Source organism: Ambystoma mexicanum, chromosome 6q, assembly GCF_040938575.1.
Source record: "Ambystoma mexicanum isolate Mex_15411 chromosome 6q, UKY_AmexF1_1, whole genome shotgun sequence".
Taxonomy (NCBI): domain Eukaryota; kingdom Metazoa; phylum Chordata; class Amphibia; order Caudata; family Ambystomatidae; genus Ambystoma; species Ambystoma mexicanum.
Genome location: NC_090937.1, coordinates 1,648,016,876 through 1,648,160,004, shown reverse-complemented (window position 1 = coordinate 1,648,160,004; position 143,129 = coordinate 1,648,016,876). Strand labels below are relative to the sequence as shown.

At 47.8% G+C, this 143,129-nt stretch overlaps 1 protein-coding gene across 2 annotated transcripts; it reads right to left on the bottom strand.

The window, feature by feature from the left end:
* Positions 1-48,779: 48,779 nt before the first annotated feature.
* LOC138516976 (zinc finger protein 271-like) lies at positions 48,780-121,723 on the bottom strand. 2 transcript variants are annotated; one of them, XM_069632463.1, is made up of 3 exons: positions 121,616-121,723; positions 52,422-52,468; positions 48,780-51,662 (listed from the first exon to the last, which is right to left on the bottom strand). In XM_069632463.1, exon 3 carries the CDS (start codon positions 51,491-51,493, stop codon positions 49,919-49,921), a length of 1,575 nt encoding a protein of 524 aa, XP_069488564.1. In that variant the 5' UTR covers positions 51,494-51,662; positions 52,422-52,468; positions 121,616-121,723; the 3' UTR covers positions 48,780-49,918. The 2 variants fall into 2 exon arrangements, with proteins under 2 accessions (XP_069488564.1, XP_069488563.1); XM_069632462.1 differs by having other exon boundaries at positions 48,780-52,468.
* Positions 121,724-143,129: the final 21,406 nt, after the last annotated feature.

Here is a 143,129-nt window from a genome sequence, read left to right as displayed (position 1 = left end):
CCTTGCTTCAAACCCCCAATCTAGAAATGCGCATGCCCAGTACCTTAACAGCATACGCTGTGCATGCTCCCCAGGGAAGGATTCCTTTTAGTCACGTGTTCAGCGGCCGCGGCTTGAAACCCAGAGATGGGGGAGGCTAACCAGGGCACTTTCTATCCAACTTGGTGCCCAGGGCGAAATATCAGAAGGCGCCACTCCCCCACCCCAACTGGCACACGTCACTCCCACCTCTGGGGGGGAGCGGGGGGTGGAGTTTGTGGGGGTGGGGCGGTGTCTGAGGAGGCGGGGTTTAGAGGGGGACGAAGCTGGCAGTTGACCTCCGATCAAAGGAAATGTACAAAATAATAGTTTAAAACGGCAATATCAAACATTCTGGCATAACAATAGTGAATGGCCATGTGCAACTTTTGGCCACTTTTGTATTGGTGCCCGATTTATGCCACAGTCCACCGTGGCAGACAGTATGTAGACGCATACAATTTGGCCACAGCATCACTCACAAACCACACTTTTGCTCCGTACACGAACCAAGACAAGACAAAATACACAGGGTCACCGGAGCCAGCACATGTCAAAATCCATCCTCCAGAAAATGCAGCACATCACACAATATATAATGTATCTGATGTGCTGCATTTTACAGAGGCCAGACCCAAACGTGTGCCGGCTCTGCAAGATCCACTCCACAATCCACTCCAAGCAGATATCCAACCTTTGCACTACCCTTGGAGATTGCACCACCTGGTCACTTGGGTCAAGGCCTTTAGCAAACAACTTGCCCATTGCAATGGAAAACAGCAGTCAGGCGTCGAAATGTTAAGCACATACTGAAGAAAACAATGGCCCGTTAAATGAGTAATCTCTTATAAATTGCCCCACTTGAAAGGCTGTCAGCACAAAGAATGAGGGGCTCGGGGTGTGTGACTCCAGAGCCTCTCACACGCTGCGTTTGGAATGTGCATTCCTTTGTTTGCATATTCCAATGCTTCACAGCACATCACACAGGAGCACACACCGGCACAACAGGCTGGTTAATCTGTTGTCTGCAGCTTTCTGTGTGGGCTCCTTCTGTGCTGCAGGTTTTTTTTTTTTTTTTTTTAACTAACCCAGTGCAGAGCATGGGCCTGAGGGCTGACTCTGGCCGGATCCCAAGATAGGGCAGGATACCGCACAAGAGAGAAACAATAAACAATGCACAGAAAGGCTGCACAGAAAGGATTGTACCTCTTTCAAACTTTAGCCTGACCAGTAATAAGCTGATGAAGCATTTTAAACAAAACCTGCTTCTGATGCATTGTAAAGGGTCCACAGTTGCTCAGTCACTACCTCCTCACTATTACGCAAGGGTTTTTTCGGCAAAAAAAGAACAGGCCCAGGATATATCTAACAGAGCTGGTATTAGCATCTCTTGGTGCTGGCCTGCAGCTAGTGAAAATCATGGTGTGTCTGTGTAGAAAGGGCATTTGGCCTAGTAGATTTACAGTTTGAGGTAACTCCTTTGATTGCTTTATGTGTTGCACAGTATGGCATGCTTGTCAGAGCCACATACACAACACATCCCAGTGTTCTCTTGTGTGGACATTGGGCACATCAGACAAAAACTGGTATATATGTGTTCTGTTGCGTAAGGGAGCAACACATAGACGCCATTAACCAACAGGGTGGTAAATTGTGCAGCGCACAAATCATTGCTGCACACATTTCACTGCATTGATTTGTCATGGACTACTGAATGCACGGTGACACACAATGAACTCTACTTTCCTAATCAAGGTGCCAACATTGAGTTGCCATCTGGTGTGCACAGTAGGCAGCACTGGCTTGTTTAGACAATTAAAAGACCTTTGATGCTGAGCAGATGCATTTAGCCCATGTCCCAAACAGCCACTAGAATAGTTAAGCAAGAAAATTAGAGTTAACCTTCCCAGGGATGCACCATATGTAATAAAAAGTAATATATATATTTAAAAAAAAGTTTTGGTGTTTCAAATAAAGAAACATAAACATAAAGAAAATAGTTTAAAACTTTTCATGTGTGGGACATGTATTCTCTTTGAAGAATGCATGGGTTTGGTCAGCTAACTGATACTTGTGCTGGCCTGGTGAATACAAATGCCCCATGTTCAGTTCTTAACACTGAAATAGCACATACTCTGTAAAAACAATGGCTTGTTAATGAGCCATCACTTATAAATTGTCCCACGTGAAAGGCTGTCAGCACAAAGGGTGCACAGGGTGTGTGACTCCAGAACGTCTCACACGCTGTGTTTGGAATATGCATTCCTTTGCATATTCAGAACGCATGCAGTCATCCACAAGTGAAGCAGCTAGCCGCACATTCAGCCGCACATCGCAGAGGAGCACTCACCGGCACAGAAGGCTGCTTAAATCTGCTGTCCCGCAAGCTCAGAAGTAGCTTTCTGGGTGGGGCCCCTTACTGCGCCCACCTCCTGAGCTATTTAGCTCTGCGCCCAGGGCCGTCGTCCGACCCGCCCAGGCCAAGAAACGGGGCTGAGATTAACACTGCACAATGCAGCATGCTCCCAAGTGAAGGATTTCATTTAAGAACGTGTTCAGTGTTGCAGCCTCAAAGACGGAGCACGAGAGGCGGTGTCTCTACTGTGCACATGCTAAGTACCTGAACACTGCATCCTGTGCATGCTCTTCAATGAGTGATTTCTTGTAGGCACATTTTGAGTATCTGCAGCCTCAAACCCCAAGCTGGAGCGGCAGTGGGATTCATTATGGGTTTAGTGGTAGCTGGTCAGTAAATCTACCCAGCCACCAAATGGTATTACCATTACCTCCACGCACTCCGGCGATATTACAGGTGGATTACAAGTGGCAGTGGCGGTGTAAATACCCATTTCTTTTCAGCCCATAGGACTCAATGGGGTCTTTTCAGTGGAACTATCACGGCAGTAATTCCGCTGAAATGTATGTTGGCAGATTTACCTTCTGCTCACAGCACGAGGTGAATCTTCCGACGTGCTGCCCAACAGTGCTGTAATGCGGTGGTATACAGTAATACAGCCACATTTAACACACACCACCCAGTGTCTCTACTGTGCACTACACAGCTGCAGAGATTGTCCAATAACAAAGCCCAAATAGGACCTGGGGTACAAAGTAGGCGTGTGTGTGACTTTGCATATATAATGACATGACATTTTGTTTGACCCACACAGCATCACAGACAGTGGATACAAATACGTAGGTCACCCTTCAATTGGCAAACCAAAATCAGAATCACCAAAAATAAAGACAATTTACCTGCAAACTCGTATTTATCCATTGTAAGTGCCAAGAAATATATCATCCGCCCTGAAAAAGAATCAATTCATTTTATTTATTTCGTTTATTGACAGCGCCCACACCCGTAAGTATCACAGCGCTGCTAAACTTAAGAAACAGAACACAGGACAAATATGGTACATAATCATGACAGTAACTGCTGCAGAGAGACAGGTAGGGACCAAAGACTTCCCCAAAATCAGGTTAGTCCTATTTGTCAAATAACCAGTTTTTTAGCAGTTTTCTGAAGATGAGGTAGGATACCTGCTCTTGGATGTGGAGAGGTAGGGCATTTCATAGGGTGGGGCAATGACCGTGAAGCTGGTCACACCAACTCTTTTTCTCTAGGCTCTCGGGATGGCTAGTGACTTGGTGGATGAGGAAAGTAGGCAGGGGAGTTTGGTTCTTTTTCGTGATGCGTTGGGTGAGGAAGGTGCAGTATTGTGGATGCATCTGTGTGTTAGGGAGAGAATCTTAAAATCAATGCATACTTGGATTGGAAACCAGTGGGCGTCGCATCTGGCATGAGCGATGTGGTCCGAGCGTTTGAGGTCCCATGTTTTGGATCAGCAGAAGTTTGACCAGTTTTTTTAGGAATTGCCTGCAAGGGTCCAATTGGCTGCCTATACATACTAGCCAACCCTACTGATTCAGCAAGTAGGCTACTGATTTGTAAGCAGTCCTACTGCCTACATATTTGGGTGACAGATCCTACTGCTTTTTACAGGGGCAGATAATTTATGTGACTCTAAGGCAGACCGCTTGAAACCGGCCATAGACAAAGCATGAAACACATTAGTTATTCTGTCTGTACAGGGAGGGTGGGGTAAGTGATTACTTTGAGTGATGGGCTCAGCCCAATCCAGTGACCTGACAGCTACATAACTCTGCTCTGAACTCTCGCCGGGACAGGCCTTAGATGTACCACCAGTGAAGGCAAGTGGAAGTGCGTACCACAGTCCCACAGCATCTGCCTATCAGACTGAGGAGGGTATCAGTCTCCATGTTGTTCAGTTATTCATCTTGCACTGCAGGAATAAATATGTATTGTTATGCAAAGTATTATTTTTGAAACTTGAAAAACACTACGGGCCTCATTAGGACCCTGGCGGAGAGGGTATTACGCCAGCGTAGTGCATGGCGTACCTCTCCGCCATACTACGAGTTCCCGTAGCGCCATGGAGGTTTTCTCCGCCTGGTTTTACCAGCCGGAGAAAACCATGGCGCTACGGGACCTCGTTGTTAATTACGCCACCGTATTTTACGGTGGCGTAATTAACTCCTTCCCCACTCCCATTATACCCTATGGGGCAAAAATGGGAATGGGGAAGGGCAGAATGGGGATTGGGGATTTACCGCTCCGCCGAGGTCGGAATGGGGCGGTAAATCCGCCAACCCCCATGGCGCTATCGGCGGCTTTCCGCCATGCTTCGCGGTGCATTTAGCACCGCGAAGTCCGCCTGGGTCGTAATGAGGCCCTACATCTTTTAGGCCACAGAATGTTGGCAAGTATGCCTATAATCCCACAGGCAAGGCTGAGGCAGTTGTCAGTGGATAGGAATTTTCTGCTGAGGTTGATGAGTCTAGTAGTGCAGGCCGCTGAGGTGGCGAGGGCATTGACATGTTTGTGCATAGATAATTCTGCATCTAGCTGAACACCCAGGGCCCAATTCATAGAATCTGGCGCAGGAGCAGTGCCAGCACCTGGCGCAGAGAGGGAGCCTGTGCCACGCATGCACCAGTTGCGGCACAAAACAGCATTTCATTAATGGATTTCCTGAGCCATTACCAGCCATGGCGCAGAGAATTTCCAGCAGAGCCAGTTACGCCCCCAACACCGCCCCTTGCACAGGAAAAAGCCATCGAAATCCCCAATACGGCGTTAAGGCCCGCGCTATCCATGGCCCAGCATACAGACCCCCTAGATTGTAATCGCATGAAAACGGGCTTGCGTATCCTATGAACTTGCGAACCCTGCTTGTGCCTGCCAAATCGCGTGAAAAGGGCCTAGCATAACCCCCGAAATGGCACACCCCGCTCGCGCCAGCCAAATAGTGTGAAAAAGGCCTTGCCTACCTCTGTGAACTCGCATACCACACACGCACCTGCCAAATCGCGTGAAAATGGCCTGGCGCACCCACCGAAATCGTGCTTGCGCCACCCAAATTGTCCAAAAAGTACCTCGCGTACCCCCGTGAAATCGTGTAACCTGCACGCGCCTGCCAAAATGCATGAAAAGGGCCAAGCACAACCCCCAAAATCGTGTACCCAGCTTGTGCCAGCCAAATCGTGCGAAAAGCGCACCCCATGAACTCACCACAAGGGCCACCCCCATCACCTGTGACCATGCCGGCAGGCAGCCCACACCACAAGGGCCACCCCCATCACTCGTGACCATATCCGCAGGCAGCCCACATGGCACCATATACCGCAGGCAGGCCCCAACTCATGTCCCTCCACCCCCACCAGTGACGGCAACCTGCATGCAGGCCCTGACTCATGCCCCCCCACCAGTGACAGCAACCTGCAGGCAGGCCCCGACACATGCCCCCCCCCACCAGTGACGGCAACCTGCATGCAGGGCCCGACACACATCCCCCCCGAACACATTGTCCCAACATGCAATCATGAATGAAATGTCCACAAAAATTCCACCACAGGCTGCCCGCCCCCACAGTGCGACTCAACACCCATCTATTGGTCATACTCCCCAGTACATGCCCAATGCCAAGTGAATCACAATACATCACATGCATGTCTGCACACACATCACCAACATTGATGAACAGCTGGGACACGTAACGTAGCAAGTGAAGAGTGACACATGCACCAAACCATTTAGAGCAGACACCATTTTTATTAGAAGCAATGCAAATGTATTAAAAATCAAAATCCACACGAACTGAAAGACAACCATGAAAGCGAAAATATGAATGTAATGCAAACTAAACTGAAATCCAAAAATAAATATGTGAGGCTGAAAAATGCCAAAATGATAAAAGTGGTGCATGTCCATTGAATGTCCTCAGAAACAAAAAAAAATACATTACTCCATGGTGAAATAAATACCAAACAAGATAGCAAATGAGTCAAACTATGTACAACATCCAAGGGTCAATGATTCCAAAAACCACAAAGAAACCCTATAAAACCCTAAAACTAACTAACTATGTACAAAATGTGGAGCAAAGTCCATGGACCCCAAATAATAAAAAAAAGAAAGGAAACCTAACACTACATAACTATATACAAGACCAGCGGTCTAGTCCTACGACTCACTGATGTTACCAAGAGTCTGGCCCAGAGCATCATCAAACTCTGCGTCAATATCCTGGAGGGAGGACTCTGCTCTAACCTTGAGGGCTTGCAGGGACTCCATCATGCTCCTCTCAAACTCCCCACTAGTCTCCTCAAGGAACTCTGCCCGCCTCTCTGCCCCTCCGCTGCCACACGGAAGACATCCTTGTTCCAGGGTCCTCCTGCCCAATGGCCGATTCCTGCCCCTGTGATGTTGTTGGCCCGAGTCCTGATGCCTCCTACATTGAAAAAAAGGCCCTGTTCCACCCTTTGAGCCTCATTCTTCCGTTCCCTTTAAGGGTGAGAGGGCTGGAGCCCTCCCCTGACCTCCAAGACTACGACCGACGTGATCCATCCCATCCGATTAGCACGTGATGCCTGACTATCACAGATCGAGCAGCCAGCAAATTCCATGCACCTGGTGAGGCTAATCCGTTTCCCTCTAGCCCACTGGAGGCCAGCAGCATCTGCAATCTGTTCTTTTTCTGGCCCAAAGTGCTTTATCCGTGCATTTGCACACCTCAGCACCGGAGGTATACCATCTTGTCCCCATTTCCGGCCTGACCCCAAAATGGAAGTCGCAAAGCGGCACAGAAAAAAGGCTGCCACTAGTTGTTGAGCAACTAGCTTTATCATTGACCAATCCTCGACTCTGGCAGACGGAAGCCGGCTCCTGGAAGAAGGCCTGTGGAAAAAGGCCCTGTTCCACCCCTGTTCCCCCTGGGAAGCTACGGCTAGGCAACGCCACTATACCCGACAGCTGCATCCAGATGTACAAACGCTGCTACAACTGGTTTTGTCACGCACAAGACAGGTTTGCTCTCCACCGACAATGTACCATGCATATCTAACCTTTAATACCTATCCACCTTTGCTCAACCCTTGCGCAAGAACACCAACATCCCATTAGACCAGTCAGCCCTTTGCACTCTCAATGTGTCTTCCACAAAATAAATACCACAGTGACTACCTCGCGCCCTGATATTGTTGATAAGCTGTGCAAAGCATACTGACACCTTAGATCGCCCGCATTGCCTGTACATTGTGCTACTTACTGCCTGTAAGCCCTTAGCCTGCAGCAGCACATTCCTCTGATCCCATGTATGATTGTCCAATTCTGATATGCCATCCTCTTGTCGTTCATGTATGTATTTGCCCTGACTGAAAGCGCCCTGCCGCTGCCTTAACTATTGTATGCATTTTCCCTGACTGAAAGCGCCCTGCCGCTGCCTTAACTATTGTACGCATTTTCCCTGACTGAAAGTGCCCTGCCGCTGCCTTAACTATTGTATGCATTTGCCCTGACTGAAAGCGCCCTGCCGCTGCCTTAACTATTGAATGCAGTTGCCCTGATTAAGAGCACCCTGCAGCTGCCTTAACTATTGTTTGTATTTGCACTGATTGAAAGCACCCTGCCTCCCACATCTTGCAATATATTGCATTGTTCCCAAGGATCAGCATCGTGCCTTCCGCGCACACCATGCAGCCCACTAGTAAGATCCTCTACACATTTTTTAAACACCACCATCCCTGCACCACCATACTCTGTGCCATCGCAATCTCTCTCACTATACTGGATCTTACCAAAACCTACTCCATCCCCACCTGCCCAGCTTCTGTTAGGCAGAATCCTGTGCAGTCCCTTAGGGACCACTACACACAATTAAGACTACAGGTGGCAATACAAGTTTTACTTTTGGTACAAGCCTGTACTACCATGATAAAGTGGTAGCAGTAGCAGAGCAGCCAGGCTTAACTCAAGAGTATATGAGCAGTAGCAGAGATTACACAAAGGGACAACAATTACAGTGACTCAAGCAAACACTGACTCAGGGTTGCAGGTAAAAAATATAAGTACATTTATTTTTAAACCATTTTTTATAAACACGACACTTCTATTAATTCAAAAACCACACGTAAAATATACTACAACCAACCAATTCACTTTGTACAGTATAGCTTACGGTAAGTACCCTGTGTTTGAACAGACCGGTGTTTCGAAACAAAAGACGTTACCGGGGCAAAACACACTTAGTTGGGGGCAAAAATCGTAGGCAATACTTTGTCAAGGCAGACAATATCAGAGAACACTCATGGACAGAAATTCAAAAGTCAATAGGCCGGAGCCAGTGTCAAGTGGAACCGGGTTCCTGTTGTCGAGGATCACACAGTCGGACAGTTAACAATTCAACGTAGCCAGGAGTACGTAGATATTGTCAAACGAGGAAGCAAAAGTTATAATAAGGAGGGAAGACAAGGGCAAGCCTTGGAGATGAAGAAAAGGGATTCACCCCGATTCCTCAAGCAGGACACAGTACCTTACTCAATGACGAGGCTGATGCCATGGCAGTTGTTCCTGGTAGTTTCCTGCAGCCCCTCGGTTCCTGGAGCTTCGAGGCAAAGGAGGACATCTGGAGGGGTCTGCACCACTCAGGGATCAGGCAGGCAGCAGCGACGGTGAATAAAAGGTGCGCTCCTTAAAAACAGGAGAGGCTCCTCAGATGGCTATCCGGACCACTACAGCTGTGTGCAGCAATTTTGACCAAGAAGAGGATCCTCTGGCTGTAGAAGATGAGCTGGTTATCCCCACCAAGCTCAAGGGAAGAAGACTCCTGACTGGATCTTCTCTGGTCGTTGAAGGGTAGATAGCTCAGGACTGCAGCAGGGCTTCACCAGGACGGGATAGTTGCAGCAGCTGACTTCTTCTCCGCTTCTCTTCGGTTCCTTGTAGACCCAGTGGCGACTTCTGACTTCTAGCCCAAGAGACCTGCCTTTTATGCGAACATCCCCCATTCACACAGCCTGGCTGTAAATCACACAGCAGGGGGGTTGTCCAGCCCGGACAACCACCTCAGCCAATCATGGCAAAGTGCGACTTGGGTTTCCTAGGATACCCTGTGCAGGGGGTGACTACACCACTCCCTCACATTCAGCCCACCTAGACACCCAGGCGCCTAGAGGAGGGCTTCTTGGCAGAAGCCCGCCAAAAGACAGTGAACAAAGAAGGCAAACCTGGTTTGCCGCGCAAAGTAAAACACAAGAAGGACATTAACAAAAAGAAATGGCGAATAAACCCGACCGGAGCCAAAAGAAAAAGGATTTGGTGAAGTAGGTTTAAGTTCGAGGCTAATACAATAGCCTAAAAGAGTACCATGTTTATATAGTATAATCGCGGTAGAAAAGTTAGGGTAGATACCACTGCCACCAGCCAAGTCTAAATGTTAAAAGAGCGAAACAATGCTCTAGGAGGTACAGATAAAAAGGATTAACCCCTTCCATTACTCCATGTAAGATGGGGTGTACTGGATCTGTGGTTAAATGACAAGTAAAGTTAATGGCAACTTTACCCTTTACTGGGGGACAGGAGGCAGACCCAGAAATGGGGTCGGTGGGAAGTCTAAAAGACAACCCTGTGTTAATGCACTGAAGGTGCTGTGTAACACACAACAGAAGGGGGCTACTGAAGTGGTGTACTCCAGAGTCCACAATCTCAAAAACAGATAAAACACACATGGTAAACATGGGTTCTCATACCTATAGTCGGTTACAAACATCCTAGAGAGACCATCAGCATTTTGGTGGTGACTTCCTGCTCTGTGCTCAATGGAAAAATCAAATCCTTGCAGGCAGACTGACCATCTGAGTAACTTTGGGTTTTCCCCTTTTATTTGCATCAGCCATCTCCAGGGTTGGTGGTCAGTCTGGATGATGAAGGTAGATCCATACAAGTATGGTCTAAACCTCTTCAGTGACCACACAATAGCAAAACATTCACGTTCCATTGTTGCCCACCTTGTCTCAGGATCCTTTAACTTCCTGCTGATGAAACAAATGGGGTGTTCCCTACCTTTCTCATCCAGTTGACTAAGGACTGCACCTATACCTACATTAGAAGCATCAGTTTGTACAATGAAGGGTTGGTGATAGTCAGGAGCTCTTAGGACTGGAGCTTGACAAAGGGCTTTCTTTAGACCTTCAAAGGCTTGATTGCACTCCTCATTCCACCTAACCTTTTTACGGAATTTGGAAGAGGAGATGACATTCAAAGGAGAAGCTATGGCCCCATAGTTCTCTATGAAGTTCCTTTAATACCCAGTGAGACCTACGGAGGCTCTCTCTTGGGTTTGAGTAGTAGGGGTGGCCCAGTTTTGTACAGCTTGTACTTTGCTAGGCAATGGCCTTATTTCACCTCCTCCTACCTCATGTCCAAGGAAGACCACTGTACTCTGACCAATTTGACATTTGCTTGCCTTTATGGTCAGATGGGCCTGTTCCAGAGCCTGCAATACATAGTCTAGGTGTTCAATATGTTCTTTCCATGTAGGGATGAACACTGCAATGTCATCCAAGTATGCCATGCAGAAGTCCTCCATCCCATTCAGAACTTGAAAAACCATACTCTGAAATGTATCAGGTGCATTCTTAAATCCAAAAGGCATTACCTTAAATTGGTAGAGGCCATCTGGGGTGGAGAATGCAGTTTTCTCCTTGGCATGGTCTGTCAGGGCTATTTGCCAATAGCCTGACGTTAGGTCAAATGTGCTGAGGTACTTGGCTGCACCAAGTTTGTCCACCAGCGCATCTGTCCTAGGTAAAGGATGGGCATTAGTCATGGTGACTGCATTTAGAGCTCTATAGTACATGCAGAATCTCAACTCCTTGGATCCTGCCTTTGGTACAAGCACAACTGGGCTAGACCATGGGCTAGTGGAGGGCTCTATAACCCCGAGATCAAGCATCTTGTTGACCTCATTCCTTATATGGGTTCTTACATTATCTGACATTCTGTACCCCCTGATTTTGACAGGTAAACTTGTCACCAGTGAGGATAGCATGCTGGCTCCAAGGGGTCAAGCCTGGTGAAAGTGAGAACTTGGAGGCAAACTGATTTAACAGTAACTTGCACTCATCCTGCTGGTCAGATGTGAGACTGGAAGAGAGATTAACTCCTTCCACTTGCTCATCTAAAGGTAAGCCTCTGAGGAGTGTGGGATGTTTTTACCCATGCATCCGAGCCCTGCCTCAAAAACTGTGCAGTACTGGCATTGAAAACATCATGATGGCCAGAGATTCCCAGAAAATGCCCAGGGAAGTGCATGAAGAATAGGCTGCCACCCATTTTGCCGATGTTATGGGCAGAGAAGGGCACTGCCTAAAACCACCATTGGACTACCCACACAGTAGCCTGAAACCATTGGGAATGGCAATGCTGATTGCCAAAAGCAACCTAGAATTGTGGGGAATTCATTTTCTTAAAGGATAGTTCCGGGACTTTTTTTTTATTGTCCCTACGGTTCGGCCATGTGTTTTTAAGCATAAATCGGTAGATCGTAGAAAACTTTCCTATGGACCTTACCCGACTTTTCGTCCATTAACGCACTCGAAATCAGCCGCCATTTTCTGATAATCCTATCATTTCCCCCCATCGCCCTGGCTCACCTGCTTTTGCGGCACTAAATCAAATCCCCCGCCCCTGAGCCTGACATCAGCAGACGCGTACCGCCCATTTCCCAACGCCAAAGCACGTTTCGTGTCAACAATCGCTGCGCCTCAGCTAATGAAGTGTCGCCATGGAAATGGCAGGACGCCTCTTTCCTCTATAAGTATAAACACACCGTTTCACAACACACAGCAGCAGATTTTCGATTCCATTACTCTCTCTGTGTTACTTTGAGTATTCTGTGACTCGTTTCTGTGCTCTGGTCAGCTACCTTCGCCGCTTCTAGGCCTTGTGAACACCTGTACCATCTCTGTAAATTATTTTACTTTCTTTACCACACAATGGCTACAATAATGCCGTATATGTACGAGCCCGAGTACACCGAGCAAGAACTACTGGAAAGGCAAGCATGCGAAAACGATGGGGATTCGGACGGCAGTTGGGAGGACCAGTCAACGGATGAAGAGCCTGGACCATGTCGCATGGACGGCATCTCCACCTGGTGCACGTGCAATCGGTGCGAGCTAATGCCAACTGAGGAGGAGAACTGCTGCTGCCGTGAAAATTCCGGGTGCTTGGCCTACATTTCGGAAGGCGAGCCAAGTCCGCAATGCATCACCGAGCTGCCAGAGTTCAGGGAAGCCTGCCTCTCACGGACCGTGTTGAGGATGATGATGGTGCTTATGCACGAACTTCGCGGCACTGTTCGTCCGCGTAATCCGAGTAACGAGTAAGTATACTCTGGTTGTGATGTCAGTGATGCCACTACTATGTCATGGTCGTCTCCCACATATAAAATTACATCTACATATCATTCGAATGCATGTAAATTGGTTCCATATTGTGCATTTTCTAGATAGAATTTTTTTCAAAGCAGAATGACATTTTTTACCTGAATCGACAGTGATAAGAAAGTTTTGTCATTTTAATACAGTTTGCATCTTTCATTTTCACAGGTGGTACAGGCTGGTGGCCTATCGTTGCTTCACTTGGTGGCTTCACGGGAGGCTCGGACACCGCGTTCGGAGAGTAATACCTGCCTGTGCGGTACTTGCCATTAGACAACATTTCCCCAGCGACAGTGGACAATACCGCGGATTTTCCCTGGATGTGCTGCAACCGGAACTTTACAATGTGTAATGTTTATTATTTATGTTCAATTGAAATTAAGATCTAAAATAAAACCCAACATATATTTTAACAATGGTTGTTTTGATTTTTTAAATGAATCTAGTGTGTCTCCATTGAATAGTCTTCCTGTGCCTTGTCTTGTCACACCACATGTCTCCGGCCAGCATCCTCCCTCACGCTGGCCGCCCACCTTCAATCCACATAACCGTTGAACCCATATGCAGCAGACATACATATGTTATTTTGCGGGTTGGCATCAAGCCTCCCGGTCTTGCCTCCTCCCCCAAAAATACTTACCACACCACTTTGTTCAAGCGTTGGTGGCAATAAAAGGAAGGCCGTTGGATTTTATTGATACAAAACATGGTTATAGGTAAATAATCCATATGGTTGATCATAATAAATCATCCTTTTGGGCACCGGGTACAGAGATGACCCCCTCTGGCCCGTGCTGCCTTGCCACCACAGGCCAGCCTGCTGCTGACTAACTGCCTAGGCATCCAGGGTCTCCAGGGTAAACTGCACCCATATATTCTCCTGGGAGGGTGAGGTATTTATAAACTCACACCCCTGCCTTCCATGTACTAGATCCTGCAGCCTGCCTCTTACATGCAGTTAGATGACCTCTCCTTGGTGAGGCCCTGCAGCAAACGAGTCTTGTCTGCATGACCACCGCCCCAATCCACCCCCCCCGCCCTATCAAAGGCAGTTCGCACCGGGGTACTTGTGCTGGCAAGTGGAGCTGTCAGGGAGCGATAAAGGCCAAGAGGTGCCAAAGACCATGTACACTTCAAAGTGGTCTATAGAGCATGGGTTGTTGTTCCCATGTCTACCTCCAGACCCCGTGTCTCCTGCCAAGCATCCCCCCTCACGCTGGACGGCCCCCTGCAAACCGCATAATGCCACGAAATATACACGTCATTCATTCACAAACACACCCCTGTTTCGAATTCTTTATAACCCACTTCATATTCTAATGAAAACTTCTTTGCGCTTTGCTAGTCAACCCGTGAAGGTGCTGGTTATCTGCTCTTCGTCTCTGTGAACTTCCGTGACCACTTTGAGGAAACTCGTCAGTTTGCAACCTGTGAACTGCTCCCTGTTCTACGACAAGAAACTACTCTGATCCCTGCATCTAACTGTTTGTTCGTCAAGGTAAGGCCATGTACCATAATCATTTAGCGTCCAATTTCTTTTCGTTCAAGACAGTACATGCAAGGAACTAGTCACATGTTCTGAGTTTAGTCAAATTATCTTTCTATTTTTTTAAGTTATTCAAATACTTATCCGCATGTGAATAATGTGTATAGTTCCAAGAACCAAAACGAACCTTGCATTGAACCTTTTATGTGTCATTTAATTTTTTAACACATTAGTATTCGTAGAGAATTGTTGATCTTTACTTTTCAGAACTTTCCACAATGCCTGCCTGTTCCATTGGCGGTTGCCCTTCGAAGACCCATAATAAATCTGAAGGTACTATAATGCATGTTTTCCCTAAGACAATAGATCAGATAAGAGAATGGGTCCGATATTGCAGATATCCACCGTCTGAGCTTGAAAGTAAAGTCCTAGAAGTCTTTGCGGACAAGAGGGGTGATCGATACCGCATCTGCAGCAGGCACTTTAGCTCAGACATGTACTCCACATCATTGCTAATAAAGAAGAACACACCGCGAGCGAGGCGAAAATTGCTCTCAACCGCTATTCCCACTCTATTCGTCCACATCCCTCCACTGGTGAGTCAAGTTTACGTATTTATCTCTCGGCCTTGCGGTAGTGTGTAGCATTAGCTAACAATAATTTCCCCATTTATGTATCCACTCAATATGAAGGCGGAAGATTCTCCATCCGTGTCGTTATTGCAGTCATCAGCCACTTCAAGCGCCTATCGGGTAATCTTACTTAGCTATTCTGCCACTGACTTGTTTTAGGCATGTAAATCAATAGTTTTAATTTATCTTGTGATTATTTTACCCAATGGTACACCCGTGTACTCGTCCTCTAGTCTTTGTTTTCAGTTATAATTATTGTTATCCAAAATAATGCAAGTACTGTCTTTCAGGGAGATGCTGAGGAGTCCAACGTATTGACGACAACCGTTGATGTCACTCAGATGCTCGAGGTACGTTTCCGGACAGTTCCATCGATGGAGATCATCAGATCTTGCATTCTTGTAGCGTGATTGTTACACACAATGTTTCTTTCGTTTTTAGCCATGGATATGTCCTTCTGTCGTCGCCCTCCTATGTGTCTTCTTTTTTCAATATTGTGTTCATTACTAATGAAAGTCCTATGTTTCAGGGAGTCGATGGAGCATTAGTCCAAGAAGAAGGGGGAGCATGCAGTTACGGGTCGGCGCAACAGCTTGCAGAAGTGTGCACCGCAGTTACATCGTCCCTTGATGTTCTTATGCATTTCGAGGTATGGATACTGACAGTTCGATCAAGCGAAATCATATGACGTGATTACATCCGCTATACTTCCTTCTTTATTAACGCAAGTACTATGTTTCAGGGAGATGACGGAGCTTCTTCTACAAGAACATCACCCCTAGTAGTTGATGCAGATATCTGGGTGGTGACACTTCCAACGATCGAGCAAATCGAATCATATTTAGATATCCATTATTTATTTTAGACAACTGATCATTTGTGCAGGTCTATTTAGATGAGCCGTTGACACCTGCACAAAGTGTATGTTCTTTTTAACAAAATAGAAAACCATACTAATGCAATTACTGTGTTTCAGGGAGTTACTGAAGCATCATCTTCAATAATATCATCAATGGAAGTCTATGAGGAGCCCGAGGTATGGATCTTGACAGTTCCATCTAACTAGATCAACAATGCGTGAATAATTGTCGTTTGAATGTTCTACACAAAGCGTTCATTCGTGTTTTGCTATTGAGATGTACGTGGGTATTGGTCCCCAAGTACATTTTGTGTTTTCAATATTATTATACATAATAATGAAAGTTCTATGTTTCAGGGAGTCGATGGAGCGTCAATGCGTGATGGATGTGCTTATCATGAAAATATAGTCGTTGCAGCGCAAGAGGAAGTGGAGACATGCACACACGAGTCGAAGCAACAGCGTCCCGATGTTGAAGTTCGAGGCAAGAAAGTTTCAAAGAAAAGAAAGCAAAAGAAGGTTAGTGTCCTGGTCACTATATTATGTTGTTTTTCACTGTTAATAGTGTTGTGTTTAAACTGAACATCCCTTTTCCAATCTGTCCTCTAGTTGCGAGTGGGTGTACGAACTAGATCTACACAGACAGTGAAGCGAACGAGAGATGTTGCTTGTCAAACCTTTTGGCAGGGACTTGAGACTGGAGATGCATCGTGCCAATGGGAAGAATATGAAGTGATTGACAACGGAGCTATACCACATCCAGCCATTGATAGTGAATGTCCTCCTGGTAGTTCTAATGCAGTCGGAGGTCAATTCACAGAATCCACACCCGCAAAAACTAAGACCGCGAGAAAGTTGAAGAAATTGTTTTATTCACCCATCGCCAGAGAAGGAACAGATGTTGCAATGGAAGAGAATGAAGTGGACGACAATGAAACACCATCAATATCACTGAACATAGCGGAAGACGATATCAGAGATTCTACCTTTCATGTGAGTGACATGTCCTCAACGTTACAGGCCGAAACAGCTGGGATGCAGAGTGACAGTATAAGGAAAGAGGCCAAATTCATTGTATTCGATAGTTGTTTGATTGATATTATTATTCGGATGAAATGTGGGCATTCGGTTGGTGGGGAAGTATGTGGGGAGCCATTGATTAATGTGACTCGTGCAATTCGAGGCACTAACCTTAAAATACATGCCACCTGTACAAAATATCATCCTTTCTCATGGTCTGCACAACCCATGCTGGGGCAACTGCCAGCAGGCAATCTACTTTGTGCAGCGGCTGCACTTTTCAGTGGTTCAAGTTTTAAAAAGTTAGAGTCTTTCTTTCAGTTTGTGAGAATCCATTTCATTGCGAAAACTCAGTTCTACAAATACCAAACCGATTATCTATTTCCAGCCATTAGCGAAGCTTGGAGAATGGAAAAAATGTCTATTGATAGTACATTCGCGGGCAAACGGTTCAGGCTAGCCGGTGATGGACAGTGCGACAGCCCAGGATTTTCAGCCAAGTACTGCACCTACCACTTTCAGGACATGGAAAGTAAGAAAATTGTGAGTTCGGTGGTCGTGCAGGTGTCACAAAGTACATCCTCAGTGGCCATGGAGAAAGTTGGCTTTGTAGCATCATTGCAAGAACTACAATCGCGGGGAATGGTGATCGACCTGATAGCCACGGACAGACACGTTTCAATTGCCAAGACAATGAGAGAAGAGTACAAAAATATAAATCACCAATTTGACGTTTGGCATCTTGCAAAAACAATCAATAAAAAAATGTCGGCTGCGGGTAAAAAAAAAGATATGCAAGGTATTTCACAGTGGTCCAAGTCAATCAGCAACCATCTTTGGTGGAGCTCAAAAACATGTGGAGGGTCGTTGGAAATTCTACTGGAAAAATGGCGGTCAGTAATGTTACACTGTAGCAACGTTCACCGCTGGACCACAAACCAACATTTCCACAATTGTGAACATGGCCATTTGTCCACAGAGGAGGCACGGAAGAAGAAGTGGTTGATTCCTTCATCACCCACTCACAAAGCCATTGAAAAGATTGTATTTGATAAAACTATAACAAGAGATTTGAGGGGACTCACGGAATTCTGCCACACAGGAGATTTGGAGGTGTTCCACAATATGTGCCTAAAGTACAGGCCAAAACGATTGCATTTTGGCATGGAGGGCATGATAAATCGGACTCTTCTAGCGGTCTTGGCACATAACCAAAATGTTGGCCGTCAACAAAGTAGGACGACCGGAACTTTAGGGACGCTTCGCTACAATAAGGCCTTCACAAAAAGAAGTAAACAATGGGTTATCAAACCAGTGTTTGAGGATATGCAATATGACTTTATTGAGAGACTTATTGTTGATGTCCTAGATAGGCACATACATGGAGTTGTGAACGAACCTGTGCAGGGTTTAACTGCATTGCCACCCAACATTGCCTCTGTTCCATGTCCACCTAAAGAAGAGCTCATTGAGAAATACACATCACGGTTTAAATGATTGTAATTTGATTGTCTGTTCTCTCGAGTCTCCTCATGTCGCAGGCCCATTGAATATGTGTAGCTATGTATTGTGTAAATAAAAGTGATTGCTCTGTGAGTCCTGTGAGATGGCCTTGCACTGAATGTAGCTAACTAGGAATGTGTGCTCGTTCAAAGTGAAGGTCAGCTGCTTTGATTATTTTCTCGGGTGCCGCAATGGCCCACGACTCAGTATAAGGTTCTATTGTTATTTGACCTTGACAGGCCGGGACCATCCCGAAAGACTTCTTTTTGGGGGTGTGGGGCAATAACGTAAGAAACGATAATGAATATAATTTCAGAAACGAAAGCCATTTAATGTTCGTTCATTAGAAGAAATAACGTCGGCATAGAAGGAGTGGTATTTCGGGGCTGCCCTACGCACAGACACAATGGAAAATGCAAATATAATGTAAGTAACTCTTTAGATGAGTTTATACCGCAATTTAATTACTATACAGTAGCTTTAAAGACGGGTTAAGTTGTACTTGTTCGTTCTATGTGGCATATTGTTTTGTACCGCGCACTATCTTGAGGAGAACCATCTCCTTTTACGGAAGCACCTCAAAACCTTCCTCTTTGCTTCTGCTTTCTCTCTCCCTCTCCCCTGCTACAACTGGTCCACTGTCTGCGACCTCGGTCCTGGGCCCTTCCACTCTCCACCTGCACTGCCTCCCTGTCAACCCCTGCACTGGGGGACTGTCTCAGTATCCTACAGCCCCCCCTTGACGTATAATACCCAGTTGCACTGTCCTAGCTATGAAATAATTTCCCGACCTAATATATAAAATGAATAATTTTAATAGAGATCTGATGGTGAGACTAATTTCATTTTTTATGTTTTTAAAACAGGTACATCCTTCATTATTGTATGTGTCACGAGTACCAGACACCGGCGGATGGCTTTTATAACCGCCAGTTGCTTCTCTGCGTGAACAACGTTAGCACCCTGACCATTTTATGGGACGATCGCCAAGTACAAGTATGCCCTTACGCGGTACTAACGGCTAGATACAACATACAGACCGTTGTGGTGGCCTAGTGCCTCGTTGTTGGAACAGCCATGCGATTATCAGTGCGACCGAAGAGCTTATTTTATCGTAAACCAACACCCTGTGTACTGCACACGAACATCGCTTGCCTCAAGACGAACTATTTTGGATCGAGAGCAAAGAAAAATGCAAATCGCAGAATATTCTCTAAACATTTGATGTCCAATAAATGTACTTTGCCAAATGGACAATCTTGCCGTTTGCTTTTAAACCACAGTTTCATATTCCGAATTGTGTCGCTGTATTGTGAGATGATCTAAGACCCTGTGTGGACAGCAAAGGAACATCGCGTGCCTCAAAACGAACTTTTTGGAACGTGAGCAAATAAAAATGCAAATCGCTGAATATTCTCTAAACATTTGAAGTCAAATAAATGTACTTTACCAAATTTACAATCTTGCGGTTTGATTTAAAAGTACAGTTTCATATTCCCAATTGTGGCGCGCTGTGTTGTGAGCTGATCTGTGTTGGTTTCCGGGTTCTGTGTGTAGTCGCGTAGAAGACGCCTGGGCGCGTTTGCCTAAGCAGCACAGTCACGTCACGGATAGAGGCGGGGAATATGAATGTTTTGATAAAGTCTGTTTGAGGGGCGGGGGATTTGATTTAGTGCCGCAAAAGCAGGTGAGCCAGGTCGATGGGGGGAAATGATAGGATTATCAGAAAATGGCGGCTGATTTCGAGTGCGTTAATGGACGAAAAGTCGGGTAAGGTCCATAGGAAAGTTTTCTACGATCTACCGATTTTTGCTTAAAAACACATGGCCTAACCGTAGGGACAATAAAAAAAAAGTCCCGGAACTATCCTTTAAATCCCAAAATTGGGTGCATTACCAGTACTCACCACTATCAGAAAGCCGGCGGTTTAAAACAACACCAGACTTTTTTCTTTTTGTGTAAAACTGAATAAATGAACCCAAGGCAGGCCAAAGAAAGACTTACTGAGAGGTGGATACAATCTAAAGGTATATTCTGAAGTGACTTGAAGGTTTATAACAAGACTGGCTGAGTTGTGGATTTCAGCAGTTTAAGTAAATTTGGACTGAAAGACACTAAAAATCTAAATGTTTAAAAGAAATGAGTGACCTACTTTTGAGTGTCACATAGGTTGCAATTGTTTAAATGTCATAGTTTTAAACTTAGAATCAGCATTCTAGCTGCATATGTAAAATGGTTAGTTTTATTTGAATGCAGAAAACTGGGTAACTAAAAGTGACATTAGCTGGGGCCTTGCTTAAGGAACTGAATTCTGCCCACCAGCTACCCCCGACAGGAGTTGAGACTTGCACAACAGCTGTGTTCCCAGGACGACCTGCATTTTGCTGCTCCCACCAAAAGGGATATGACACTTCTCTGATTGAATTACCTGGGCTCTGCAGGAAATTGAACAAAGCCCTGTCCTGACTCAGGCAAATGTTTTATTATGGGGGCCCTAAATGGCTTCCTCTTGAACAATGGGTCTTCCAGGGCTCAGGCAGATGGTTTATTGCAGGGGTAATACAAATGGCTTCCTCTTGGCAGAAACTGGGAGGGGGAGAAACTGGAGACAGAGGCTGAGTTTGAAGAAAGTGGAAAGACTGGTTTCTGTACCATGTGACCTGAAAAGACACACCCCTGTAGCCAGAATATGGTTTTAGAAAAAGATGAATAACTCATAGTACAGACTTTTCATAATTATTTAAATGATACCATAATTCTTGTGATTTTTCTGCCCACATTTTAAGAGGTTTTTAGAACCGGTGGCATGATCTGGGGGCAAGCTAGCAGTTAAGAGGGTATTACTCAAAATGTATGCATGTTAAAAATCTGATACTTCATCAATTAATGCCTGCATGCCTTGCACACTTTTGGGTAAATTTGAGTAAGAATCTGATATTGGTAACCTGACCAAAAAGTGAAATATGTTGCCATTTCTGAATGCAAGCTCCCAGGAAGAGCAGATTTGGACAGGGTATACCTCCTGTGATATGTGATGGGTGCATGTAATTTTAAACAAATGTGTACCTGTGCAAATATGTCTTTTGGGTCAAAATATAGATTGTGTGTAATTTGACAGGGGTGGGTTCTCTGTACCATAAACAGACCTCATCATGATGACACTTCATTTCATTCCCCCAATCAAGGGGAAGAGGATGAAGTGGCCAATGACAAGTGGAGAGGGGTAGAGCCTAGTGATGCTGCACACACACCCATTTTCAAAACACATAAAAGCAGACAGTCAGGACAGATAGGGACAGTCAATTCCATTTGCTGCGGGACGCTCTGCCGGGAAAATCCATACTTTACCTCCATCAACCTTCAGAGAGCCAACATAGAGACTTCAATCTATCCACCTTCAGAGACCAAGACTTTACTTCAGAATTTGTAGCAGAGAGGTCAACTACAAGCTAAATCCCTCCTTAGCAGGCCTCAAATCATTGCCACTATCACAGCCAGGCGAGCTGTTTGAATTCTTTGCAAGAACCCTTGCCATTTGCCAGAGAGCAGTGTTGTATCCAGAGAGAGACCAGCTGAACCGGAGACCGCTGTATCCGGACCCACAGACCTGATCAGAACCAGAGACCCAGACCAGACCAGCAGAGTAGAGCTGACTCAGACGCTGTGCGCAGAAACCGTCCGTGGCGAGTGAAGAAAACCTGACCAGATCCGTGGCGAGGCCCATTTATTTCAAAAATATATTGTGAGTACCTAGCAGACTGTGCAGAACCAATCTCTTAGTTAAAATAATATAATTCAATCTATTTTAATCTAAGTAGAACTGCCTCCTAACTGTCACCTGTCATTTGCAAAGCTGTCACCTGTCATTTCTAGTTGCTAGCTGTCACTTGTCACTTTGAACTTTAAAATTTCAAATCTGAAAAACGACCTTTACCATATCGCTCATATCTCCGTGACCGTTTGTCTTAGAGACTTGCAGTAACTTTCCTCTGAAAGCTTAGAATCTTGGCTTTTCAACGAACCTAGAACCGCATTCTTATTCCATACACTTTTGCCGCAATCGCGAAAAACGCACTCACAAATTTGCAGCGATTTGCAAATTTCTCCACGTGTGAAAACAGCAGTTTTCTTGCTTTCATTTGCCAAAAATTCGTTTAACCTGCTAGTTACTCCTAGATCCTTGCTAAAGTGAGCCTGAACTCATCCCAAGTATATTTCACTCACCCTGAACCTCCTAAAGGGAATTAAAACCATTTTCAGCATATTCCTCACTTCATTGCCAGCACATATAAAAGCATTTTGGGCCTGTGTTTCAAACTTCTGTAGTGTAAGCTTGCTGGGGTGAACTGAATTACATTTGATTCCATTTCTGAGAACTGTGTGCTTTCCTTCCATTTCCTTGCATTGCATAAAGGGGGGAGGGGATTGCCAGAGAAAAGTGATTACTTTGTTTTGTTGAAATCATATTGAGTAATTTCTGTATTGCATTTTTCATTCAACATTACATCCATCTGAACTTATATAAAGTATTCTCTACCACCTTATTCTTCTGTTCCTATTCACAAGTGTGCTAGTGCCAGACTATCCATTATTGATTACTGCTCAGATTAAGTGTGATATCCAATTATTAATTATTATAAAGTGTGATATATATATTTATTGTTTAAATTATCAAATAAACCTTTTAACTTGCAAAACAGAACTACTTCTTGGCTCAGTGGGGTCAGGGGGATTCCAAGAGAGGGGTGTTATATAGGGGTAGTCATCCAGAACGCATGAACTGGACATAAAGATATATCAATAAGGGTTTCCATTCAGTATCCCAGACTAGGCATTGAATTAGCTGTAGTGTTGAATTGAATCCTCTTACAAATTGGGGGCTCGGGCCGGACGTTTGGGTTAGATCTATCACTTGTGCAGATTAATACAGTGTGCCAGCTGACCAGATACACATATCCGGTCGGATCACCACGCTGTGTTGCGCTGTAAAGCACTCCTCAAAGGAACGCTCTAAGAAAAAGGTCTGTTTTGCAAAAATAAAATACTAATTTCTGTAAGTCAGGACAGAGACCAATCTCTAGAATGACGACCTTGGTAGATATGAAAATAGCCAGAGAGCACTTCTTACATAAGTTATTTGTGAGAGGTGAGTGGACTCACCAGGACCGCATGGTCTGGTTGCAGGCCATCACGCAACAGGTCACGGAAACAGGGTCAGATATATGGAGAGATCAGGGTCCCTTACATGTGGCCCTGAGTGAACTATACATGGCTCCTAAAGCTAAGGATGAACAAGACAAGATGGTTAGGATAGCGGCATACCTGTACCTATATATGGGAGACATGCAGGATAAATGTACTGAAAGCCAAGATCTGGCGAATAAGCGACAGATGGCGTTAGAGAAGGTCCAATCTGACCTGGTCTCTTCTGAGCAGAGGCTGCAGGGGAGCCAGGAGTCAGAAAATGAGAGTAGACAGCACATCATTAAAATAAAGAGGGATATGGACATCCTGCAACAGGAAAAGGCTGACCAGGATACCAGATTTCTGTCTTTGCAGAAGGAACGCCAAGACAGTTTGGACTCCCTACTGCAGAGCCAGAAAAAGCTGGAGCAACAGATCAATTTCAACAGGGCATGCACAGAGCAGGTAGCCACCCTGCAAATCCAACTAGACAGAGAGAAAGAGGAGAGCAATAAACTGATCCTGAAAGACCTGGATACCCAGGCAGAGTTTGATCAGGAGCGCCAGAAAGCTGGTGCCTTCCAAAGGCAAAGGGACGACCTGGCGTCACAAATTCAAGCTCTTGGTCAGGAAAGGGACACCTTAGGCCAGGAAGTCTGCCACTTAAGGAGAAAAATGGAAGAAAACCACCTGGCCCACCAGGGACTGGGTGACCTCCAAAAAGAACACCAGGACTTGCTAGATCACACCAGGAGGGTGGAGGAGGCTCTGGCAAGACAGGAGCAGGCCAATAGGGACACAGCTCATGAGGTAACCCTCCTGCAGCAAAGACTGGCCCAGTGCTCCAGGACCAATCAGGAAACGCAGAGAGAGAATGAGGCTCTCTGCCAGCACAATGATATACTCCAACAACAGGTAGCGATGCAGGAGAGACTGATAGAGTCTAGTAAGGCCTTAACTGAGGAATTGAAGGCGCAGGCTCTTGCATTGCAACAGGGAGCAGGGGCGGATAGAGATGAGGTTCGCTGGGAAAGAGAAACTCCTGAGCATAACCCCAGGAGCCCTAGTACCAGAGGCCTTTATTTCTCTCAGTCCCTGGACTCTGCCACCCCCATGTCCCCTGGCGCACATGAGCACAGGGCCACAGGGATGGCAGATTACTATCCAGCCAGAAGCATGGGGCTCATAGGCCAGTACCACCCAGGAATGGAGGGGCGGGCATCCGGGTATGGGCACCCAAGCACAGTGCAATTTAGTGGGGAACTCCAGGAGAGTAGGCCCATTAAGGGCAACCTGAAAACCTCTGCCCAGTTAGGTCAGTGGGGGGGGGGGTACCAATCAAATCCTGGCAGCAAGGAGGGATCTGAAGACTCCTCTGAGCGGTACAGGACACAAGAGACCAGGTCCCCACATTCTGCCAGCCATTCCCAGGCTCGCAGAATCCGGGAAAACCTGGAAGAACAGACGGGAACCTCTGGGAGCAGTGCCTCTGAGTCAGAAGATGAATGGACCAGGGTTACCCGGACCAAAAGGGCCAATAAGACAAAAAGGGCCTTGCTTAAGGACCCCTTAAAGCAGATTAAGGCAATCAGGAGCGTCATCACGCCTTATCATAAGAACGCCAAGTATTCTGTTTGGGAGCACTTAGAGTTGTTTGAGCAAATTGTGGAGACTTTCCATTTGAAGGACAGCCAAAGCTGTATTCAATATGTAAAGTGGACCTTCTCCCCGGAATACTCCAGTTTCTTTGCGGGGCTGGAGGACCAAAATCATTTAAGATGGTCCACCTATAAGGCGGCCATCTTGAAACATTTTTCTACTCATAGAAATCCTCAAGAGGTTCGCAAGGCAGCCTACAATTTACAATGTGGGGAGGATCAGGCCCCACAAGAGTTTGTGCAGGAGTTAAAGCGTGCTTTTGCACAGACCACAAGAAGGGTGCGCACGGATAGCAGAGAATTTATTAATACGTTTTTCCATGCCTTGCCCAAATACATAATGACCCAGCTCGTGAGGGATTTTCACAAGAAAAGATCTTTAGACTGGGTCATTGAACATGCGACCCGGATCTATGAGGTGCAGAAGCCAATAGAAAATAAAAATAATGCGCCCAAAAACCCCAAAACCAACAGCACCCCTGCTGCTGCCAAGGTGGCAGAGGTAAAGGTTGCCCCCGTTTTGGATTTGGAGATGGGGGGCCTAAAAACCTACCTGCACCTAATAATGCTAGGCCCAGGAGGTCCTCGGGCCAGTCACAGACAGGGAGCCAAGGAGGCAGCCCCACAAATGGGGTCCCTCGCTCTCCTGATTATGTAAGTCCCCGTTACAAGGGAAACAGACCCATCCTGGGTTATGTGTGGACTCCTCCAGCCCAAGGAGGGGGACCCAGCCAAGCACCTAACCCAGAGAACTTCCCTCCCAACTTCTCACAGGAGGGCAGAAACTCACCAAACCCTGGGCAGAACTTCTTCCCCAGGTATCCACCCAACTTCCAGCCCCAAAATCCTCCACCCTTCTTTCCCCAATTCCCTGAGCCCAGACAACCTAATCCGGGAGAGGGGAGGCCAAGGGTGGAGGGGTATCCAAATCTTCCCAACCAGGGGTACTACCAAAGAAGAGATAGCTACCCTTCCCGGGATCAGCCCAGGGGAGAAAACAGGGCCCGTATCAGCCTGAGCGGGTTTCCCAGTTAGAGCGCCGGGTTCAGAACATGGCACAAGAGCTGGGTCGCGTGCTAAGGGCTCAGCAGAACCCTCAGATGGGCATGCCGGCACAGAATGCCCCAAACTCTGGACCTGGTGCTCCAGAACAATGACGGGGGCAGCACCCCGATAACTCACCGGTTCCCAGGGAGGAGGCACAAGGGGAAGGGGGGTGTAAAACCTTGGAGGAAGTTTCCTTCCTCACTTGTAAACAGCCCCTGGAAACCCAGGAACCGGAAACAAAATCTCTTGCCCCTGAAAGTCTGCCTCCTAAGGAGCAGAGGGGGGGTAGGAGAAACAAAAGACCCAAACAGACTCAGTTTGAGGAGGAGGTACATATCTTCCAATTTGAGGGAGAGGGATCCTCAGAGGATCCTGGGAAAAGGTTCTTCTCCTTCAGAGAGGGGGGAACTCCTCCCAAAGAAAAATGGGTCCCTAGGGATGCAAATCCAGACTGGGGAGATATGGAGACTGAGCTACCGCTGCCCATCATCTCATCCCAGAACCCACAATACCAAAATCCCCTGGTTCAAACCCATCCTGATGACTGCCTCCAAAAAGGGGGGGGCGGCCCAGAACCGGAGCCAGGGGAACCCACAATGGCTCTGATCTCCAGTTGCCAACTTTTTCTTTCAGATTCCCAAGGCTCTCCACAGAATTCTGCCCAAATCTCTTCGCTAGCGATGTCCAAAACCAGAAAGTTAGCCCACCAGTCGTCCAAAAATGTGCATTATCTGTGCCCCCTTGAGGAGAAGGAGGGAAGATACTATGCCCCGGTACAAGTACAGGGGCAGGGTACAAGTTTGGCACTGGTGGACACTGGATCTCAAGCTACCCTTCTGTCCAGAAGGGCCTTTGACGAACTGAATGCAGGAAGGGGAGAGAATTACCAAATTCCTCTCACCTCACTTCCTGGACAACTCCAGAACTTTGACGGGAAGGAATTCCCGTCGAGGGGACGGCAGATTTGGACATTAAGATCGGGCGACACAAGTTGAAACACCCGGTCATAGTTGTGACTCCAGAGGGCACCCCTTGTTTACTAGGGAATGACCTCCTGAGAAGGTTGTCACCCCTAACAGATTGCATAAACAAGGTCCTCTGGACCCAGACTAGCCGACCAATAAAATTAAAACAGAGTGTCAACCATGTTAGTTTAAACGGCACCTGCCACATGGTTGAACAAAAATCTGACCAAGTAGAATTTCACTTCCAGAATAGCCAAATTCCAGACGTGACAGTAATAGCAGTAGGACAACAGACTGGTGATGGGGGGTCCTCTCTATTTCTGAAAATCAACCTTCCTTCCAGTTTAAGGTGGTATTCCACACTGGAAGGAAACACCCTGAAATTCTTTACTAATCCACAATCAGAAACTCCCACTCCTATAGTCCAGAAAGATGTGAAATCAGCTCATAGCCTGGCTGATATTCAGCAAATTGGAGAGCAGTTGTTCATCCCTGTCCAATTAAATGATGGGAAGGACTCTGTTCTCGCTCGAGTGTGTGTGAACAATGGTAAGAGCTTCATCAGCGAAGCCAGGTTTCGCCAACTCCCAAAAGATCCAGCCATTCCCACCTTCAAACTGGTAGACAAATGGGAAATGGACCTGGAAGCACCTAATTCCAAGCATCTCCTGCCAAGCAGGTGTATGCTCAAAATCTCCATTGGCAACAAGAGCATAGTCCACAATTGTTGGGTCGTGCGAGACGTCCCTGCCGCCTTTTACTTAGGCAGTGACATTCTCAATCGCTTTGCCATTAGTTTGGACCTAATAAACTTCAAAGCTTGGTCCCGATTAGCGGATAATCCCATGGGCTTTGATGATCCAGAAAAAGCATTTAGGTCAGCTCAATTGCTACCTTATGCAGTTGAAATTCAGATCAAAGAGGAAGTCACCATCCCAGAAAGGACCCGACAATTCTCCCTGGAAGTGAAAGCTAAAAGAGGACAATATTTGCAAAACCCTGATGCTTACATACATCTAAATGCTTCTCTCCAACAGCAAGGGTTAGGGGTAAACCCAACACCATTAGTCAACATAGAACATGACACCATTCCAATAGAGGTGGATAACAGCGACTTAAAGAGTATTACTCTAGCCGCAGGCACCATTATTGGAATGGCGGTTGATGACCGACATTTTTCCATAGATTTAGGTAATGAACTGTTAGGGCCAATCCCCAAGGACTGCTTTGACAGTGACAGTGATGACAATACAACACCAGACAGGATTCTTACCCGGCATGGGGGGAACTTCCTGGTGTACACTTCTTGCCCTTATGGTAAGGAAGATGTGACTTGTGACCTCAGGAGGGATGAGGTGATTTTCCAGGTCCATAAGGGCTGCCTTTCCCACCTGAAGCCTCCAGTCCAAATCATCACTCTGACCAGGGACTTCTCCACCCAGCTGGAGGAGGCCGCTGAAATAGCCAAACCAGAAGTCTTTCCAGGCTTCAGGCAGATGGTGGAAGAGAGAGTCAACCTAGCTGATGCCTGTATGACTCCGGAACAAAAGCAAAAGTTGAAACAAGTTTTCTTGGATTTCCAAGATCTCTTTGCGGTAGACTCATATGACTGTGGTCGCACTGACATCCACACAACAACAATCCCCACGGACCCTGGCATGACTCCTGGGTTTGTGAAGCAATATCGCTTGCCTCTCGCATCAATGGAGTCCCTTACTGAAATAATTAAGAACCTTGAGTCCCGGGGAATAGTCCGTCCAGTCCACAGCACCTTCAATAATCCGGTGCTGGGAATATTGAAGCCAAACGGCCAGTGGAGACTCTGCGCCGACCTTTGGGAGCTCAACAAACGGGTCCATACTTCCCGATGGCCTCTTCCCTACATTGACCAAGGGCTGGCCCAGATTCAGGGGTCACAGGTACACACTGCAATAGACCTGACCAATGGATACTGGACCGTGCCGGTCAGTAGGGAGGACCAATACAAGCTGGCTTTTACCTTTGGGGGCCAGCAGTATACATGGACCCGGACTCCTTTCGGATACCTCAACTCCGGCAATGAATTCAACATTTTCCTACATAAGGCCATGCCCGACCTGGGTGCGAGGGGTAACCTGGCTTATGTAGATGATGTCCTCATCAAAAGTTCATCTGTGGAGGAACACATAGCGGAGATCCGTTATGTTCTGACCCAGTTGAGGGCCGCCGGAGCAAAACTTTCCTTTCAGAAAGCACAGTGGTGTAGAACCCGTGTTAATTTCTTGGGGCATGAGATTACTCCTCAGGGTCTCTGTCCCCAGGAAAAGAAAGTGGAAGCACTTCAGAAACTGAAAGACCCCACAACTCTGCGGGAACTAAGGAGCCTCCTTGGACTGACTAATTACAGCAGAAAGTTCATTGAGGGCTACGCAGAGATCACCAGACCCCTGATTCATCTCCTGAAGGGGGGGTCAAGTGGGAATGGGGTCCAGAACAATCCGAGGCAGTAAGACAACTCAAAAGAAGCCTCTCACAAGCGCCTTACCTAGCTTACCCTGTCAGAAACAAGGAGTTCTTCCTGGAGACGGGGTTCTCAAATACGTGCTTGATGGCAGTATTATACCAAAGCATGACAAGGTCAATTAAGTAATCTCCTATGTGAGCAAAACTTTATCCTCTGTGGAGGAAAAATTCAACGATTGTGAGAAGGCACTCCTGGCAACGGTGTGGGCATTGAAGAATTACCGCCCGTTTATCCAGGGGGAACACATCATAGTGGAGACTCCACACCAGCCTCTGCAATATCTCCAAAGTGATAGAATCCGGGCCGGAAATGTGAGTAATTCCCGAATTACTTCCTGGATTCTGTCAATGCAAGGCTTTCCTGTGGAGGTCAGATATGGCCAAAACAAGAAGAGTCCCCTCGCGCAAGGTCTGGCTGACTTGCATGATTGTGCCAGAGAAAACTGTCTCGAGGACGAAAGCCTAAAAATCAAGGACAACACGGAGGCATACCTTAATTCCCCACACAAAGTCTTTGAAGAGGACAAGTTTGAGGGAATGCCCACTGTCTATGTGGATGGATGCTCGTACCATGTTGACAACGACGGGGTGAAAGAACTCGTGGCCGGCGTAGGGAATGCATGGGTGAAGGAGTTCCCAGAACCCTCCGCTGGATACAAAATTGGTCCCCGAAGTAGTCAGGTGGCAGAATTGATGGCTGTGCATCAGGCCATCTTCACTGCTGTCCAGCATCAACTCCACGAACTGGTCATAATCACAGATTCGGATTATGTACGGAACGGGTTCGTGAAGCACCTGGTTAATTGGAAAACCAGAGGCATGTTATGTGCTAATAACAAACCCTTGAAACATGGGAAGTTGATCCAAAACATTGATGATCTGGTCACCTCGAATGAGATGACCATCTATTGGAAAAAGATCAAGGGTCATTCCAAAGTAGAGGGACCAGACAAAACTGGAAATGACTTAGCTGATCAGCTGGCTAAAACCGGGGCCATCCAAGGGGATCTAATTGAGATTGAGTCCCAGTTTGGTCACTGCTATCACTAGGTCCCAGACAAATGCTCACAATGATCTTTCAATTGCACAATGGAGCAAGGAGACCCCTGATGCTGATTTGATTACCGCTCAGAAGGGGGATCCAATAATTGGTAAATTTTACCAGAACATTGAGGACCCTGAGAACTTTCCCCTGACGGATACCGATTACATTGGGAAGGAGGACCTAAGAGTGTTGATGAAATGTCCAAAAATGTTCCGAATCCAAGACGGTTTGCTGGTAAGGAAATCCAAAGCTGGCCACGATCAGTGGGTGGTTCCTACCTCATTCTGAAGCCTGATGTTAAGTCACGCCCATGATGCGGCCAACGCCGGTCATAGGGGGTTTCTTAAGAAATCTTAAGAGAGGTTGCATACTGGCCACACATGGGGCAGGACCTCAACCAATACTTGAAGGGGTGTCTTGTGTGTGCACAATTTCAGCCATCATCCCTCACGCACCGTGCGCCTCTCCAAAAGAGGGGGATGACACTGCCATGGTCAGATTTACAAATCGACTTTGTAGGCCCCGTGATTCGCTCTGCTAGGGGGAATAAGTACATGTTGACTGTGACATGCTTGTTTACCAAGAGGGTGGAATGTCTCCCAGCCCCAAATTGCACGGCAGAAACTGCAGCTGCCCTGATGATTAACCACATCTTTTCCCGTTTCGGTCTACCTCAAAGGATTGAGTCAGACAGAGGTAGCCACTTCACCAGTGAAGTGATGACAAAGATGTGGGAGGTACTGGGGGTCAAAAGGAAGTTACATATTGCTTACAGGCCAACTTCTTCTGGGGCAGTAGAGAGATATAACCGAACCATTGTGAGCATATTAAAGAAGTTTGCGGCAGATTCTGGGCCAAGTTGGGATATCCGATTACCTCTGGTCCTAATGGCCATCAGATCTACCCCTTCATCTGCAACCAAAATGTCACCATTTGAGTTGATGGCTGGGCGCAAGATGGTGCTTCCTCAGCATTTGCTCTACAGGACCCAAGAGCAGACACTGATAAATGCCTCCACAACTCATGAGTATGTGGAGAATTTAAGGAAACACCTTCAACATGCTTTTGCTTATGCTCAGCGGAATCTAGAAAGATCAGCTGAAAGCATGAAGACCCACTATGACCTGAAGACTTCCAGGAAGGAATATCAGGTGGGGGACCGGGTCTATCTATACAATTTCCAAAGGAACCAGGCCAAACAGCGAAAATTTTTGCCTACATGGAAGGGACCCTTTGAGATTATAGACAAAATCTCCCCTGTGGCCTACAAGATCCGCATCCCCAAAGGCGGTTTGGCAGAGGGGGAAGACAAGTGGGTCCACATTAACCAGTTGAAGTGTTGCCATCCCAGGCACACTCTGCAACAACTGGAGGAATCCTCTGGAATCCTAGAGGGTACTGTCTCAGATTAATTCAGTTCTAACTTAAAATATCCTACATATTGCCTATCAAATTCTGAGTTTCTCAATGTGGGTGTTTTTGTTGTTGAAGGGAAAAAGAAATGTGCATGTTCATATGTTTTGACTATAAATTTATATGCCACCCCACTATATCAATGGTGGGGGAAGAATGTCTATGAATAGGTATTGCCGCTCTTCCTTTGTCGTCCTAGGAGAAAGAAAACCGGGAGACGGGCCAATGGAGACCGGGAGCAGAGACGCGGGGGGCCCAGGGTACCGCCCAATATTCCCATCAGGACCGGCGAGGAGAACCGATCGATCCGACCGGATGGAGGAAAAGATGCTGAACTGTGCCATCTATTGGAAGAAGATGAGGAAACATCCCCGGTCTTGCGAGTTCCATCGGTGAAACCGAATGGCCATCGCAAGAGGGGGGCTTGTGGGATGTTTTTACCCATGCATCCGAGCCCTGCCTCAAAAACTGTGCAGTACTGGCATTGAAAACATCATGATGGCCAGAGATTCCCAGAAAATGCCCAGGGATGTGCATGAAGAATAGGCTGCCACCCATTTTGCCGATGTTATGGGCACAGAAGGGCACTGCCTAAAACCACCATTGGACTACCCACACAGTAGCCTGAAACCATTGGGAATGGCAATGCTGATTGCCAAAAGCAACCTAGAATTGTGGGGAATTCATTTTCTTAAATCCCAAAATTGGGTGCATTACCAGTACTCACCACTATCAGAAAGCCGGCGGTTTAAAACAACACCAGACTTTTTGCTTTTTGTGTAAAACTGAATAAATGAACCAAAGGCAGGCCAAAGAAAGACTTACTGAGAGGTGGATACAATCTAAAGTTATATTCTGAAGTGACTTGAAGGTTTATAACAAGACTGGCTGAGTTGTGGATTTCAGCAGTTTAAGTAATTTTGGACTGAAAGACACTAAAAATCGAAATGTTTAAAAGAAATGAGTGACCTACTTTTGAGTGTCACATAGGTTGCAATTGTTTAAATGTCATAGTTTTAAACTTAGAATCAGCATTCTAGCTGCATATGTAAAATGGTTAGTTTTATTTGAATGCAGAAAACTGGGTAACTAAAAGTGACATTAGCTGGGGCCTGGCTTAAGGAACTGAATTCTGCCCACCAGCTACCCCCAACAGGAGTTGAGACTTGCACAACAGCTGTGTTCCCAGGCCGACCTGCATTTTGCTGCTCCCACCAAAAGGGATATGACACTTCTCTGATTGAATTACCTGGGCTCTGCAGGAAATTGAACAAAGCCCTGTCCTAACTCAGGCAAATGTTTTATTATGGGGGCCATAAATGGCTTCCTCTTGAACAATGGGCCTTCCAGGGCTCAGGCAGATGGTTTATTGCTGGGGTAATAAAAATGGCTTCCTCTTGGCAGAAACTGGGAGGGGGAGAAACTGGAGACAGAGGCTGAGCTTGATGAAAGTGGAAAGACTGGTTTCTGTACCATGTGACCTGAAAAGACACACCCCTGTAGCCAGAATATGGTTTTAGAAAAAGATGAATAACTCATAGTACGGACTTGTCATAATTATTTAAATGATACCATAATTCTTGTGATTTTTCTGCCCACATTTTAAGAGGTTTTTAGAACCGGTGGCATGATCTGGGGGCAAGCTAGCAGTTAAGAGGGTATTACTTAAAATGTATGCATGTTAAAAATCTGATACTTCATCAATTAATGCCTGCATGCCTTGCACACATTTGGGTAAATTTGAGTAAGAATCTGATATTGGTAACCTGACCAAAAAGTGAAATATGTTGCCATTTCTGAATGCAAGCTCCCAGGAAGAGCAGATTTGGACAGGGTATACCTCCTGTGATATGTGATGGGTGCATGTAATTTTAAACAAATGTGTACCTGTGCAAATATGTCTTTTGGGTCAAAATATAGATTGTGTGTAATTTGACAGGGGTGGGTTCTCTGTACCATAAACAGACCTCATCATGATGACACTTCATTTCATTCCCCCAATCAAGGGGAAGAGGATGAAGTGGCCAATGACAAGTGGAGAGGGGTAGAGCCTAGTGATGCTGCACACACACCCATTTTCAAAACACATAAAAGCAGACAGTCAGGACAGATAGGGACAGTCAATTCCATTTGCTGCGGGACGCTCTGCCGAGAAAATCCATACTTTACCTCCATCAACCTTCAGAGAGCCAACATAGAGACTTCAATCTATCCACCTTCAGAGACCAAGACTTTACTTCAGAATTTGTAGCAGAGAGGTCAACTACAAGCTAAATCCCTCCTTAGCAGGCCTCAAATCATTGCCACTATCACAGCCAGGCGAGCTGTTTGAATTCTTTGCAAGAACCCTTGCCATTTGCCAGAGAGCAGTGTTGTATCCAGAGAGAGACCAGCTGAACCGGAGACCGCTGTATCCGGACCCACAGACCTCATCAGAACCAGAGACCCAGACCAGACCAGCAGAGTAGAGCTGACTCAGACGCTGTGCGCAGAAACCGTCCGTGGCGAGTGAAGAAAACCTGACCAGATCCGTGGCGAGGCCCATTTATTTCAAAAATATATTGTGAGTACCTAGCAGACTGTGCAGAACCAATCTCTTAGTTAAAATAATATAATTCAATCTATTTTAATCTAAGTAGAACTGCCTCCTAACTGTCACCTGTCATTTGCAAAGCTGTCACCTGTCATTTCTAGTTGCTAGCTGTCACTTGTCACTTTGAACTTTAAAATTTCAAATCTGAAAATTGACCTTTACCATATCGCTCATATCTCTGTGGCCGTTTGTCTTAGAGACTTGCAGTAACTTTCCCCTGAAAGCTTAGAATCTTGGCTTTTCAGAGAACCTAGGACCGCATTCCTATTCCATACACTTTTGCCGCAATCGCGAAAAACGCACTCGCGAATTTGCCGCGATTTGCAAATTTCTCCACGTGTGAAAACAGCAGTTTTCTTGCTTTCATTTGCCAAAAATTCGTTTAACATGCTAGTTACTCCTAGATCCTTGCTAAAGTGAGCCTGAACTCATCCCAAGTATATTTCACTCACCCTGAACCTCCTAAAGGGAATGAAAACCATTTTCAGCATATTCCTCACTTCATTGCCAGCACATATAAAAGCATTTTGAGCCTGTGTTTCAAACTTCTGTAGTCTAAGCTTGCTGGGGTGAACTGAATTACATTTGATTTCATTTCTGAGAACTGTGTGCTTTCCTTCCATTTCCTTGCATTGCATAAAGGGGGGAGGGGATTGCCAGAGAAAAGTGATTACATTGTTTTGTTGAAATCATATTGAGTAATTTCTATATTGCATTTTTCATTCAACATTACATCCATCTGAACTTATATAAAGTATTCTCTACCACCTTATTCTTCTGTTCCTATTCACAAGTGTGCTAGTGCCAGACTATCCATTATTGATTACTGCTCAGATTAAGTGTGATATCCAATTATTAATTATTATAAAGTGTGATATATATATTTATTGTTTAAATTATCAAATAAACCTTTTAACTTGCAAAACAGAACTACTTCTTGGCTCAGTGGGGTCAGGGGGATTCCAAGAGAGGGGTGTTATATAGGGGTAGTCATCCAGAACGCATGAACTGGACATAAAGATATATCAATAAGGGTTTCCATTCAGTATCCCAGACTAGGCATTGAATTAGCTGTAGTGTTGAATTGAATCCTCTTACAGGAGGCCAGGCAGAGGTTCACTCTCCTCCTCCTTCTGAGCTGAAGCTAGAAGCAGAGCTCCTATGTCAGGTCTGGAGACATCAGCCTTTAAACGGTTGTTGTGAAAGACTCTGGGATTCTCCTTAGGGTTGCCTAAGTCCACCAGATAGTTCACCTCTCCAAGTGTACCCACAACTTTGAAGGGTTCTATCCATTTATCCTGCAAGGCCCTCTGCCTTGTGGGGACCATAACAAGAACAAGCTGATCTTGAGAGAACTCAACCATGTTAGCCTTCTGGTCATGCCAATGTTGACCAGAGCTTGATTAGGTGCCCTAATTAGCACCTTCCCCAGTCCCATTGAGCCCTATGGGGCAAAAAAGGGAATGGGGAAGGGCCATGGCGGCATGGGAAATTACCGCCCCGCCACCCTTGGAATGGGGCAGTATTTCCCCATTCCACCATGGCGGACTCGTTACAACACCGGCACCAACCATGGTGCTAATAGCGCCATGGTTTAGCGCCGGGGTTGTAATGAGGGCCAGTCACTCTGACTAGCTTGGGGGAAGGAGCACTCTCCAACCCCTCATTAATCAGGGCCAATGGAACTCTGACTGGATGGCCATAGAGAAGTTCAAAGGGACTGAATCCTACTCCCTCCTGAGGGACTTCTCTATATGAAAAGAGAAGGCATGGCAGTAGAAGGTCCCACTTTCCTCTAAGGGGTTCTTCTAAAGCACCCATCATGCTCTTCATAGTTCTGTGCTCCACCAACTCATTGGTTTGGGGATGGTAGGCAGTTGGAACGTGTAGGTGACTCCACAGGTTATCCACATGGCTTGCATGTAGTGGGACATCAAATTGGATCCCCTGTTAGATATCACTTCCTTAGGACAACCTACTCTGGTAAAAATACCAAGTAGTCCTTAGCCACAGCCGGAGCCATAACAGTGCTCAAAGGTATGGCTTCAGGAAATCTAGTGGCATGATCCACTACAACCAGGATAAACCTGTTGCCTGAAGTTGTGGGAGGGTCAAGAGGACCAACAATGTCAATCCCAACCCTCTCAAAAGGAACTCCCACCACTGGAAGAGGCACCAAGGGTGCCACATTGTTGGCTCCACTCTTGCCAGAGGTTTGGCAAGTGGGCAACTTCTGCATAATTTGTCTACCTCTGAACCCATTTTAGGCCTAACTGCAGAAACTGGAGTCGGTTCACTAGAGGTACTACAAGTCTTTTGCAGTCTACAGGGGTTGACTCAGTTGGTTCATGGTGGAAGAGGCCATTTTCCCAGTGCAACCTGTACTTCTCAGGCTCAGTCCCATTGAGCTGAGAAGCTGCCTGTAGGCGAAGACCTTCCAAGGTAAGACACTCTCTCTATCCCTTGCTGAAAACCTCCCTGTTGGGCCCACCTTCTGCCAGTAAAGACTGCAGCTCAGGATGGTCAACAGGGTCAAGATTTCCTACCTTAGTAAGATCCTCTTCTAGATCTGATTCCTCAGTATCTAGCTGAACCATACAGGGTCGAACCTCACACTCAGCCTCAGCTGGGGGAGGGGTCACAGATGTGATCTTGGACAGTCTCGGAGATGTCCTTCTGGGCACAGGAGTGCTTGCTGGTTTCTTGCTGGCAGACTTGGGTTTCCCCTTTGTCTTTTTCTGCAATAGCAGTAAGTAAGTCCTATGGACTTGGGGTGATAGTTTCTTCTATCATGTCCTCAGGTGAGCCTCTCAAGGTTCTCTCCCTTGCAGACCTTGTGAGCTCCTGCATCGTTCTGCTGGAGGGGGCTGGTGGTACCGGACACAACTCCAAGAGTATTAAGGTCATTACCCAGCAGGACCCTCCCAGGTACTTTATTCTGCACACTTACAGGTATTCTGACAGTCATGTCATTACACTGGATGAGAGCTGGTAACTGTGGAACCCTTTGCACAGGGCCCCCAGCTAACTTGGTTAGGTGTTTGGGTGCCTTAGCAACATCCTCCACTTTGAAAAAACATTCATCAACCACAGTTATGCTGGTTCCAGTGTCTCTGATGGCAGGGGTTTCCTGACCATTCACAAGAACACTATCTTTGTAATACTCTTTAATACTATCTGGGATTGAGTTATAGACATCTAAGTGCTGTTGTTCCCAAAGACCCAAGGACACTAAAGAAACACTAGCTGAGACTCTCATGGCTCATCAGCTAGTAACTGAAAGTTTCCACTGTTCATAGGTACTTCATCCACCTGGGAGAAGGCTAAGGAGACAGTGTTGACCCCTGAAGGTTTACCCTTACATCTGGGATCTCCTTTCACATGGTCAGGTAGCCCACAAACAAAGCATTTTCCAAATGCTCTCTGGAATGGGGGTTTGTTCTGACCTCCATCTGGTTTGGGAGCAGATGGTACACTAGCCAGATTCGGTTTCCCTTGTGGCTTACCCTGGTTATGTTTGGGGCCCTCTTTCGGATTGGAATTATTGGAATTCTCTTTGTTGTCCTTCTTTGGTTGCTTTCCCTCATCCTTTTTCTGAGTGACCCCAGAATCCTTGTGAGTGGCCCTGTTGGCAACCCACAAGTCAGCAGCCTTAGCTAGCTTCTTAGGATCTATCTCCTTTGAATCAGCCAGGTGCTGTCTAAGCTCAGGGGAGCCGACATCAAAAATAGATTCCAACATTACAAGATTCCACAAACCTTCACAAGTGTTCAGTTTGTAACCCTTAACCCAACCATCTATGTTTTTCAAACATTCACACACCCGGGTAGCCCAAAGGGTACCATCATGATTTTTGAGGGTTCTAAACCTCTTAAGATACTGGGAAGGGGTCTTCCCAAATCTTGCTTTTAATGCTAATTTCACACACTCATAATCCTGTCTATCCTCCTCCCCCAACTCCATTACAGCATCACTTGCAACAGGGGGAAGCCTAGAGAAAAGCCAGCGAATCACTGATTCCCTGAATCCCATGATTGTACTCAAACATTGCTAACCAATCCAAAACATCAAGTTTAGTCTCATACATACCAATCATTTCCTTTAGCATACAGGTCTCCCAGGGCTGGAAGACCTAGAAGACTCCGGGAGAGAAGCATTTTCTACAGACAATTTCTTCATCTCTAGTTCATGATTCAGCTCCATTTCTCTGAGCCTTAACTCTTGATGTTTCATGGCAGTTTGTGCATCAATACGTTTCACTTCCAATTCAAGTCTTGTTTTCTCAAGTGCAATAAACTCAGGAGTAAGAGTAGGACCTGTGGGGGTCCCTGTGGACAGAGGTTGTGGTTTCTGAGCAGGCAAAGGAGTTGTAGGGTTTCCTAACAAGGACTCATCTACTTCTTCCAAATCAACACTCTCAGAATCAGAAACATCACTATCCACATTTGCTGGAGGGGTAGGCCCTTCCGACCCACTCCCCAGACTTCATTTTCCCATTAACTTTGCAATCAATTCAGATTTCTTTCCTTTGCCAGAGAGACTCCTCTCCCTACACATGGTTCTCAAAACCTCAGCAGTGTAGTTCAAGAGACCCCCTTCAGTGTAGCTTTTCATATTTGACAGGATTTCTTAGTTAAATAGAATTAGTGGTGTTAGCCTTGTGGTTAGTTGAACCCAAGCAATAGCAGCACTCTAAGTGTAATCACTCTACTTCCAAATCCTCACCGCTGTACACCAGTGTTAGGCAGAATCCTGTGCAGTGCCCTTAGGAACCACTACACACAATTAAGACTATATGTGGCAATACAAGTTTTACCTTTGGTACAAGCCTGTACTACTATGTTAAAGTGGTTGCAGTAGCGGAGCAGCCAGGCTTATCGCAAGAGTATATGAGCAGTAGTAGAGATTACATAAAGGGACCACAATTACTGTGACTCAAGCAAATACTGACTCAAGGTATTTTTAAACCATTTGTTATAAACACAACACTTCTATTAATTCAAAAACCACACGTAAAATATACTACAACCAACCAATTCACTTTGTACAGTATGGCTCAAGGTAAGTACCCTGTGTTTGAATGGACCGGTGTTGCAAAACAAAAAACGTTACCGGGAATACGCTTGCAATCACTTTTTGACAGTTCGGTCTTATAAAATAAACGCTTATCCGCGGCAAGAAATAATACCGGGGCAAAACACACTTAGCACCTGAGATACCCAGAGAGAGTTGGGGGCAAAAATCATAGGCAATACTTTTGTCAAGACAGAGAGAATCAGCGAACACTCATGGACAGAAATTCAAGTGTCAATAGGCCGGAGCCATTGTCAAGTGGAACCGGGTTCCTGCTGTCGAGGATCACACAGTCAGACAGTTCATGATTCAACGTAGCCATGAGTACTTAGATATTGTCAAACGAGGAAGCAGAAGTTATAAGAAGGAGGGAAGACAAGGGCAAGCCTTGCAGATGAAGAAAAGGGATTCACCCTGATTCCTCAAGCAGGACACAGTACCTTATTCAATGAAGAGGCTGGTGCCACGGCAGTTGTTCCTGGTAGTTTCCTGCAGACCCTCGGTTCCCGGAGCTTCGAGGCGAAGGAGGACGTCTGGAGGGGTCTGCACCACTCAGGGATGAGGCCGGCAGCAGTGACGGTGAATAAAAGGTGCGCTCCTTAAAAACAGGAGAGGCTCTTCAGATGGCTATCCGGACCACTACAGCTGTGTGCAGCGATTTCGACCAAGAAGAGGATCCTCTGGAGCCAAGCTCAAGGGAAGAAGACTCCGGAATGGATCTTCTCTGGTCGTCGAAGGGTATATAGCTCAGGACTGCAGCAGGGCTTCACCGGGACGGGATAGTTGCATCAGCTGACTTCTTCTCCGCTTCTCTTTGGTTCCTTGTAGTTCCAATGGCGACTCTGACTTCTAGCCCAAGAGACCTGCCTTTTATGCGAAAATCCCCCATTCACACAGCCTGGCTGTCAATCACGCAGCAGGGGGGTTGTCCAGCCCGGACATCCACCTCAGCCAATCATGGTAAAGTGCGCTTGGGTTTCCTAGGATACCCTGTGCAGCGGGTGACTAAACCCCTCCCTCACATTCAGCCCACCTAGACACCCAGGAGCCTAGAGGAGGGCTTCTTGGCAGAAGTCTGCCAAAAGACAGCGAACAAAGAAGGCAAACCCGGTTTGCCGCGCAAAGTAAAACACAAGAAGGACTTTAACAAAAAGAAATGGCGGATAAACCCGACAGGAGCCAAAAGAAAAAGGATTTGGTCAAGCGGGTTTAAGTTCGAGGCTAATACAATAGCCTAAAACAGTACCACGTTTATATAGTATAATCGCGGTAGAAAAGTTGGGATAGATACCACTGCCACCTGCCAAGTCTAAGGGCCTCATTACACGGAAGGCGGTGAGCCATGGCGCTATTGGCGCCATGGCTCATGCCGGTAAAATACCGGCACCGCCTTGGCGGAAAGGGGATTTACCGCCCCATTCCAAGGTTGGAGGGGCGGTAAATCCCCCTTCCGCCATTACCCTTCCCCATACCCATTTCTGCCCCATAGGGCTCATAGGGCTCTATGGGAATGGGGAAGGCGCTAATTACGGCACCACAATATTGCGGTGCCGTAATTAGCTCCGAGGTCCCTTAGCGGGTTGGTTTTTAATGCCTGCAAAAAGCAGGCGTTAAAGCACCAACCCGCTAAGGGACCTCGTAGTAAGGCGGTAATGGTTAACGGTCACCGTTACCATTAACGGTGGCCGTTAACCATTACCGCCTTCCGTGTAATGAGGCCCCAAATGTTAAAAGAGCGAAACAATGCTCTACGAGGTACAGATAAAAAGGGCTAAGGATTAACCCCTTCCAGTACTCCATGTAAGATGGGGTGTACTGGATCTGTGGTTAAATGACTAGTAAAGTTAATGGCAACTTTACCCTTTTCTGGGTGACAGGAGTCAACACCAGAAATGGAGTCGGTGGGAAGTCTAAAAGACAACCCTGTGTTAATGCACTGAAGGTGCTGTGTAACACACAACAGAAGGGGGCTACTGAAGTGGTGTACTCCAGAGTCTACAATCTCAAAAACAGATGAAACACACATGGCAAACATGGGTAAGAGTGGGGGAAAAGCTCACACGCTTACCAAGTGAAGGAAATAACTAGGTAAGGGAAATTAGCTATTGAATGAGAATTCTCCCTAACAGCTTTACAGCACCTTACCGCCCATACTCCCTCCCAACACACCACTTCACCCTCCTACACCACTATGCAAGAGCCCCAAGGTCCACACACAAATAGCTCACTCCCCATGCAGAACCCCTCCTCCACTTCCAGCAGAAGCACCAGACTCAGAGCACAAACTCATACACTAGAACACACATGCACCTTATGCAATCTTCGCCTAGGCTCTCGATTCACTCACAAATACCCTCTGCACATCAAACACCCTCTCACTTTCCAATCACACATCCAGGCCCAGCCAAACACACCCCCCCACCGTCCACACACCCAGCCTCCTCAATACCACCAAAACCACAACCTACAGCCGCCTCATATAAATTGTGCCCTCCTCAATGTTAGATCACTCACTGCTCACACCCTAGAAATAAATGACCTTCTAACCAATAACAACATTGACCTACTAGCCACTACCAAAACCTGGGTGCATGAGGCATCCGGCCCTGCCATCACCCTGGCACTCCCAGAAGGATAACCATCCTTAGAATAGACGGACCAGCCCACCTCGGAGGAGGAGTAGCCCTCATATTCAGAGAAACTCTCTCCTCAGATCCATTAGCCACCCCTGGCAAAGCGACTCTGATATGCTCTCTGTTAAGCTCTCACTGTCCCCCAATTGCACCATCAATATACACACGCTATACCGCCCCCCTGGACTCCCATCAGACTTTCAGACACACCTCACTCACTTACTCAGCAATAACATCAAAGGATCCACCAGGACTCTCCTTCTCAGAGACCTGAACCTAGGACTTAACGACCCCAAAGACAAGGCTGCTGCCACCCTTGCCAAAGAACAGAATGACCTAGGATTCACACAAAAAATCTCCACCCACCATAACAAAGGCTGCACCCTCAACTGGGTCGCTGAGCATAACTGTCTCACCACTATCAACTCTAACACAGTTCTACCTTGCACCGACCACAACCTAATTGAATTCACCCTACTCACCACATCCAGTTCTAAAAAGTCAACACCTGCACCTCCCACGCTAGCTAGAAGCTCTAAAAAGCTCTCCTCAGACAATCTACGCCCGAATCTGAACATCCCAGCACTTACCCACCCCTTCTCAGATGATCCCAACACCTTAGCAAACATCTACAAAGACACTCTATCCAATGCTATCAACGCCATAGCGCCATTGGAATACAAAAACGGAAAAAAAGACTCTTCACTCAAACTCTTGGTTCACAGAGGAATTCCAATCCATGCGTTCTCATAAGAGGCTTTAAAAAACTGGCAAATCAACCCTTGCAACAACACCAAGAACTGTTGCAACCTTATTTCCAAACAATAATAAGAGGCCATCACTAAAGCGAAAGCCAACACCTTTAACACACAAATCAATAATGCAAACTCGCAATCCAAAGAAATCTACTAAAAATGTAGACATTTGTACCAAAATGCTCTTGTTATGCGAGCCCTGCCCTTGCCATTGGCAGGGCATCACCCCTCCTACTGTCTCCGAGACCCACTGCTTATAATACTTTTCCACCCTGTCATGATACAGTCGCATGGACTTATACACGTGCTCTATTGGTGATCCTTCACCCATGCTAGTGATGTCTATTTATTACTAGCCGTGCAAAAATCCTCTAACGCGTCATGTAAGCTGCCGCTTGCTTGTAACAATAAAAACAAGAGAATCAACCCACACCCTTCACTCTCACCCTTCCGTACACACATACGTCGCTCCAAGAGATCGGGCAGCACTACACCACACTGCAACTCACGTAAGTGCTGCCCTTTCTAGGGACTGCTTTTTCACCCAAGAAATTAAACTGCCATATATGAAACTAATACACTACACTAACAACCACTACTTATTCCAGGCCTACTTATAAGATACCACTACTTCGTAACAGCTAGCAACAAAAGATTCACCATATTCTAAGCTTTCATAAACAAGTTGAGTTGAAAGAAAACAAATGTTTTTTTTCATAAGTGTACCTTCAGTTTTGTGTGTGGTACGCGATTTCCCCCATTTTTTAACAGGACAAGCTTGCACGGAATGGAAGAGGAGGGAAGGAAAGCTCAATGGGAACACAGAAAGGCATCCATTTCTGAAAAGAGGGTCAAATTTCAAGTTCTGGAAGGTGTCATTTGTGCAGGTCAAGTAACAACTTTGTACCCATAATTCCAATAGTTTGGCAGAAAATTGGAAAAGGACAGAAAAAACTGTATGTGCTGGACATGTTGCACTAGTAAGGTAATGGATTCCATCCCATGAATATTGAGAAAAGTGATGCACCGCTACATTCCCCGACTCTTCTATTTAGGAAATCACATGTTTTTCATTAGGTTTCATCTTGACGTACTCAGCATTTAAAAATAAGGAAAACCAATGTGGTGAAGAATTTTATGTATGTTTGTTTGTTTATTAATTTGTATGGCGCACCAAACCCAAAGGTAACTGGGCGCGACAGAGAACAGAATACATGGATACTTTAAGCTTAGTTACAGAGTAAGGCACAAGGGTACATGAGAAAAAAGAAAAACATTTGCAAATAAATAATTGAGCAAATCAGGTGAAGGAATATTCATAAGTCCAATTATAGAGGTCAGAGTCGGGACAGAGTTCAAAGGCTGAGGTGGGTCACAGTTAGTCTTGGGAGTCGTTGGAATGTAGCCATTTCAGAATATTGCACCTAAAGCTGTAATAGGATTGATCTATTCTGATGTCAAGTGGGAGAGAGTTCCAGTACTGGGCTGCCTTGTCCGGGAAAATACTGCCACCTGTTTTTTGTAACCTGAATCTCGGTGTCTGTAGGCAGTAGGAATTGGAGGCTCTGGTAGGATGGGTGGAAATTCTTCTCACTATTCCCTCTGCAAGGTAGACGGGAGCTGCGTTATTAAGGCATGTATAGGTTAGCGAGGCTATTTTGAGTGAAATCCTGTCGCAAATGTTGAGCTAGTGTTGTTCTCTTCTTACATTAGAGGTGTGTTCTCTAGTAGGTAAGTTGAGGGCAGTGATATGATATGATAATTTATTTATAACGCACTTAATACCCAGAGGTTTCTAAGCGCGGACCCGGAGATCGAACCTGTGCTCCTCTGTGTTGTCTTGCTTCCATGGTGAGTACGTTGCCCCTAAGCTATCCTCCCAAGACAGAATGGCAAGCACACACTTTTTGTAAGTGCACAGGCAGACCTTTTGAATTATAGGTGAGTTGCGCAGGTTACAAAAGTGTTCAGTTCCTAAAGCAGAGACTAAATGTAGGGCACAATTGGGAAACGATAGGGCTGTGTAACAAAGTACAGTCGTAAAATGTAGGAAAACATTATCACAACAAAGTTTAATGAACACATGTGCAAACTTCCCACATTCCCACAGATGTCCCAATGAAAACAATACCTCACATGTGTGGGTGCACTGACCTGGGTGCTAAGGGAAAATGCTAAACCACTGGTACATCGAACACCCTGGGGAAATGAAATGTATAGTGTTTTTGGCCTTTGCGACTCCCACAGATTTGAGCCTGGTTGTTGCAGCCACCAAGGAAAACATGGAACTCCACATGTATTCCTGTAAAGAAGACGTCTCTGGGAATCCAAAGAGCTCTCACTTAAGTATGTTGCGTTACAATTTATTACCCAGAATGCCATGCAAATTCCAAAATGTATGGGAAAAAAAGCACAACTTTGCAAACAGGAAACCACTGAATCATGCATGCAACTCCACATGTCCTACCTTCTCATGTTCCCACAGGTGATCCAGTGAATGCGGTTTCTCACATGTGTGGGTGCACTGACCTGGGCACAAAAGGGAAAAGCCTAAACCACTGGTACATTGAACGTTCTGGGGAAGACTGGATTTGGCTTCCTGGACAACCACAGATTTGCGTGTCACAGCAACCAAGGGAAACAGGGAAATTCATGCATGTCTGAAAAGAAGACACCCGTGGGAATCCAAAGAGGTCTCACTTGCATGTGTCACTTTACAATTTATTACCCAGAATGGCCAGCAAAGTCTAAAATGTAGGGTAAAAAAGACATTTTTAAGAGATTTGCCACCAGAAAATACCAAAACACGAGTGCAAAAAAACATGTCCTACCTTCCTACATGTGTCCCGATGAAAACGTGCCTCAGATGTGTGGACCGACTTGGGCGCAAAGGGAAAAGGCTAAACCACTAGTACACCAAACGCCCTGGGTAATACTGGATTTGGCCTACTGGATATCCCACAGATTTTGGCCTGGCGTGTTGCAGCCACCAAGGAAAACAAGGAATCACAGGCATGTCTGAAAAGAAGACACCCAGGGGAATCCAAAGAGGTCTCACTTGCATGTGTCACGCTACAATTTATTACCCAGAATCAGCAGCAGAATCTAAAGTGTAGGGGAAAAAAACAATTTGGAGACATTTTCCACCAGGAAATAACCAAAACACGCGTGCTACAACACATGTCCTACCTCCACACGTTCCTACAGGATGAAAACAGTACCTCGCATGTGTTGGTGCGCTGATCTGGTTGCAAAGGGAGAAGGCTACATCACTGGTACACCAAATGGCCTGGGGAAATGAAATGCATAGTGTTTTTGGCCTTCTGGAAAACCCACAGATATGGGCTTGGTTGTCGCATCCACCAAGGAAAACATGGAACTCCATGGGCCTCATTACACGGATGGCGGCGGACCAAGGTGCTATTAGCACCTTGGTTCATGCCGGTAAAATACCGGCACCGCCTTGGTGGAAAGGGGAATTACCGCCCTATTCCAAGGTTGGTGGGGCGGTAATTCCCCCTTCCCCCATTGCCCTTCCCCATTCCCATTTTTGCCCATAGGGCATAATGGGGAAGGTGCTAATTACGGCACCGTAAAGCAGGCGTTAAATTCTCCAACCCGCAAAGGGACCTCGTAGTAAGGCGGTAAGGGTTTACCGGTACCGGTAAAATACCGGTACCGGGAAACCCTTACCACCTATCGTGTAATGAGGCCCCATGTATTTCTGAAAAGAAGAGATTCGTGGGAAACCAAAGAGGTCTTGCTTGAGTGTGTCGCGCTACAATTTATTACCCAGAATGCCCTGCAAAATCCAAAATGTTGGGGGGGAAAACTCTATTTGGAGACATTTGCAACCAGAAAACCACTTTCGTGCAACAGAGATCCAGAACAGACGCGGGTACAGCAATGGGCAAAACAGCCGCCAACACAAAAATCCTTTCCCTGGTGGCTCAGTGCTCCTTACTGCTGCAGGATTGGCAAAATGGGACCAGACCCTCAATGTTAACCACCACGGGAAGCAGAAAGGATCTGCTCCTCCATGGGAAGAAACCTGAGGGGGCTGGCCCACAGGCATAAAGCCAGCCCCCTGTTGCCCTCAAGTGTACCTCTGTCCAAATTGCCCTATGTTGTTTTGCCTTCATTGGGGGCAAATCAGTGCAAAACTGCACCAATTTGCCCCCATAAAAGGTAAAACAACATTATGCCATCTGGTTGGAATTTTTCGAGGAGTGGGGTGCTGATTAGCCTGGAGGCGACCACCCCCCAATATCATATCCCTGGTGGCCTAGTGGGGAATTCTGGGGGGGCTGGTCCACAGGCTCAGGGCCAGCCTCTAATTCCACCATGTGTGCCTTTTTAGCAAATGGCTTCTTTGCTCCCTTCCTTGGGGTGAAAGGGTGCAAAACAGCACCCATCAGCCCACAAAGAAGGCAAAACATTGTGCCATGCTTTTTGATTTTCTTTGGTGGGGGGCTGTTTGGCTTGGTAGGGGGGGCTCACCCTCAAAATCAATTCTCTGGTGGTCCAGTGGTGATTGCTGTTCGAGTCTCCCCTTTCCAACGAGCCCTCACTCGAGGAAATCGGGCTAGAAATGCTTGAGCAGCACGCAAAAGCGTGCTGCTATGTTTACAAGCTGAAGACTTTTAAATATCACTTCCTGATGACGTTGGGCACATAGCATGTTCAAACGTCATTAGGGTGACCCCCTGGCCCCTAAGCACAGAGGGGGAAGTCCTCCCCTTCACTGCCTGGGGGTCACGGAGATCGGCGCTGCAACAGGTAGGGTGATCCACCCTCCCAGACGTGAGTAGTGCGGACGACGAGCTATCTCGTCCTCCACACTGTGAATATAGCGCAGAGGATGAGATAGCTCATACTCCGCACTTAAGGGGTTACAATGCCTATTGTTGCTAATAATTGATCTCAATTATAACTTCACAGTTTCTAGAAGACTACCAGGCTTCACATGATTGTAAGTGTGCAATTTAAGTTTGGCTGACTTTCATCAAACGATGGCCGTTCTCAGCCTCCGCGCTCTGGGGAGGTAGTTAGACAAAGGAGGTACCGCAAAGCTATCCCTACACTGGCAACACAGTAACATGACTTGGGCTGTTGTTCTCATAGATCTAATAAGAAACAGGGGTTTCAAATAATTTTCCTCTAGCCAAAGCACTCCGGGCAGATCAACATGACATGAGCGATACTCTCGGCTTGATTGCCATAGACTGGACATGCATCTGTTACCTTGATGTTCCACTTACTACTCAAGCATCCCACAGGTAAAATACCTAATCACAACTTAGTAAAAAAGTGTTCTGATTGACTTGGGGCAAACACTGTCCAAATAATCCTCATATCCAAAAGCTTGCTTGTATTCACAGTACATCCTTAGCCTGGGCGTTTGAACAACCAAGTTCATGACATCAAAGAACGTCAAAAATATGTAATCGATAAAAATTAGAAAAGCAGCGCAGATGGCTCAGAGGCAAGGCGCTTACTTGGAAACAAGACAATGCATAGTAGCAAAGGTTTTCTACACGGTACCATTCTTACAGGCTGCATTCCGTCATGAAGCACAATATAAAATGCAAATTTAATTTATTTGTTTTTAATTCATCGGATAGTATTTTGCACAATACATTTTTCACAGAGGAAACACCTGAAAAGTGAAACACATACACGTGTAAGTTTTGTTCTGTATTACTTTTTCACCAATCATGAATTGTTTTTAATAACTGCTATTATTTTCTCACAGTGAGATATGTTCAGTTTAATAAATATTTTGAGTTAATAATGAATTATTGAACGTGTACCATCTGTACCACAGAAAGACAGGAAAAATCAAATAACGACATGCACTTTGCTTTTTCCCATTCATAAATCCCACTTCGTGTTTAGTAACATTACTCTCCAAAAAAAACACGGCCCAGTGCTGGAGACCTTGTAAGTTGTTGATGTTTTGGGTGTCAGAGTCATCCATGTAAACACCTATGAATTCCCCAATGGGCCATGGATTTGCCTTAAAGTCTTCTGACATTTAGAACATGTATGTGGCCTCTCACTGCGTTTTTTATTTTGTGGTGTTTCAATAGACTAAGATTGTAAATTAAATCCTGATCAAATTGACATGTATATATGATTTTGCGCAAGGGTGATTTTGCTAATGTAGTTCTAGGTTATGCTGTTGCTTGAAAGTCTTCTCACATTCAGAACATGTATGTGGCTATTCCCTCAGTGTGATTTCTCTGTTGTATCACAAGTTGATCATGTTGCTAGAAAGCCTTTTTCACATTGCGGACATGTATGCTGCTTGTCCCCGCTGTGATCTGTTGTAGCACCAGTTAACACTTTTGCTTATAGCCATATCACATTCAAAACATGCATGTTTCTACCCAGTGTGAGTTCTCTGATGCATCACCAGTTGATAATTTAGCTTGAATGCCTTATCCCACTGAGGACATGTATATGGTTTACCCAAGGTATGATTTTTCTGGTGTATCAAGAGAATACTCTTCACCTTGAATGACTTGGTATATTCAGAACATATATTATTTTCCCAGTGTGGTTTCTTTGATGTTACAAAAGTTTACTCCTTTGATTGAAAGGCCTATCACATGCTTGCAACCCATAGCAATTTCTCTGATGTACTAATAAATTAACCTTCTGTTTGAAAGACTTATTACATTCAGAACTTGTATGTGGTTTCTCCCAAGTGCAAATTCTCTGACGTATCACAAGTTTACCTGTTTCGTAGAAAGACTTATCACATTCAGAACATGTGTACGGTTTCGCCCAGTGTGATTTTGCTGATGTAGCAAAAGTGCACCCTTCTGCTTGAAAGACTTATCACATTCGGAACATGTATATGGTTTCACCCCAGTGTGATGTCTCTGATGTATTACAAGTTCAGCTTTCTGCTTGAAAGACTTATCACATTCAGAACATGTAAATGGCTTCACCCCAGTGTGAATTCTCTGATGTATTACAAGTTTACCCTTCTGCTTGAAAGACTTATCACATTCAGAACATGTATATGGTTTCTCACCAGTGTGATTTCTTTGATGTAGCACAAGTGCACCCAGTTGCTTGAAAGACTTATCACATTCAGAACATGTATATGGTTTCTCACCAGTGTGATTTCTCTGGTGTATCACAAGTTCACACTTCTGCTTGAAGGACTTATCGCATTCAGAACATGTATATGGTTTCTCCCCAGTGTGATTTAGTTGATGTACCACAAGGCTTCTACTGTGCTTGAAAGAACTATTACATTCAGAACATAAATATGGTTTCACCCCAGTGTGATTTCTCTGATGTACCACAAGGTATCTACTTTGCTTGAAAGACTTATTACATTCAAAACATGAATATGGTTTCACCCCAGTGTGATTTCTCTGATGCATTACAAGATCACCCTTCCGCTTAAAAGACTTATCACATTCAGAACATGAATATGGTTTCACACCAGTGTGATTTCTCTGATGCATTACAAGTTCACTCTTCTGCTTAAATGACTTATCACATTCAGAACATGAATATGGTCTCACCCCAGTGTGATTTCTCTGATGTAGTATAAGGTTACCCATTTCCTTGAAAGACTTATCACATTCAGAACATGTATATGGTTTCTCCCCAGTATGATTCCTCCGATGTACCAATAGATTATCCTTCTTCTTGAAAGACTTATCACATTCAGAACATGTATATGGCTTTTCCCCAGTGTGATTCCTCTGATGTACCAATAGATGACCCTTCTGCTTGAACGACTTATCACATTCTGAACATGTATATGGTTTCTCCCCAGTGTGATATCTCTGATGTACCACAAGGTTTCTACTATGCTTGAAAGACTTATCACATTCAGAACATGTATATGGCTTTTCCCCAGTGTGATTCCTTTGATGTACCAATAGAGTATCCTTCCGCTTAAAAGACTTATCACATTCCGAACATGTATATGGTTTCTCGCCCGTGTGAGTCCTCTGATGTACCAATAGATTATCCTTCTTCTTGAAAGATCTATCACATTCAGAACACATATATGGTTTCTCTCCAGTGTGAGTCCTCTGATGTACTAATAGATTATTCTTCTTCTTGAACGACTTATCACATTCAGAACATGTATATGGGTTCACCCTAGTGTGATTTCTCTGATCTACCAATTGATGACTTGTTTCTTTCAAAGCCTTGTCACATTCAGAACCTTTATGTTCTGTCTCTTCAGTGTGACATTTCTGATGTTGACATATATGACCGGTTTCCTTGAAAGTTGTTACACATTCAGGACATTCAAAAGGTACCTCCATTGTTAAGATGCTATTATTAAATAGTAACTTCTATATAAAATGCTCCTGGTCAAATTCAGTATATTCATATAACAATCTGAATGTCGCTGACGGTCTCACAAGGTCAGGTGAAATTTTACACACATAAATGTCAAGAACGAACCACAATCCTCGGGCACAGTAGGCAAGTCTGAAAAAAGAAGGAAAGTTCAGCTGGGGTCTCCAAAGAAAATGTTAGGCACCTTTTCACATGTAGCGCACAAGTGTGTTGCCTTAGATAATATTTCATAAAGAGGGTATACAAGTACCAATTAATGAAGAAAAAAAGCATCTACTTTAAAGTGGCAGCCCTAAGCATCTCCTCTGAACATTCACTTTCTCTCCTCCCTCCAAAATAAAATCAGCGGCCCACCATTAGATGGATGTATGTTCTGGACGACTCGTCACCAGTGCACTTGTATAGTCATATTCCTTCTGGCTCATAAGAAGCCTCATTAGATGGACATTTGTATTGAATGTTTTGATTGTCAGTGCATTTACAAGGGGCCTCTGCTTAGTGTATTCTTCAAAGTATTGTTCAGAGGAGGCTGAAGCCTCTTTAGTCCATTTAAATAGACACTCTGGGGTTAGAATCTCTTGTCTAGCCATTCCCATATCCATCAAACAATGCCACATGAGCATATGTGTGTGGCCTTATCTGTGTACATAGCGTGATGACTCAAAACCCCTGTTAGCGCAACAGGGTTATAGTATGGGTAGCAGACAGATTACCTTCTTAGTGATTGCTATTGACTGGGCACAGGAATCGAATTCATACTCCAATTGTAGTCTTTTTTTACTGAAATGTCTGCAGAGTCTGTGAAATAGTTGTCCCATGGTAGGAAGCTAAAATTTGGGAGTGACTCTGTCATGGGCAAGAGCATGTTCGCAAACCTTTCTCATAGAATACCTTTTACAAACATTTTTCTGTTGTCCATGATTCCTGCTTTATTGGCCCTGTTTGAAGGAAAAGGAAAACCAGGATTAGTGTTCCATAAGTGACACATATATAATTCTTGTTTGAAATAGCATATGTGAAAAGCAAAAAGGAATGTGTTGACTACAGAAAACTGGTTTGATAACTTCCTGTAATACTACTGAATACTACGCGAAAAGCATTAACACAGAAATCAAGAAACTTGTGACCCATTGACCAATCCTACATCATGCCCACAACCAGGATTAACAAAGCCTGAAGAAGTGGGGTCTTTGTAGTCTGTGAAATGGCTAACCTGTCTGTCGGTCATTGCTGGTTGTGGTCAGCTGACTGGCTCTAGGCTGCAGAGAAAGGATGGCAGACCAGTAACAAAGAGGAAAGGAAAGCTTGACGGCAGTGATCTGATCACAAAATGGAACTAAAATGACAAACATAACAAAGCAAAGCCATCAATAATAACAAGCAATTTATGGAATCACAAAACAATTCAAAGGGAGAAAAAAATGAAGAAGGTGATCCAAATACAGAAGCAAAAAATAAAAACTATGAGGAAACAAACAGTGCCTTGGGATCCATCAAGGTCTGTGTCCTTTTTAAGAAAACAAAAAACAAAGAAACTCTAAGACAAAAAGATAAGTTTGAAGAAAAAACAACTAAATCCATGGAACAACGGACTAAGAGTATAAAAAGGAGTTTTACAACAAACACAAAGAAAACAAAGAATCTACCCTTACTCCGGACTCATAACTCCAACAAGAGTAAAGTCTTTTATTTTAAATTGACTATGCCGAGTGAGCGGACCATAGTAAACAAAGAAGCATTGGAGGCCACGAGAGATGAGAAGGTGACAGAAAGGAAACCAACAAACAAGATGCAAGAAATGGTTGAGTCACCTGAAATCGAGGCGATCGGCCAGGATCTGATGGACCTCTCGACATATCTGATCACAGACGAAGAAGAAAGGGGGAAGATGTTGGACACCCAAACATATGTGATATCAGATGATGAGGAAAGGGGAGAGGTGATGGAAAGTACCAGTATGGAAACTGAATCAGAACAAGCTGAACAAGAAAAGACCGACGTAAGCAATACAAGTAGCTTGGTGGACTTCATAGACATAGAAAAAGAACAAGAGAAACCAGAAAGGAAAAATAAGAAAAAAACAAGCCGAATAACCAAACGAGTTCAGCAAAGGAATGTCATATACCAGCAGGTAGAACAAGTAAGACACACTCCCGAGAGAAAGATGAAGGAAAGCTGGTACAATTGGAAACTTTGATACTGGAAAGGATGTTGTACTATAACGATGGCCTTATTCTCAATTGAGCAAACATCAGATTGAAGCATCATATTCCAGCCTTGCGGCTGATTACGCCTAAGGACATCGCAATAGTAGAGTTCCTCAAAGAAGATCGACTAGATAAGGTACTATTGCATATAGTCTCAAGACTGGTGAAAAATCTGCTGGTGGAAGAAGCGCCCCACTTACGACAAATTGGGTTTGATTTAAGAGAAAACACTAATTTGCCCCCAAAAAGAATAGGGAAATACACAAGTGAGGAAAAGAACAAAATCAAAAACGAAGAAACAGGACAAACTAAAAACAAATGAGTTTAGAGAGAACAGGAAAAAAACATCTGTAAAAACACCAGTTGGATAACACAAAAGACGGTGAAGACAAATGGTTATGGTTGGCCAACTTGGTAGCATCAAGAAACAACAAACACTAATGTTAGACATCACGGACAGAGGAACCATGAACCTAGTGAGCTGGAACACAAGAGGTTTCACAGACCTTTTTAGAAAGGGAGACCTGCAAAAACATGGAAATAAAGGTGTTATGGTTACAAGAAACATGGTTAAAGTGAAGCCCCGATCATAGAAGGCTACCAAGTACTAATAAATCTTGCCACAAAAGGAGTAAAAGGAAGACCAAAATCAGGCGTGTTGGTAGTCCTAAAAAATCACCTAAATTGGGAGGTCCTTCAGGAGCATAACTTAACTCCCTAAATCAGCTCCTGGTGATTAAGACGGATGAACTGCCAACAGTGTCTAAACGAGTCCTGATACGCTTGAACGTATACTGGAACCCGTTAGACCAGGCAATCACTAATTTTCCAGAAGATGTTGCAACACTGCTGGCTGAACAGAGAGAAAAATGGTCTGACCCTCTGTTCATAATAGTGGGAGACCTAATCTGTTCTTGTCTTGACGTTAAGAACACTTTAGATGATTGTGAGCCAATGACAAGTACAAAAAAACAAAAATGAGGGATTCGCTGGAGAAATTCCCTTATTTCAAGAGACTGTTTAATCTTAAATGGAGTAACAACACGGGATATCCCGGCTAAACCTACCTGGAAAGGCCCATTCTCAACAGAAACCTTGGACTACATAACCATTTTGTCAAACTTGTCAAATAAAATAATCAAATTGGTAGTAATTATAACATCAGCAAGTGACCATAAAATCTTCCAATTAACATGCAAAAAGATGAGTAACAACAAAACAAATATATATGGCAACAACATGCCAATGTCAGTAAATCTGGGTGGAAATAGACTAAAAATAAAAGCTGGAAGACTGCCGAATCTAAACTTAAATTTGAATTCCTTGATAAGTAAAAAGAGAGATGACGATAATACCAACATAGATTATATACCACTTTTACAGGAATTCAACCCCCACCAGATGATAGGTGACAATAAACCAACAAATAAGAAAAGGCACGTCTACGACAAAAAAATAGTGGAGCAGAAGAAAATGCTTTAGAAAAACATCCAAATCTTACTCAGAAATAAAAATGTAGAAACAGCGGCGACAGTGTACAACCTAAAGCAAAAATACAGAAACTGTACAAAAAAAATTATGCTAAATCAAGACTCAACTTGATGTTAGAGAAAATCAAGAAAAAGAACATAAATAAAATTTGGATCATGATAAATGAAATAAATGTCCCACAAGATTCCTTAATGGCAAATCCAGTATCGGCAAAAAATGGTGTACCTTTTATGCCCAATTTCCAGAGAAAACAACAAAGACGATAATATCAATCATAAGGCCAACCGACGATAAAACAATTACTGGATTATACAACTTCCACAATTGACTCAGTTAACAAATTTGGCACAAATTAACTAAATAGGAATGTCCACCGCAAATACTGTATAACATCAAACAGTTTTACACAAAAGCATCGGTGAGAGTGAGGTTAGACAAGACAGGTCTAACAACAAATAAAATACCCACCTCAACGGGTCTGAAGCAAGGTTGTCCATTAGCATCCGAACTATACAATCTATACATCACAGATATAGACGACTACTTCCAGACTATACGCATATTTCCACGGAAAATTGCTGGAATACCGATAGGGAGGTTACTCTATGCCGATGACATAGTGCTCATGGACCAGACGCCGATTGTCCTTCAGCGACAGTTAACGACCTTACAAACATATTTAGATGTTAACTACCTATCGATAAATCCAGACAAATCATGTATATTGAACCTCTCAAAACCAGCAAAGAATGATCGGATGAGGTTCGAATGGTCTTTCAAAGAAAAATAAAATACCAGAAGTAACTTCCTTAATTTACTTGGGTGTTTATATAAACAATAGCCAAAGTGAAGCACAAAGAAAAGACCTAATGTGCAAGAAAGCAAAAAACCTGGCGGCCAAGGGTAAAATCCTTCTAAGAAAATACTGTAGATTCACACTGATATCGTTAATAACTTTTTACAGAATGAAAGTGGTACCCATATCAACTTACGGAGCTGAAACAGCTTTTTGTTTGCAGACAACATCTGGCCTCTCTTAGAGGGTATGTTCTGGCGGTCTGTATTGCAACTACCAAACGCTTTACCAATTCAATCTATAAGGTGGGAGCTCGCCTTAACTTAATTGAAAGCAGTAGCGGATTGGAAGCTGCTTTTGTCATTTTACAGAAAATTCCATGACAAACCACTGACGGGTGGGTTTGAGGTACTTAACAAGGCATTGAATTAAAATAATGAACCACTGCTGCAAGAATGGGCAAAGAAATGTGAATCTATCCTGAAAGTAATAAATGAGACAAAAGAGGACTTGATGGCAAATCCATCGAAAACCAAAAGAAAACTATATTGGAGAGACTGGATCACGACGCAAGAAGATCTATGGACATACAAGAGTTATGAGGAATACTGGTCAACCCTAAGGAAACTGAACTCCCCACCAGGTTACTTGAAACTATTCCCAAATTGGTACTTGCGGTCACAACTAATGAGATTCCGTTTAAATATCCTCCCTACTGCAGAGGTATTGCAAAAAAGAACAAAACAAGGTGGCGTAAGTATCTGTAGAATTTGTGCAGACCCAAAGCTAGCAGAATCGCTAAGACATTTAACATTGGAATGCACGGGGCTGAAGGAGGAAAGACACATGTGTCTGAGAGAGATCGCTAAAACCACAACTAACAGAGAAATCCCAACATGGTGGAAGGTCTTTATAGACAGAGAAAAAACTATAGACGGAGAAAAAACAACTATTAACCTGGCCTTGGTCAGACTGTTAATTGCAATCTTCAGAAAAATTGAAGAAACAACAAAATAAGTTATGCGAACATGGGACGACTTCACTGTTGGTGTCTTGTTTTTTTTTAATATGATAAATGATAATGGATCTGTGATTGTAGTTCAAGTATTTTGTAAATAGGCTTAAGGTTTTCAGTTTGTTAAAGCAAAATTGGCCTAATAAAAAAAAAGGGGGGTATGGCTCATTTGCAGTCTCCATACCTGCAAAGCAACCCTGACTTCCTGGATTCCCCCGGATGCCGACTTTGTATGAAGAGAAAGAAGCTCATCCTAGGACGAGAAATGCACAAATGATACCTACCTGATGGAAGCCACACCATGGTTTGAGCCAAATGAGTGGAGAGAAACACACGTCTCAGACACAGAGCCTGCAGTGGAGGAGGAGACAGTGGGACAGCAAAGAAATGGGGAGCAAGGGAAGAAGCGCATAATCAGAGTGTAGTACAGACACCTCAAGCCCCCCACAATAGGGCAAAAGATGCGCAGGGAGCGAAATGAATCGGAAGTACTGAAACACAGGAAGGAAGCCAAAAATATGTGCATGCTGGGGCTAGAAGTCAAGACTTTCCCCAAAGGAGTGCAAGTAGAGCACAGCAAGGGAGCAACCAAGCAATGAAGCATTCATTGAGAGTTACATTTCTAACACAACACAGGGAAAAGGGCATGGCACTGAGAAGCAGCAATAGAACCTTAGTGAACTGTTTTATTTTAGCTGCAATCCTGTCATTCCCACATGTTTTGCAAGAGTTACTAACAGAGAAAGAGTCAGTGTCCGATGGAGAGACTAGGTTAGCCATTCCAAGATGGCAAATCTGGGAATGCAAAGCAATGATGAACTGGTAAAGATAGTAATAGCCAGTGAAGAGGAAAATTAGATAGGGAACAAAAGACAACCATAGACTTTGTAGTTAAGCATAACAAGGAGAGAACATACCTAAACAAGAGATTTTATGAAAAATAAATATTACAAAAAAGTGAAAGTCTTCAATACATCTGAACCAATGACACTGCTTTGGCAACCTTCCACACCAGCATTTTTGGGCCTTTCTGCGCCATTAGAAAAAGGGTCCAGTCATATGCAAATGAGTTAGTACTCTACATGGAAAAACAAGCAACCGTATAAAGGTTTCAGCCTTGTTGGGCATCATCAGTGAGGGGCAGATTGGTTTGCTATTGCGCAGCGAGATGGTGATGGCAGCGCTCCGGTAACTACTGGCACAGCACAGACTCTGCCTGTACTGTATGAGCTGGTGATGCAGTATATGCCTGCCATTGTGTGGCCTGATAGTGATGCCAGTGCTCTGGATGCCTACTGGAACAGCACAGACTCTGCCTGTATTGTATGAGCTGGTGATGCAGTACAAGCCTGACATTGTGTGGTCTGATGGTGATGCCAGTGCTCTGGATACCTACTGGAACAGCACAGACTCTGCCTGTACTGTATGAGCTAGGCATGCAGTATAAGCCTGACATGGTATCGTCTGATTGTGATTCCAGTCATCCAGATGCCTACTGGAACAGCACAGACTCTGCCTGTTCTGTAGGAGCTGGTGATGCAGTATAAGCCAGAGATAGTGAGGCCTGATGGTGATGCCAGTGCTCTGGATACCTACTGGGACAGCACAACTCTGCCTGTACTGTATGAGCTGGTGATGCAGTATATGCCTGCCATTGTGTGGCCTGATAGTGATGCCAGTGCTCTGGATGCCTACTGGAACAGCACAGACTCTGCCTGTATTGTATGAGCTGGTGATGCAGTACAAGCCTGACATTATGTGGTCTGATGGTGATGCCAGTGCTCTGGATACCTACTGGAACAGCACAGACTCTGCCTGTACTGTATGAGCTAGGCATGCAGTATAAGCCTGACATGGTATCGTCTGATTGTGATTCCAGTCATCCAGATGCCTACTGGAACAGCACAGACTCTGCCTGTTCTGTAGGAGCTGGTGATGCAGTATAAGCCAGAGATAGTGAGGCCTGATGGCGATTCCAGTGCTCCAGATACCTAATGGAACAGCACAACTCTGCCTGTACTGTATGAGCGGGTGATGCAGTATATGCCTGACATTGTGTGGTCTGATGGTAATGCCAGTGCTCCAGATATCTAATGGAACAGCAGGGACTCTGCCTGTACTGTATGAGCGGGTGATGCAGTATAAGCCTGGCATTGTGTGGTCTGATGGTAATGCCAGTGCTCCAGATACCTACTGGAACAGCACAGATTCTGCCTGTGCTGTATGAGCTGGTGGTGCAGCAAAAGCCTGACAATGCCTGTTTTGATGGGGATGCCAGTGCTCCGGGTATATACTGGCACAGCACAGATTCTGCCTGTACTGTATGAGCTGGTGATGCAGTATAAGCCTGACATTCTGAGGTCTGATGGTGATTCCAGTGCTCTGTATATTGATAAATGTATATATATGTATGTATTATAAGTATGCACAAAGTATGCAACACAAAGATACTTCTCAACGCTGTAACCGTATTCTTAAGCGCCCTTCTACCCCTGGGTTTGGAGCGCTATACAAATAAAATAAACAAACAAACAAACAATAAGCCTGAATTTGTGTGGCCTGACGGAGATGCCAGTGCTGCGGATGCCCACTGGAACAGCACAGACTCTGCCTGCACTGTATGAGCTTGTGATGTAGTATAAGCCTGACATTGTGTGGTCAGATGGTGATGCCAGTGTTCCGGATGCCTACTGGAACAGCACAGGCTATGTCTGCACTGAATGAACGGGTGATGCAGTATAGGCCTGCCATTGTGTGGCCTGATGTTGATGCCAGTGCTCCGGATACCTATTGGAACAGCACAGACTACACCTGTACTCTATGAGCTGGTGATGCAGTATAAGCCTGACATTGTGTGGTCTGATGGTGATGCCAGTTCTCCGGATACCTACTGGTACAGAAAAGACCTTGCCTGTACTGTATTAGCTGGTGATGCAGTATATGCCTGCCATTGTGTGGCCTGATGGTGATGCCAGCGCTCCGGATGTCTACTAGCACAGCACAGAATCTGCCTGTACAGTATGAGCTAGTGATGCAGTATAAGCCTGCCATTGTGTGGCCTGACGGTGCCAGTGCTCCAGATGCCTACTGGAACAGCACAGACTCTGCCTGTACTGTATGAGCAAGTGATGCAGAATAAACCTGATGTTGTGTGGTCTGATGGTGACGGAAGTGCTCTGGAAACCTACTGGAACAGCACCGACTGTGCCTGTTGTGATGCAGTATAATCCTGCCATTATGTGGCCTGACGGTGATGCCAGCGCCCTGGATGCCTACTAGAACAGTACAGTCGATGCCTGTACTGTATGAGCTGGTGATACAGTATAAGCCTGAGATAGTGTGGCCTGATGGTGTTGCCAGTGCTCTGGATACCTACTGGGACAGCACAACTCTGCCTGTACTGTATGAGCTGGTGATGCAGTATAAGCCTGACATTGGGCCTCATTACGACCCAGGCGGTAAGTTACCGCCTGGGCCGTGACTTTACCACCAGGGCGTAAACTACGTTTACGCCATGATGGTTGGCGGACTTACCGCCCCATTCCGACCTTGGCGGGGCGGTAAGTCCCCAATCCCCATTTACCCTTCCCCATTCCCATTTTTGCCCCATAGGGCATAATGGGAGTGGGGAAGGCGTTAATTACGCCACCGTAAATTACGCTGGCGTAATTAACTCCATGGTCCCTTAGCGCCATGGATTTTAACACCTGCTAAAAGCAGGTGTTAAATCCACCATGGCGCTAAGGGACCTCGTACTCAGGCGGTAAGGGTCGGTGCTGTTTACGCCGTCGTAAAACCCTTACCGCCTGAGTCGTAATGAGGCCCATTGTGTGGTCTGATGGTGATGCCAGTGCTCTGGATACGTACTGGAACAACACAGACTCTGCCTGTATTGTATGAACTTGAGATGCAGTATAAGCCTGACATTGTATCGTCTATTGGTGATGCCAGTGCTCTGGATGCCTAATGGAACAGCACAGACTCTGCCTGTATTGTATGAGCTGGTGATATAGTGTAAGCCTAACATTCTGTGGTCTGATGGTGATGCCAGTGCTCCGGATGCCTACTGGAAGAGCACAGACTCTGCCAGTACTGAATGAGCTGGTGATGCAGTACAAGCCTGACATTGCGAGGCCTTTGGTGATGCCAGTGCTCTGGATGCCTACTGGAACAGCACAGATAATGCCTACACTGTATGAGCTGGTGATGCTGTATAAGACTGACATTGTGTGTTCTGATGTTGATGCCCGTGCTCTGGATACCTACTGGAACAGCACAGACTCTGCCTGTACTGTATGAGCTGGTGATGCAGTATAATCCTGCCATTGTGTGGCCCGATGGTGATGCCAGCGCTCCGGGTATGTACTGGCACAGAACAGACTCTGCCTGTACTGTATGAGCTAGTGATGCAGTATAAGCATGCCATTGTGTGACCTGCAGGTGATGCCAGTGCTCTGGATGTCTACTGGAACAGCACAGACTATGCCTGTACTGTATTAGCTTGTGATGCAGTAAACACCCGCCATTATGTGCTCTGACTGTGATGCCAGTGCTCCAGATGCCTACTGGAACAGCACAGACTGTGCCTGTATTGTATGAGCGAGTGATGCAGTATAATCCTGCCACTGTGTGGCCTGATGGTGATGTCAGCGCCCTGGATGCCTACTGGAACAGTACAGTCGATGCCTGTACATTACGAGCTGGTGATGCAGTAGAAGCCCATGATAGTGTGGCCTGATTGTGTTGCCAGTGCTCTGGATACCTACTGGGACAGCACATCGCTGCCTGTGTGGTCTGATCGTGATGCCAGTGCTCTGGATACCTACTGGGACAGCACAACTCTGTGTGTACTGTATGAGCTGGTGATGCAGTATATGCCTGACATTCTGTGGTCTGATGGTGATGCCAGTGCTCTGGATGCCTACTGGAACAGCACAGACTCTGCCTGTACTGTATGAGCTGGTGATGCAGTATAAGCCTGGGATTGTGTGTTCTGATGTTGATGTCCGTGCTCTGGATACCTACTGGAACAGCACAGACTCTGCCTGTACTGTATGAGCTGGTGATGCAGTATAAGCCTGAAGTTGGGTGGTCTGATGGTGATGCCAGCACACCGGATACCTACTGGAACAGCACAAACTGTGCATGTACTGTATTAGCTTGTGATGCAGTATAATCCTGCCATTGTGTGGCCTGATGGTGATGCCAGCACTCTGGGTATCTACTGGCACAGCACAGACTCTGCTTGAACTGTATGAGCTGGTGATGCAGTATAAGCCTGACGATGTGTCGTCTGATGGTGATGCCAGCCCTCCGGATACCTACTGGTACAGCAAAGACCTTGCCTGTACTGTATGAGCGGGTGATGCAGTATAAGCATGCCATTGTGTGTTCCGAGCGTGATGCCAGTGCTCCGGATACCTACTGGAACAGCACAGACTGTGCCTGTACTGTATTAGCTTGTGATGCAGTGTAATCCTGCCATTGTGTGGCCTGATGGTGATGCCAACGCTCCGGGTATCTACTGGCACAGCACAGACTCTGCCTGTACTGTATGAGCTAGTGATGCAGTATAAGCCTGACAGTACGTGGCCTGATGGTGATACCAGTGCTCCGGATGCCTACTGGAACAGCACAGACCATGCCTGTACTGTATGTGCTGGTGATGCAGTATAATCCTGACATTGTATCGTCTATTGGTGATGCCAGTGCTCTGGATGCCTAATGGAACAGCACAGACTCTGCTTGTACTGTATGAGCTGGTGATGCAGTATAAGGCTGACATTGTGTGGTCTGATGGTGATGCCAGTGCTCCGGATACCTACTGGAACAGCACATATAATGCCTACAGTGTATGAGATGGTGATGCAGCATAAGCCTGACAATGCGTGGTCTGATGGGGATGCCAGTGCTCTGGGTATTTACTGGCACAGCACAGACTCTGCCTGTACTGTAGGAGCTGGTGATGCAGTATAAGCCTGAGATAGTGTGGCCTGACTGTGATGCCAGTGCTCCGGATACCTACTGGCACAGCACAGACTCTGCCTGTACTGTAGGAGCTGGTGATGCAGTATAAGCCTGAGATGGTGTCGTCTAATGGTGATGCCAGTGCTCTGGAAACCTACAGGAACATCACAGACTGTGCCTGTACTGTATTAGCTTGTGATGCAGTGCAATCCTGCCATTGTGTGGCCTGATGGTGATGCCAGCGCTCCGGATATCTACTGGCACAGCACAGACTCTGCCTGTACTGTATGAGCTGGTGATGCAGTATATGCCTGCCATTGTGTGGCCTGATAGTGATGCCAGTGCTCCGGATGCCTACTGGAACAGCACAGACTCTGCCTGTATTGTATGAGCTGGTGATGCAGTATAAACCTGACATTGCGAGGCCTGATAGTGTTGCCAGTGCTCCGGATGCCTACTGGAACAGCACATATAATGCCTGTACTGTATTAGTGGGTGATGCAGTACAAGCCTGACATTGTGTGGTCTGATGGTGATGCCAGTGCTCTGGATACCTACTGGAACAGCACAGACTCTGCCTGTTCTGTAGGAGCTGGTGATGCAGTATAAGCCAGAGATAGTGAGGCCTGATGGTGATGCCAGTGCTCTGGATACCTACTGGGACAGCACAACTCTGCCTGTACTGTATAAGCTGGTGATGCAGCATGAGCCTGAGACTGTGTGGTATGATGGCGATTCCAGTCCTCCAGATACCTAATGGAACAGCACAGATTCTGCCTGTACTGTATGAGCAGGTGATGCAGTATAAGCCTGACATTGTGTGGTCTGATGGTAATGCCAGTGCTCCAGATACCTACTGGAACAGCACAGATTCTGCCTGTGCTGTATGAGCTGGTGATGCAGCATAAGCCTGACAATGCCTGTTTTGATGGGGATGCCAGTGCTCCGGTTGCCTACTGGAAGAGCACAGACTCTTCCTGTACTGTATGAGCTGGTGTTGCAGTATAAGCCTGAGATTGTGTGGTCTGATGGTGTTGCCAGTGCTCCGGATGCATACTGGAACAGCACATATAATGCCTACAGTGTATGAGCTGGTGATGCAGTATAAACATGACATTGCGTCGTCTGAGCGTGATGCCAGTCCTCCGGATACCTACTGGAACAGCACAGACTCTGCTAGAACTGTATGAGCTGGAGATGGAGTATAAGCCTGACGTTGTGTGGTCAGATGGTGATTCCAGTGAAGCGGATACCTACTGGAACAGCACAGACTCTGCCTGTACTGTATGAGCTGGTGATCCAGTATAAGCATGGCATTGTGTGGTCTGATGGTGATGCCAGTGCTCCGGATACCTATTGGAACAGCACAGACTACACCTGTACTCTTTGAGCTGGTGATGCAGTATAAACATGATATTGTGTGGTCCGAGCGTGATGCCAGTCCTCCGATTACCTACTGGAACAGCACAGACTCTGCCTGTACTGTATGAGCTGGTGATCCAATATAAGCATGACATTGGGCCTCATTACGACCCTGGCGGAAATGGAAAAATGATGGCGGAAATGCAATACCGCCATCGAACACCGCTCGTTGCGATTATGACCCGTCACCGTAAAGTACGATGCCATTAGCGACACCGCAGTGAACGGCAACGCTAACTGCACCAAGTACGCGCACGCGCGCCTTGCAAAACCGGAATCACCGCCATGGCGCAACGGTACGCGAATTCTGACCCTAGCGGACATGTACTGAACGCCATCAAGCACGTCGTAAAGTACCATTCCGCCATGGCGAGAAATACGGCATCGTGAACCAACCGTAAATGGCCCACTGAGTGCCTGTACTCCACTCCCTGGCCACATTGCACAACTCCTGGCAGGCGCAATGTACTCACACTATGCAACCAGTGAAATTTACAATTCACCCATGCATGCCAACGTAGAAATGCATGCAGGGGCTCAAAGCGCCCCGTGAGTGGGCATCCATGTACGGCATGTCACCATAGCCGTACTGATGCAGCACAGGCATGTGAAGGTACAATACATCAAAATGAAAATCAAGAACACATGACACAAAACAACAGTAGTCCCCCATCGCTTGCCACCAGCGCAAGGCAACATCCAAAACAGCATCCTGAGGGGGATTGCACCAGCCCTGTACTCTTGCCAGTAAACAAACCAACCATCAGCAGAAGCATGTACCACACAAGTTGGCAGAGTGACTGAGCAGCCAGGCTCATCCCAAGAGGGGCCGATGGGAGCTGCAGGGCACAGATGGCATGAATACAGAAGCTATTCCAATGGACATGACCCCAGTCCCCCTCCAACAAACGCACGCAAACACAGGCACCTGTGACCAGCCACATTCTGAACATCCCATCATTCCACCAATCGACCTGGCTGACAGGCACCAGTCGGCCAAAAGCCAATCCCCCGCCCCTGAACAGCACATCATGTAAACAGTCACAATGGCAGCCCCTATCCGTGACCATACTGTGCTACGTAGGCAAACGCGGCCAGTACTGTACCACACAACTCAACTCAGAAGGCGGAACACAATGCAGATCATCTCGCAATACATACCGCCACAAATCGAAAATCGCCACATCACCTGCAAAGAATAACGCAACACGACAAATATCGGAATACAATTTAAATGCACATCCAAATGACAAAGGCCCCACAGCAATTTGCAAAATAACACCAAAACATCCATCATCACCGAGGGCTGCATCTGCAATAATTGACCAGCTTCCACTTGTGTGACGCCCTGTACCATCATGGCACACAGGGCCTACATCAACGTTCCAAAAGGCAACATGGAAGCGGCAAGAACCGCAGGTCCGTCCCATGAGGCAGGCACTAGTCGAGCTGAAAGGCCGAAATGTTGCACCTAGCCACCAGTACAGCGTAAGGGCATGTGGCCCATTGGCGATCGTCCCATAAGATCGAAATGGTGCTCCACTGATTCACCCGAAGCTGCAGGTGTCGAGAGTAAAACCCATCTGGAGGAGTGGCGTAGAGATGGCATCTGCAATAGGGCAGGAGATACCTGTCACCCAAATGAAACACAAATTAACCGATTGCATTACGGGACTCATGATGCATTACAATCTTCATTCAACACACCAAATCCACACCCATATGCATGCTAGCCCACTCCAAAGGAATATACACACCCCTAAATCAGTATCGATTCATAACGAAATCAATCGAGGTAAATACACCATTGGCAACGTCGGTTACTGTGCATGCGTCCGTCAAGATAGAACCCATGACATGGGATTAGTAACGTGCCTAGACACAAGTGTATGAAGGCGCGTCGAGACAGGGAGGATCCGACAAGGGCAGATAGACGTAAGTCCCACTATGGCAGCCTTGCATCACATAGCGCAGGGGAAGGGGAGTGATTCAAAAAACCCATGTACATGGCAGACCCTAAATGGAATCATCTGTCCATGCATCCATTCATCATTCCCTCATCCCGCAATGAAAACGCATGAATATTCACTCACATAATATGTGAAACTTCCATCGCGTCTGTGCGTAATGCAGTCTGCAAAAACCACTGTGCTCCTGGCCGGATCTGTAGTGTTGTGAAGCAAGATGGATTTGGGAACGTCCTGCCTTATCGTCCACTACGCTATTGCGCATCCCATTCAATTCATATCATTCATTGCTTGCTCGTTATGGGCCATGTCCCAAGGACATTCTACAATAGAACGTTACATTTCCAGCCAGACCTGTGGGCGTATCCTCGCCGCTACTTCAAAACCAAAAATGCTGGCCTTCGAATTCCTCACTTGCAACATTACGTCGAAAAGGCTTCTGTGAACGCTTGCATTCACAATTACATCAATGTAGTGCGGCTGTGTGTCATAATGCTAACTGGCTGCAATCACAAATGGGACGCCACGCCCGTCGGTGAAGTACGTTACTGTGCTGCATGAGGGTCGGCCATCGATCGAGCCCTACATACCACTGACTCTTCACAGGTATGTAAGCGGCTGCAATTATAGCATGTGTAACAATGGGAGCATAGCATGAAAATCAGTCAAAGTACATCACACTGCCATCGGGATTTGATACATGATTCCAATCCCAAGATGCCATGCGGCCAAATGCAGCCTTACGTGCGGGACGTGCTCGGCCAGAAGGGATTGCATCTGCCACAGATTCATTCAATCAGCACAGGTGGAGGCCATACAGGCCGACAGCACATATATAGCAGACCCAAACCCCTCCCACAACCACTACCACTCCAAAATGCTACCGGCAGGACTAGCGATGTTGGGCCTGGGGGACCAGATAGCACTGCAAGTGCTACAACAACAAGAAGACGACGAACAACAACAGGTACAACAACCGGGCGCACAGGGGAGACGGAGGAGAAGGAGGAGGAGGAGGGCAAGGCAGGGTCAGCAAGGCCCACAAGCACTGCCACTACCACCACGCAGGCGGCCCGCAATCCCACGCCTCCGAGCTGATCCGTTCAACCTCACTGCTGAGCAGATCCACACCCTCTACCGTTTGGACCGGGACACCATAATCGCCATTGTGGACATGACACATGCTGACCTCGTGAGCATGATAGATAGCCCAACCGCCATCCCACCCCTACTGAAGGTGGTGTCTGTACTCCACTTCCTGGCCACAGGCACCTACCAGCACACAGTGGGACAGTTGCATGGCATTTCACAGCCACTGTTCTCACGGACACTCTTCCAAGTGCACGATGCCCTCCTGAAGCACGCCGACGACCACATCACACTACCACGCACGTACCAGGAGATTACCAACGCAAAAGTGGGATTCCATGCACTTGGCGGCATCCCGGGTTGCATTGGTGCCATCGACTGCACCCATGTTGAATTGGTTGTCCCACATGCCATGGAGGTCCAGTACCGCAACCGGAAATAATTTCATTCAATCAATGTGCAAATGGTGTGTGACTCCAACAAGATCTTTACGCATTGTTGTGCCAGATTTCCAGGATCTACCCATGATTCTATGGTCCTGAGGAACACAAGAATACCACGCTACATGGAGCGACACGCAGGGCACAGATCCTGGCTACTCGGTGAGTCTCATTCCATGCATGACATCGTGGCCCATTTGATGCGTCAATGACCTTGCAGGAGGGGGGGGGGGCTACTTAGCACTATCATTCCACTGACACCCTTTATTCGTCTCATAGAGTGATGCCGGGTATCCACTGAAGAGATGGCTCCTTACACCAATCCGGAACCCACAGAACGAGCATGAGGAGGACTACAACCATGCCCACTCACGTACCCGTGTGGTCATTGAACAGGCATTCGGCCTACTGAAGGCTCGTTTCCGCAGCCTCAGCAGGTCTGGCGGGGCACTCATGTACAGCCATGAGAAGGTTTCTAAGATGGTCATGGCATGTGTCATGCTGCACAACATGTGCATACGTAGGAATGTGCCCATGCCCCCTGACGCTGTACTGCATGCACCTGAAGATGATGATGATGATGAGGGTGGGGATGTGGAGGCACCTCAAGGAGTCCATGAGGCACAGGATGCACGTGCAATCCGACAGAGCATCATAGATGCATGCTTCTAGCAACCACGCATGGTGCCTATTACACGGAAAGGGGACCTGTGGCACTGTGTGTGTGTAGTACAGGCACATTGTGGACTGTACGCCTATGAAGGCCTCGTACGCAAATATCAATGTCCACACATGTCATTGGATGATAATGAGGTGCTGTATTGTTAATGTGATTTGATTTATACACCCTATGGACCCGCCACCCAGTGAAGCCCAACACACCCCCTCCACCCTACTACCTCCCCCCCCAACACCAGTGTCCAAATATGCATGCTGTCCGTGGGTAGACGCTATTGCAAGCCCCCTCTACGGGTATCAGGGGCACCCCTGCCCGTGGAGCGCAGGTTCCTGCCAGATCTGCGTTGGGGGCTGCCCTGGACGGAACTTGCCACGGATGATGTCTCTGCCTGCTCGCGTCCATGCATGTCTCTGAGGGTTTGTGAGAGCTCCGAGAGCACACGGCGCACAGCAGCAAGTTCAGCACAAACGTCTTTGGACGTCGCATGCAGTTCCCCCCTCAGGCTCTCGGTGCTTTTCTCCATTTGTGCTCTCAGGCTCTCGGTGCTTCTCTCCATTTCTCCCCTGAGGCTCTCACTACTTTTCTCTATTTGTGCCCTGAGTGTCTCGGTGGATGTTTCCATGGCTGCCCTGGAACCCCCGCATTCATTTGCATGGTCCTTGAGTAGCGTGGACACTTCCTGCTGTTGCTCGATCAGCAGGTCGAGGGACTGTTGCCTCTGCTGGGCCATGGACATTTGCGGTGGTGTGACAGGGGGGTTGCTCAACACATGTTGCCTTGGCACAGGACTTGTGGGGGTTGGCCAGTCGTCGTCTTCAGGGTGCCCCTGCGTGGTTTCGTCATGGTGTAGGGGATGGAACATGCAGGGGGATTGGGAAAGGTCATGGATGGTACCTACGTCGCCAGCACTGTTTTCCGTGTCGGAGCATGCTGGCATGACAGCTGTGTCACCTATGGTGCTGCTACCACCAGAGGCAGTGCCATCAGATACGTTCTTTGGGGGGACCTGTGGTGCTGGGGTTGTGGACTTGCTGGCTGCTGGGGTGCCTGTTGCAGTCCCCTCCAGTGTGCTGCCACTTGATTCCTGCTGCTGCCGTGTCTTGATCCTTGCACCTGAGGTGGAGGCTCTTGGGACGTTGGTCCTGGCCCTCTTTGCAGGCGTGCTGGTAGGGGTGTCCTGCAGCTCGTCGTTGGTATCGGACCCTGTGGTGGAGTAAAGAGGGGCGAGCGTTAGTTATGGGTCTGTCGGATTTGGAATGGCAACGTATCAAATGCATTGGGGTGGTACATGAGGCTGATTTGGGACTGGGCCTTGGAGGTGGTCTCATTTTCGTGTGGATTGAGGATGCATTCATTTGGCTGCCTGCAGTTAGGGGGTGCATGCTGCACATGTAGGGGTTGTTTATGGCATCTTGATTGATTTGTTTATTCATTCTGACTTTTAGAGGGCGCTGTCAGGGCAAAGTATGTATTGCACTATGGGGTCACATGGTACTGCACATGTTCGTGTTTTGTGGATTTCGCATTGTTTCTCTTGGCCAACCTACCTGATTCTCCGGATGTCGGCACTCCTTTCTCCATCCCTCCGACTCCCTCTATGCTCTCCATTCCTATGGTGGAGGCGCAGATATCCTCCCAGGGGGTCAACTTGATGGGCGACTCTGAACCCCCCCCGGTAGCTGTGGCGATGTTCCTGTTCGCAGAAAGTATGCTGCGTACGCGGATCCGCAGGTCGTCCCACCGCTTGCGACATTGCTGTGGCGTGCGGGGTGTTGTCCCCACCGCACTTACGCGCTGTGCCACCAGGGCCCATATGGCCTTCTTGTTGGCAAGGGCCGTCCTGGTCATTTGACTGGAGAAGACGACGGCGGCATTTTCCTGGAGGGTCTCGGTGAGCACGGTCAGTTCCTCTCGGGAGAAGTGTACCTGCCGCTTGCGATCACACGCTTTCTTGGCTACCTTTCCCATATTTATTTTTTTAACTGGGGTTGCTAACGGGTTGGGATGTGTGTCAGGGTCGGATTTTTAATGGTTGTGTTGGGATTCGGATTTTATAGTTGTGCGGCGTGCTGTTTCCCGTTCCGGCCACATGCTTTTACTTCCGTTTCCGTATATTTACGGTGCCCGTAATTTGCGGTGCCCGCTCGTTACGGTGACCGCTCATTACGGTGACCGCTAAGATGGGTGGCGGTATTGCACCTGGTGCAGCGTACGGCGGCGGTAAGGGCCGTTTTGGGGTCATTTCCGCCATCGCAGCCTTTCGGATTCCGCCATGGCGTAATGCTCGTGCCCGATGGGTCGTAATTAGCCGCACTTTGCTCCTTCGTGCAATGGCGGAAACGCTATTTACGCTGTTGCGGTCCGGTCAGTCACTTTCCGCCAGGGTCGTAATGAGGCCCATTGTGTGGTCTGATGGTGATACCAGTGCTCTGGATACCTACTGGAACAGCACAGACTGTGCCTGTACTGTATGAGCTGGTGATGCAGTATAAGCCTGACAATGTGTCGTCTGAGGGTGATGCCATGTTCCGGATGCCTACTGGAACAGCACAGACTCTGCCTGTACTGTATGAGCTGGTGATGCAGTATAAACCTGACATTGTGTGGTCCGAGCGTGATGCCAGTCCTCCGGTTACCTACTGGAACAGCACAGATAATGCCTGTACTGTATTAGTGGGTGATGCAGTACAAGCCTGACATGGTATCGCCTGATTGTGATTCCAGTCCTCGGATGCCTACTGGAACAGCACAGACTCTGCCTGTTCTGTAGGAGCTGGTGATGCAGTATAAGCCCGAGACAGTGAGGCCTGATGGTGATGCCAGTGCTCTGGAAACCTACTGGAACAGCACTGACTGTGCCTGTTGTGAAGCAGTATAATCCTGCCATTGTGTGGATTGATGGTGATGCCAGGGTCCGGGATGCCTACTGGAACAGTACAGTCGATGCATGTACATTACGAGCTGGTGAAGCAGTAGAAGCCCGAGATAGTGTGGCCTGATGGTGTTGCCAGTGCTCTGGATACCTACTGGGACAGCACAGATTCTGCCTGTACTGTATGAGCTGGTGATGCAGCATGAGCCTGAGACTGTGTGGTATGATGGTGATTCCAGTGCTCCAGATACCTAATGGAACAGCACAGATTCTGCCTGTACTGTATGAGCGGGTGATGCAGTATATGCCTGACAATGTGTGGTCTGATGGTAATGCCAGTTCTCCAGATACCTACTGGAACAGCACATATAATGCCTACAGTGTATGAGATGGTGATGCAGCATAAGCCTGACAATGCGTGGTCTGATGGGGATGCCAGTGCTCCGGGTATCTACTGGAACAGCACAGATAATGCCTGTACTGTATGAGCTGGTGATGCAGCATAAGCCTGGCAATGCGTGGTCTGATGGGGATGCCAATGCTCCGGATGCCTACTGGAACAGCAGAGACTCTGCCTGTACTGTATGAGCTGGTGATGCAGTATAAGCCTGACATTGTGTGGTCTGTTGGAGATGGAGGCGGGAGCTTCTGGCGAGGCAAGGAGGGAGCGGTTGGGGCAAGGGGGCAGCAGGGGAGCTAGTGGTGAGGATGCTAAAGGTGATGATGTGGTGGTCAGACCACGGGGTGGGTTTGTTACCTGTAATGATGAGTGGGCAGTTATGCTGTGCTATCCAGTCGAGCGTTCTGCCTTGAGTGTGAGTAGGGCTAAGGATGGTGTTCTTGTAGCCTAGAGCATTGAGGGCAGAGTCAAGGGATTTGGCTGCTACGTCCTTACTATCCCGGAGTCCTAGATTGACGTCCCCGAGGAAAATGGCTTTAGACTGTTTTTTGAGGTTGTCAGAGAGGAGGTGGATGAGAGAGGCTTGGAAGTCTCCTGTTGGGCCTGGAGGGCGGTAAATGGTGTGCACAGTAATGGTGCAATGGGGAGAGAGGGTTATTTTAACTTGGAGGTAGTCGCTGTTGTTGTTGGTCAGGGATTTCTCTATCTTTCTGATAGAGAGCGAGTCTCTGGCAAGAATTGCTACACCTCCACCTTTGGAGAGGCGGTCTTGTCTAGTTATGGAATAGCCAGGGGGTAGGGCCAGGGGCTACTGGCACAGCACAGACTCTGCTTGAACTGTATGAGCCGGTAATGCAGTATAAGCCGGACAATGTGTCGTCTGATGGTGATGCCAGCCCTCCGAATACCTATTGGTACATCAAAGAACTTGCCTGTACTGTATGAGCGGGTGATGCAGTATAAGCATGCCATTGTGTGGCCTGATGGTGATGCCAGCGCTCCAGGTATCTACTGGCACAGCACAGACTCTGCCTGTACTGTATGAGCTAGTGATGCAGTATAAGCATGCCATTGTGTGGCCTGAGGGTGATGCCGTGCTCCGGCTGCCTACCAGAACAGCACAGACGATGCCTGTACTGTATGAGCTTGTGATGCAGTAGAATCCTGACATTGTATCGTCTATTGGTGATGCCAGTGCTCTGGATGCCTACTAGAGCAGTACAGACTCTGCCTGTATTGTATGAGGTGGTGATGCAGTATAAGGCTGACATTGTGTGGCCTGATGGTGATGCCAGTGCTCCGGATAACTATTAGAGTAGTACAGACTCTGCCTGTACTGTATGAGCTGGTGATGCAGTATAAGCCTGACATTCTGTGGACTGATGGTGATGCCAGTGCTCTGGATGCCTACTGGAACAGCACAGATTCTGCCTGTACTGTATGAGCTAGTGATGCGTATAAGCCTGACGTTGTGTGGACTGATGGTGATTCCAGTGCTCCGGATACCTACTGGAACAGCACAGACTCTGCCTGTACTGTATGAGCTGGTGACGCAGCATAAGCCTAACAATGCGTGTTCTGATGGGGATGCCAGTGCTCCGGGTATCTACTGGCACAGCACAGACTCTGCCAGTATTGCATGAGCTGGTGATGCAGTATAAGCCTGACATTGTGCGGTCTGATGGTGATGCCAGTGCTCAGGATGCCTACTGGAACAGCACAGACTCTGACTGTACTGTATGAGCTGGTGATGCAGCATAAGCCTAACAATGCGTGTTCTGATGGGGATGCCAGTGCTCCGGGTATCTACTGGCACAGCACAGACTCTGCCAGTATTGCATGAGCTGGTGATGCAGTATAAGCCTGACATTGTGCAGTCTGATGGTGATGCCGTGCTCAGGATGCCTACTGGAAGAGCACAAACTCTGCCTGTACTGAATGAGCTGGTGATGCAGTATAAGCCTGACGTTGTGTGGTGTGATGGTTATGCCAGTGCTCCGGATACGTAATGGAACAGCAGACTCTGCCTGTACTGTATGAGCTGGTGATGGAGCATAAGCCTGACAATGCGTGTTCTGATGGGGATGCCAGTGATCCGGGTATCTACTAGCACAGCACAAAGTCAGCCTGTACTGAATGAGCTGGTGATGCAGTATAAACCTGAGATAGTGTGTCCTGATGGTGATGCCAGTGCTCTGGAAACCTACAGGAACAGCACAGACTACTGTACTGTATGAGCTGGTGATGCAGTATGGTATTCTGTGGTCTGATGGTGATGCCTTTGATCTGGGTGCCTACTGGAACAGCACAGACTCTGCCTGTACTGTATGAGCTGGTGATGCAGTATAAGCCTGACTTTATGTGGTCTGCTGGTGATGCCAGTGCTCTGGAGGCCTACTGAAACAGCACAGGCTCTGCCTGTACTGTATGAGCTGGTGATGGAGCATAAGCCTGACAATGCGTGTTCTGATGGGGATGCCAGTGATCCGGGTATCTACTAGCACAGCACAAAGTCAGCCTGTACTGAATGAGCTGGTGATGCAGTATAAACCTGAGATAGTGTGTCCTGATGGTGATGCCAGTGCTCTGGAAACCTACAGGAACAGCACAGACTACTGTACTGTATGAGCTGGTGATGCAGTATGGTATTCTGTGGTCTGATGGTGATGCCTTTGATCTGGGTGCCTACTGGAACAGCACAGACTCTGCCTGTACTGTATGAGCTGGTGATGCAGTATAAGCCTGACTTTATGTGGTCTGATGGTGACGTCAGTGCTCTGGATACCTACTGGAACAGCACAGACTACAGTACTGTATGAGCTGGTGATGCAGCATAAGCCTGACAATGCGTGGTCTGATGGGGATGCCAGTGCTCTGGGTATTTACTGGCACAGCACTGACTCTGCCTGTACTGTAGGAGCTGGTGATGCAGTATACGCCTGAGATAGTGTGTCCTGACTGTGATGCCAGTGCTCTGGACACCTACTGGAACAACACAGACTGACTGTACGGTATGAGCTGCTGATGCAGTATAAGCCTGACATTCTGTGGGCTGATGGTGATGCCTGTGATCTGGGTGCCTACTGGAACAGCACAGACTCTGCCTGTACTGAAAGAGCTAGTGATGCCAGTGCTCTGGATGCCTACTGGAACAGCACAGACTCCTCCTGTACTGAATGAGCTGGTGATGCAGTACACACCTGACATTATGTGGTCTGATGGTGATGGTGATGCCAGTGCTCCAGGTACCTACTGGAACAGCACAGACTCTGCCTGTACTGTAAGAGCCGGTGATGCAGTACAAGCCTGCCTTTGTGTGGACTGATGGTGATGCCAGTGAACTGGATGCCTACTGGAAGAGCACATATTCTGCCTGTACTGTAGGAGATGGTGATGCAGTACAAGCCTGACATTGTGTGGTCTGATGGTGATGCCAGTGATGCCTACTGGAAGAGCACAGATAATGCCTATACTGTATGAGCTGGTGATGGAGTATAAGCCTGACATTCTGTGGTCTGATGGTGATGCCAGCCCTCTGGATGCCTAATGGAACAGTACAGTCAATGCCTGTATATTATGAGCTGGTGATGTAGTATAATCTGACATTGTGTAGTCTGATAGTGATGCCAGTGCTCCGGATGTCTACTGGAACAGCACAGCCTCCTCCTGTACTGAATGAGCTGGTGACGCAGCATAAGCCAGACAACGTGTTGTCTGATGGTGATGCCAGTGCTCCGGATGCCTCCTGGAACAGCACAGACTCTGCCTGTACTGTATGAGCTGGTGATGCAGTATAAGCCTGAGAATGTGAGGTCTGCTGGTGATGTCAGTGCTCTGGAAACCTACTGGAACAGCACAAACTACTGTACTGTATGAGCTAGTGATGCAGTATAAGCCTGAGATAGTGTGGCCTGACTGTGATGCCAGTGCTCCGGATACTTACTGGCACAGCACAGACTCTGCCTGTACTGTAGGAGCTGGTGATGCAGTATAAGCCCGAGATGGTGTCGTCTAATGGTGATGCCAGTGCTCTGGAAACCTACAGGAACATCACAGACTGTGCCTGTACTGTATGAGCTAGTGATGCAGTATAAGCCTGCCATTGTTTGGACTGATGGTGATGCCAGTGCTCTGGATGCCTACTGGAACAGCACAGACAATGCCTGTACTGTATGAGCTGGTGATGCAGTATAAGCCTGACTTTATGTGGTCTGATGGTGATGTCAGTGCTCTGGATACCTACTGGAACAGCACAGACTACAGTACTGTATGAGCTGGTGATGCAGCATAAGCCTGACAATGCGTGGTCTGATGGGGATGCCAGTGCTCTGGGTATTTACTGGCACAGCACTGACTCTGCCTGTACTGTAGGAGCTGGTGATGCAGTATACGCCTGAGATAGTGTGTCCTGACTGTGATGCCAGTGCTCTGGACACCTACTGGAACAACACAGACTGACTGTACGGTATGAGCTGCTGATGCAGTATAAGCCTGACATTCTGTGGTCTGATGGTGATGCCAGTGCTCTGGATGCCTACTGGAACAGCACAGACTCCTCCTGTACTGAATGAGCTGGTGATGCAGTACACACCTGACATTATGTGGTCTGATGGTGATGGTGATGCCAGTGCTCCAGGTACCTACTGGAACAGCACAGACTCTGCCTGTACTGTAAGAGCCGGTGATGCAGTACAAGCCTGCCTTTGTGTGGACTGATGGTGATGCCAGTGAACTGGATGCCTACTGGAAGAGCACATATTCTGCATGTACTGTAGGAGATGGTGATGCAGTACAAGCCTGACATTGTGTGGTCTGATGGTGATGCCAGTGATGCCTACTGGAACAGCACAGATAATGCCTACACTGTTTGAGCTGGTGATGCAGCATAAGCCTGACAATGCTTGGTCTGATGGGGATGCCAGTGTTCCGGGTATCTACTGGCACAACACAGACTCTGCCTGTAATGTATGAGCTGGTGATGGAGTATAAGCCTGACATTCTGTGGTCTGATGGTGATGCCAGCCCTCTGGATGCCTAATGGAACAGTACAGTCAATGCCTGTATATTATGAGCTGGTGATGTAGTATAATCTGACATTGTGCGGTCTGATGGTGATGCCAGTGCTCTGGATGCCTACTGGAAGAGCACAGACTCTGCCTATACTGTATGAGCTGGTGATGGAGTATAAGCCTGACATTCTGTGGTCTGATGGTGATGCCAGCCCTCTGGATGCCTAATGGAACAGTACAGTCAATGCCTGTATATTATGAGCTGGTGATGTAGTATAATCTGACATTGTGTAGTCTGATAGTGATGCCAGTGCTCCGGATGTCTACTGGAACAGCACAGCCTCCTCCTGTACTGAATGAGCTGGTGATGCAGTATAAGCCTGAGAATGTGAGGTCTGCTGGTGATGTCAGTGCTCTGGAAACCTACTGGAACAGCACAAACTACTGTACTGTATGAGCTAGTGATGCAGTATAAGCCTGAGATAGTGTGGCCTGACTGTGATGCCAGTGCTCCGGATACTTACTGGCACAGCACAGACTCTGCCTGTACTGTAGGAGCTGGTGATGCAGTATAAGCCCGAGATGGTGTCGTCTAATGGTGATGCCAGTGCTCTGGAAACCTACAGGAACATCACAGACTGTGCCTGTACTGTATGAGCTAGTGATGCAGTATAAGCCTGCCATTGTTTGGACTGATGGTGATGCCAGTGCTCTGGATGCCTACTGGAACAGCACAGACAATGCCTGTACTGTATGAGCTGGTGATGCAGTATAAGCCTGCCATTGTGTGGTCTGATGGTGATGCCAGCGCTCTGAATAACTACTAGAGCAGTAAAGACTCTGCCTGTACTGTATGAGCTGGTGATGCAGCATAAGCCTGACAATGCGTGGTCTGATGTTGATGCGAGTGCTCCGGGTATCTACTGGCACAGCACAGACTCTGCCTGTACTGTTTTAACTAGTGATGCAGCATAAGCCTGACATTGTGTGGTCTGAGCGTGATGCCAGTGCTCTGGATGCCTACTGGAACAGCACAGACTCCTCCTGTACTGTAAGAGCTGGTGATGCAGTACAAGTCTGCCTTTGTGTGGTTTGATGGTGATGCCAGCACACCGGATACCTACTGGAACAGCAAACACTGTGCCTGTACTGTATTAGCTTGTGATGCAGTATAATCCTGCCATTGTGTGGCCTGATGGTGATGCCAGTGCTCTGGATACCTACTGGAACAGCACAAACTCTGCCTGCACTGTACGAACTGGTGATGCAGTATAAGCCTGAAGTTGTGTGGTTTGATGGTGATGCCAGCACACCGGATACCTACTGGAACAGCAAACACTGTGCCTGTACTGTATTAGCTTGTGATGCAGTATAATCCTGCCATTGTGTGGCCTGATGGTGATGCCAGTGCTCTGGGTATCTACTTATTTATTTATTTATTTAAATTTATATAGCGCGCAAGCAGCCCAGGGGCATTGAGGCGCTGTTACTTGCAATAACTTAGTTACATGGTACATATGATAGCGATTGTTGACACATTATGAGTAGTACAGGAAATCATACTGTTGTTACAAATATTGCATTTGGGCGTAAATTACAAACCTAAATGATAAGTATTTGTGCTGATGTGTCGGTCCTTATGTGAAGAGGGTAGTTTTCAGTGTTTTGCGGAAGGTGGTGAGGGAGTCCTCGCCACGGATGGTGGGAGGTAGGGCATTCCAGAGGGTGGGCGCGAGGTAGGGGAAGCTGGACCCACCCGCTTTTACTCTTTTTACTAGTGGCACAGAGAGCATGTTGGTGTACGGGGATCTGGTTGGCCTGGTGGTGGAGACAGGGTGGATCCTTTGAGAAAGGTAGGCAGGAGCAGTGAAGTGAATGCACTTGTGGGTCAGTGTCAGGGCTTTGAATACGATCCTTTCCTTTATTGGGAGCCAGTGGGCTAGTTTTCTGGCTTCAGAGATGTGTTCTCTTTTAGCAATGCCTTGGGCTGCCCAGAGAGCATTGTTCTGTATTACTTGTAGTCTCACTAAGTTTTTGTTGGAGGTTCCTAGAAAGAGTACATTGCAGTAGTCTAGCCTGGAGCCGGTGATGGCTCTGGCTATGTTGGTGCAGTTCTCTTTGGATAGAAAGGCCCTGATTGCGTTGATAAGTTTAGCATGATATGCAGCTGCGGATGCTATTGCGTTGACTTGTCTATCCATGGATAGGCTGGAGTCCAGGTAGACTCCCAGAGTTTTGACAGAATCGGAAACCGGGATTTTAATGGAGTCAATGGTGAAGTGGCTAAATTGGACATCTAGGTTTTTTAGCGTGTCGGGGGAACCTACCAGGAGGAGTTCCGTCTTGTCAGAGTTGAGGCATAGTCCGTTGTCAGCCATCCAGGCTTGTATGGTGTTGTAGAGGTTGTTGAGGGTCAGGGAGTCGGTGTCATAGTTACCTGTGAGAGTGAGGAGGATCTGGGTGTCGTCGGCGTAGTTGGTGTATGAGATGCCCATAGCGTCGAGGATGAGGAAGAGGGGTCGTGTGAAGATGTTGTATAGGGTGGGGGAGAGACAGGAGCCTTGGGGTACACCAAAGTGTAGTAGTTGGGGATGCGGCGGGTAGGTCAGAGAATACTTGCATGGTTCTGTCTTGTAAGAAGGAGGTGATCCAAGCTCTGGCCTCTGGGGAGAATTTGGCGGTGGAGGAAAGGTGGTGGCATAGGACGCCATGATCCACGAGGTCGAATGCCGCGGATAGGTCAAGGAGTAGGAGAAGTGCTGGTTTACCCATGTCTCTAGCATCGTCCATTTGGTTCTTCAAGTCAAGTAGGGCGTTTTTGGTCCCATGTCTAGGGCGGAAGCCAGATTGGCGGAGTCCAAGGAGTTTGTTCTCTTCAATGAAATGCTGGACCTGCAAGTAGGCTGCTTTGTCCAATATTTTGAGGAGGAATGGGACAGTGGTGATAGGTCTGTAGTTGTTGGGGGAGGTGGGATCGAGAGTTGGTTTTTTCAAGAGAGGTCGGACCCAAGCTTCCTTGAGGGAGGCAGGGACTTTCCCTGTGGTAAAGGAGGCATTAACGAAGGCTGTTAGGAAGGGCGCTAGCGCTTCCGTGCAGTCTTTGATAATGGAGGCTGGGCATGCATCACCTTTGCAGTTAGAGGGCTTGATGTTCCTCATAATGTTGATGATGTCTTTTTCTTGGATGGGTTTGAAGGAGAAGGGTAGGGGGGATCCGTGGCGTGTGAAGGGATAGGGATATGGCTACTGGTTAGGGCTTGTTTAGTGGCTAGTATTTTGCTTTTGAGGAGGCTTAATTTGGTTTGCATGGCCGTTTGTATTTTGTCACACCAGTCTTTGTCGAGATTCTGGGGGGCGGGAGTGGGTGTCTCGAGCTCTCTGAAAATGGTGAAGATTTCTTTGGTGCTAGATTGGGCTTCCGAGATTCTGGATTCAAAGGATTTGGCCTTTGCTTGGGTGATTGCCTTTTTGTATTTGGTGGATAGGGCTTTAAAGAACATCTTGTCTTTTTCAGAGTGGGACGTTTGCCACTGTGTGAGTGCAGCTTTTTTCTCGTTGAGGAGTGTGAGGAGCTCAGGTGTGAACCAAGAGTTGGAATGGGTAGTGGGTTTGGATTTGCGTGGTTTAAGAGGGGCAATGGAGTTGATAGCTGCTTTAATGGCAGTATCATAGGTTATTGCGAGTGTTTCTGGGTCTGATGAAAAAGGTGGTCTGAAAGCTGGGCCTTGGAGAAAGGGCAGTAGCCTTTTCTTGGTGAGCTGGCGGGAGCTTCTGGCGAGGCAAGGAGGGAGCGGTTGGGGCAAGGGGGCAGCAGGGGAGCTAGTGGTGAGGATGCTAAAGGTGATGATGTGGTGGTCAGACCACGGGGTGGGTTTGTTACCTGTAATGATGAGTGGGCAGTTATGCTGTGCTATCCAGTCGAGCGTTCTGCCTTGAGTGTGAGTAGGGCTAAGGATGGTGTTCTTGTAGCCTAGAGCATTGAGGGCAGAGTCAAGGGATTTGGCTGCTACGTCCTTACTATCCCGGAGTCCTAGATTGACGTCCCCGAGGAAAATGGCTTTAGACTGTTTTTTGAGGTTGTCAGAGAGGAGGTGGATGAGAGAGGCTTGGAAGTCTCCTGTTGGGCCTGGAGGGCGGTAAATGGTGTGCACAGTAATGGTGCAATGGGGAGAGAGGGTTATTTTAACTTGGAGGTAGTCGCTGTTGTTGTTGGTCAGGGATTTCTCTATCTTTCTGATAGAGAGCGAGTCTCTGGCAAGAATTGCTACACCTCCACCTTTGGAGAGGCGGTCTTGTCTAGTTATGGAATAGCCAGGGGTAGGGCCAGGGGCTACTGGCACAGCACAGACTCTGCTTGAACTGTATGAGCCGGTAATGCAGTATAAACCGGACAATGTGTCGTCTGATGGTGATGCCAGCCCTCCGAATACCTATTGGTACATCAAAGAACTTGCCTGTACTGTATGAGCGGGTGATGCAGTATAATCCTGCCATTGTGTGGCCTGATGGTGATGCCAGCGCTCCAGGTATCTACTGGCACAGCACAGACTCTGCCTGTACTGTATGAGCTAGTGATGCAGTATAAGCATGCCATTGTGTGACCTGTGGGTGATGCCAGTGCTCCGGATAACTACTAGAGCAGTACAGACTCTGCCTGTACTGTATGAGCTTGTGATGCAGTATAATCCTGACATTGTATCGTCTATTGGTGATGCCAGTGCTCTGGATGCCTACTAGAGCAGTACAGACTCTGCCTGTATTGTATGAGGTGGTGATGCAGTATAAGGCTGACATTGTGTGGCCTGATGGTGATGCCAGTGCTCCGGATAACTATTAGAGTAGTACAGACTCTGCCTGTACTGTATGAGCTGGTGATGCAGTATAAGCCTGACATTCTGTGGACTGATGGTGATGCCAGTGCTCTGGATGCCTACTGGAACAGCACAGATTCTGCCTGTACTGTATGAGCTAGTGATGCGTATAAGCCTGACGTTGTGTGGACTGATGGTGATTCCAGTGCTCCGGATACCTACTGGAACAGCACAGACTCTGCCTGTACTGTATGAGCTGGTGACGCAGCATAAGCCTAACAATGCGTGTTCTGATGGGGATGCCAGTGCTCCGGGTATCTACTGGCACAGCACAGACTCTGCCAGTATTGCATGAGCTGGTGATGCAGTATAAGCCTGACATTGTGGGGTCTGATGGTGATGCCAGTGCTCAGGATGCCTACTGGAACAGCACAGACTCTGCCTGTACTGTATGAGCTGGTGATGCAGCATAAGCCTAACAATGCGTGTTCTGATGGGGATGCCAGTGCTCCGGGTATCTACTGGCACAGCACAGACTCTGCCAGTATTGCATGAGCTGGTGATGCAGTATAAGCCTGACATTGTGCAGTCTGATGGTGATGCCCGTGCTCAGGATGCCTACTGGAAGAGCACAAACTCTGCCTGTACTGAATGAGCTGGTGATGCAGTATAAGCCTGACGTTGTGTGGTGTGATGGTTATGCCAGTGCTCCGGATACGTAATGGAACAGCAGACTCTGCCTGTACTGTATGAGCTGGTGATGGAGCATAAGCCTGACAATGCGTGTTCTGATGGGGATGCCAGTGATCCGGGTATCTACTAGCACAGCACAAAGTCAGCCTGTACTGAATGAGCTGGTGATGCAGTATAAACCTGAGATAGTGTGTCCTGATGGTGATGCCAGTGCTCTGGAAACCTACAGGAACAGCACAGACTACTGTACTGTATGAGCTGGTGATGCAGTATGGTATTCTGTGGTCTGATGGTGATGCCTTTGATCTGGGTGCCTACTGGAACAGCACAGACTCTGCCTGTACTGTATGAGCTGGTGATGCAGTATAAGCCTGACTTTATGTGGTCTGCTGGTGATGCCAGTGCTCTGGAGGCCTACTGAAACAGCACAAGCTCTGCCTGTACTGTATGAGCTGGTGATGGAGCATAAGCCTGACAATGCGTGTTCTGATGGGGATGCCAGTGATCCGGGTATCTACTAGCACAGCACAAAGTCAGCCTGTACTGAATGAGCTGGTGATGCAGTATAAACCTGAGATAGTGTGTCCTGATGGTGATGCCAGTGCTCTGGAAACCTACAGGAACAGCACAGACTACTGTACTGTATGAGCTGGTGATGCAGTATGGTATTCTGTGGTCTGATGGTGATGCCTTTGATCTGGGTGCCTACTGGAACAGCACAGACTCTGCCTGTACTGTATGAGCTGGTGATGCAGTATAAGCCTGACTTTATGTGGTCTGATGGTGACGTCAGTGCTCTGGATACCTACTGGAACAGCACAGACTACAGTACTGTATGAGCTGGTGATGCAGCATAAGCCTGACAATGCGTGGTCTGATGGGGATGCCAGTGCTCTGGGTATTTACTGGCACAGCACTGACTCTGCCTGTACTGTAGGAGCTGGTGATGCAGTATACGCCTGAGATAGTGTGTCCTGACTGTGATGCCAGTGCTCTGGACACCTACTGGAACAACACAGACTGACTGTACGGTATGAGCTGCTGATGCAGTATAAGCCTGACATTCTGTGGGCTGATGGTGATGCCTGTGATCTGGGTGCCTACTGGAACAGCACAGACTCTGCCTGTACTGAAAGAGCTAGTGATGCCAGTGCTCTGGATGCCTACTGGAACAGCACAGACTCCTCCTGTACTGAATGAGCTGGTGATGCAGTACACACCTGACATTATGTGGTCTGATGGTGATGGTGATGCCAGTGCTCCAGGTACCTACTGGAACAGCACAGACTCTGCCTGTACTGTAAGAGCTGGTGATGCAGTACAAGCCTGCCTTTGTGTGGACTGATGGTGATGCCAGTGAACTGGATGCCTACTGGAAGAGCACATATTCTGCCTGTACTGTAGGAGATGGTGATGCAGTACAAGCCTGACATTGTGTGGTCTGATGGTGATGCCAGTGATGCCTACTGGAACAGCACAGATAATGCCTACACTGTTTGAGCTGGTGATGCAGCATAAGCCTGACAATGCTTGGTCTGATGGGGATGCCAGTGCTCCGGGTATCTACTGGCACAACACAGACTCTGCCTGTAATGTATGAGCTGGTGATGGAGTATAAGCCTGACATTCTGTGGTCTGATGGTGATGCCAGCCCTCTGGATGCCTAATGGAACAGTACAGTCAATGCCTGTATATTATGAGCTGGTGATGTAGTATAATCTGACATTGTGCGGTCTGATGGTGATGCCAGTGCTCTGGATGCCTACTGGAAGAGCACAGACTCTGCCTATACTGTATGAGCTGGTGATGGAGTATAAGCCTGACATTCTGTGGTCTGATGGTGATGCCAGCCCTCTGGATGCCTAATGGAACAGTACAGTCAATGCCTGTATATTATGAGCTGGTGATGTAGTATAATCTGACATTGTGTAGTCTGATAGTGATGCCAGTGCTCCGGATGTCTACTAGAACAGCACAGCCTCCTCCTGTACTGAATGAGCTGGTGACGCAGCATAAGCCAGACAACGTGTTGTCTGATGGTGATGCCAGTGCTCCGGATGCCTCCTGGAACAGCACAGACTCTGCCTGTACTGTATGAGCTGGTGATGCAGTATAAGCCTGAGAATGTGAGGTCTGCTGGTGATGTCAGTGCTCTGGAAACCTACTGGAACAGCACAGACTCTGCCTGTATTGTATGAGCTAGTGATGCAGTATAAGCCTGAGATAGTGTGGCCTGACTGTGATGCCAGTGCTCCGGATACTTACTGGCACAGCACAGACTCTGCCTGTACTGTAGGAGCTGGTGATGCAGTATAAGCCCGAGATGGTGTCGTCTAATGGTGATGCCAGTGCTCTGGAAACCTACAGGAACATCACAGACTGTGCCTGTACTGTATGAGCTAGTGATGCAGTATAAGCCTGCCATTGTTTGGACTGATGGTGATGCCAGTGCTCTGGATGCCTACTGGAACAGCACAGACAATGCCTGTACTGTATGAGCTGGTGATGCAGTATAAGCCTGCCATTGTGTGGTCTGATGGTGATGCCAGCGCTCTGAATAACTACTAGAGCAGTAAAGACTCTGCCTGTACTGTATGAGCTGGTGATGCAGCATAAGCCTGACAATGCGTGGTCTGATGTTGATGCGAGTGCTCCGGGTATCTACTGGCACAGCACAGACTCTGCCTGTACTGTTTTAACTAGTGATGCAGCATAAGCCTGACACTGTGTGGTCTGAGCGTGATGCCAGTGCTCTGGATGCCTACTGGAACAGCACAGACTCCTCCTGTACTGTAAGAGCTGGTGATGCAGTACAAGCCTGCCTTTGTGTGGACTGATGGTGATGCCAGTGCCCTGGATGCCTACTGGAAGAGCACATATTCTGCCTGTACTGTAGGAGATGGTGATGCAGTATAAGCCTGACATTGTGAGGCCTGATGGTGATGCCCGTGCTCTGGATACCTACTGGAACAGCACAAACTATGCCTGCACTGTACGAACTGGTGATGCAGTATAAGCCTGAAGTTGTGTGGTTTGATGGTGATGCCAGCGCACCGGATACCTACTGGAACAGCACACACTGTGCCTGTACTGTATTAGCTTGTGATGCAGTATAATCCTGCCATTGTGTGGCCTGATGGTGATGCCAGTGCTCTGGGTATCTACTGGCACAGCACAGACTCTGCTTGAACTGTATGAGCCGGTAATACAGTATAAGCCGGACAATGTGTCGTCTGATGGTGATGCCAGCCCTCCGAATACCTATTGGTACATCAAAGAACTTGCCTGTACTGTATGAGCGGGTGATGCAGTATAAGCATGCCATTGTGTGGCCTGAGGGTGATGCCGTGCTCCGGATACCTATTGGAACAGCACAGACTCTGCCTGTACTGTGTGAGCTGGTGATGCAGTATAAGCATGCCATTGTGTGACCTGTGGGTGATGCCAGTGCTCCGGATAACTACTAGAGCAGTACAGACTCTGCCTGTACTGTATGAGCTTGTGATGCAGTATAATCCTGACATTGTATCGTCTCTTGGTGATGCCAGTGCTCTGGATGCCTACTAGAGCAGTACAGACTCTGCCTGTATTGTATGAGGTGGTGATGCAGTATAAGGCTGACATTGTGTGGCCTGATGGTGATGCCAGTGCTCCGGATAACTATTAGAGTAGTACAGACTCTGCCTGTACTGTATGAGCTGGTGATGCAGTATAAGCCTGACATTCTGTGGACTGATGGTGATGCCAGTGCTCTGGATGCCTACTGGAACAGCACAGATTCTGCCTGTACTGTATGAGCTAGTGATGCGTATAAGCCTGACGTTGTGTGGACTGATGGTGATTCCAGTGCTCCGGATACCTACTGGAACAGCACAGACTCTGCCTGTACTGTATGAGCTGGTGACGCAGCATAAGCCTAACAATGCGTGTTCTGATGGGGATGCCAGTGCTCCGGGTATCTACTGGCACAGCACAGACTCTGCCAGTATTGCATGAGCTGGTGATGCAGTATAAGCCTGACATTGTGCGGTCTGATGGTGATGCCAGTGCTCAGGATGCCTACTGGAACAGCACAGACTCTGCCTGTACTGTATGAGCTGGTGATGCAGCATAAGCCTAACAATGCGTGTTCTGATGGGGATGCCAGTGCTCCGGATACCTATTGGAACAGCACAGACTCTGCCTGTACTGTGTGAGCTGGTGATGCAGTATAAGCCTGCCATTGTGTGGCCTGAGGGTGATGCCAGTGCTCCGGATACCTACTGGAACAGCACGGACTTTGCCTTTACTGTATTAGCTTGTGATGCAGTATAATCCTGCCATTGTGTGGCCTGATGGTGATGCCAGCGCTCCGGGTATCTACTGGCACAGCACAGACTCTGCCTGTACTGTATGAGCTAGTGATGCAGTATAAGCATGCCATTGTGTGACCTGTGGGTGATGCCAGTGCTCTGGATGTCTACTGGAACAGCACAGACTACTGTATTGTATGAGCTGGTGATGTAGTATAAGCCTGACAATGTGTCGTCTGATGGTGATGCCAGTACTCCGGATACCTACTGGAACAGCACAGACTCTGCCTGTACTGTGTGAGCTGGTGATGCAGTATAATCCTGCCATTGTGTGGCCTGATGGTGATGCCAGCGCTCCGGGTATCTACTGGCACAGCACAGACTCTGCCTGTACTGTATGAGCTAGTGATGCAGTATAAGCATGCCATTGTGTGACCTGTGGGTGATGCCAGTGCTCTGGATGTCTACTGGAACAGCACAGACTACTGTATTGTATGAGCTGGTGATGTAGTATAAGCCTGACAATGTGTCGTCTGATGGTGATGCCAGTACTCCGGATACCTACTGGAACAGCACAGACTCTGCCTGTACTGTGTGAGCTGGTGATGCAGTATAAGCATGCCATTGTGTGGTCTGATGGTGATGCCTTTGATCTGGATGTCTACTGGAACAGCACAGACTACTGTATTGTATGAGCTGGTGATGTAGTAGACAATGTGTCGTCTGATGGTGATGCCAGCCCTCCGGGTACCTACTGGTACAGAAAAGACCTTGCCTGTACCGTATGAGCGGGTGATGTAGTATATGCCTGACATTGTGTGGCTTGAGGGTGATGCCAGTGCTCTGGATACCTATTGGAACAGCACAGACTCTGCCTGTACTATATGAGCTGGTGATGCAGTATAATCCTGAGATAGTGTGGCCTGACTGTGATGCCAGTGCTCCAGATACCTACTGGAACAGCACAGACTGTGCCTTTACTGTATTAGCTTGTGATGCAGTATAATCCTGCCATTGTGTGGCCTGATGGTGATGCCAGCGCTCCGGGTATCTACTGGCACAGCACAGACTCTGCCTGTACTGTTTTAACTAGTGATGCAGCATACGCCTGACATTGTGTGGTCTGAGCGTGATGCCAGTGCTCTGGGTGCCTACTGGAACAGCACAGACAATGCCTGTACTGTATGAGCTGGTGATCCAGTATAATCCTGCCATTGTGTGGTCTGATAGTATGCAGGCCTCTGGATAACTACAAGAGCAGCAGAGATAATGCCTACACTGTTTGAGATGGTGATGCAGCATAAGCCTGACAATGCTTGGTCTGATGGGGATGCCAGTGCTCCGGGTATCTACTGGCACAGCACAGACTCTGCCAGTATTGCATGAGCTGGTGATGCAGTATAAGCCTGACATTGCGAGGCCTGATGGTGATACCGGTGCTCTGGATACCTACTGGAAGAGCACAGACTCTGCCTGTACTGTATGAGCTGCTGGTGCAGTATAAACCTGACATTCTGTGGTCTGATGGTGATGCCAGTGCTCTGGATACCTACTGGAACAGCACAAACTCTGCCTGCACTGTACGAACTGGTGATGCAGTATAAGCCTGAAGTTGTGTGGTTTGATGGTGATGCCAGCACACCGGATACCTACTGGAACAGCAAACACTGTGCCTGTACTGTATTAGCTTGTGATGCAGTATAATCCTGCCATTGTGTGGCCTGATGGTGATGCCAGTGCTCTGGGTATCTACTTATTTATTTATTTATTTATTTAAATTTATATAGCGCGCAAGCAGCCCAGGGGCATTGAGGCGCTGTTACTTGCAATAACTTAGTTACATGGTACATATGATAGCGATTGTTGACACATTATGAGTAGTACAGGAAATCATACTGTTGTTACAAATATTGCATTTGGGCGTAAATTACAAACCTAAATGATAAGTATTTGTGCTGATGTGTCGGTCCTTATGTGAAGAGGGTAGTTTTCAGTGTTTTGCGGAAGGTGGTGAGGGAGTCCTCGCCACGGATGGTGGGAGGTAGGGCATTCCAGAGGGTGGGCGCGAGGTAGGGGAAGCTGGACCCACCCGCTTTTACTCTTTTTACTAGTGGCACAGAGAGCATGTTGGTGTACGGGGATCTGGTTGGCCTGGTGGTGGAGACAGGGTGGATCCTTTGAGAAAGGTAGACAGGAGCAGTGAAGTGAATGCACTTGTGGGTCAGTGTCAGGGCTTTGAATACGATCCTTTCCTTTATTGGGAGCCAGTGGGCTAGTTTTCTGGCTTCAGAGATGTGTTCTCTTTTAGCAATGCCTTGGGCTGCCCGGAGAGCATTGTTCTGTATTACTTGTAGTCTCACTAAGTTTTTGTTGGAGGTTCCTAGAAAGAGTACATTGCAGTAGTCTAGCCTGGAGCCGGTGATGGCTCTGGCTATGTTGGTGCAGTTCTCTTTGGATAGAAAGGCCCTGATTGCGTTGATAAGTTTAGCATGATATGCAGCTGCGGATGCTATTGCGTTGACTTGTCTATCCATGGATAGGCTGGAGTCCAGGTAGACTCCCAGAGTTTTGACAGAATCGGAAACCAGGATTTTAATGGAGTCAATGGTGAAGTGGCTAAATTGGACATCTAGGTTTTTTAGCGTGTCGGGGGAACCTACCAGGAGGAGTTCCGTCTTGTCAGAGTTGAGGCATAGTCCGTTGTCAGCCATCCAGGCTTGTATGGTGTTGTAGAGGTTGTTGAGGGTCAGGGAGTCGGTGTCATAGTTACCTGTGAGAGTGAGGAGGATCTGGGTGTCGTCGGCGTAGTTGGTGTATGAGATGCCCATAGCGTCGAGGATGAGGAAGAGGGGTCGTGTGAAGATGTTGTATAGGGTGGGGGAGAGACAGGAGCCTTGGGGTACACCACAAAGTATAGTAGTTGGGGATGCGGCGGCTAGGTCAGAGAATACTTGCATGGTTCTGTCTTGTAAGAAGGAGGTGATCCAAGCTCTGGCCTCTGGGGAGAATTTGGCGGTGGAGGGAAGGTGGTGGCATAGGACGCCATGATCCACGAGGTCGAATGCCGCGGATAGGTCAAGGAGTAGGAGAAGTGCTGGTTTACCCATGCCTCTAGCATCGTCCATTTGGTTCTTCAAGTCAAGTAGGGCGTTTTTGGTCCCGTGTCTAGGGCGGAAGCCAGATTGGCGGAGTCCAAGGAGTTTGTTCTCTTCAATGAAATGCTGGACCTGCAAGTAGGCTGCTTTGTCCAATATTTTGAGGAGGAATGGGACAGTGGTGATAGGTCTGTAGTTGTTGGGGGAGGTGGGATCGAGAGTTGGTTTTTTCAAGAGAGGTCGGACCCAAGCTTCCTTGAGGGAGGCAGGGACTTTCCCTGTGGTAAAGGAGGCATTAACGAAGGCTGTTAGGAAGGGCGCTAGCGCTTCCGTGCAGTCTTTGATAATGGAGGCTGGGCATGCATCACCTTTGCAGTTAGAGGGCTTGATGTTCCTCATAATGTTGATGATGTCTTTTTCTTGGATGGGTTTGAAGGAGAAGGGTAGGGGGGGTCCGTGGCGTGTGAAGGGATAGGGATATGGCTACTGGTTAGGGCTTGTTTAGTGGCTAGTATTTTGCTTTTGAGGAGGCTTAATTTGGTTTGCATGGCTGTTTGTATTTTGTCACACCAGTCTTTGTCTTTGATGTGATTCTGGGGGGCGGGAGTGGGTGTCTCGAGCTCTCTGAAAATGGCGAAGATTTCTTTGGTGCTAGATTGGGCTTCCGAGATTCTGGATTCAAAGGATTTGGCCTTTGCTTGGGTGATTGCCTTTTTGTATTTGGTGGATAGGGCTTTAAAGAACATCTTGTCTTTTTCAGAGTGGGACGTTTGCCACTGTGTGAGTGCAGCTTTTTTCTCGTTGCGGAGTGTGAGGAGCTCAGGTGTGAACCAAGAGTTGGAATGTGTAGTGGGTTTGGATTTGCGTGGTTTAAGAGGGGCAATGGAGTTGATAGCTGCTTTAATGGCAGTATCATAGGTTATTGCGAGTGTTTCTGGGTCTGATGAAAAAGGTGGTCTGAAAGCTGGGCCTTGGAGAAAGGGCAGTAGCCTTTCCTTGGTGAGCTGGCGGGAGCTTCTGGCGAGGCAAGGAGGGAGCGGTTGGGGCAAGGGGGCAGCAGGGGAGCTAGTGGTGAGGATGCTAAAGGTGATGATGTGGTGGTCAGACCACGGGGTGGGTTTGTTACCTGTAATGATGAGTGGGCAGTTATGCTGTGCTATCCAGTCGAGCGTTCTGCCTTGAGTGTGAGTAGGGCTAAGGATGGTGTTCTTGTAGCCTAGAGCATTGAGGGCAGAGTCAAGGGATTTGGCTGCTACGTCCTTACTATCCCGGAGTCCTAGATTGACGTCCCCGAGGAAAATGGCTTTAGACTGTTTTTTGAGGTTGTCAGAGAGGAGGTGGATGAGAGAGGCTTGGAAGTCTCCTGTTGGGCCTGGAGGGCGGTAAATGGTGTGCACAGTAATGGTGCAATGGGGAGAGAGGGTTATTTTAACTTGGAGGTAGTCGCTGTTGTTGTTGGTCAGGGATTTCTCTATCTTTCTGATAGAGAGCGAGTCTCTGGCAAGAATTGCTACACCTCCACCTTTGGAGAGGCGGTCTTGTCTAGTTATGGAATAGCCAGGGGGTAGGGCCAGGGGCTACTGGCACAGCACAGACTCTGCTTGAACTGTATGAGCCGGTAATGCAGTATAAGCCGGACAATGTGTCGTCTGATGGTGATGCCAGCCCTCCGAATACCTATTGGTACATCAAAGAACTTGCCTGTACTGTATGAGCGGGTGATGCAGTATAAGCATGCCATTGTGTGGCCTGAGGGTGATGCCGTGCTCCGGATACCTATTGGAACAGCACAGACTCTGCCTGTACTGTATGAGCTGGTGATGCAGTATAATCCTGCCATTGTGTGGCCTGAGGGTGATGCCGTGCTCCGGCTGCCTACCAGAACAGCACAGACGATGCCTGTACTGTATGAGCTAGTGATGCAGTATAAGCATGCCATTGTGTGACCTGTGAGTGATGCCAGTGCTCCGGATAACTACTAGAGCAGTACAGACTCTGCCTGTACTGTATGAGCTTGTGATGCAGTATAATCCTGACATTGTATCGTCTATTGGTGATGCCAGTGCTCTGGATGCCTACTAGAGCAGTACAGACTCTGCCTGTATTGTATGAGGTGGTGATGCAGTATAAGGCTGACATTGTGTGGCCTGATGGTGATGCCAGTGCTCCGGATAACTACTAGAGTAGTACAGACTCTGCCTGTACTGTATGAGCTGGTGATGCAGTATAAGCCTGACATTCTGTGGACTGATGGTGATGCCAGTGCTCTGGATGCCTACTGGAACAGCACAGATTCTGCCTGTACTGTATGAGCTAGTGATGCGTATAAGCCTGACGTTGTGTGGACTGATGGTGATTCCAGTGCTCCGGATACCTACTGGAACAGCACAGACTCTGCCTGTACTGTATGAGCTGGTGACGCAGCATAAGCCTAACAATGCGTGTTCTGATGGGGATGCCAGTGCTCCGGGTATCTACTGGCACAGCACAGACTCTGCCAGTATTGCATGAGCTGGTGATGCAGTATAAGCCTGACATTGTGCGGTCTGATGGTGATGCCAGTGCTCAGGATGCCTACTGGAACAGCACAGACTCTGCCTGTACTGTATGAGCTGGTGATGCAGCATAAGCCTAACAATGCGTGTTCTGATGGGGATGCCAGTGCTCCGGGTATCTACTGGCACAGCACAGACTCTGCCAGTATTGCATGAGCTGGTGATGCAGTATAAGCCTGACATTGTGCGGTCTGATGGTGATGCCCGTGCTCAGGATGCCTACTGGAAGAGCACAAACTCTGCCTGTACTGAATGAGCTGGTGATGCAGTATAAGCCTGACGTTGTGTGGTGTGATGGTTATGCCAGTGCTCCGGATACCTAATGGAACAGCACAGACTCTGCCTGTACTGTATGAGCTGGTGATGGAGCATAAGCATGACAATGCGTGTTCTGATGGGGATGCCAGTGATCCGGGTATCTACTAGCACAGCACAAAGTCAGCCTGTACTGAATGAGCTGGTGATGCAGTATAAACCTGAGATAGTGTGTCCTGATGGTGATGCCAGTGCTCTGGAAACCTACAGGAACAGCACAGACTACTGTACTGTATGAGCTGGTGATGCAGTATGTGTAAGGTTTTCAAACACTAACCTGATGGTGCAGCAATCAACGAGGCAGTTGGGGAGTCCCCTAGGGACCCTGACACCTCCCCTCTCCTGATTAGGAAACAAGTGGTGGTGTAAGGGATCCCAGGGAAACCCTCCTGGGGGAGAAAACCCTGCCGGAACGGAGATGGATCCAATCGTCCTCGGTACGTCGATCTTCAACGTGGGAAGGATTCTATTTGCAGGACTCTGTCTGCTTCTGTATTCTAATTTAAACAAACAGGGTATGAGCTGGAATATAATCATGGAAAAAACAGACAGAAGTGAGAAAGGAGCAGTACCGAGCGAGTTGGATGGAGGAGGAGTCTTGAGGAGTCTCGGAGGTCGGGAGAGGGAGACTGGATACGGACACAAGTCTGTAGATATGTAGATAGGTAGGTAAAGAGAAAAGGTAAGTTTAAGGACAAGGATGTAGGTAACATGCATCCTAGCTGCGAACTTACGGAGCGTCTGAGGAGAGAAGCGACGCGCTGAGCTGTGGTTCTGCTGCACCATATCCGGGATCCTTGGAACAGCGCGGTGACGTCAGAGGACGTCTGACTGAAGACGGGAACACTGCAACGCTACCCGTAGTAACAGGAGCCATGCTGGGAGAAGGAAACAAGGACAAAGTCCGCATTCTCCAGCGCCGCCAAAGGGAGCCGCGGCGCCAGCGAGACATGACAGTATGGTATTCTGTGGTCTGATGGTGATGCCTTTGATCTGGGTGCCTACTGGAACAGCACAGACTCTGCCTGTACTGTATGAGCTGGTGATGCAGTATAAGCCTGACTTTATGTGGTCTGCTGGTGATGCCAGTGCTCTGGAGGCCTACTGAAACAGCACAGGCTCTGCCTGTACTGTATGAGCTGGTGATGCAGTATAAGCCTGAGATTGTGTGGTCTGATGGTGACGTCAGTGCTCTGGATACCTACTGGAACAGCACAGACTACAGTACTGTATGAGCTGGTGATGCAGCATAAGCCTGACAATGCGTGGTCTGATGGGGATGCCAGTGCTCTGGGTATTTACTGGCACAGCACTGACTCTGCCTGTACTGTAGGAGCTGGTGATGCAGTATACGCCTGAGATAGTGTGTCCTGACTGTGATGCCAGTGCTCTGGACACCTACTGGAACAACACAGACTGACTGTACGGTATGAGCTGCTGATGCAGTATAAGCCTGACATTCTGTGGGCTGATGGTGATGCCTGTGATCTGGGTGCCTACTGGAACAGCACAGACTCTGCCTGTACTGAAAGAGCTAGTGATGCCAGAGGTCGGGAGAGGGAGACTGGATACGGACACAAGTCTGTAGATATGTAGATAGGTAGGTAAAGAGAAAAGGTAAGTTTAAGGACAAGGATGTAGGTAACATGCACCCTAGCTGCGAATTTACGGAGCGTCTGAGGAGAGAAGCGACGCGCTGAGCTGTGGTTCTGCTGCACCATATCCGGGATCCTTGGAACAGCGCGGTGACGTCAGAGGACGTCTCACTGAAGACGGGAACACTGCAACGCTACCCGTAGTAACAGGAGCCATGCTGGGAGAAGGAAACAAGGATAAAGTCCGCATTCTCCAGCGCCGCCAAAGGGAGCCGCGGCGCCAGCGAGACATGACAGTATGCCCCCCTCCAAGGGTGCCCCCACCGGGTTTGTCGGGGTGCAACCTATGAAAGCGGCGAACAAGCAAAGGTGCGTGGACAGCAGAGGCTGGTTCCCACGAACGGTCCGCTATAGTATACCCCTTCCAGTGGATCAGATATTGAAGTCGACCATGATGATAACGAGAATCACAAACACCGGAGACTTCGAATTCGGGACCATCTTCAGTTGACACAGGTGGAGGACAGTCCTTAGAACGACCGAATCGATCTGGAACATGGAGCTTGAGTTGGGACACATGAAATACTGGGTGAATTCGGGACCAAGATGGAGGAAGTTGCAATTCAAAGGCTAGAGAGCCCTTCGACCTTAAAACAGTGAAAGGTCCAAAGAATTTAGGGGACAATTTAGACGGAATCAAGTGTCTAGGAAGGAATCTTGCCGAGAGCCAAACCAAATCCCCTGGAGTAATCTTGGGTGATGGTGAACGATGCAAATCCGCAAAGCGTTTGGAGCTTTCCTGAGCTTCTAGCAAAGCAGTCCTGGCCAAAAGATGTCCCTGTTGGATGTCCCCCATAAGGGCGTCGGCATCTGGAAATGCCGAAGTTTTGAGAAGGGAGGAAGGAGAACAGGAGGGATGGTATCCATAGGTACAATGGAATGGACTTGTCTTAATGGATGCATGAGGAGCGTTGTTATAGGCAAACTCTGCCATGGGTAACAGTTCCATCCAGTTATCTTGAGCCGCAGACACAAAGCAACGCAGATAAGTTTCCAGGGTCTGATTCAAACGTTCGGTCTGTCCGTTAGTTTGAGGATGGTAGCCTGAACTTAAAGCTCTTTTAATCCCCAAAGCGGAACAGACCTGCTTCCAGTATCGGGAGATATACTGCGAACCTCGATCGGACACTATACTGTCTGGAAGACCATGCTGAGAAAATATGGTATTGATGAAGCGTCTGGCCATTTGTGAGGCAGTTGGTATGGAGTGCAAAGCCAGAAAATGGGCCAATTTGGTAAAATAATCGATCGTTACCATAATGGTGGTACAACCTTTAGACGTAGGCAAGTCGACAATGAAGTCCGTAGAAATCAGTTGCCAGGGACGAGTAGGTATTTGTACCATTGCCAATTTCCCAAAAGGTTTGCTGCGAGGGGTTTTGGCCTGGAGGCAAACCATGCACGATGAAACATAGTTTTTCACGTCCTTACCCAGGGTTTCCCACCAAAAATGCCTTAAAACAAGCTCCCGAGTACTGGCTATACCGCGATGTCCGGCCATGACAGAATCATGACACATATGCATCACTTCAGTACGGAGTTGGAGAGTAGGGACATAGACTCGATGGTTCTGATAATAGCATCCGTCTTCAAAGGAGAGACCCCACTTACCCATTTGAAGACTGATAGAATCCTTGATGAGACAGGTTTGGGATGCAATTGAGTGAAGGAAATCTTGGACTACAGCAATAAATGTAGCCCGAGGAAACAGTTTTTCGGTCTGAAAACCAGGTTTGCATGTTGGATCTCTGCGTGATAATGCATCGGCTTGTAGATTGGTGTTCCCCGGAATGATTGTGAATGTTATGTTGTAGGGAGAAAAGAAATGTGCCCATCTAGCTTGCCGACTGTTACGTGTTTCTGCGTACTGGAGGCTTTTAAGATTTTGATGATCCGTGCGTACTTCGATAGGATGTTGGGAACCCAATAGGAGATGTCTCCATTCCTGAAATGCTCGTTTTATGGCCAACAGTTCCTTCTCTAATACTGTGTAGTTGATTTCCGAGGGAGAGAAGGTTTTAGAAAGATAGGCCACAGGATGTTCTAATCCAAGTGCCTGAGTCTGTTTCAACACGGCTCCCAGGGCGAAGTGAGAGGCGTCTGTTTCTACAATAAAGGGTAGGCTCTGGTCTGGAGTTCGTAAGATAGGGGCTGACGTAAAAAGGGTTTTCAAAGTGTCAAAGGCGGACTGAGCTTCTATTGTCCATTCGAAGGTCTTCCCCTTCTTAAGCAGCCTTGTTAGTGGTAGAACAACAGAAGAAAACCCTGCAATAAACTTCCTGTAAAAGTTTGAGAATCCCAGAAAACTTTGGAGTTCTCTGACGGTACGAGGTGGAGACCATTCTAGAATTGCTGTTACTTTGCTGGGATCCATTGAAATCCCAGAGGAGGACAGGACGAACCCTAGATAAGTAACTGTAGTCTGATGAAATTTGCACTTTTCTGGTTTACAGAATAGGTGGTTGTTCCGTAATCTGTGTAAAACTTGACTCACATGTTGGTGATGTTCTTTTGGGTCCTTGGAGTACACCAGGATGTCATCGAGATATACGACTGTTGTGTGGAGAAGGAGATCAGAAAATATATGGTCGATAAATCTCTGGAAAACAGCAGGAGCATTTGATAAACCAAAGGGCATCACCCGGTACTCGAAATGACCAAAAGGGGTGCGAAAGGCTGTTTTCCACTCATCCCCCTCCTTAATCCTGATGAGGTGATAGGCTCCTCTGAGATCTAGTTTAGTGTAGATGGTGGCTCCCTTTACGGCCTCCAAAATATCAGGGATGAGTGGCATCGGATAACGATCCGGAATGGTGATTTTGTTAAGACCCCGATAATCTATGCAGGGCCTTAATTCGTCTGTGTCCTTCTTCGCTATGAAAAACAATGATGCCCCTGCCGGAGAGATTGATTCCGTTATCAGACCGTTCTTGAGGTTGGTATCCAGATACTGTCTTAAGACCGATTTTTCCTTCTCCGAAAGGATGTACATTTTACCGAAGGGTATGGGTTGTGAAGATTCAAGTCGAATCGAACAATCGTCTCTTCTATGAGGCGGAAGGTCCGAGAACTGAGGAGAAGAAAAAATGTCCTGGAACTCTTCATATTCAGGAGGAAGAAGACTGATCTGGTCCACTATTTTATGGGATCTGTCAGGAGGTGAAGGAGGAGTAAAGAGTCCTACAGAGCTGTCTGCAAGACAGTGTTGAACACAGTGTTCTGACCCCAAGAAGATAGAACCAGCTGACCAATTTATGAATGGATTGTGTAGCTTTAACCAGGGTAACCCCAAAATGACGGGATAGTGGGCGGCCTTAATAATGTCGAATATGATCTCTTCTCTGTGGGAACCGATAGACATCTTTAAGGCGAACGTTTGTTCCCGTATAGGTCCTGAAACTAGAGGCGTGCCATCCACCCCTTCAACTGGTATGGCAAAGGCTTTGGGAGAGCGAGGTACATTCTGTGATTTAGCCCACAAATCGTCTATGAACAATCCCGCTGCACCGCAATCTATCAAGGCGGGTACCGTTACTACGGTTCTATCTGGTAAGGAAAGAGAGACCCGTAAAACTACCATGTCCAATGATGGAGGAATCAGGGTTGGAGAGTGGGAACCAGCACCCGTTGCCCCGACCGTTGTTCCCTTTGCGGTTGGGGTCTGGCGTTTCCCGAACGTAATTGCCGTCTAAGAGGAGCAAAAGGGCATTCTTGTACTGTATGAGAGGAAGAGCCGCAGTACATACATAGCCCTTGGCTTTTCCTGCGAGCCCGTTCCTCTGGAGTAAGAGGTCCCCGAGTAATTCCCACTTGCATAGGTTCATCTGAATCAGTGGTTTTGGGAACTGAAACTATGTCTGGCCCAAAGCGGTGACTTCTCCCTTTCTTCCTTTCCGCTTGTCGTTCTTGTAGCCGATAGTCTAACTGCATGGTGAGGGAGACCAATTCCGCAAGAGTATTGGGCCTAGAGACCCGCGCGAGTTCGTCTTTTAACTCATCATGAAGCCCCCTTCTGAACAGAGTTATCAGAGCGTCATCAGCCCACGAGGTGCCGGCCGCCATTTGTTTGAATCGAGTGATGTATTCTAGAATACCTAAGGATCCTTGCTTGATATCTAGCAGTTTCTCCTGAGTGGAGACATGGTACTCTTTTCTTGAAAACATAGCCTTCAGGCTGGCAGTAAAAGCGGGCACTGAATCAAGAATGGCATTATTAGAAGTTACAATAGGGGTGGCCCAGGCTAGAGCAGGTCCTGTTAGATGGGTAATCATGTATCCTACTCTATCTCTATCTGAGGGGAAAAAAGGTGTTTTAAATGCAAATTGCACAGTGCATGCGTCCAGAAATTCCCTTAGTGATTGAGGATTCCCGTCATATTTCCCTCCTGGTAATGGACCCGGAGGGATTTCCGAACTTGTGGGAGGCTTCACTGACATTTGCTGTTTCAGATAAGCGTTTTCATGTTTCAAGGCTTGTACCTCATGGGACAAACCTTGTACCACAGTCGTTAATTGCTGCACCTGGTCTAACGCTGCTTGCAGCGTTGTCATAATTAGATTTCTTTTTTACTGGCGTCGCTTGTTGTAAGGTTTTCAAACACTAACCTGATGGTGCAGCAATCAACGAGGCAGTTGGGGAGTCCCCTAGGGACCCTGACACCTCCCCTCTCCTGATTAGGAAACAAGTGGTGGTGTAAGGGATCCCAGGTAAACCCTCCTGGGGGAGAAAACCCTGCCGGAACGGAGATGGATCCAATCGTCCTCGGTACGTCGATCTTCAACGTGGGAAGGATTCTATTTGCAGGACTCTGTCTGCTTCTGTATTCTAATTTAAACAAACAGGGTATGAGCTGGAATATAATCATGGAAAAAACAGACAGAAGTGAGAAAGGAGCAGTACCGAGCGAGTTGGATGGAGGAGGAGTCTTGAGGAGTCTCGGAGGTCGGGAGAGGGAGACTGGATACGGACACAAGTCTGTAGATATGTAGATAGGTAGGTAAAGAGAAAAGGTAAGTTTAAGGACAAGGATGTAGGTAACATGCATCCTAGCTGCGAACTTACGGAGCGTCTGAGGAGAGAAGCGACGCGCTGAGCTGTGGTTCTGCTGCACCATATCCGGGATCCTTGGAACAGCGCGGTGACGTCAGAGGACGTCTGACTGAAGACGGGAACACTGCAACGCTACCCGTAGTAACAGGAGCCATGCTGGGAGAAGGAAACAAGGACAAAGTCCGCATTCTCCAGCGCCGCCAAAGGGAGCCGCGGCGCCAGCGAGACATGACAGTATGGTATTCTGTGGTCTGATGGTGATGCCTTTGATCTGGGTGCCTACTGGAACAGCACAGACTCTGCCTGTACTGTATGAGCTGGTGATGCAGTATAAGCCTGACTTTATGTAGTCTGCTGGTGATGCCAGTGCTCTGGAGGCCTACTGAAACAGCACAGGCTCTGCCTGTACTGTATGAGCTGGTGATGCAGTATAAGCCTGAGATTGTGTGGTCTGATGGTGACGTCAGTGCTCTGGATACCTACTGGAACAGCACAGACTACAGTACTGTATGAGCTGGTGATGCAGCATAAGCCTGACAATGCGTGGTCTGATGGGGATGCCAGTGCTCTGGGTATTTACTGGCACAGCACTGACTCTGCCTGTACTGTAGGAGCTGGTGATGCAGTATACGCCTGAGATAGTGTGTCCTGACTGTGATGCCAGTGCTCTGGACACCTACTGGAACAACACAGACTGACTGTACGGTATGAGCTGCTGATGCAGTATAAGCCTGACATTCTGTGGGCTGATGGTGATGCCTGTGATCTGGGTGCCTACTGGAACAGCACAGACTCTGCCTGTACTGAAAGAGCTAGTGATGCCAGTGCTCTGGATGCCTACTGGAACAGCACAAACTCCTCCTGTACTGAATGAGCTGGTGATGCAGTACACACCTGACATTATGTGGTCTGATGGTGATGGTGATGCCAGTGCTTCAGGTACCTACTGGAACAGCACAGACTCTGCCTGTACTGTAAGAGCTGGTGATGCAGTACAAGCCTGCCTTTGTGTGGACTGATGGTGATGCCAGTGAACTGGATGCCTACTGGAAGAGCACATGTTCTGCCTGTACTGTAGGAGATGGTGATGCAGTACAAGCCTGACATTGTGTGGTCTGATGGTGATGCCAGTGATGCCTACTGGAACAGCACAGATAATGCCTACACTGTTTGAGCTGGTGATGCAGCATAAGCCTGACAATGCTTGGTCTGATGGGGATGCCAGTGCTCCGGGTATCTACTGGCACAACACAGACTCTGCCTGTAATGTATGAGCTGGTGATGGAGTATAAGCCTGACATTCTGTGGTCTGATGGTGATGCCAGCCCTCTGGATGCCTAATGGAACAGTACAGTCAATGCCTGTATATTATGAGCTGGTGATGTAGTATAGTCTGACATTGTGCGGTCTGATGGTGATGCCAGTGCTCTGGATGCCTACTGGAAGAGCACAGACTCTGCCTATACTGTATGAGCTGGTGATGGCGTATAAGCCTGACATTCTGTGGTCTGATGGTGATGCCAGCCCTCTGGATGCCTAATGGAACAGTACAGTCAATGCCTGTATATTATGAGCTGGTGATGTAGTATAATCTGACATTGTGTAGTCTGATAGTGATGCCAGTGCTCCGGATGTCTACTGGAGCAGCACAGCCTCCTCCTGTACTGAATGAGCTGGTGACGCAGCATAAGCCAGACAACGTGTTGTCTGATGGTGATGCCAGTGCTCTGGATGCCTCCTGGAACAGCACAGACTACTGTACTGTATGAGCTGGTGATGCAGTATAAGCCTGAGATTGTGTGGCCTGACTGTGATGCCAGTGCTTCGGATACCTACTGGCACAGCACAGACTCTGCCTGTACTGTAGGAGCTGGTGATGCAGTATAAGCCCGAGATGGTGTCGTCTAATGGTGATGCCAGTTCTCTGGAAACCTACAGGAACATCACAGACTGTGCCTGTACTGTATGAGCTAGTGATGCAGTATAAGCCTGCCATTGTGTGGTCTGATGGTGATGCCAGCGCTCTGAATAACTACTAGAGCAGTAAAGACTCTGCCTGCACTGTATGAGCTGGTGATGCAGCATAAGCCTGACAATGCGTGGTCTGATGTTGATGCGAGTGCTCCGGGTATCTACTGGCACAGCATAGACTCTGCCTGTACTGTTTTAACTAGTGTTGCAGCATAAGCCTGACATTGTGTGGTCTGAGCGTGATGCCAGTGCTCTGGGTGCCTACTGGAACAGCACAGACAATGCCTGTACTGTAAGAGCTGGTGATGCAGTACAAGCCTGCCTTTGTGTGGACTGATGGTGATGCCAGTGCCCTGGATGCCTACTGGAAGAGCACATATTCTGCCTGTACTGTAGGAGATGGTGATGCAGTATAAGCCTGACATTGTGAGGCCTGATGGTGATGCCCGTGCTCTGGATACCTACTGGAACAGCACAAACTATGCCTGCACTGTACGAACTGGTGATGCAGTATAAGCCTGAAGTTGTGTGGTTTGATGGTGATGCCAGCGCACCGGATACCTACTGGAACAGCACACACTGTGCCTGTACTGTATTAGCTTGTGATGCAGTATAATCCTGCCATTGTGTGGCCTGATGGTGATGCCAGTGCTCTGGGTATCTACTGGCACAGCACAGACTCTGCTTGAACTGTATGAGCTGGTGATGCAGTATAAGCCGGACAATGTGTCGTCTGATGGTGATGCCAGCCCTCCGAATACCTATTGGTACATCAAAGAACTTGCCTGTACTGTATGAGCGGGTGATGCAGTATAAGCATGCCATTGTGTGTTCAGAGCGTGATGCCAGTGCTCCGGATACCTACTGGAACAGCACAGACTCTGCCTGTACTGTGTGAGCTGGTGATGCAGTATAAGGCTGACGTGTGGCCTGATGGTGATGCCAGTGCTCCGGATAACTACTAGAGCAGTACAGACTCTGCCTGTACTGTATGAGCCGGTGATGCAGTATAATCCTGCCATTGTGTGGCCTGAGGGTGATGCCAGTGCTCCGGATACCTACTGGAACAGCACGGACTTTGCCTTTACTGTATTAGCTTGTGATGCAGTATAATCCTGCCATTGTGTGGCCTGATGGTGATGCCAGCGCTCCGGGTATCTACTGGCACAGCACAGACTCTGCCTGTACTGTATGAGCTAGTGATGCAGTATAAGCATGCCTTTGTGTGACCTGTGGGTGATGCCAGTGCTCTGGATGTCTACTGGAACAGCACAGACTATGCCTGTACTGTATTAGCTTGTGATGCAGTATAATCCTGACATTGTATCATCTATTGGTGATGCCAGTGCTCTGGATGCCTAATGGAACAGCACAAACTCTGCCTGTATTGTATGAGCTGGTGATGCAGTATAAGGCTGACGTGTGGCCTGATGGTGATGCCAGTGCTCCGGATAACTACTAGAGCAGTACAGACTCTGCCTGTACTGTATGAGCCGGTGATGCAGTATAAGCCTGACATTCTGTGGACTGATGGTGATGCCAGTGCTCTGGATGTCTACTGAAACAGCACAGACTACTGTATTATATGAGCTGGTGATGTAGTATAAGCCTGACAATGTGTCGTCTGATGGTGATGCCAGCCCTCCGGGTACCTACTGGTACAGAAAAAACCTTCCCTGTACCGTATGAGCGGGTGATGTAGTATATGCCTGACATTGTGTGGCTTGAGGGTGATGCCAGTGCTCCGGATACCTATTGGAACAGCACAGATTCTGCCTGTACTGTATGAGCTGGTGATGCAGTATAAGCCTGACATTGTGAGGCCTGATGGCGATGCCAGTGCTCTGGATACCTACTGGAACAGCACAAACTATGCCTGCACTGTACGAACTGGTGATGCAGTATAAGCCTGAAGTTGTGTGGTTTGATGGTGATGCCAGCGCACCGGAAACCTACTGGAACAGCACACACTGTGCCTGTACTGTATTAGCTTGTGATGCAGTATAATCCTGCCATTGTGTGGCCTGATGGTGATGCCAGTGCTCTGGGTATCGACTGGCACAGCACAGACTCTGCTTGAACTGTATGAGCTGGTGATGCGGTATAAGCCGGACAATGTGTCGTCTGATGGTGATGCCAGCCCTCTGAATACCTATTGGTACATCAAAGACCTTGCCTGTACTGTATGAGCTGGTGATGCAGTATAAGCCTGACATTGTGAGGCCTGATGGCGATGCCAGTGCTCTGGATGCCTGATGGAACAGCACAGACTATGCCTGTACTGTATTAGCTTGTGATGCAGTATAATCCTGACACTGTATCGTCTATTGGTGATGCCAGTGCTCTGGATGCCTAATGGAACAGCACAAACTCTGCCTGTATTGTATGAGCTGGTGATGCAGTATAAGGCTGACATTGTGTGGCCTGATGGTGATGCCAGTGCTCCGGATAACTACTAGAGCAGTACAGACTCTGCCTGTACTGTATGAGCTGGTGATGCAGTATAAGCCTGACATTCTGTGGACTGATGGTGATGCCAGTGCTCTGGATGCCTACTGGAACAGCACAGATTCTGCCTGTACTGTATGAGCTAGTGATGCGTATAAGCCTGACGTTGTGTGAACTGATGGTGACTCCAGTGCTCCGGATACCTACTGGAACAGCACAGACTCTGCCTGTACTGTATGAGCTGGTGATGCAGCATAAGCCTAACAATGCGTGTTCTGATGGGGATGCCAGTGCTCCGGGTATCTACTGGCACAGCACAGACTCTGCCAGTATTGCATGAGCTGGTGATGCAGTATAAGCCTGACATTGTGCGGTCTGATGGTGATGCCAGTGCTCCGGATACCTAATGGAACAGCACAGACTCTGCCTGTACTGTATGAGCTGGTGATGGAGCATAAGCCTGACAATGCGTGCTCTGATGGGGATGCCAGTGATCCGGGTATCTACTAGCACAGCACTAAGTCAGCCTGTACTGAATGAGCTGGTGATGCAGTATAAACCTGAGATAGTGTGGCCTGATGGTGATGCCAGTGCTCTGGAAACCTACAGGAACAGCACAGACTACTGTACTGTATGAGCTGGTGATGCAGTATGGTATTCTGTGGTCTGATGGTGATGCCTTTGATCTGGGTGCCTACTAAAACAGCACAGACCATGTCTGTACTGTAAGAGCTAGTGATGCAGTATGAGCCTGAGACTGTGTGGTCTGATGGTGATGCCAGTGCTCTGGATGCCTACTGGAACAGCACAGGCTCTGCCTGTACTGTATGAGCTGGTGATGCAGTATAAGCCTGAGATTGTGTGGTCTGATGGTGATGTCAGTGCTCTGGATACCTACTGGAACAGCACAGACTACAGTACTGTATGAGCTGGTGATACAGCATAAGCCTGACAATGCGTGGTCTGATGGGGATGCCAGTGCTCTGGGTATTTACTGGCACAGCACTGACTCTGCCTGTACTGTAGGAGCTGGTGATGCAGTATACGCATGAGATAGTGTGTCCTGACTGTGATGCCAGTGCTCTGGACACCTACTGGAACAACACAGACTGACTGTACGGTATGAGCTGCTGATGCAGTATAAATCTGAGATAGTGTAGCCTGATGGTGATGCCAGGGCTCTGGATGCCTACTGGAACAGCACAGACTCAGCCTGTACTGATGAGCTGGTGACACAGCATAAGCCAGACAATGTGTCGTCTTATGGTGATGCCAGTGCTCCGGATGCCTCCTGGAACAGCACAAACTACTGTACTGTATGAGCTGGTGATGCAGTATGATATTCTGTGGTCTGATGGTGATGCCAGTGCTCTGGATGCCTACTGAAACAGCACAGACCATGTCTGTACTGAAAGAGCTAGTGATGCCAGTGCTCTGGATGCCTACTGGAACAGCACAGACTCTGCCTGTACTGTATGAGCTGGTGATGCAGTATAATCCTGAGATTGTGTGGTCTGATGGTGATGTCAGTGCTCTGGAAACCTACTGGAACAGCACAAACTACTGTACTGTATGAGCTTATGATGCAGTATAAGCCTGATATTCTGTGGTCTGATGGTGATGCCAGTGCTCTGGATGCCTACTGGAACAGCACAGACTCCTCCTGTACTGAATGAGATGGTGATGCAGTACACGCCTGACATTATGTGGTCTGATGGTGATGGTGATGCCAGTGCTCCAGGTACCTACTGGAACAGCACAGACTCTGCCTGTACTGTAAGAGCTGGTGATGCAGTACAAGCCTGCCTTTGTGTGGACTGATGGTGATGCCAGTGCCCTGGATGCCTCCTGGAAGAGCACATATTCTGCCTGTACTGTAGGAGATGGTGATGCAGTACAAGCCTGACATTGTGTGGTCTGATGGTGATGCCAGTGCTCTGGATGCCTACTGGAAGAGCACAGACTCTGCCTATACTGTATGAGCTGGTGATGGAGTATAAGCCTGACATTCTGTGGTCTGATGCTGATGCCAGCCCTCTGGATGCCTAATGGAACAGTACAGTCAATGCCTGTATATTATGAGCTGGTGATGTAGTATAATCTGACATTGTGTAGTCTGATAGTGATGCCAGTGCTCCGGATGTCTACTGGAACAGCACAGCCTCCTCCTGTACTGAATGAGCTGGTGACGCAGCATAAGCCAGACAACGTGTTGTCTGATGGTGATGCCAGTGCTCCGGATGCCTCCTGGAACAGCACAGACTCTGCCTGTACTGTATGAGCTGGTGATGCAGTATAAGCCTGAGAATGTGTGGTCTGATGGTGATGTCAGTGCTCTGGAAACCTACTGGAACAGCACAAACTACTGTACTGTATGAGCTAGTGATGCAGTATAAGCCTGAGATAGTGTGGCCTGACTGTGATGCCAGTGCTCTGGACACCTACTGGAACAACACAGACTGACTGTACGGTATGAGCTGCTGATGCAGTATAAATCTGAGATAGTGTAGCCTGATGGTGATGCCAGGGCTCTGGATGCCTACTGGAACAGCACAGACTCAGCCTGTACTGATGAGCTGGTGACACAGCATAAGCCAGACAATGTGTCGTCTTATGGTGATGCCAGTGCTCCGGATGCCTCCTGGAACAGCACAAACTACTGTACTGTATGAGCTGGTGATGCAGTATGATATTCTGTGGTCTGATGGTGATGCCAGTGCTCTGGATGCCTACTGAAACAGCACAGACCATGTCTGTACTGAAAGAGCTAGTGATGCCAGTGCTCTGGATGCCTACTGGAACAGCACAGACTCTGCCTGTACTGTATGAGCTGGTGATGCAGTATAATCCTGAGATTGTGTGGTCTGATGGTGATGTCAGTGCTCTGGAAACCTACTGGAACAGCACAAACTACTGTACTGTATGAGCTTATGATGCAGTATAAGCCTGATATTCTGTGGTCTGATGGTGATGCCAGTGCTCTGGATGCCTACTGGAACAGCACAGACTCCTCCTGTACTGAATGAGATGGTGATGCAGTACACGCCTGACATTATGTGGTCTGATGGTGATGGTGATGCCAGTGCTCCAGGTACCTACTGGAACAGCACAGACTCTGCCTGTACTGTAAGAGCTGGTGATGCAGTACAAGCCTGCCTTTGTGTGGACTGATGGTGATGCCAGTGCCCTGGATGCCTCCTGGAAGAGCACATATTCTGCCTGTACTGTAGGAGATGGTGATGCAGTACAAGCCTGACATTGTGTGGTCTGATGGTGATGCCAGTGCTCTGGATGCCTACTGGAAGAGCACAGACTCTGCCTATACTGTATGAGCTGGTGATGGAGTATAAGCCTGACATTCTGTGGTCTGATGCTGATGCCAGCCCTCTGGATGCCTAATGGAACAGTACAGTCAATGCCTGTATATTATGAGCTGGTGATGTAGTATAATCTGACATTGTGTAGTCTGATAGTGATGCCAGTGCTCCGGATGTCTACTGGAACAGCACAGCCTCCTCCTGTACTGAATGAGCTGGTGACGCAGCATAAGCCAGACAACGTGTTGTCTGATGGTGATGCCAGTGCTCCGGATGCCTCCTGGAACAGCACAGACTCTGCCTGTACTGTATGAGCTGGTGATGCAGTATAAGCCTGAGAATGTGTGGTCTGATGGTGATGTCAGTGCTCTGGAAACCTACTGGAACAGCACAAACTACTGTACTGTATGAGCTAGTGATGCAGTATAAGCCTGAGATAGTGTGGCCTGACTGTGATGCCAGTGCTCCGGATACCTACTGGCACAGCACAGACTCTGCCTGTACTGTAGGAGCTGGTGATGCAATATAAGCCTGAGATGGTGTCGTCTAATGGTGATGCCAGTGCTCTGGAAACCTACTGGAACAGCACACACTGTGCCTGTACTGTATTAGCTTGTGATGCAGTATAATCCTGCCAGTGTGTGGCCTGATGGTGATGCCAGTGCTCTGGGTATCTACTGGCACAGCACAGACTCTGCTTGAACTGTATGAGCTGGTGATGCAGTATAAGCCGGACAATGTGTCGTCTGATGGTGATGCCAGCCCTCCGAATACCTATTGGTACATCAAAGACCTTGCCCGTACTGTATGAGCGGGTGATGCAGTATAAGCATGCCATTGTGTGTTCCGAGCGTGATGCCAGTGCTCCGGATACCTACTGGAACAGCACAGACTCTGCCTGTACTGTGTGAGCTGGTGATGCAGTATAAGCATGCCATTGTGTGGCCTGATGGTGATGCCAGTGCTCCGGATACCTACTGGAACAGCACAGACTTTGCCTTTACTGTATTAGCTTGTGATGCAGTATAATCCTGCCATTGTGTGGCCTGATGGTGATGCCAGCGCTCCGGGTCTACTTGCACAGCACAAACTCTGCCTGTACTGTATGAGCTAGTAATGCAGTATATGCATGCCATTGTGTGACCTGTGGGTGATGCCAGTGCTCTGGATGCCTACTGGAACAGCACAGACTATGCCTGTACTGTATTAGCTTGTGATGCAGTATAATCCTGACATTGTATCGTCTATTGGTGATGCCAGTGCTCTGGATGCCTAATGGAACAGCACAAACTCTGCCTGTATTGTATGAGCTGGTGATGCAGTATAAGCCTGACATTCTGTGGACTGATCGTGATGCCAGTGCTCTGGATGCCTACTGGAACAGCACAGATTCTGCCTGTACTGTATGAGCTAGTGATGCGTATAAGCCTGACGTTGTGTGGACTGATGGTGATTCCAGTGCTCCGGATACCTACTGGAACAGCACAGACTCTGCCTGTACTGTATGAGCTGGTGATGCAGCATAAGCCTAACAATGCGTGTTCTGATGGGGATGCCAGTGCTCCGGGTATCTACTGGCACAGCACAGACTCTACCTGTACTGAATGAGCTGGTGATGCAGTATAAGCCTGACGTTGTGTGGTGTGATGGTTATGCCAGTGCTCCGGATACCTAATGGAACAGCACAGACTCTGCCTGTACTGAATGAGGTGGTGATGCAGCATAAGCCTGACAATGCGTGTTCTGATGGGGATGCCAGTGATCCGGGTATCTACTAGCACAGCACAAAGTCAGCCTGTACTGAATGAGCTGGTGATGCAGTATAAACCTGAGATAGTGTGGCCTGATGGTGATGCCAGTGCTCTGGAAACCTACAGGAACAGCACAGACTACTGTACTGTATGAGCTGGTGATGCAGTATGGTATTCTGTGGTCTGATGGTGATGCCTTTGATCTGGGTGCCTACTGGAACAGCACAGACTCTGCCTGTACTGTATGAGCTGGTGATGCAGTATAAGCCTGACTTTATGTGGTCTGATGGTGATGCCAGTGCTCTGGATGCCTACTGAAACAGCACAGACCATATCTGTACTGTAAGAGCTGGTGATGCAGTATAAGCCTGACATTGTGTGGTCTGATGGTGATGCCAGTGCTCTGGATGCCTACTGGAACAGCACAGGCTCTGCCTGTACTGTATGAGCTGGTGATGCAGTATAAGCCTGAGATTGTGTGGTCTGGTGGTGATGTCAGTGCTCTGGATACCTACTGGAACAGCACAGACTACAGTACTGTATGAGCTGGTGATGCAGCATAAGCCTGACAATGCGTGGTCTGATGGGGATGTCAGTGCTCTGGGTATTTACTGGCACAGCACTGACTCTGCCTGCACTGTAGGAGCTGGTGATGCAGTATACGCCTGAGATAGTGTGTCCTGAATGTGATGCCAGTGCTCTGGACACCTACTGGAACAACACAGACTGACTGTACGGTATGAGCTGCTGATGCAGTATAAGCCTGACATTCTGTGGGCTGATGGTGATGCCTGTGATCTGGGTGCCTACTGGAACAGCACAGACTCTGCCTGTACTGTATGAGCTGCTGATGCAGTATAATCCTGAGATTGTGTGGTCTGATGGTGATGTCAGTGCTCTGGAAACCTACTGGAACAGCACAAACTACTGTACTGTATGAGCTTATGTTGCAGTATAAGCCTGATATTCTGTGGTCTGATGGTGATGCCAGTGCTCTGGATGCCTACTGGAACAGCACAGACTCCTCCTGTACTGAATGAGCTGGTGATGCAGTACACGCCTGACATTATGTGGTCTGATGGTGATGGTGATGCCAGTGCTCCAGGTACCTACTGGAACAGCACAGACTCGGCCTGTACTGTAAGAGCTGGTGATGCAGTACAAGCCTGCCTTTGTGTGGACTGATGGTGATGCCAGTGCCCTGGATGCCTACTGGAAGAGCACATATTCTGCCTGTACTGTAGGAGATGGTGATGCAGTACAAGCCTGACATTGTGTGGTCTGATGGTGATGCCAGTGCTCCGGATGCCTACTGGAACAGCACAGATAATGCCTACACTGTTTGAGCTGGTGATGCAGCATAAGCCTGACAATGCTTGGTCTGATGGGGATGCCAGTGCTCCGGGTATCTACTGGCACAACACAGACTCTGCCTGTAATGTAGGAGCTGGAGATGCAGTATAATCTGACATTGTGCGGTCTGATGGTGATGCCAGTGCTCTGGATGCCTACTGGAAGAGCACAGACTCTGCCTGTACTGTATGAGCTGGTGATGGAGTATAAGCCTGACATTCTGTGGTCTGATGGTGATGCCAGCCCTCTGGATGCCTAATGGAACAGTACAGTCAATGCCTGTATATTATGAGCTGGTGATGTAGTATAATCTGATGGGCCTCATTACATGGTAGGCGGTGAGCCATGGCGCTATTAGCGCCATGGCTCATGCCGGTAAAATACCGGCACCGCCTTGGCGGAAAGGGGATTTACCGCCCCATCCCAAGGTTGGAGGGGCGGTAAATCCCCCTTCCGCCATTGCCCTTCCCCATTCCCATTTCTGCCCCATAGGGCTCTATGGGAATGGGGAAGGCGCTACTTACGGCACCTCAATTTTGCGCTGCCGTAATTAGCTCCGAGGTCCCTTAGCGGGTTGGTATTTAACGCCTGCAAAAAGCAGGCGTTAAAACTCCAACCCGCTAAGGGACCTCGTAGTAAGGCGGCAGGGATTTACCGGTAACGGTATTTTACCGGTGCCGGTAAATCCCTACCGCCTACCGTGTAATGAGGCCCATTGTGTAGTCTGATAGTGATGCCAGTGCTCCAGATGTCTACTGGAACAGAACAGCCTCCTCCTGTACTGAATGAGCTGGTGACGCAGCATACGCCAGACAACATTTTGTCTGATGGTGATGCCAGTGCTCCGGATGCCTCCTGGAACAGCACAAACTCTGCCTGTACTGTATGAGCTGGTGATGCAGTATAAGCCTGAGAATGTGTGGTCTGATGGTGATGTCAGTGCTCTGGAAACCTACTGGAACAGCACAAACTACTGCACTGTATGAGCTAGTGATGCAGTATAAGCCTGCCATTGTGTGGCCTGATGGTGATGCCAGCGCTCTGGATGCCTAATGGAACAGTACAGTCAATGCCTGTATATTATGAGCTGGTGATGTAGTATAATCTGACATTGTGCGGTCTGATGGTGATGCCAGTGCTCTGGGTGCCTACTGGAACAGCACAGACTGTGCCTTTACTGTATTAGCTTGTGATGCAGTATAATCCTGCCATTGTGTGGCCTGATGGTGATGCCATCGCTCCGGGTATCTACTGGCACAGCACAGGCTCTGCCTGTACTGTATGAGCTAGTGATGCAGTATAAGCCTGCCATTGTTTGGACTGATGGTGATGCCAGTGCTCTGGATGCCTACTGGAACAGCACAGATTCTGCCTCTACTGTATGAGCTGGTGATGCAGTATAAGCCTGCCATTGTGTGGTCTGATGGTGATGCCAGCGCTCTGAATAACTACTAGAGCAGTAAAGACTCTGCCTGTACTGTATGAGCTGGTGATGCAGCATAAGCCTGACAGTGCGTGGTCTGATGGGGATGCGAGTGCTCCGGGTATCTACTGGCACAGCACAGACTCTGCCTGTACTGTTTTAACTAGTGATGCAGCATAAGCCTGACATTCAGTGGTCTTTAGGTGATGCCAGGGCTCCAGATGCCTACTGGAACAGCACAGACTCTGGCTGTACTGTATAAGCTGGTGATGCAGCATAAGCCTAACAATGCGTGTTCTGATGGGGATGCCAGTGCTCTGGGTATCTACTGGCACAGCACAGACTCTGCCTGTACTGTTTTAACTAGTGATGCAGCATACGCCTGACATTGTGTGACCTGTGGGTGATGCCAGTGCTCCGGATAACTACTAGAGCAGTACAGACTCTGCCTGTACTGTATGAGCTGGTGATGCAGTATAAGCCTGACATTGTGTGACCTGCAGGTGATGCCAGTGCTCTGGATGCCTACTGGAACAGCACAGATAATGCCTACACTGTTTGAGATGGTGATGCAGCATAAGCCTGACAATGCTTGGTCTGATGGGGATGCCAGTGCTCCGGATACCTACTGGAACAGCACAGACTCCTCCTGTACTGTAAGAGCTGGTGATGCAGTACAAGCCTGCCTTTGTGTGGACTGATGGTGATGCCAGTGCCCTGGATGCCTACTGGAAGAGCACATATTCTGCCTGTACTGTAGGAGACGGTGATGCAGTATAAGCCTGACATTGCGAGGCCTGATGGTGATGCCAGTGCTCTGGATACCTACTGGAACAGCACAAACTGTGCCTGCACTGTACGAACTGGTGATGCAGTATAAGCCTAAAGTTGTGTGGTCTGATGGTGATGCCAGCGCACCGGATACCTACTGGAACAGCACACACTGTGCCTGTACTGTATTAGCTTGTGATGCAGTATAAGCCTGCCATTGTGTTGCCTGATGGTGATGCCAGTGCTCTGGGTATCTACTGGCACAGCACAGACTCTGCTTGAACTGTATGAGCTGGTGATGCAGTGATGGTGATGCCAGCCCTTCGGACACAACAATGTGTCGTCTGATGGTGATGTCAGCCCTTCGGATACCTATTGGTACATCAAAGACCTTGCCTGTACTGTATGAGCGGGTGATGCAGTATAAGCATGCCATTGTGTGTTCCGAGCGTGATGCCAGTGCTCCGGATACCTACTGTAACAGCACAGACTCTGCCTGTACTGTGCGAGCTGGTGATGCAGTATAATCCTGCCATTGTGTGGCCTGATGGTGATGCCAGGGCTCTGGGTATCTACTGGCACAGCACAGACTCTGCCTGTACTGTATGAGCTAGTGATGCAGTATAAGCATGCCATTGTGTGACCTGTGGGTGATGGATGCCTACTGGAACAGCACAGATTCCTCCTGTACTGTAAGAGCTGGTGATGCAGTACAAGCCTGCCTTTGTGTGGACTGATGGTGATGCCAGTGCCCTGGATGCCTACTGGAAGAGCACATATTCTGCCTGTACTGTAGGAGATGGTGATGCAGTATAAGCCTGACATTGCGAGGCCTGATGGTGATGCCAGTGCTCTGGATACCTACTGGAACAGCACAAACTCTGCCTGCACTGTACAAGCTAGTGATGCAGTATAATCCTGCCATTGTGTGGCCTGATGGTGATGCCAGCGCTCTGGATGCCTACTGGAACAGCACAGACTATGCCTGTACTGTATTAGCTTGTGATGCAGTATAATCCTGACATTGTATCCTCTATTGGTGATGCCAGTGCTCTGGATGCCTAATGGAACAGCACAAACTCTGCCTGTATTGTATGAGCTGGTGATGCAGTATAAGGCTGACATTGCGAGGCCTGATGGTGATGCCAGTGCAGCGGATGCCTACTGGAAGAGCACAGACTCTGCCTGTACTGTATGAGCTGGTGATGCAGTATAGGCCTGACATTCTGTGGACTGATGGTGATGCCAGTGCTCTGGATGCCTACTGGAACAGCACAGATTCGGCCTGTACTGTATGAGCTAGTGATGCGTATAAACCTGACAATTTGTCTTCTGATGGTGATGCCAGGGCTTCCGGATGCCTACTGGAACAACACAGATTCTGCCTGTACTGTATGAATTTGTGATGCAGTATAAGCCTGATGTTGTGTGGACTGATGGTGATTCCAGTGCTCCGGATACCTACTGGAACAGCACAGACTCTGCCTGTACTGTATGAGCTGGTGATGCAGCATAAGCCTAACAATGCGTGTTCTGATGGGGATGCCAGTGCTCCGGGTGTCTACTGGCACAGCACAGACTCTGCCTGTACTGTATGAGCTGGTGATGCAGTATAATCCTGCCATTGTGTGGTCTGATAGTGATGCAGGGCTCTGGATAACTATAAGAGCAGCACAGATAATGCCTACACTGTTTGAGCTGGTGATGCAGCATAAGCCTGACAATGGTTGGTCTGATGGGGATGCCAGTGCTCCGGGTATCTACTGGCACAGCACAGACTCTGCCAGTATTGCATGAGCTAGTGATGCAGTATAAGCCTGACATTGTGCGGTCTGGTGGGGATGCCAGTGCTCAGGATGCCTACTGGAAGAGCACAAACTCTGCCTGTACTGAATTAGCGGTGATGCAGTATAAGCCTGATGTTGTGTGGTGTGATGGTTATGCCAGTGCTCCGGATACCTAATGGAACAGCACAGACTCTGCCCGTACTGAATGAGCTGGTGATGCAGCATAAGCCTGACAATGCGTGTTCTGATGGGGATGCCAGTGATCCGGTTATCTACTGGCACAGCACAAACTCAGCCTGTACTGAATGAGCTGGTGATGCAGTATAAACCTGAGATAGTGTGGCCTGATGGTGATGCCAGGGCTCTGGATAACTACTAGAGTAGTACAGACTCTGCCTGTACTGTATGAGCTGGTGATACAGTATACTCCTGACTTTATGTGGTCTGATGGTGATGCCAGTGCTCTGGATGCCTACTGAGACAGCACAGACCATGTCTGTACTGTAAGAGCTAGTGATGCAGTATGAGCCTGGGACTGTGTGGTCTGATGGTGATGCCAGTGCTCTGGATGCCTACTGGAACAGCACAGGCTCTGCCTGTACTGTATGAGCTGGTGATGCAGTATAAGCCTGAGATTGTGTGGTCTGATGGTGACGTCAGTGCTCTGGATACCTACTGGAACAGCACAGACTACAGTACTGTATGAGCTGGTGATGCAGCATAAGCCTGACAATGCGTGGTTTGATGGGGATGCAACTGCTCTGGGTATTTACTGGCACAACACTGACTCTGCCTGTACTGTAGGAGCTGGTGATGCAGTATAAGCCTGAGATAGTGTGTCCTGACTGTGATGCCAGTGCTCTGGACACCTACTGGAACAACACAGACTGACTGTACGGTATGAGCTGCTGATGCAGTATAAGCCTGACTTTATGTGGTCTGATGGTGATGCCAGTGCTCTGGATGCCTACTGAAACAGCACAGACCATGTCTGTACTGAAAGAGCTAGTGATGCCAGTGCTCTGGATGCCTACTGGAACAGCACAGACTCTGCCTGTACTGTATGAGCTGGTGATGCAGCATAAGCCTAACAATGCGTGTTCTGATGGGGATGCCAGTGCTCCGGGTATCTACTGGCAAAGCACAGACTCTGCCTGTACTGTATGAGCTGGTGATGCAGTATAATCCTGACATTCTGTGGTCTGATGGTGATGCCAGTGCTCTGGATGCCTACTTGAACAGCACAGACTCCTCCTGTACTGTATGAGCTGGTGATGCAGTACACGCCTGACATTATGTGGTCTGATGGTGATGGTGATGCTAGTGCTCTGGATGCCTGCTGGAACAGCACAGACTCTGCCTGTACTGTAAGAGCTGGTGATGCAGTACAAGTCTGCCTTTGTGTGGACTGATGGTGATGCCAGTGCCCTGGATGCCTACTGGAAGAGCACATATTCTGCCTGTACTGTAGGAGATGGTGATGCAGTATAAGCCTGACATTGCGAGGCTTGATGGTGATGCCAGTGCTCCGGATGCCTACTGGAACAGCACAGATAATGCCTACACTGTTTGAGCTGGTGATGCAGCATAAGCCTGACAATGCTTGGTCTGATGGGCATGCCAGTGCTCCGGGTATCTACTAGCACAACACAGACTCTGCCTGTAATGTAGGAGCTGGTGATGCAGTATAATCTGACATTGTGCGGTCTGATGGTGATGCCAGTGCTCTGGATGCCTACTGGAACAACACATACACTGCCTACACTGTTGTCTACACTGTATGAGCTGGTGATGCAGTATAATCCTGCCTTTGTGTGGCCTGATGGTGATGCCAGCGCTCTGGATGCCTAATGGAACAGTACAGTCAATGCCTGTATATTATGAGCTGGTGATGTAGTATAATCTGACATTGTGTAGTCTGATAGTGATGCCAGTGCTCCGGATGCCTCCTGTAACAGCACAGACTCTGCCTGTACTTTATGAGCTGGTGATGCAGTATAAGCCTGACATTGTGTGGTCTGATGGTGATGCCAGTGCTCCGGATGCCTCCTGGAACAGCACAGACTCTGCCTGTACTGTATGAGCTGGTGATGCAGTATAAGCCTGAGAATGTGTGGTCTGATGGTGATGTCAGTGCTCTGGAAACCTACTGGAAGAGCACAGACTCTGCCTGTACTGTATGAGCGAGTGATGCAGTATAAGCCTGAGATTGTGTGGCCTGATGGTGATGCCAGTGCTCATGCCAGTGCTCTGGATGCCTACTGGAACAGCACAGACTGTGCCTGTACTGTATGAGCAAGTGATGCAGTACAAGCCTGACATTGTGTGGTCAGATGGTGATGGAAGTGCTCTGGATGCCTACTGGAACAGCACAGACTCTGCCTGTACTGAATGAGCTGGTGATGCAGAATAAGCCAGACAACGTGTCGTCTGATGGTGATGCCAGTGCTCCGGATGCCTACTGGAACAGTACGGACTCTGCCTGTACTATATGAACTGGTGATGCAGTATAAGCCTGACATTCTGTGGTCTGATTGCCATGCCAGTGCTCTGGATGCCTATTGGAACAGCACAGACTCTGCCTGCACTTTATGAGCGGGTGATGCAGTATAAGCCTGAGATTGTGTGGCCGGATGGTGATGCCAGTGCACCGAATGCCTACTGGAACAGCACAGACCCCGCCTGTACTGTATTAGCTGGTGATGCAGTATAAGCCTGAGATTGTGTCGTCTGATGGTGATGCCAGTGCTGCGGATGCCTACTGGAACAGCACAGACTCTGACTGTACTATATGAACTGGTGATGCAGTATAAGCCTGACATTCTGTGGTCTGATGGCCATGCCAGTGCTCTGGATGCCTACTGGAACAGCACAAACTCTGCCTGTACTAGCTGGTGATGCAGTATAAGCCTAACTTTATGTGGTCTGATGGTGATGCCAGTGCTCTGGATACCTACTGGAAGATCACAGTCTACTGTACTGTATGAGCTGGTGGTGCAGTATAAGACTGGCTTTATGTGGTCTGATGGTGATGCCAGTGCTCTGAATACCTACTGGAACAGCACAGACTCTGCCTGTACTGTATGAGCTTGTGATGCAGTATAAGCCTGACATTCAGTGGTCTGTAGGTGATGCCAGTGCTCTGGATGCCTACTGGAACTGTACAGACTCTGCCTGTACTGTATTAGCTTGTGATGCAGTATAATCCTGCCATTGTGTGGTCTGATAGTGATGTCAGGGCTCTGGATAACTACAAGAGCAGCACAGACACGCCTGTACTATATGACCGGTTGATGCAGTATAAGCCAGACAACGTGTCGTCTGATGGTGATGCCAGTGCTGCGGATGCCTACTGGAACAGCACAGACTCTGCCTGTACTATATGAACTGGTGATGCAGTATAAGCCTGACATTCTGTGGTCTGATGGCCATGCCAGTGCTCTGGATGCCTACTGGAACAGCACAGACTCTGCCTGAACTGTTTTAGCTAGTGATGCAGTATAAGCCTGACATTGTGTGGTCTGAGCGTGATGCCAGTGCTCCGTATGCCTACTGGAACAGCACAAACTCTGACTGTACTGAATGAGCTGGTGATGCAGCATAAGCCAGACAACGTGTCATCTAATGGTGATGCCAGTGCTCCGGATGCATACTGGAACAGCACAGACTCTGCCTGTACTGTATGAACTGGTGATGCAGTATAAGCCTGACATTCTGTGGTCTGATGGCCATGCCAGTGCTCTAGATGCCTACTGGAACAGCACAGACAATGCCTGTACTGTAAGAGCTGGTGATGCAGTACAAGCCTGCCTTTGTGTGGACTGATGGTGATGCCAGTGCCCTGGATGCCTACTGGAAGAGCACATATTCTGCCTGTACTGTAGGAGATGGTGATGCAGTATAAGCCTGACATTCTGTGGTCTGATGGCCACGCCAGTGCTCTAGCTGCCTACTGGAACAGCACAGACTCTGTCTGTACTGTTTTAGCTAGTGATGAGGTATAAGCCTGACTTTATGTGGTCTGATGGTGATGCCACTGCTCTGGATAGCTACTGGAACAGCACAGACTACTGTAGTGTATGAGCTGGTGATGCAGTATAAGCCTGACATTGTGTGGTCTGATGGTGATGCCAGTGCTCCGGATGCCTACTGGAACAGCACAGACAATGCCTGTACTGTATGAGCGGGTGATGCAGTATAAGCCTGAGATACTGTGGCCTGATGGTGATGCCAGTGCTCCGGATGCCTACTGTACACCAACACTCAACTAGAACACAGCAATACTATGGCACATTCGTATAGCTGTTCTCATACTAACATCCGCCACATTCTCCTCATCATCCTAATTAAACACAGCTAGCTGAGCACACACCGCTATCTTAAGCATCTCCTCAGGCCTAACGCAGCCACAAATCAGTCTGGGTATCATCCCGCCAGAATGAACACATATACCTGACCCCCCAACCACCACACCCACCGCTAAGAAGCAGCTATCATGCAACTGCCACAGAGGCTGCACACATATCCGGTGCACCTACGCACCTTAGGACTCTTTCTCTCTCTACTGACTTGAACTACGGTTCCCGAGGGCATTCAACCTACCGGCGCTTTGAGATCATACCAATGATACATAAGGCGCTATATAAATGCCAAGTAACATAACATAACATATACTTGCCAAACGTAAGATAGCAATGGATTGGAAAGCAAGCAGAAGGCAGAGTGTGGATGCTTGGTGGCATGACCTCCAAAAATGGGCGAAAGCTGAAACAACGGTGTGGAACGAGGCAGCAAACTGGAGGGGTGGGGGAAGAAATGACTAAGTGCTTGGAAACAATTAGTAACGACACTGTCTGGATTAGACCGGGCAGGCCTGGACAAAGATAGTCCATCGGGAGACAAGAGTGGAACGGCTGCAGAATTGGATTGATAGACACTTAGGTGTGTGGTAGGCCAGGAAAGGGGGTGGCGGAGGAGGAGGGGAGAAAATATAACTTGACACTGTATATTGAATCAATGTGTATATTCGCTGCTGGACTGTATGATGCACAGGTTGGAATCAATAAAAATTGTTTAAAAAAAAAAAGTATTTGGTATGGGAACACCTGGAATTTATGAACAGATGAAGGCGTCATTTCAGATCAGGAATAATGTGAATTGTATAGCATTTGCTAAATGGATGTTCTCACCCGAATACTCCAGTTTCTTTGCAGGATTGGAGGACCAGGATCATCATAAATGGTCCACTTATAAGGCAGCCATACTGAAACATTTTTCCACCCATAGGAACCCACAGGAGGCCTGTAAGGCTGCATATAACTTGCAGTGTGAGGAAGATCGTGCCCCTAGGGAGTTTGTGCAGGAGTTAAATGCGGCCATTTGCTAAGACTTCCCAGTGGGTAAACACCAATAGTAGGGAGTTCATAACTACATATTTCCATGCTCTCCCCAAATACATAATAATGGCTCAGTTTGTGCATGACTTTCACAAGCATAGGACCTTGGATTGGGTGATTGAAAATGTATAATGCGCCTGCACACAAGTGTTTCTAGGCGCGACAAGACAAGGTAGGGAGATATGGGGAGGACAAAAACAAACGATCTTACTAGGCCTTGTGTCATTCAGATCGTGCAAGGGGGAGAAGTGCAAGGGGGAAGGGAGGAGGGTAGTGCAGTCAGGGCAGAAATTGCTCTGTGTAAGTGCAGCCGGTGGAGCCAGCTAGGGAAGTGCAAAAGGGGCAGGGGGGGGCATAGGGTTACAGATACAGCGCCTAAGTGCAAGGAGGCCTGGAGGTAGTGCAGGTGTTTGCAGGTCGTGGAAGGAAGCATGGTGCCCATTAGGTTCAGAGGGTAGCCAGGCGACTACCTAGCGCGCCAGAAGGTAGGTCAGCAAGGGAGAGTATGCAGTATCAAAAAGGAAGGTCTTGAGCTGCTTCCGGATTCTAAGGTGGTCCTGCTCTAGTTTGAGAGGGACATGGAGGCCATTTCAGAGGGAGGCCCCTACGTTTGGCCGGTGCTTTTATTCTTTAATTACTTGTTAAGCCAGTTTATTCAGCCCGCAGGGGGCAATGACTTGTTGTATGGGCTTCTGGGACTGGTAGTCCTGCAACAGAAGAAAAGGAATTTTGGCCAGAATGATGTTTGGTGGGAACTGGCATGGACAAAAGGATAGTGGATATCATGCAGTGTGGGCAATGCTACTTCCTCTTGCAGGTGTGGCCGGTCTGGAAATGGGATCAGGCAAAGATGCAAGTGTCAATATCAGTAGAAGCAAGGGTTACTTCTTGCATGTCCTCCACACTCCACGTGCTGTCCTGCATTACCATCACACTCTTCAGCTGAGGGGCCCTTTCTCCAGACAGAGGCATCTCAAGCCATCATTTCCTAAAATGATTGAAGTGGGCAGCACACTTGATAGGCCTCCTAGGTGTTGGATATAAAGGGCCCTTTCAGACAGGCCCACATGTGCATGCTGACCTAGCTTGCTGGGCTCATGCTGACATAGCTTGCTGGGCTCATGCTAACCTAGCTTGCTGGGTTCATGCTGACCTAGCTTGCTGGGCCTCCTAGGTGTTGGATATAAAGAGCCCTTTCACAGACAGACCCACATGTGCATGCTGACTTAGCTTGCTGGGCTCATGCTGACCTAGCGTGCTGGGTTCATGCTGACCTAGCTTACTGAGCTCGTGCTGACCCAGCTTGCTGGGCTCGTGCTGACCTAGCTTGCTGGGCTTGTGCTGACCTAGCTTACTGGACACATGATGAACTAGCTTGCTGGGCTCATGCTGACCTAACTTGCTGGGCTCGTGCTGATCTAGCTTGCTGGGCTCGTGCTATCCTAGCTTGCTGGGCTTGTGCTATCCTAGCTTGCTGGGCTCGTGCTGACCCAGCTTGCAGGGCTCGTGCTGACCTAGCTTGCTGGGCTCGTGCTGACCTAGCTTGCTGGGCTCATGCTGACCCAGCTTGCTGGGCTTATGCTGACCTAGCTTACTGGGCTCATGCTGACCTTGCTTGCTCGGCTCATGCTGTCCTAGCATGCTGGGGTTATGCTGACCTAGCTTACTGGGCTCCTGTTGACCTGGCTTGTTGGCTCATGCTGACCTAGCTTGCTGGGCTTGTGGTGCCCTTTTAGTAGTATCTGCCCCTATAGAAATAGTTTTTGTGCAGTGTCATGGACAGCTTTGCAATGATTCTTTTCTGCAGGGTAAAATAGAATAAAAAGAACAGGCAGGGGACTGAGGAGTGTAAGTGACCGAGAGGAAGACCTCTGAGAAGATGAAGGCAAGGCCCAGAGACAGGCAGAGGGCGAGAGGAGAGGCCAGAAAAGGAGGGTCCGGGGAGAGCAGGAGTGTGAAAAGACAAGGAAGGGAGATATCTGGGGAAGAAACACTCCTTCCTAGATCTTAATAGTTGGTGAAATTAAGGGGAACATTAAACCACTGACCTTCCCACTCCCAGCTCTGCAGATAAGGAGGATCCTGGGTGCCCGTCACCCCGCGATGGAAGAAAGAAAGGCCATGAGGTGGGCGGAGTCTCCACTGCGCATGCCCAGTACCGTCACACTTCATACTGCGCATGCACGCACTGAAGAATTTGTACTGGGCATGCGCTCAGTAAACAGGGCTCAAACCCCAACCCAGTATCCAATCTCCCTAAAACGTATGTCATTTATCTGCACACTTCATACTGCGCATGCAATACAGCAAGGATTCCCCAGTGCGCATGCCCAGTATCTCCACTCTTCATACTGCGCATGCTCTACAGCAAGGATTCCCCAGTGCGCATGCCCAGTACCTTCACACTTCATACTGCGCATGCTCTACAGCAAGGATTCCCCAGTGCGCATGCCCATTACCTTCACACTTCATACTGTGCATGCTCCGAAGTGAAGAATGCTTACCGAGCATGCCGACAGTAACCTGTCAAACACCAATCAAGAGATAAAATCTCTGTAATGCGCTTGACCAGTAGCTTTACACTTCATGCTGCGCGTGCTCCACAGTGAAGGATTCCCACTGGCATGCGTTCAGCATTGCTCACTACCTTTACACTTCATAATGTCACGTGTTCAGTAGCAGGGCCTCAGACCCGAATCTAGAGGCACTGGGCCCAGAGCCGGCCTTGGGGGGGGGGGGGGGGGCGAACCGGGCAACCGCCCGGGGCGCCACACCCCCAGGGCGCCTTTTGCCCACGCCAGCTCGGGCGGTCTTTCAAGGGCTCCGCCGAGCTGGCGTTGTGGGACAAGGCGCAGCAGGCGGCCTTTTTCTGTAAAAGGTGGCCGTGACGGTGGGTGCATTTAAATGCACCCCTCTGCAGTGGACACTTTTCACAAGAAAAGGCACCATTAGCCCCCCACCAGGCCAGCTCCGGGGAGTCTTTCAAGCGCTCCCCTGAGCTGGCGTGGTGGCAGAAGGTGTGGCAGGCACCACATTGTCATTGAATGAACCCGCGATGGCTGGCTCATTCAACATAGCTCTCATCCATTTGTGTCACAAAGGCAGGTGAAAACACCCGATTTTGTTTTTGGCGGGTGAGAGGCCCATTGCAATGAATGGGCATGCAGGAGGCTTGGAGGGTGAATCAGCTGTTTAGAAGTCGGGTGACACCCGCCAAAAGCGTGTGAGTTGAGAGCTATGCATTCAATGACAATGGGGTGCTAACAGCACCTATTTAACCTCCTCGCCGGAGCGAGGAGGTTAAAAAAAAAAAATTGCCCATCCTAGCCCGCCCCACCCCACCCGTGGCAGCCACGGTAAGAACAGTGCCGGTAAGGGACCAGCACCGTTTATACGGGGCTGCCACATTACGAGTTCTGCAGCGGGTCCTGCTCTGTACGTCCGGCCAGACCAAGGGGGTCATTACGACCCTGATGGTAGGGGGTTAACGGGGCCGGTAGAGCTGCTGGCCCCTTAATCCCCTACCGCTTCATTACGAGGTCCTTAGCAGGAACCGCTAAGGACGCCTGGTCCTTAGCGGGTCCCGCGAGCGGTCCAGCATGCTAACAACTGGCCCATCATTAACTGGCCCATTGTTAGCATGCTCCCCATTCCCATTGAGCCCTGTGGGGGCTCGAATGGGAATGGGGATGGGTTCCTGGAATGGGGAAATACTGGGCCCTCCAAGGCATAGCTCTCAACCATTTGTGACGCAAAGGCGGGTGAAATCACCCGATTTTGTTTTTGGCGGGTGAGACGCCCATTGGAATGAATGGGCGTGCACGAGTCTTGGCGGGTGAGTCAGCCCTTTACAAGGCGGCTGACACCCGCCAAAAGCGTGTGAGTTGAGAGCTATGCTCCAAGGTCGGAATGGCAGGGTAATTCCCCATTCCAGGAACCCAGACCCGGTACCCGGAATGGGGGTAGCCATGCCGCAAATAGCGGCATGCCTACCTCCAAGGTCGTAATGACCTCCCAGATGTGCAGAGCGGAACCCGCTAGCAGAACAGGATGCTAACAACGGACCCGTCATTAACGGGTCCGTTGTTAGCATCCTCCACATTCCCATTGAGTCCTATGGGGGCTCAAATGGGAATGTGGACGTACCGGGTCTGGGTCCCGCGAATGGGAATTACCGGGCCCCCTCCAAGGTCGGAATGGCCCGGTAATTCCCAGTTTGCGGGATCTGGACCCGAGTTTGGGGGTAGCCATGCCACTAAAAACCGCATGGCTACCTCCAAACTCGTAATTAGGCCCTGTGCCTCATTACGAGGTTGGAGGTAGCCTTTCCGGTTACTGGCAAGGCTACCTCCAAATTCGCATCCGGGTCCGGCACCCGCGAATGGGCAATTACCGGGCTATTCCGGCCCAACCGGACCCGGTAATTGCCCTTTCGCGTGTGCCGGGCCCAGTACATCCATATTCCCATTGAGCCCTATAGGGCTCAATGGGAATGGGCAGGGTGGTAGCACCGGTACTGATAATAACGGTACAGGTGCTACCATCATGTTCTGCTCGCAGTTGCCAGTACAGCCACCAGGTCAGACCTGGTGGCTGCAAGGGCACCCTCGAGCAGAACTTGTAGTATGGCGGTACGGTAACAACGGGGATGGTAGTGATACCAGCGCCGTTGTGCCTTACTGCCATACTTGTAATGAGACCCACTGGGCCTCATTATAACATAGCTCTCAACTCACACGCTTTTGGCGGGTGTCACCCGCCTTGTAAACAGCTGACACACCCGCCAAGCCTCATGCACGCCCATTCGTTTCAATGGGCCTCTCACCCGCCAAAAATAAAATCGGGTGTTTTCACCCGCCTTTGCGACATAAATGGTTGACAGCTATGTTATAAGGTTGGCGGTAGCCGTGCCTGTATTGCAGGCACAGCTACCGCCAACCTCACATCCAGCACTGCCAACCGCGAATGGGCAATTACCGGCCCATTACGAGTTGAATGGGCCTGTAATTGCCCATTCACGGGTGGCGGTGTTACCGGGCTCCTCATCCCTATTGTGCCCCATAGGGCAGAGTAAGGATGAGGAGCATGGATGCACCAGAACCGTTAATAACAGTGCCGCTGCATCCGTGAGGAAAACTCGTAGTTTACACCGTTCACACCGTACTGCCAAACTTGTAATGAGGCCCAATTTACCTGCAAACTCGTATTTATCCAAAATGCAAAAATATATATCATCCACCATGAAAAAGAATCAATCACGATGTAGCGTGAAAAATAATAGTGCTGGATGATATCGCTCTAGTGGGGCCCTCCTATTGGAAAAATGATTGGTCTAGAAACAGCTGAGGGCAGAGCATAGCTCTCAATCCACATGCCTTTGGTGCTGTCACCTGCCTTGTAAACAACTGACTCACCCATCAAGCCTTGTGCACACCCATTGACTTCAATGGGCGCCCGCCCACGAAAAATAAAATTGTGTGTTTTCACCCGCCTTGGTGACATAAAAGGTTCAGAGCTACAGGGGAGCGTGATTCTGTCTCTATTTCGGCCAGGTGCTGCAAATAACAAGGTAATATGATAAGGCATCGTGGCATTTTTTGGTCTTAAGTGGGGTTCTTTTGGCTATGTACTAATTTTAGAATTAAACTATGGTGGTAAAAGAAGTTTTATTCACTTTTAGCTTGGATTGATGTCAATTTCATGTGGAATTTTCTGTTTTCCATTTTGTATATGAGAGAGCGAATCCAAAGAGGGCAGGAATGAACTCGGAACGAGTCGGAAGCGGCTGCGTCTCGGTTTGAGGCAGTACGACAGTGCGGCTTGACTCTGTGGTTGGAAGGTCCTTTTTTCTAACCCTTTTTTCTAACCCGCCATCACTGCGACGGCGGCTGCGGTTGCGGCGGCAGGCGGCTACGGGCTGTTGTGCGCTGTGTGCTGCGGATCGGTGACGGCGCTGTTGTGTGCTGTGTGCTGCGGGTCGGTGACGGCGCTGGCAGTGCGGGAAGCACAGGAGGCACGGGCTCAGAAGCACAGAAGCAGGACGGAGGCAGCCCACACAAGAGCCTGCTGTGCACCGAGACGTGGCGACACCTCACAAGCAGGTGGTAGAGTACTGAGTGAGTACTGGGTGACAGGAACGGTTTTCCTTGTATAGCCGGTTACCTGGCCTGACCCGAATACCCCCAGTGCGCTGGCATACGTGATTGTCCCCCACGGGAGTGGCAGTGGTGTGGGCTGTGCTTTGGCGGGGGAGATTGGGGTTGGAGTAGGGGAATACAGTTAGATTCGGACGACTGCTAAGGTGTGGTGTGCTTTGTGTAGGCCCCAGATTAACGGGCCCACTGGGAACTTTGCAGTATACACACACACACACACCTTTGTCCCCCTTCTCTCCCCCCCCCAGCCCCCTGCCCTTTCTCCCTGCCTTCATCATTTATATTCCTCCGTGAGCTACCCACTAACCATTAGGTTGCCTGGGGCCCGTGACTTATTGAGGTGGCTGGTCTTCTCAGGCCCAGAATTGTGGTGACTATTATAGGATAAAATAAATAGTGGGATTTCAATTCAGTATTTTCCCAAGGATTGAAGTGTCACGCTGAGGAAATGCAGCGAGGGGAAAAAGCACCACAGTCAAACTACAATCTGCGGAAAGGCAAGACTATGCCATTGAATGATGGCAAGGAAAATAGAAAGAAAGGCAGTAAAAGTAAAAAGAAACTTAACACAATGCCTGTGGCACAAGGAGCCATTACAGACTTTTTTGGAGTAAATCCACCTCCAGAGATTAACTCAACAATAAATGAGGCAATGGCTGAGCCAGGGAATAAGGAGAGTATCTTGCTAAATTCCTCAAATTATGAGGATATTGATAACAACTCACTACTTGACCTCTGCTTAAGTATTCAGAGAGGGATGGTAACGCAGAATTCAGCAAAGCTATCTAATAATGCTATTCACCATAAAGAAAGTAATAATATAGCACTAGAGGAAGCCAATCCTGTGTCTAGCTGTGGACGTCTCTCGGCATCTCCTAATTTAGTGATGGTTTCCATTGAAGATGATCCGGAGAAGGAGGATAACGAAGACTCAAATCTGCACATTAACAACACGGCCATTATGGAGCTCCAATCATCTGTAGTGTCAGTACAATTTGCACTCAAAATACTGTTGCAAATGACGGGGAGTATACTGACAAACATGAATAATATTACGAGGGCACTAGAACAGAAGGACTACCAGCAGGGTGGGATAGAAGCGAACCTCTCGGATGTTATTCATACCATGGAGGAGATGAAAGCAGCAGAGGAGAGAATGGAAGAAGGGGCGGAAGAGACAATCCTGGATAAGGACTTGGAGGGCAACCCCCCTGCAGAAGATCTTTCGAAAATAACTGTAGAGGATCTAGAAATCGTGCACAGCCCTGGGATTTTTCTTACGAGGAAACAACGAAGATTGGCCAAAAGGGCTTTGAAAAGTAAGAAAGTAGCAACGAATCCTATATCCCACAGTGTGAGATCTAAAGCAGCCATGGAAACACGTTCCAAAAAAGCTAGAAAAAGAAAGGCGAGAGCAGTAGCTCGAGCCGCAGAAGCTAAGGGGTCATTGGCCGATTGGTTAGTACCAGGAGAAAAATTTAAGGAGGTAGATCTAGATGGCCTCTCTGATGAAGACAATGTCCAAGATGAGAGTGTCATAGTCGAACTGGAGGACCGAATCAGCTCAGCCGGTACAGATGAAACACCAGAGCCGGTACGGCCCGTGCAAATTAGCACGGATGAGGAATGTAATGAGAGTCGTATTTGCTACATTAAGAACCTCTACCCTAGTGGTAAAAATCCCTGGCTGGCAAGATCAGAATTTCTAACCCGTCTACATTATATTCCGCAGTTGAGAGTCATGAAATCTGACGACTTCTTTTTCATCGAACCCTTGCAGGTCCCTAATCCACATGTTTCCACCATCCATTGTACCTTCCTAGCCTCAGCGCAGCTGATCAGAAAATTTAAAAAAGAACTAATAACAGTAGATATTGCTATTGATGTAGATCCACAGGAGAGAGATCTTACTGATGAAACAAAGGATTATATGATCAAGGAGCTACAAACATCATCGGACAAGCGAGTGGTGCCAGATAATGTGGTCAATCAAGAGGCATCAGAAAATATGGTGATGTCTGAAATACAACAAGCCCTTAAAACATTGTTGGAAGCTCTACCGCGAATGATACAGAACCGCTGAAGTTTTTCCTTCGTTTCTTGGAACTGTCGGGGTTTTGCCCATCTCCTGAGATCAGAAGGGTCTATGGATTTATTGCTGAAGCATAGTTGTATATGTCTCCAGGAAACATGGGCATTGAACTCTCTATTGTTGGACGGTTTTGTAGTACATCAGACATTTGCCAAAAGAGGGGATAAGGGTCGCCCATACGGGGGACTTATTATAGGGGTGGTTAATACGGTCAACTCGCGGAAGATCTTGGACAACACCACTGATTACCATCTGGCAGTTGAGGTTGACTATCCCAAGGACAATGGGCACAGTAGATTCTTACTGATTAACCTCTATAATCCCCCGGGAGCATTAATAAGGGAGTCGCTACAAGAAGCCATTCATGAGTTATTGACGTTATGGACTCAAAGATCTGGCAATTTAGCTGTGGTGGTGATGGGTGATTTTAATTGCCATATGAAGGATGATCAATTGGTTGCCAAATACCCTGCCCTGAGTGAAAAATGTCTTATGATTCATGACAAAAGAGAGAGTGAAGGGTTGGGATGGCTGCAATTCTTTGAGACATGGGATTTATATATGATTAACGGTAGAACAATGGGTGACAGGCCGGGGAAACAGACATGGTCCAATGGCACATCATACAGCACCCTAGACTACATATTTATGTGTCCTGTGGGATGTATTTACCCATGCATCCGAGCCCTACCTCAAAACTGTGCAGTACTGACATGGAAAACCTCATGATGGCCAGAGCTTCCCAGAAAATGCACAGGGAAATGCATGAAGAATAGGCTGCCACTCATTTTTGCCGATGTTATGGGCACAGAAGGACACTGCCTAAAACCACCATTGGACTACCCACACAGTAGTCTGAAACCATTGGGAATGGCAATGCTGATTGCCAAAAGCAAACCCATAACTGTTGGGAATTCATTTTCTTAAATCCCAAAAAGGGGTGCAGTACCAGTACTCACCACTATCCAAAAGCCGGCGTTTTAAAACCACCAGATTTTGTAGAAAACTGAATAAATGAACCCAAAACAGGCCAAAGAAAGACTTACTGAGAGGTGGATCCAATGTAAAGTTATATTCTGAAGTGACTTGAAGGTTTATAACAAGACTGGCTGCGCTGTGGATTTCAGCAGTTTAAGTAAATTTGGACTGAAAGACACTAAAAAAATCTAAATGTTTAAATTGACTGAGTGACCTACTTTTGAGTGTCACATAGGTTGCAATTGTTTAAATGTCATAGTTTTAAACTTAGAATCAGCATTCTAGCTGCATATGTAAAAAAATTGTCTTGACTTAAACTGGGGAACAAAAAGTGACATTTTATCTGAAACCTGGCTTAAGGAACTGAATTCTGCCTGGCAACTACCCCCATCAGGAGTGAAACTTGAGTCACAGCTGTGTTCCCAGGCCTAGCTGCCCTTTTGCTGCTCACACTAAGGATATGCCATCTATCTGATAATTGAATTACCTGTGCTCTACAGGAGCTCTGAACAAAGCCTGTCTTGACTCAGGCAAAGGCTTTATTACAGCGGTCGTAAAATGTAGCTTCCTCTTGGCAGAAGCTGGGAGGGGCACTGCCTGTGAGAGCAAGCTGGCTTGGCAGAACTGGATAAACCAGTATTTCTACCTTGTGCTGAGAGGAAACCACACCCCTTTGGAGTCAGAACATAACTTTAAAAAGATGGATCATTCATAGAGCGGACATGTGAAAATTTTATAAATGATACCATAATTCTTGTGATTTTTCTGCCCACAGTTTAAGAGGTTTTTAGAACCGGTGGTATGTTCAGGGGGGTTTTAGCAGAAAAGTGGATATTACTCTAAATGTATGCATGTTAAAAATCTGAAACTTCATCAGTTAATGTCCATACTCCCTGCGCACATGTATGTAAAGTTGGGTCAATGTCAGAAATTGAAAAATCAGTTAAAAAGTCAATTATGTGCCATTTCTGAATGCAAGCTCTTAGAAACAGCAGATTTGGACAGAGACATGGCTAAATTCAGCCACACCATGTATATGTAATTTCAAGCAACTGTGTAACTGTGAAATATGTCTTTTATTATCAAATATAGAATGTGTGCAATCTGACAGAGGAGTGTCCTATCTGCAAGCCATAAAATGACATCCCTCTGACTCACAGTTCATTCCCCAATCAAGTGGGGAATGGAAATTTGACCAATGACAAGTGAGAGGGGCGAGTTTAGTTATGACCAAACACACACACCCACATTCTAAACACATAAAAGCAGAGAGTCAGGACAGATAGGGACCTTCAATTCCATCTGCCGCTGGAAGCCCTGCCGGAAAAATCCATACTTACCTCCATCAATCTTCAAAGAGCCAACACTTAGACTCCAAGATAAACAGAGACTTCAGAACCTTAACCAAAAAGGCCACTGCCAGCAAGAGTATTTGTCAGCAGGCCTCAAAATATTTTTGCAACTGAACTCTTCAGACAGCCGGGCGAGCCGTCTGAATTTTGCCAAGAACTTTTGCAAGAACCCGGTGACAGAAATATCCAAAGAGAAGGCAGGACCCGACCCAGAGAACCGGTGCCTAGCAGAGACCAGGCCATTGTATCCAGAGTGCTGACCCCGATGCTGTGAGCAGTTCCAGAGGCCAGGCGCTGTGAGCAGAACCCGGGAAGACCTGACCAGACCGAAGTCCGTGACCAAGTCGCTTTCCGGTTCAAAATCTCTTGTGAGTACTCAGCAAAGCTCAGAACCAATCTCCTAGTTAAAATAATATAATTCAATCCTATTTTAATGTAAGTAGAACTGTCTCCTAACTGTCAGCTGTCATTTGTAAAGCTGTCACTTGTCATTTTCTAGTTGCAAGCTGCACTTGTCTTTTTGAACTTTAAAATTTCAAATCTGAAAAAACGACCTTTATTTAATCGCTCATATCTCCGCGAACGTTTGTGCTAGAGACTTGCAGTAACTTTCATTTGAAAGCTTAGAATCTGAGCTTTGAATCGCACCAAGAACCACATTCCTATCCCTTATAGTTTTACCGCAATCGCGGAAAACGCACGCGCAAATTTTGCCGCGATTTGCAAATTTCTTCACGTGTAAAAAGACAGCAGTTTTGCTTTTCCTTGCCAAAAACTTCGTTTACCTGCTAGTTACTACTAAAGCATTGTTAAGGTGATCCTGAATTCATAGAGAGTAGATACCACTCACCCTGAACCTCTGAAAGGGAATTAAAAGCATTTTAGCATATTTTTTAATTCATTGCCAGCACATATCAAAGCAATTTGGGCCTGTGTTTTCAAAACTCCTATCTGTTTTCTTTAAGCTTGCTGGGGATTGGACTGAATTACATTGATTGCATTTCTGAGAACTGTGTGCTTTCCTCCCATTTCCTTGCATTGCATAAAAGGGGGGGGTGAATTGTACAAGAAAGTGATTACATTGTCTTTGCTGAAATCCTATCAAGTTATTTTCTGTACTGCATTTCATTCCACATTGCATCCATTTGAAACCATAAAAGTATTGTTGCTACCTTATCCATTTCATGTCAACTCCCTAGTGATTATCAAGAAGCGTGTTAGTGCCAGATTCTCCGTTGTTAATCTTTATCATATCAGATTAAGTGTGATATTCAATTATTAATTTATTATAAGGTGTGATATATACATCTCTTGTTTAAATTATCAAATAAACCTTTTAACTTGCAAAACAGAACTACTTCTTGGCTCAGTGGGGTCAGGAGGATTCCAAGAGAGGGGTGTTATATAGGGGTAGTCATCCAGAACGCATGAACTGGACATAAAGATATATCAATCAGGGTTTTCATTCAATATTCTAGACTAGGCGTTGACTTAGCTGTAGTGTTGAATTGAATCCTCTTACAAATTGGGGGCTCGAGCCGAGACGTTGGGTTAGATTTACCACTTGTGCAGCTTAATACAGTGTGCTAACTGACGGGATACATACATCCGGTCGGATCACCACGCTGCATTACGCTGTGAAGCATTCCTCAAAAGGGACACTCCAAGAAAAGTTCTGTTCTGCAAAAATAAAACACTAACTTCTGTAAGTCAGGACAGAGACCAATCTCTAGAATGACGACCTTGGTAGATATGAAAATAGCCAGAGAGCACTTCTTACATAAACTATTTGTGAGAGGTGAATGGGTTGAGCAGGGCCAGGATGCCTGGTTGCAGGCCATCACGCGACAGGTCACTGAAACAGGGTCAGACTTATGGAGAGATCAGGGTCCATTACATGTGGCCCTGAGTGAACTATATATGGCTCCTAAAGCCAAAGAGGAACACAATAAGATTGCCAGGATAGCAGCATACCTGTACCTATATATGGGAGACATGCAGGATAGATGTGCTGAAAGCCAAAATCTGGCAAATAGGCAACAGATGGTGTTAGAGAAGGTCCAATCTGACCTGGTCTCTTCTGAGCAGAGGCTGCAGAGGAGCCAGGAGTCAGAAAATGACAGCAGACTGTACATCACTAAAATGAAGGAGGATATGGATGTGCTGCAAAAGGAAAAGTCAGAACAGGATACCAGATTTCTGGCCTTGCAGAAGGAACACCAAGAAGGTTTGGACTCCCTACCGCAAAGCCAGAAAAAGCTGGAGCAACAGCTAGACCTCAATAGGGCATGTGCTGAGCAGGTAGTCACCCTGCAAAGCCACCTAGATAGAGAGAAGGCAGAGAGCAATAAACTGATTTTGAAAGACCTGGAGACCCAGACAGAGTTTGACCAGGAGCGCAAGAAAGCTGGTACCTTCCAAAGGCAGAGGGACAACCTGGCGGCACAAATGCAGGCTCTTAGTCATGAAAGAGACGCCATAGGCCAGGAAGTCTGCCATTTAAAAAGGAAAATGGAAGAAAATCACCTGTCCCTCCAGGGGCTGGGTGACCTCCAAAAAGAAAACCAGAACTTGTTAGAGCACACCAGGAGGGTGGAAGAGGCTCTGGCAAGAAAGGAGCAGGCCAATAGGGACATTGCCCAGGAGGTAACCCTCCTGCAGCAAAGACTGGCCCAGTACCCCAGGACCAATCAGGAAGCACAGAGAGAGAATGAGGCTCTCTGCCAACACAATGATAGGCTCCAACAACAGGTAGCGATGCAGGAGAGACTGATAGAGTCGATTAAGGCCTTAACAGAGGAACTGAAAGCACAAATGCAGGCTCTTGCATTGCAACAGGGAGCAGGGGCGGATAGAGATGAGGTTCGCTGGGAAATGGAAACTCCGGAGCATAACCTCAGGAGCCCTAGTACCAGAGGCCCTCATACCTCTCAGTCCCTGGACTCTGCCACCCCCATGACCCCTGGCGCACGTGAGCACAGGACCACAGGGATGGCAGATTACTATCCAGCCAGAAGCATGGGGCTCATAGGCCAGTACCACCCAGGAATGGAGGGGTGGGCATCCGGGTATGGGCACCCAAGTACAGTACAGTTCAGTGGGGAACCCCAGGAGAGTAGGCCCATTAAGGGCATCCTGAAAACCTCTGCCCAATTAGGTCAGTGGAGGAGGTACCCATCAAATCCTGGCAGCAAGGAGGAATCTGAAGACTCCTCTGAACTGCGCAGGACACAGGAGACCAGGTCCCCACATTCTGCCAGCCATTCCCAGGCTCGCAGAATCCGGGAAAACCTGGAAGAACAGACGGGAACCTCTGGGAGCAGTGCCTCTGAGTCCGAGGACGAATGGACAAGGGTTACCCGAACTAAAAAGGCCAATAAGGCAAAAAGGGCCTTGCTAAAGGACCCCTTAAAGCAGATTAAGGCGATCAGGAGCTTCATCACGCCTTACCATAAGAACGCTAAGTATTCTGTTTGGGAGCACTTAGAGTTGTTTGAACAAATGATGGAGACTTTCCATTTGAAGGACAGCCAAAGCTGTATTCAGTATGTAAAGTGGACCTTCTCCCCGGAATACTCCAGTTTCTTTGCAGGGCTGGAGGATCCAGATCATTTAAGATGGTCCACCTATAAGGCGGCCATCTTGAAACATTTTTCTGTTCACAGAAATCCTCAAGAGGCTCGCAAGGCAGCCTACAATTTGCAATGTGGGGAGGATCAGGCCCCACAAGAATTTGTGCAGGAGTTAAAGCGTGCTTTTGCACAGACCACAAGAAGGGTGCGCACGGATAGCAGAGAATTTATTAATACGTTTTTCCATGCCTTGCCCAAATATATCATGACCCAGCTCGTGAGGGATTTTCACGAGAAAAGATCTTTAGACTGGGTCATTGAACAGGCTACCCGGATCTATGAGGTGCAGAAACCGATAGATAGCAAAAGTAATGCCCAGAAAAACCCCAAAGCCAACAGCACCCCTGCTGCTGCCAAGGTGGCAGAGGTAAAGGTCACCCCCGTTTTGGATTTGGAGATGGGGGGGCCTAAAAACCTACCTGCACCTAATAATGCTAGGCCCAGGAGGTCCTCGGGTCAGTCACAGACAGGGAGCCAAGGAGGCAGCCCCACAAATGGGGTCCCTCGCTCTCCTGATTATGTAAGTCCCCGTTACAAGGGAAATCGACCCATCCTGGGCTATGTGTGGACTCCTCCAGCCCAAGGGGGGGGATCCAGCCAAGCACCTAACCCAGGGAACTTCCCTCCAAACTTCCCACAGGAGGGCAGAAATTTACCAAACCCTGGGCAGAACTTTTTCCCCAGATATCCACCCGACTTTCAGCCCCAAAACCATCCATCCTTCTTTCCCCAATTCCCTGAGCCCAGACCACTGAATCCGGGAGAGGGGAGGCCAAGGGTGGAGGGGTACCCAAATCTTCCCAACCCGGGGTATTACCAGAGGAGGGACAGCTACCCTTCCCGGGATCAGCCCAGGGGAGAAAACAGGGCCCCGTATCAGCCTGAGCGGGTTTCCCAGTTAGAGCGCCAGGTTCAAAACATGGCGCGGGATCTGGGTCACATACTGAGGGCTCAGCAGAACCCTCAGATCGGCATGCCGGCGCAGAACGCACCCAACTCTGGACCTGGTGCCCCAGAACAATGACGGGGGCAGCACCCCGATAACTCACCGGTTCCCAGGGAGGAGGCACAAAGGGAAGGGGGGTGTAAAGCCTTGGAGGAAGCTTCCTTCCTCACTTGTAAACAGCCCCTGGAAACCCAGGAACTGGAAACAAAATCTCTTGCCCCTGAAAGTCTGCCTCCTAAGGAGCAGAGGGGGGGTAGGAGAAACAAAAGACCCAAACAGACTCAGTTTGAGGAGGAGGTACAGGTCTTCCAATTTGAGGGAGAGGGTTCCTCAGAGGATCCTGGGAAAAGGATCTTCTCCTTCAGAGAGGGGGGAACTCCTCCCAAAGAAAAATGGGTCCCTAGGGATGCAAATCCAGACTGGGGAGATGTGGAGACTGAGCTACCGCCGCCCACTATCTCATCCCAGAACCAACAGCAAGAAAATCCCCTGGTGCAAACCCATCCTGGTGACTGCCTCCAAAAAGGGGGGGGCGGCCCAGAACTGGAGCCAGGGGAACCCACAATGGCTCTGATCTCCAGTTGCCAACTTTTTCTTTCAGATTCCCAAGACTCTCCACAGAATTCTGCCCGAATCTCTTCGCTAGCAATGTCCAAAACCAGAAAGTTAGCCCACCAGTTGTCCAAAAATGTACATTACCTGTGCCCCCTTGAGGAGAAGGAGGGAAGATATTATGCCCCGGTACAAGTACAGGGGCAGGGTACAATCTCGGCACTGGTGGACACTGGATCTCAAGCTACCCTTCTGTCCAGAAGGGCCTTTGACGAACTGAATGCAGGAAGGGGAGAGAATTACCAAATTCCTCTCACCTCTCTTCCGGGACAACTACAGAACTTTGACGGGAAGGAAATTCCCGTTGAGGGGACTGCAGACTTGGACATTAAAATTGGGCGACATAAGTTGAAACACCCGGTCATAGTTGTGACCCCGGAGGGCACCCCTTGTTTACTAGGGAATGACCTCCTGAGAAGGTTGTCACCCCTAATAGATTGTGTAAACAAGGTCCTCTGGACCCAGAGTAGCCGACCAATAAAATTAAAACAGAGTGTCAACCATGTTAGTTTAAACGGCACATGCCACATGGTTGAACAAAAATCTGACCAAGTAGAATTTCACTTCCAGAACAACCAGATTCCAGACGTGACAGTAATAGCAGTAGGACAACAGACTAGTGATGGGGGGTCCTCTCTATTTCTGAAAATCAACCTTCCTTCCAGTTTAAGGTGGTATTCCACGCTGGAAGGAAACACGCTGAAATTCTATACCAATCCACAATCTGAAACTCCCACTCCTACAGTCCAGAAAGATGTGAAATCAGCTCAGAGCCTGGCTGATATTCAGCAAATTGGAGAGCAGTTGTTCATCCCTGTTCAGTTAAATGATGGGAAGGACTCTGTTCTCGCTCGAGTGTGTGTGAACAACGGTAAGAGCTTCATCAGCGAAGCCATGTTTCGCCAACTCCCAAAAGATCCAGCCATTCCCACCTTCAAACTGATAGACAAATGGGAAATGGACCTGGAAGCACCTAATTCCAAACATCTCCTGCCAAGCAGGTGTATGCTCAAAATCTCCATTGGCAACAAGAGCATAGTCCACAATTGTTGGGTCGTGCGAGACGTCCCTGCCGCCTTTTACTTAGGCAGTGACATTCTCAATCGCTTTGCCATTAGTTTGGACCTAATAAACTTCAAAGCTTGGTCCCGATTAGCGGATAATCCCATGGGCTTTGATGATCCAGAAAAAGCATTTAGGTCAGCTCAATTGCTACCTTATGCAGTTGAAATTCAGGTTAAAGAGGAAGTCACCATCCCAGAAAGGACCCGACAATTCTCCCTGGAAGTGAAAGTTAAAAGAGGACAAGAGTTGAAAAACCCTGATGCTTACATACATCTAAATGCTTCTCTCCAACAGCAAGGGTTGGGGGTAAACCCAACACCATTAGTCAACATAGAACATGACACCATTCCAATAGAGGTGGATAACAGCGACTTAAAGAGTATTACTCTAGCCGCAGGCACCATTATTGGAATGGCGGTTGATGACCGACATTTCTCCATTGATCTTAGAAATGAACTGTTAGGACCAATCCCCAAGGACTGTTTTGACAGTGACAGTGAGGACAATACAACACCAGACAGGATTTTTACCCGGCATGGGGGGAACTTCCTGGTGTACACTTCTTGCCCTTATGGTAAGGAAGATGTGACTTGTGACTTCAGGATGGATGAGGTGATTTTCCAGGTCCATGAGGGCTGCCTTTCCCACCTGAAGCCTCCGGTCCAAATCAGCACTCTGACCAGGGACTTCTCCACCCAGCTGGAGGAGGCCGCTGAAATAGCCAAACCAGAAGTCTTTCCAGGCTTCAGGCAGATGGTGGAAGAGAGAGTCAACCTAGCTGATGCCTGTGTGACTCTGGAACAAAAGCAAAAGTTGAAACAAGTTCTCTTGGATTTCCAAGATCTCTTTGCGGTAGACTCATATGACTGTGGTCGCACCGACATCCACACAACAACAATCCCCACGGACCCTGGCATGACTCCTGTGTTTGTGAAGCAATATCGCTTGCCTCTCGCATCAATGGAGTCCCTTACTGAAATAATTAAGAACCTTGAGTCCCGGGGAATAATCCGTCCAGTCCACAGCACCTTCAATAATCCGCTGCTGGGGATATTGAAGCCAAACGGCCAGTGGAGACCCTGCGCCGACCTCAGGGAGCTCAATAAACGGGTCCATACTTCCCGATGGCCTCTGCCCTACATTGACCAAGGGCTGGCCCAGATCCAGGGGTCACAGGTATTCACTGCAATAGACGTGACCAATGGATACTGGACCGTGCCTGTCAGCAGGGAGGACCAATACAAACTGGCTTTTACCTTTGGGGGCCAGCAGTACACATGGACCCGGACTCCCTTCGGATACCTCAACTCCGGCAATGAATTCAACATTTTCCTACATAAGGCCATGCCCGACCTGGGTGCGAGGGGTAACCTGGCTTATGTAGATGATGTCCTCATCAAAAGTTCATCTGTGGAGGAACACATAGCGGAGATCCGTTATGTTCTGACACAGTTGAGGGCCGCCGGAGCAAAACTTTCCTTTCAGAAAGCACAGTGGTGTAGAACCCGTGTTAATTTCTTGGGGCATGAGATTACTCCTCAGGGCCTCTGTCCCCAGGAAAAGAAAGTGGAAGCACTTCAGAAACTGAAAGACCCCACAACTCTGCGGGAACTAAGGAGCCTCCTTGGACTGACTAATTACAGCAGAAAGTTCATTGAGGGCTACGCAGAGATCACCAGACCCCTGATTCATCTCCTAAAGGGGGGGTCAAGTGGGAATGGGGTCCAGAACAATCCGAGGCAGTAAGACAACTCAAGAGAAGCCTCTCACAAGCGCCTTGCCTAGCTTACCCTGTCAGAAACAAGGAGTTCTTCCTGGAGACAGGGTTCTCTAATACGTGCTTGACGGCCGTATTATACCAAAAGCATGACAAGGTCAATAAAGTAATCTCCTATGCGAGCAAAACTTTATCCTCTGTGGAGGAAAAATTCAACGATTGTGAGAAGGCACTCCTGGCAACGGTGTGGGCATTGAAGAATTACCGCCCGTTTATCCAGGGGGAACACATCATAGTGGAGACTCCACAACAGCCTCTGCAATATCTCCAAAGTGACAGAATCCGGGCCGGAAATGTGAGTAATTCCCGAATTACTTCCTGGATTCTGTCAATGCAAGGCTTTCCTGTGGAGGTCCGATATGGCCAAAACAAGAAGAGTCCCCTCGCGCAAGGTCTGGCTGACTTGCATGATTGTGCCAGAGAAAACTGTCTCGAGGACGAAAGTCTAAAAATAAAGGACAACATGGAGGCATACCTTAATTCCCCCCACAAAGTCTTTGAAGAGGACAAGTGTGAGGGAATGCCCACTGTCTATGTGGATGGATGCTCTTACCATGTTGACAACGACGGGGAGAAAGAACTGGTGGCCGGCGTAGGGAATGCATGGGTGAATGAGTCCCCAGAACCCTCCGCTGGATACAAAATTGGTCCCCGAAGTAGTCAGGTGGCAGAATTGATGGCTGTGCATCAGGCCATCCTCACTGCTGTCCAGCATCAACTCCACGAACTGGTCATAATCACAGATTCGGATTATGTACGGAACGGGTTCGTGGAGCACCTGGTTAATTGGAAAACCAGAGTCATGTTATGTGCTAACAACAAACCCTTGAAACATGGGAAGTTGATCCAAAACATTGATGATCTGGTCACCTCGAATGAGATGACCATCTATTGGAAAAAGATCAAAGGTCATTCCAAAGTAGAGGGACAAGACAAAACTGGAAATGACTTAGCTGATCAGCTGGCCAAAACTGGGGCCATCCAAGGGGATCTGATTGAGATTGAGTCCCTGTTGGGGGAAATCCAGGTCACTGCTATCACTAGGTCCCAGACAAATGCTCACAACGACCTTTCAATTGCACAATGGAGCAAGGAGACCCCTGATGCTGATTTGATTACCGCTCAGAAGGGGGATCCAATAATTGGTAAATTTTACCAACACCTTGAGGACCCTGAGAACTTTCCCCTGACGGATACCGATTACATTGGGAAAGAGGACCTAAGAGTGTTGATGAAATGTCCAAAAATGTTCCGAATCCAAGACGGTTTGTTGGTAAGGAAATCCAAAGCTGGCCACGATCAGTGGGTGGTTCCTACCTCATTCCGAAGCCTGATGTTAAGTCACGCCCATGATGCGGCCACCGCCGGTCATAGGGGGTTTCACACAACATTGGAAATCTTAAGAGAGGTTGCATACTGGCCACACATGGGGCAGGACCTCGACCAATACTTGAAGGGGTGTCTTGTGTGTGCACAATTTCAGCCATCATCCCTTACGCACCGGGCGCCTTTACAAAAGAGGGGAATGACACTGCCATGGTCAGATTTACAAATCGACTTTGTAGGCCCTGTGATTCGCTCGGCTAGGGGGAATAAGTACATGTTGACTGTGACATGCTTGTTAACCAAGTGGGTGGAATGTCTCCCAGCCCCAAACTGCAAGGCAGAAACGGCAGCTGCCTTGATTATTAACCACATCTTTTCCCGTTTTGGTCTACCTCAAAGGATTGAGTCAGACAGAGGTAGCCACTTCACCAGTGAAGTACTGACAAAGATGTGGGAGATACTGGGGGTCAAGAGAAAGCTGCATATTGCTTATAGACCAGCTTCTTCTGGGGCAGTAGAGAGATATAACCGGACAATTGTGAGCATCTTAAAAAAGTTTGTGGCAGATTCTGGGCCAAGCTGGGATATCCGATTACCTCTGGTCCTAATGGCCATCAGATCTACCCCTTCATCTGCAACCAAAATGTCACCATTTGAGTTGATGACTGGGCGCAAGATGGTGCTTCCTCAGCATTTGCTCTATAGGACCCAAGAGCAGACACTGATAAATGCCTCCACTACTCATGAGTATGTGGAGAATTTAAGGAAACACCTCCAACATGCTTTTGCTTATGCTCAGCGGAATCTAGAAAGATCAGCTGATAGCATGAAGACCCACTATGACCTGAAAACTTCCAGGAAGGAATATCAGGTGGGGGACCGGGTCTATCTATACAACTTCCAAAGGAACCAGGCCAAGCAGCGCAAATTTTTGCCTACATGGAAGGGACCCTTTGAGATCATCGACAAGATCTCACCTGTGGCCTACAAAATCCACATCCCCAAAGGCGGTTCGGCAGAGGGGGAAGACAAGTGGGTCCACATAAACCAGTTGAAATGTTGCCATCCCAGGCACACTCTGCAACAACTGGAGGAATCCTCTGGAATCCTAGCGGGTACTGTCTCAGACTAATTCAGTTCCAACCATAAAACATACCACATCTAGTCTCTAAAATATTGTGATTTGCATGAAACTGTCTCTTAGTTATACTGTTTTTATTTTTTCAAAATAAGAATGTAATGTTTCGTGATGATGAAATGCATATGCTGCCCCACTATCTCAACAGTGGTGAAAAAAGTCTATGAGTAGGTATTGCCGCTCTTCCTTTGTCGTCCTAGGAGAAAGAAAACCTGAAGACGGGCCAAGGAGGATGATACGGAGACCGGGAACGAAGATCCAATGGGCCCGGGGTACCGCCCAATATTCCCATCAGGACCGGCGAGGAGAACCGATCGATCAGTACCGGATGGAGGAAAAGATGCTGAACTGTGCCATCTATTGGAAGAAGATGAGGAAACATCCCAGGTCTTGCGAGTCCCATTCGTGAAATAGAATGGCCATCGCAAGAGGGGGGCTTGTGGGATGTATTTACCCATGGATCCGAGCCCTACCTCAAAACTGTGCAGTACTGACATGGAAAACCTCATGATGGCCAGAGCTTCCCAGAAAATGCACAGGGAAATGCATGAAGAATAGGCTGCCACTCATTTTTGCCGATGTTATGGGCACAGAAGGACACTGCCTAAAACCACCATTGGACTACCCACACAGTAGTCTGAAACCATTGGGAATGGCAATGCTGATTGCCAAAAGCAAACCCATAACTGTTGGGAATTCATTTTCTTAAATCCCAAAAAGGGGTGCAGTACCAGTACTCACCACTATCCAAAAGCCGGCGTTTTAAAACCACCAGATTTTGTAGAAAACTGAATAAATGAACCCAAAACAGGCCAAAGAAAGACTTACTGAGAGGTGGATCCAATGTAAAGTTATATTCTGAAGTGACTTGAAGGTTTATAACAAGACTGGCTGCGCTGTGGATTTCAGCAGTTTAAGTAAATTTGGACTGAAAGACACTAAAAAAATCTAAATGTTTAAATTGACTGAGTGACCTACTTTTGAGTGTCACATAGGTTGCAATTGTTTAAATGTCATAGTTTTAAACTTAGAATCAGCATTCTAGCTGCATATGTAAAAAAATTGTCTTGACTTAAACTGGGGAACAAAAAGTGACATTTTATCTGAAACCTGGCTTAAGGAACTGAATTCTGCCTGGCAACTACCCCCATCAGGAGTGAAACTTGAGTCACAGCTGTGTTCCCAGGCCTAGCTGCCCTTTTGCTGCTCACACTAAGGATATGCCATCTATCTGATAATTGAATTACCTGTGCTCTACAGGAGCTCTGAACAAAGCCTGTCTTGACTCAGGCAAAGGCTTTATTACAGCGGTCGTAAAATGTAGCTTCCTCTTGGCAGAAGCTGGGAGGGGCACTGCCTGTGAGAGCAAGCTGGCTTGGCAGAGCTGGATAAACCAGTATTTCTACCTTGTGCTGAGAGGAAACCACACCCCTTTGGAGCCAGAACATAACTTTAAAAAGATGGATCATTCATAGAGCGGACATGTGAAAATTTTATAAATGATACCATAATTCTTGTGATTTTTCTGCCCACAGTTTAAGAGGTTTTTAGAACCGGTGGTATGTTCAGGGGGGTTTTAGCGGAAAAGTGGATATTACTCTAAATGTATGCATGTTAAAAATCTGAAACTTCATCAGTTAATGTCCATACTCCCTGCGCACATGTATGTAAAGTTGGGTCAATGTCAGAAATTGAAAAATCAGTTAAAAAGTCAATTATGTGCCATTTCTGAATGCAAGCTCTTAGAAACAGCAGATTTGGACAGAGACATGGCTAAATTCAGCCACACCATGTATATGTAATTTCAAGCAACTGTGTAACTGTGAAATATGTCTTTTATTATCAAATATAGAATGTGTGCAATCTGACAGAGGAGTGTCCTATCTGCAAGCCATAAAATGACATCCCTCTGACTCACAGTTCATTCCCCAATCAAGTGGGGAATGGAAATTTGACCAATGACAAGTGAGAGGGGCGAGTTTAGTTATGACCAAACACACACACCCACATTCTAAACACATAAAAGCAGAGAGTCAGGACAGATAGGGACCTTCAATTCCATCTGCCGCTGGAAGCCCTGCCGGAAAAATCCATACTTACCTCCATCAATCTTCAAAGAGCCAACACTTAGACTCCAAGATAAACAGAGACTTCAGAACCTTAACCAAAAAGGCCACTGCCAGCAAGAGTATTTGTCAGCAGGCCTTAAAATATTTTTGCAACTGAACTCTTCAGACAGCCGGGCGAGCCGTCTGAATTTTGCCAAGAACTTTTGCAAGAACCCGGTGACAGAAATATCCAAAGAGAAGGCAGGACCCGACCCAGAGAACCGGTGCCTAGCAGAGACCAGGCCATTGTATCCAGAGTGCTGACCCCGATGCTGTGAGCAGTTCCAGAGGCCAGGCGCTGTGAGCAGAACCCGGGAAGACCTGACCAGACCGAAGTCCGTGACCAAGTCGCTTTCCGGTTCAAAATCTCTTGTGAGTACT

What these genes read in the sequence shown, in the direction of transcription:
- LOC138516976 (XM_069632462.1), bottom strand. Translation starts at nt 51,493, where the DNA reads ATGGAGGTACCTTTTGAATGTCCTGAATGTGTAACAACTTTCAAGGAA.